Source organism: Pistacia vera, unplaced genomic scaffold (assembly GCF_008641045.1).
Source record: "Pistacia vera cultivar Batoury unplaced genomic scaffold, PisVer_v2 Contig414, whole genome shotgun sequence".
In the NCBI taxonomy this organism is placed as follows: domain Eukaryota; kingdom Viridiplantae; phylum Streptophyta; class Magnoliopsida; order Sapindales; family Anacardiaceae; genus Pistacia; species Pistacia vera.
In genome coordinates, this window is record NW_022196240.1 from 205,363 (window position 1) to 349,541 (window position 144,179).

At 35.5% G+C, this 144,179-nt stretch overlaps 5 protein-coding genes and 3 pseudogenes across 5 annotated transcripts; 5 read left to right on the top strand and 3 right to left on the bottom strand.

Annotated features, from left to right (window-relative positions):
* Window positions 1-22,704: 22,704 nt before the first annotated feature.
* On the top strand, window positions 22,705-24,370 carry LOC116142693. The gene is made up of 3 exons (XM_031428110.1): window positions 22,705-23,118; window positions 23,292-23,936; window positions 24,296-24,370. Exons 1-3 carry the CDS (start codon window positions 22,705-22,707, stop codon window positions 24,368-24,370), a joined length of 1,134 nt encoding a protein of 377 aa, XP_031283970.1.
* A 1,331-nt stretch (window positions 24,371-25,701) lies between these two features.
* On the top strand, window positions 25,702-41,338 carry LOC116142695 (annotated as a pseudogene).
* Window positions 41,339-71,515: 30,177 nt separating this feature from the next.
* Window positions 71,516-72,142, top strand: LOC116142696 (AP-1 complex subunit sigma-2-like; the record flags this gene model as incomplete). The annotated part of the gene is made up of 3 exons (XM_031428111.1): window positions 71,516-71,628; window positions 71,725-71,833; window positions 71,945-72,142. Coding segments are annotated over 3 exons (420 nt in total), but the record flags the coding sequence as incomplete, so codon positions are not given.
* A 1,122-nt stretch (window positions 72,143-73,264) lies between these two features.
* On the bottom strand, window positions 73,265-88,583 carry LOC116142697 (annotated as a pseudogene).
* A 24,040-nt stretch (window positions 88,584-112,623) lies between these two features.
* Window positions 112,624-113,931, top strand: LOC116142698 (AP-1 complex subunit sigma-2-like). The gene is made up of 6 exons (XM_031428113.1): window positions 112,624-112,662; window positions 113,144-113,231; window positions 113,324-113,376; window positions 113,502-113,567; window positions 113,721-113,772; window positions 113,861-113,931. Exons 1-6 carry the CDS (start codon window positions 112,624-112,626, stop codon window positions 113,929-113,931), a joined length of 369 nt encoding a protein of 122 aa, XP_031283973.1.
* A 2,310-nt stretch (window positions 113,932-116,241) lies between these two features.
* Window positions 116,242-119,207, bottom strand: LOC116142699 (pentatricopeptide repeat-containing protein At1g64100-like). Its single transcript, XM_031428114.1, has 3 exons — window positions 119,026-119,207; window positions 116,293-116,688; window positions 116,242-116,251 (listed from the first exon to the last, which is right to left on the bottom strand). Exons 1-3 carry the CDS (start codon window positions 119,205-119,207, stop codon window positions 116,242-116,244), a joined length of 588 nt encoding a protein of 195 aa, XP_031283974.1.
* A 953-nt stretch (window positions 119,208-120,160) lies between these two features.
* Window positions 120,161-120,968, bottom strand: LOC116142700 (annotated as a pseudogene).
* A 1,694-nt stretch (window positions 120,969-122,662) lies between these two features.
* Window positions 122,663-125,074, top strand: LOC116142701 (2-alkenal reductase (NADP(+)-dependent)-like). Its single transcript, XM_031428115.1, has 6 exons — window positions 122,663-122,935; window positions 123,079-123,256; window positions 123,636-123,802; window positions 123,952-124,034; window positions 124,114-124,255; window positions 125,054-125,074. Exons 1-6 carry the CDS (start codon window positions 122,705-122,707, stop codon window positions 125,072-125,074), a joined length of 822 nt encoding a protein of 273 aa, XP_031283975.1. The 5' UTR covers window positions 122,663-122,704.
* The last annotated feature ends 19,105 nt before the right edge of the window (window positions 125,075-144,179 follow it).

Here is a 144,179-nt window from a genome sequence, read left to right on the forward strand (position 1 = left end):
CTCTCGATCATAATGGTACTTGGGAGTTGGTTTCCTTACTGCCAAGCAAGACTGTTGTTGGGTGCCGTTAGGTTTACACTGTTAAGATTGGTCTTGATGGCAAAGTTGATCAGCTGAAGGCTCACCTTATTGCAAAGGGGTACACTCAGATCTATGGGCTCGACTATAGTGATACCTTCTCTCCTGTTGCTAAGATTACTTCGGTACGCCTCCTTATCTTTTTAGCGGCCATGTATCAATGGCCTTTTCATCAGTTGGATATTAAAAATGCCTTCTTGCATGGTAAACTTGCCAAGGAAGGGTATATAGAGCAACCGCCAGGGTTTGTTGCTCAGAGGGAGTCAGGATTGGTGTGTCGTCTACGCTAGCCTTTATATGGTCTCAAGCAGTCACCTAGAGCATGGTTTGGACGGTTCAGTTATGTGATTCAATAGTTTGGGATATCGCAAAGTACAGCTGATCATTTAGTATTTTTCCGCCATAATGATCATGGTAAATTTATATACTTGGTTGTCTATGTTGATGACATTGTCATAACAGGTAATGACCAAGATGGGATTTCTCAACTGAAGCAACATCTGTTTAGCCATTTTCAAACCAAGGACTTAGGGAAGCTAAGGTATTTTCTGGGGGTTGAGGTAGCACAGTCTAATGCTGGTATTAATATATCACAAAGGAAGTATGCCTTGGACATTCTTGAGGAGACATGTATGTTAGACTGTAAGCCTGTAGATTTTTCTATGGATCCCAATGTCAAACTTGTTCCTTATAACGCCCCACTTGAGGTACGTAGCTAAGTTATGGTGTATTGCTTGAATGTTTATTGATTTGCTTTTATTTGGGTTAATATATTGTTAATATTGGTTGGTTGGCCCTTAGTTGAATCTTTGTTAAAGTTATTTTGAAAAAAAATGTGAAGAAAATCCCTTAAACTTTCCTTAGGGGTAAAATAGTCATTTCACTCAAAATTAGTTGAAATTGTGGGGAGTGAAAAGAGATAGAATTTCATAGAGAATGCATTAAAAATGAGGGCATTATGGTCATTGACTAAGGGACATAGATGGAATTTCAAAGAAAGAATAAGGGCATAATGGGAAAGTGTGGTTATAAACTAAAGTGTTAAGGGTTTGAAACCCTTATTTTCTTCATTCCACCGCCACACTCCTCCCCCATTTTCTCTCAAATTTTCATTCAATCCTCCAAGGATTTTGAGGGCTTTTAAGTGGTTTTTCATAGGGCTTTGATTCTAGGTATCAAAAGGTAAGGATTCATACTCTTTATCTATGATTTATTTGTGTAAAGGTTGAGTTCTTATAAAGTTTATGCTTAGGGTTAAGAGAAGATTGGAATCCAACAAGAGTAGAGAGTTTAGGAGAGACTACTCAAGCACAAGGTAAGTAAATTCCACTCAAAATCCAACTCAAGCTAAAATTTAAGAATTCAAGTGAGTAGAGATTTATTTTAAATATGCATATGTTGTGATTATTGAGAAATTGAGATGAGATGTATGATGAATTATGCTTATTGTTGGATATATTTGAATATGAGAAGTATATGTGATGATTTGATGATGGGTTGAAATTGGAAGAATTGGAGAAATTTTTTTGGAAGTGTGTTTGCCATGTAGGTATGTGATGCTACAAGAGAGTTTTTCTCTCATTTTGGATGGTTTGAGAAATAAATAGAATGATAATTGAATTAGGGTTTGTTTATGCACAACTAATGTTTGATGAAATGCCTAAGTGAAAACTGCTGTCACAGTTGTGACTTTCTAAGTGATTTTTGGGCATCTTACAGATTGAACTGGGTTGAGACTAAAACGTAAAAGTTGTATCCCTGTCTCTAAGCTTTAAAACGAGATCAAAATCATAGCAATCTGATGTGTATAACTCAAGTTATGTCTTCTTGAGTGTGACCTGTGCAGAATGACGATCTTGATGCAATATTGCATTTGTGCATTTCATAAGTGCATTAAGTAAGAAACTTTAAGCATGAACCATCCTTATGCATTAATTTTGCATTAAGAAGTAGTTTGAGAAAGAGTAGAGAACTTTGTGAATGAGCTACTCTAAAAGTAAAGAGAATGAGAAAAATCTAAGAATGGGTTGGTGCTTTGTGAACTCCACCCGAAAGTTATGAAGAATGGGTTGGTGCTTTGTGAACTCCACCCGAAAGTCACGAAGAGTGGGTTGGTGCTTTGTGAACTCCACCCGGCCATGCCTCCGGTAAGATGAGGCCATGACATTCAAGTGAGAAAGAGTGAGAAACTATGAGAAAGAAGAGAGGAGCAGAATGCGTAGAAGTCACGAAGAGTGGGTGGGTCCTTTGTGATCTCCACTCAGCCAGGCCTCCGGTAAGATGAGGCCGTGACATACAACAGAAAGTTAATAGAAAAGAGAGTTGTGTGAAAGAGAAACATAAAAAGAAAATAAATGAGATGAGAAGTGTGTAAGGAAAGAATTAAGAGAAAGAGTTACGAGGATAGACGAGTAGAGGATTTACTTACTGAGCATTATTTTGTGCTCACCCCATTGTTTATCTTTGTGTTTGCAGGATCTAGGTGAGGACACAGTCGGATAGGCGTCGGCAAGCGAGGAGCAATAGCTATACTGTCCACTATTTTTGATAACTTTTACAGATGATACCTTACTTTGTATAAAGAATGATTATATGTATTAAAAGAAAATTTCGGGCCCATTTACTTTTGCCAATATAAATGCATTTTACTTTATGTATTTCTATGAGCAACCTAGTATGAAGCATTTATTACATTCCTAGACAGGGGGAGTTAGTAGAAAACCTTGGAAGGTATCAAAAATTGGTTGGTAAGCTGAATTATCTCACGACCACCAGACCAGATATCTCCTTTGCAGTTAGTGTGGTTAGCCAATTTCTCCAGGCCCCATGTAGTGGTCATTGGGACATAGCAGTTCGCATTCTCAAGTATATTAAAGGAGCTCCAAGACAAGGCTTGCTATATGAAAAATAGGGGTCATTCTCAAATTGTTGGGTATTCTGATACTGATTGGGTAGGGTCTCCATTAGATAGACGATCTACTTCTGGATACTGTATCATGATTGGAGGTAATCTAATATCTTGGAAGAGTAAGATGCAAGATGTAGTAGCTAGATCAAGTGCAGAGGAAGAATATCAGGCTATGGCTCTTGCGACCTGTGAGCTCATCTGGTTGAAACAACTTCTTCAAGAATTTGGGTGTAGTGAAGTGAAGCAGATGAAACTAATATGCGACAATCAAGTTGCTTTGCATATTGCCTCAAATCTAGTCTTTCACGAAAGAACAAAGCATATATAGGTTGATTGTCATTTTATTCGATAGAAGATTGAATCCGGATGCACTGTCACCAGTTTTGTCAACTCAAATGACCAGCTAGCAGATGTTCTTACTAAATCTCTTAGAGGTTCCCGAATTGGATTCATTTGTAACAAGGTTGGAACATATGACATATATGCTCGAGCTTGAGTGGGAGTGTTAAAATATATTATGAAAATAGAGATATTATTTCCTAGATTGACTGTTAAGATATATTAAGAAAATAGAGATAGTATATTGATTTATGTAAATATGGTAGACTAATATTGTGTGTATATCCTTGATTATTTAGGATCAATTCTTTCCTAATTCATGTAACTTGTACATTGTATAAGTTCCCCACTTGCTTGGGGAAATAATCAAGCAACATATTTCAGATTCGGATTAAGCTCCTCTAACAGCCTCCTNAGAATGGCCACCATATGTGCTCATAGGGTTCTCACTATCAAGATTTGAAACACTTGATACCCTCGTCACGGTTCTACCATTCTAAGGACATATATCAATACATATTGCAATAATAATGATTTACGCGATATAGAATAAAATGCCTTTTTATTGACTAATGAACATTATTACAAAGAGTCAATTCTACAATAATTGATTGGCTCTAGGGCATCTACTCTAACAGAACCTAACCTGAATTAGGCTGACTATGAGACTTACTCATTCTTATAGGACTAGGCTGACCTATAGGAAACTAGGTGACTTTGAACTTTGACCTGGACTGGGAGACTACTGAGACTGACTCAAGTATGGTTGTAAGGGTAACACTACTTCCCACGAATGACCTTCATAATCTCTCAAATTCTCCCCTAAAGGGAAGTGGGAAAGAATGGATGTGACTAAAAAAATGTAACATCACTAGAGACATATAATTTTCTCTTTACAGAACAATAACACTAATAGTCTTTCTGTGTGGGAGAATATCCAAGCAAGATACATTTAATGGCCCTAGAGTCTAGCTTTCCTCTATTAGGAGACATAACATGTACAAATGCAGTACATCCAAATACCTTTAAGGGTAAAGTATTTAGGATGCTACAACTAGGAAAGATCTTTAGCAAAGTCTCAATAGGTGTATGAAAATCAAGAATTCTAGTAGGTAATCTATTTATCAAATATGCAATTGTTAAAATCGCATGACTCCAAAAATACTAAGGTACATTCATGGTAAACATTAAGACTCTAGCTACCTCTAATAGGTGCCTATTCTTTCTTTTATCTATCCCATTTTGTTGAGGGGTATTAACACAAGAGCTTTGATGTACAATCCCGTGATGTAACAGGTAGTTTCCTAGGATAGAGTGAAAATATTCCTTACCATTATCAGTCCATAAAACCTGGATTTTTTTCTTGAAACTGAGTTTCAACCATTGAATGAAAGTTTTTGAACAATTGACCTGCTTCAAACTTGTTTTTCATCAAGTATACCCAACATACTCTAGTGTGATCATCAATAAACGTAATGAACCACTTAGACCCGTTACAATATTTGTAACTCCAGATTGCCCCCAATATCACTATGAATTATTAAAAAGCCTATACTCTTATTTTATGAGCTAATAGATAGACTTGGTTTATTTTGCAAGTTGACAAGTTTCACACTTAAAAGAAAATAAACTTTTATTTCTGAATAACATGGGTACAATTTTGTAAATAAGGAAGCTAGGGTTCCTAGTCTACTCTTATATCAGCCTATTGTGTTTTAAAAACTACTCCACTACCTCTGGTTTAAATGTATAGCTTCATATATGCCATAATTTCATTAGAGTATCAGTAACTTCAAAGTTTAAGTTAAAAAATAAACGTCATGGATTTTCAACTAGCATGACCCCTAGAGATACTGTCATTATATCATTTACATATGATTTGGAAAAATTATTCAGATGACATATTAAACCATTATGATTCTAGTGCCCAGTAACAGTTGACCTATTGCAAGGCTACTCTCTAAATATTCTCAGTTGCAGAGCATGATTCTATATTAGAGTTCAAAAGAGCTCCCATAAATTGCCCTCCTTGATTACAACATTTTAAGTACCTTGACTTAAGCCATTTGTCTGGTTTCAACTTCCATCATTGCAAAAAGAAATAAAGAAAGAAATGTTTGCATTGCGATGACAAATATCATTGATTAATAAAGTTGCATCGTATACTACTAAAAGCAACATTTTCAAAAATGATCCAATTTTCAAAAAACCAGTTTAGAAACATTCAATTCAAATTCTGTCCATAAATCAATCTATATATATTGAAAGCAATTTATGTAAAAGATTATACCTCAAAGTTTTCCCACTAAATCTTTTACTGTAACATCTCTTGTAGATGGACCTAGTTTCGTTTAAATGTCCAAATCAATTTCCATAGCTATATAACCTTGCTAGGCTTCCAACATTGACTTGCTGCATAGACAAAAGCAGTTATATGGAAAAATACAAGATGAATCATAAATCAATCATATTGACTATAAAGATAAGAAAAGAGAAAGGATGAATGGGCAACCATCTTAACCAGCTCTCCCAAACCCTAAGCTGTAGCCAAATTTAGCTCCAAATGAGCCCAATAAGCATACAAATAGCAAACCATCTGTACTCTTCATCTGCTGAGATAAGTAATTTGTTGCGCGTTGAAAGGAAAAAACTGTACATTAATACTCATATAGATATACATCCAATCATACAAAGCCTGCAATTTCGATGGTACACTAAAGAGACATCAGGCTATTGTTTATAACACAAATATGAAGACAACTTATACAACAACGATGTACCAGTTGATATACATGCAATTTTATAAATTCACAGATCCATAAGATATCTTCCGTGCATGCAACTCCCTGCTGAATGAGATTTTTTTTGCAAAGGGCACTATTCCATGACAAAACAATTAACAAGGTACATCTAGCAATTAGAAAAACTCATCTTGGAGTATGAGACTTATGCACTGTAATTCTACTAAAGTGGTCATAATGGTACTATAACAACACACTAAATGAAGTAATTAAGACTTTTCTTCGGACTCTAGGGTGAAGCACTTGATACACATTCGTAGATCTATACCTGGACCTGAAGAGTAGACTAGCTACAAGGCCACATTTTCTTCATCCAAAATTCATCATGAATGAGCATCTACAAATGTCTTGAGAAGCTTCAAGTCTTGACATCGATAAACAATTTTAACAAGGAAAATGAACAGTATACATATGTGAACCTGAAAGGTTTCCCTTATCAATGAAAATTATTTCATCCTCTTCTACTCCAGGCAAAATGTTTCATCCAAAACATCCACTTGATGAGGAATAGTTTAAGTACTGAAACAAAGAGGCCCAATTACAAAGATCTTAATCCATAAATGTAGATGAACACTAACAAGTTACAAAGCATTAAGTCACCTGCAAATTAGAGAAAATAATACTTTACCTCCTCAATGGTCGAAAAAGTCCATAGAAGGGACTTCTCAAAGACCTGAACATGATATGAAATTTTTTATAAACAACAAGAGTAAACCTCTATATTTTAATAGGAGTAGAATGAAATTCACACTAAATTTTGTGAAACTTTATTACTATTAAGCTACTTATAACAATCTCTTATAATTCACAACAAATGAAGGGTAACAACTGAAACTTACAGCATATACCCTTTTTCTTAGGCGCATGACAACATTCCAAAACGAAAGATAGAACCCAAAGATCACCAACCCAAGGACAATTTTCCTAGCCGTGGAATGAACATCCCGCACAATATTTCCTACCTGAAGGCAAAAAGAGATGATTAATTGCTAAAATTACAAATACTTGAAACTAAAGAATTGAAAAGAGAATATAATTGAAACTTCAAGGTTTTATCCAAATAGCGAGTATAATCAAGCCACATCTCACTTGATACGGTAACTCAGTAATACGCTCATAGAGAAGTTAACACGGCTAGATCTCCAGAAAACTGATCAAACTTCAAGTAGATCTGCAAAAATTTCAAATTAAATAATAGTATTAACACTTTAAAGAAGGAAAAAAAAAAAAAAAAGGTAACCTATTGCCACATGCAAGTTCTTATGCAACCCCCACCCTTAGGAAAGAAGAAGAAAAGAAAGAAGATCTAAGTTTACATAAACTGATTACTTATTGTTAAAATATATTAGGAAAATAGAGATATATTTCCTAGATTGACTGTTAAGATATATGGAAAATAGAGATAGTATATTGTTTTTGTAAATATGGTAGACTAATATTTTGTGTATATCCTTGATTATTTAGGATCAATTCTTTCCTATTCATGTAGCTTGTACATGTACAATTCCCATCTTGCTTGGGGAATATCAAGCAACATTTTCACAAAAACTGTTGTTTCATGGTATTAGAGCCAGGTTGGTTCTTGGCCTTCTTCTTCGTCTAAATCCATCTATTTCAGAAACCCTAAAACATATCTTTAAGGAGCGCCCCTGGTTCGTCAACATCTTCTAGTTCTTCTCAGGGCGTCGTTTCCTCCAGTTCTTCCTTCTTGTTGGTGATTCACCTTTGTGGGGTGTTCTATCGTTTTGGATTTATCTCTCACTTCTCTTGATTACAATGGCAAAAGCTTCAAAATCAGGTGATATCAAACCATTCTTCTCTTATTTCTAGTTCTCAAACAACTACTACAGTCAAGCTTCAGGGTAGTAGTATTTATGAGTCAGGGGCTGCTTCAGTAGAGTTATGGTTTATGGGGTAGGTTATGATATCACTTAAGTAAAACATCCACTGATATTTCTACTACTGAGAGGGCAGTTGGTTAAAGTGATGCTCAATTATGTAGTCTCTTTTGGCACTCTTTAGACCCTAGACTGCTTAATTTGTTTCAATCTTGTAAAATTGTTGTAAGTGACTGCAAAGCCAAAACTTTGTATACGAATGATGTGTAAAGAATATAAAGTAGTTGTTTTTGATATTGTCCACCTTCACAAAATAATCAAGATATGAGAGCTATTTAGGGTAGATAGAGACTTTAAAAGATCAATTTGATTCCTTATGCTAGTATCTGATAGTACCACTGAACAAGAGAGACAACGTGAAAAATTCTTCATGGTCCTAGCCTTAATCAGACTACGATCTAACCTTGGTTCTGTTCGAGATAAATTTTAGCTAGCCTTACCATACCATCTTTGGAATAGTATTTGCTCGATTACTACGTCTTTCTTTAAACCTAGGCGATACAATGAGGTTGAGACATCTGTATTAGCTGTTCGGTAGGAATCAGCAAGGACGGTGGTTCTTGAAAGGAAAAGGAAAGGGATCTAGACCACATTGCACCTATTGTGACAAGAACGGCCACAACCAAGACACTTGTTGGGCTTTGCTTAGGAGCCACCACGTCAATCTTCTAATCGCTCACTGCTCTGTGGCTCAAGCAACTGGAGATGGACTCCTTCCCTTACCTGATGCTAAAGACCAACTACCTAACTCCATTACATTGTCTGGGCTGATTACAATGAGTATCTTCAGCATCAACGTCAAGCAACAGTCATCCTCATCTGCGCCTCTTAACTAGTAATTCCTTTGCCTATTGAGTTGACCTCCTCCACTGGCCATGGATTTTGGATTCCGGAGCATCTAACCACATTTCTAGTAATAAAAATCTTTTATCTCAAATGACCTCTTCTCCCCTTTATCAAAAATTACTCTTGCTAATGGTTACAGACTATGGTCAAAGGGATAAAAGAAGCTCAACACTTCCTTCCTCATTTCTTTAAACTCAATCTTATTCACCCTTGAATGCCATATAATCTGATTTCTATTATAAGTTAACCAAATATCTTAACTATTCTGTCACCTTTTTTGCTGCCTCTATTGTGGTGTAAGATCGGAACATAGGTCAGACGATTGAATAGGACATGAATCACTGGACTGTGCCACGTCTCCGATCCAAATCACCAGTTGCCTCCACCTCCGCTACATCTACCGACATTCTTCATAGCCGTCTTGGTTTACCAGTCTGACAAATTTCAGAAATTAGTACCTAGTCTGTCTACATTATCTTCTTTTAATTGTGAGTCATGTCAACTTGGAAAACAAACTAGAGCTTCCTTTCCCAAGTGAGTCAATATAGGGCCATCTCAATGTTTGATATTGTTCACCAGACGATCTAAGGTCCTAGTCGTGTCAGTTCAACTTTGGTTTCTTTATTTTATTATTTTAGATGACTATTCTCGTTATACTGGGGTATTATTAATGAAACTTGTTCTGAGTTTTTTTTCTATCTTTCAATATTTTTGTGCTGAGATTCGTAATCAATTTAGTTTTTCTATTAAGATTTTGTGTAGTGATATGCTAGGGAATATCTATCTTCTCCTCTTACTAAGTGTATGTCTTCTCAGGGATAATTCACAGACCTCATGTGCCTATACTCCTTAGCATAATAGGGTCGCCGACACAAAAATCTTCATCTTGTTGAATGACCCGTACCTTACTTATACATCATCATGTTCTTTTTTCGATTTTGAGGGGATGTAGTTCTCACCGCCTATTACTTGATTAACTGTATGCCTTCTTCTGTCTTGCAACATAAGAGTCCTCACTCCATTCGTTTCCTGTAAAGACCCATACCTAATACATTTATGGGTGTTTAGTTGCATTTACTTTGTTCATGATCATACTCTAGGCAAAGACAAATTATAGCCTAAATCCGTTAAGTGTATCTTCTTAGGATATTCTCGTCTCCAAAAAGGTTATCGTTGCTATGACCCACCACCAGCAAATATTTTGTTTCTGCAGATGTAACTTTCTTGATGAACATCTCCATACTTTTCTGAAAACACCATCAATAGCAATCTTATCCCTGCCACCTCACCTACCATCCCATCCCTCCTTCCTCGTCGATGATCGTCTGATGCGTGTTTCCTACACATGCAATATGTAGCAAGTATACTAATCGCCAAGTAATATACTGATGAGTAGAGTATCGTTCCATAGGATTGTAAGCAAAGCACTGAGTTTCCTAATGTTATCTAATTGAAGCAATCGAATTCTTTGGATTGGTGGGAGCAAATTCTAATTAAAAACAACAATTGAAATTTAAACTAAGATTCAAACTTAATTAAGAAGCATATGAAAACACGGAATATCAATTCAAGTAAACGGGTGGGGTTTTGACTTCATTTGGATTTTTATGGTTAAACCTAAAATTACACTACACTCACATTCATACGCAATGGTTGTAAATCGAACCACTAATATGTAACATACCCTCTCGGGCTATATCTTCCTATTCTCCTTATTAACCTTCCGCACACCAACAATTTGAAGATTAATAATCAACTCATTAAGCAAAAGAATCCTATAATGATTTCATTAATTCTTGAATCTATCTCTAGCATCCAATACATAATGGTGATTACCCAGAAGCCTAACATGATTCATTTCAATCTCACTCACCATGTTCATCACATACAACATTAAAATCAGAGTAACACACACCAAAGCATATTCATATGAAAATAACACAATCAAACCCTTAACCCATTAAAATCCAAACTACCATCAAAACCCTAACCCAAAATAGATTAGTTCATAGCTAAATCAATAATACAAAAACGAAAATCGATAAACAAGTTCTAACATGAAATGATAAATGAGATAAAAGATTAGAAATCTCCCCAAAAGATGAATCCTCTAGTTAGAAATCGAATCTTCTTCCTTTTACAAACCAAATCGCTCAAAGTTCTTAGAAAAGTGCAAAAGTGGCTAAACCTAAAACAAAAACGAAGACCCTGGGCAAAAAGACTAAGTTTTTCTTTTATACTTCGTCCAAATAACCTAGCCAAACACGCACAGCACGAAACTGTGCGTTTAACAAAACTGAAATAAGTGACTGTCGTCGCGGCGAAGAATGAAGCAGACACGCTCGTCCCTGGCTTACTTCGCCGCAGCAAAGACAATTCCTTCGCCGGGGCGAAGCTTCTTGAAGAGTTCTGAAATTACAGAACTACCACTTTGCTTGCTTCTTCATTTGATTCTTTGATTCTCAGTGCTCTCCCTTGGAAACAAGCTTCATCGTGCTTTATCCTGCTCCGGAACTCTCCTATCTTCTGAGATCCGCTAATTTCTGAGACAAAAATATCTAATTTTGTCCTTATTTGCTCCAATTGTCCATTTTAACCTGAAATACGAAAAGTAAAGAATTAAGCAACAATTCAGGTCAAAATGCACTAGAAAGTACCTGAAATCCGACAAAAAGGTATAATTAAAAGTGTATAATTCACGGATTATCATCGTCCTTCTCTCCAAGTTTATTCTTGTCATCCTCGTCCTTCTACTAATCCTAATAGTACTTCCCTTCTTGATACAGGTACCTCGGTCAATCCTGATGACCCATCTCATGTTCCTCCGTCGCCTGCTCCGGTCATGTCTCCTGCAGATGAGGCAACTTCTCCACTTGCCCTTCGCAAAGGTATTCGATCTTCTCGAAACCCACAACCTATTTATAATTTTCTTAGTTATGATTGTTTATCTCCATTTTATTTTGCCTTTATTTCAAACCTATCTTCTATCCCTATACCTAACACTGTTAGCGAGGCAATGACACATCAAGGGTGGAGAGCTACCATGATTGAGGAGATGACTGCTCTAGATCATAATGGTACTTGGGAGTTGGTTTCCTTATTTCCAGGCAAGACTATTGTTGGGTGTCATTGGGTTTACACTATTAAGATTGGTTCTGATGGCAAAGTTGATCGGCTAAAGGCTCGCCTTGTGGCAAAGGGGTGCACTCAGATCTATGGGCTCGACTACAGTGATACCTTCTCTCTTGTTGCTAAGATTACTTCGGTACACCTCCTTATCTCTTTAGCGGCCATGTATCAATGGCCTCTTCATCAGTTGGATATTAAAAATGCCTTATTGCATGGTAAACTTGCCGAGGAAGTGTATATGGAGCAACTGCCAGGGTTTGTCGCTCAAGGGGAGTCAGGATTTGTATGTCGTCTACGCCAGTCTTTATATGGTCTCAAGCAGTCACCTAGAGCATGGTTTGGACGGTACAGTTCTGTGATTCAACAGTTTGGGACGTCGCGAAGTACAGCTGATCATTCAGTATTGAGAATGACTGACTCATTCTTATAGGACTAGGCTGACCTATACGAAACTAGGTGACTTTGAACTTTGATCTAGACTAGGAGACTATTGAGAATGACTCAAGTGTGGTTGAAAGGGTAACACTACTTCCCAAGAATGACCTTCACAATCTCTCAAATTCTCCCCTGAAGGGAAGTGGGAAAGAATGGATGTGACTAAAAAAATGTAACATCACTAGAGACATATAATTTTCTCTTTACAGGGCAATAACACTAATAGTCTTTCTGTGTGGGAGAATATCCAAGCAAGATACATTTAATGGCCCTAGAGTCTAGCTTTCCTCTATTAGGAGACATAACATGTACAAAAGCAATACATCCAAACACCTTTAAGGGTAAAGTATTTAGGATCCTACAACTAGGAAAGATCTTTAGCAAAGTCTCAAAAGGTGTATGAAAATCAAGAATTCTAGTAGGTAATCTATTTATCAAGTATGCAACTGTTAAAATTGCATGACTCCAAAAATACTGAGGTACATTCATGGTAAACATTAAGACTCTAGCTACCTCTAATAGGTGCCTATTCTTTCTTTCAACTATCCTATTTTGTTGAGGGGTATTAACACAAGAGCTTTGACGTACAATCCCGTGATGTAACAAGTAGTTTCCTAGGATATAGTGAAAATATTCCTTACCATTATCAGTTCGTAAAACTTGGATTTTTTCTTGAAACTGAGTTTCAACCATTGAATGAAAGTTTCTGAACAATTGACCTGCTTCAAACTTGTTTTTCATCAAGTATACCCAACATACTCTAGTGTGATCATCAATAAACGTAATGAACCATTTAGACCCTAAAAAATTTGTAACTCTAGATGGCCCCCAAATATCACTATGAATTATTAAAAAAGCCTAGAACTCTTATATTTATGAGCTAGATATATATACTTGGTGTTTTTTGTAAGTTGACAAGTTTCACACTTAAAAGAAAATAAACTTTTATTTCTGAATAACAATGGGTACAATTTTAGTAAATAAGGAAAGCTAAGGTGTCCTAGTCTACTCTTATATCAGCCTATTGTGTTTCAGAAACTACTCCACTACCTATGGTTTAAATGTAACTGCTTCATTATGCCATAATTTCATCAGAGCATTAGTAACTCCAAAATTTAAAGTTAAAAAAATAAACGTCATGGATTTTCAACTAGCATGACCCCTAGAGATACTGTCATTTATCATTTATGTATGATTTGGAAAAACTATTCAAAATGACATATTAAACCATTATGATTCTGGTGACCAAGTAATAGGTTGACCTATTGCAAGGCTACTCTTTAAATATATTTTCAGCTGCAGAGCATGATTCTATATTAAGAGTTCAAAAGATCTCCATAAATTGCCTTACTTGATAAACAACATTTTAACAACCTTGACTTAAGCCATTTGTCTGGTTTCAACTTCCATCAGTTGCAAAAAGAGAATAAAGAAAGAAATGTTTGCATTGCAGATGACAAATATCAATTGATTAAATAAAACTGCATCGTATACGACTACAAGCAACAATTTTCAAAAAAAAAAAAAAAAAAATAAGGAAAAAACCAGTCTAGAAACATTCAACTTCAAATTCTGTCCATAAATCAATCTAGTATAATTGAAAGCAAGTATTGTAAAAGAATTATACCTCTGAAGCTGTCCCACTAAATCTTTTACTGTAGCATCTCCTATAGATGGACCTAGCTTCATTTAAATGTCCCAAATCAATTTCCATAGCTATATAACCTTGCTAGGCTTCCAACATTGACTCGCTGCATAGAAAAAAAGCAAGTTATATGGAAAAGATACAAAGCTGAATCATAAATCAATCATATTGAACTATACAGGATAAGAATAAGAAAATGATGAATGGGCCAAACCAGATCTTAACTAGGCTCTCCCAAACACCTAGAGCTGCAGCCAAATTTAGCTCCAAACGAGCCCAATAAGCATACAAATGTAGCAAACCATCTGTATTCTTCATCTGCTGAGATAAGTAATCTTATGCGTGCTGAAAGGAAGAAACTGTACAGTTAAGTATTCAAGTATATATAATACATCCAATCATACAGAGCCTGCAATTTCGATGGTACACTAAAGAGACATCAGGCTAATTGTTTATAAACACAAATATAAAAGACAACAATTATACAACAATGATGTACCAGTTGAATATGACATGCAAATTTTATAAATTCACAGATCCATACAAATATCTTCTGTGCATGCAACTCCCATGCTGAATGAGAAATTTTTTAGCAAAGGACACTATTCCATGACAAAACAATTAACAAAGGTAACAATCTAGCAATTATCAAAAGTCATCTTGGAGTACCGAGACTTATGCACTGTAATTTCTACATAAAGTGGTCATAATGGTACTATAACAACACACTAAATGAAGTAAATTAATAGACTTTTCTTCGGAGTCTAAGGGTAGAAGCACTTGATACACATTCGTAAGAGATCTATGCTTGGACCTTGAAAGAGTAGACTAGCTACAAGGTCCACATTTTCTTCATCCAAAATTCATCATGAATAGAGCATCTACAAATGTCTTGAGAAGCTTCAAGTTCTTGACATCGAGTACAAACAATTTTAACAAGGAAAAATGAACATATACATATGCAAACCTAAAAGGTTTCCCTTATCAATGGAAAATTTAGTTCATCCTCTTCTGCTCTAGGGAAAAGGATTCTTCGTCTCAAACCATCCACTTGAGTGAGGAATAAGTTTAGGTACTGAAACAAAGAGGGCCCAATTAACAAAGATCTTTAATGCATAAAATGTAGATGAAACAATAGCAAGTTACGAAGAGCAGTAAGTCAAGCCTGCAAATTAGAGAAAAGAATATCTTTACCTCCTCAATGGTCGAAAAAGTCCATAGAAGGGACTTCTCAAAGACCTGAATATGATATCAAAATTTTTTTAAACAACAAGAGTAAACCTATATATTTGTAAAAGGAGTAGAATGAAATTTCAACACTAAAGTTTGTGAAACTTCATTGCTCTTAAGCTACTTATAACAATCTCTTATAATTCGCAACAGATGAAGGGTAACAATTGAAACTTACAGTAGATATCTTTTTCTCAGGTGCACGGCAATGTTCCAAAGCGAGCAAAGATTGAACCCAAAGATCACCAACCCAAGGACAATTTTTCCTAGCCCTGGAATGAACACCCCGCACAATATTTCCTAGCTGAAGGGAAAAAGAGATTATTAATTGCTAAAATTACAAATACTTAAAACATAAAGAATTGAAAAGAGAAAATATGAGTGAAACCTTCAAGGTTTTATCCAAATAGCGAGTATAATCAAGCCACATATCGCTTGATACAGGAAACTCAGTAATAGAATGTTCATAGAGAAGTTGAACACAGGCTGGATCTCTAGAAGACTGATCAAACTTCAAGTAGATCTGCAAAAATTTCAAATTAAAATAATAGTATTAACACTTTAAACAAGGAAAAAAAAAAAGTAACCTATTGTCACATTGCAAGTTCTTATGCAACCCCCCACCTCTAGGACAAGAAGAAGAAGAGAAGATCTAAAGTTTACATAAACTGGTTACTTATTGTTAAAATATATTAGGAAAATAGAGATATTATTTCCTAGATTGACTATTAAGATATATTTGGAAAATAGAGATAGTATTTGATTTGTGTAAATATGGTAGACTAATATTGTGTGTATATCCTTGATTATTTAGGATCAATTCTTTCCTAATTCATGTAACTTGTACATTGCCAATTCCCATTGATTTGTGTAAATATGGTAGACTAATATTGTGTGTATATCCTTGATTATTTAGGATCAATTCTTTCCTAATTCATGTAACTTGTACATTGCAAATTCCCATCTTGCTTGGGGAAATAATCAAGCAACATATTTCACAAACACTGTTGTTTCATGGTATTAAAGCCAGGTTGGTTCTTGGCATTCTTCTTCTTCTTCTTCTAAATCCATCTATTTTAGAAACCCTAAAACATATCTTTAAAGGAGGTGCTCCTCTTTGCTTTTGGGGAGTTTATTTCTCGATTCTCCTAGTTTGTTGGCATTTTCTAGTTCTTCTCAGGCGATCGATTTCTTCTAGTTCTTCCTTCTTGTTGGTGATTCAACTCTAACAGAGGGTGTTTCTATTGTTTTGGATTTATCTCTCACTTCTCTTGATTACAATGGCAGAAGCATCAAAATCTGGTGATATCAAACCATTCTTCTCTTTTATTTCTAGTTCTCCAACAAGTACTACAGTCAAGCTTCAGGGTAGTAGTAATTATGTGTCATGAGCTGCTTCAGTAGAGTTTGGTTTATGGGGCAGGGTTATGATGATCACTTAAGTAAAACATCCACTGATATTTCTACTACTGAGAGGGCTAGTTTGGTTAAAGTTGATGCTCAGTTATGTAGTCTCCTTTGGCACTCTTTAGACCCTAAACTGCTTAATTTGTTTCAATCTTTTAAAACTTGCTGTAAGGTCTAGACCAAAGCCAAAACTTTGTATACGAATGATGTGCAAAGAATATATAGAGTTGTTTATGATATTGTCCACCTTCAACAAAATAATCAAGATATAGAGAGCTATTTAGGGCAGATAGAGACTTTAAAAGATCAATTTGATTCCTTTATGCCAGTATCTGATAGTACCACTGAACAAGAGAGACAACGTGACAAATTCTTTATAGTCCTAGCCTTAATCGGACTACGATCTAACCTTGGATCTGTTCGAGATCAAATTTTAGCTAGCCCTACCATACCATCTTTGGAAGATGTATCTGCTTAATTATTGCGTCTTTCTTTAAACCTAGGCGATACTAATGAGGTTGAGACATCTGTATTAGCTGTTCAGGTAGGAAATCAACAAGGACAAAGTGGTTCTCAAAAAGGAAAATGAAGGGGATCTAGATCACATTGCGCCTATATTGACAAGAACGGCCACAACCGAGACACTTGTTGGGCTTTGCATGAGAGGCCACCACGTCAATCTTCTAATCGATCCACCGCTCATGTGGCTCAAGCAACTGGAGATGGACTCATTCCCTTACCCAATGCTAAGGACCAACAACCCAACTCCATTACATTGTCTAGGGCTTATTACAATGAGTATCTTCAATATCAAGCAGTCAAGCTACAATCATCCTCATCTAGCGCCTCCCAAACTGGTAATTCCTTTGCCTATCTAAGCTAGACCTTATCCATTGGCCCATGGATTTTGGATTCCGAGCATCTAACCACATTTTTGGTAATAAAAATCTTTTATCTCAAATTACATCTTCTCTCACTTTATCAAAAATTACTCTTGCTAATGGTTCACAGACTATGGTCAAAGGGATAGGAGAAGCTCAACCACTTCCTTCCATTTCTTTAAACTCAATCTTATTCGCCCTTGAATGTCTATATAATCTAATTTCTATTAACCAAATATCTTAACTGTTGTGTCACCTTTTTTGCTAACTCTAGTGTGGTGCAGGATCGGAACACAAGTCAAATGATCAGAACAGGACATGAATCACGTGGATTGTACCACCTCTCCGATCCAAATCTGCCAGTTGCCTCCACCTCCGCTGCATCTGCGGACATTCTTCATAGCCACATTGGTCATGTAAGTCTTACCAAATTTCAAAAATTAATACCTAGTTTGTCTACATTATCTTCTTTTAATTGCGATTCATGTCAACTTGGAAAACAAACTAGAGCTTCCTTTCTCAAGCGAGTCAATAATAGGGCCATCTTAATGTTTGATATTGTTCACACAGACATCTGAGGTCCTAGTCGTGTCAGTTCAACTTTGGGTTTCGATTATTTTATTACTTTTATAGATGACTATTCTCGTTATACTTGGGTATTTTTAATGAAAACTCGTTCTAAATTTTTTTCTATCTTTCAAAATTTTTGTGCTGAGATTCATAATCTATTTGGTGTTTCTATTAAGATTTTGCGTAGTGATAATGCTAGGGCATATCTATCTTCTCTCTTTACCAAGTATATGTCTTCTCGGGGTATTATTCACCAGACCTCATGTGCATATACTCCTCAGTAGAATGGGGTCACCGAACGCAAAAATCTTCATCTTATTGAAACAGCCCATACCTTACTTATACATCATCATGTTCCTCTTCGATTTTGGGGGGATGCAATTCTCAACGCCTGTTACTTGATTAACTGTATGCCTTCTTCTGTCTTGTAACATAAGAGTCCTCAATCCATTCTGTTTCCTGGTAAAGACCCATACCTAATACATTTACAGGTGTTTGGTTGCATTTGCTTTGTTAATGATCACACTCCAGACAATGACAAATTACAGCCTAAATCTGTTAACTGTATCTTCTTAGGATATTCTCGTCTCCAGAAAGGTTACCGTTGCCATGACCCAACCACCAAAAAATATTTTGTTTCTGCAGATGTAACTTTCTTTGAGACATCTCCATACTTTTTTGAAAACACTGTCAATAGCAATCTTATCCCCGCCACCTTACCTATTCCCATCCCTCCTTCCTCGTCAATGGATCATCCTCCTCTCCAAGTTTATTCTCGTCGTCCTCGTCCTCCTACTAATCCCAATGGTACTTCCCTTCTTGATACAGGTACCTCGGTCAATCCTTATGACCTATCTTTTTTTCTTCTGTTGTCTGTTTCGGTCATGTCTCCTACAGACAAGGCAACTCCTCCACTTGCCCTTTGCAAAGGTATTCGATCTTCTCGAAACCCACATCCTATTTATAATTTTCTTAGTAATGATCATTTATCTCCATTTTATTCTACCTTTATTTCAAACATGTCTTCTATCCCTATACCTAACATTGTTAGCATGGCATTGGCACATCCAAGGTAGAGAGCTACCATGATTGGGGAAATGACTGCTCTCGATCATAATGGTACTTGGAGTTGGTTTCCTTACTGCCAGGCAAGACTGTTGTTAGGTGTCATTGGGTTTACACGGTTAAGATTGGTCCTGATGGAAAAGTTGATCAGCTGAAGGCTCGCCTTGTTGCAAAGGGGTACACTCAGATCTATGGGCTCGACTATAGTGATACCTTCTCTCCTGTTACTAAGATTACTTCGATACGCCTCCTTATCTTTTTAGCAGCCATGTATCAATGGCCTCTTCATCAGTTGGATATTAAAAATGTCTTCTTGCATGGTAAACTTGTCGAGGAAGTTTATATGGAGCAACCGCCAAGGTTTGTTGCTCAAAGGGAGTCAGGATTTGTGTGTCGTCTACGTCGGTCTTAATATGGTCTCAAGAAGTCACCTAGAGCATGGTTTGGATGGTTTAGTTCTGTGATTCAACAGTTTGGGATGTCGCGAAGTATAACTGATCATTCAACATTTTTCTGCCGTAATGATCATGGTAAATTTATATACTTGGTTGTCTATGTTGATGACATTGTCATAACAGGTAACGACCAAGATGGGATTTCTCAACTAAAGCAGCATCTATTTAGCCACTTTCAAACCAAGGACTTGGGGAAGCTAAAGTATTTTCTGGGGATTTAGGTAGCACAGTCGAAGGCTGGTATTGCTATATCACAAAGGAAGTATGCCTTGGACATTCTTGAGGAGACAGGTATTTTAGATTGTAAGCCTGTAGATTCTCCTATGGATCCCAATGTCAAACTTGTTCCTGGATAGGGGGAGACATTAGAAGACCCTAGAAGGTATCGAAAATTGGTTGGTAAGCTGAATTATCTCACGATCACCAGACCAGATATCTCCTTTGCAGTTAGTGTGGTTAGCCAATTTCTCCAGGCCCCATGTAGTGGTCATTGGGATGCAATAGTTCGCATATCAAGTATATTAAAGGAGTTCCAAGAAAAGGCTTGCTATATGAAAATAGGGGTCATTCTCAAATTGTTGGGTATTCTAATGCTGATTAGGCAGGGTCTCCATTAGGTAGACGATCTAGTTCTGGATACTGTATCATGATTGGAGGTAATCTAATATCTTGGAAGAGTAAGAAGCAAGATGTAGTAGCTAGATCAAGTGCAGAGACAGAATATCAGGCGATGGCTCTCGTGACTTGTGAACTCATCTGGTTGAAACAACTTCTTCAAGAATTTGGGTGTAGTGAAGTGAAGCAAATGAAACTAATATGCTACAATCAAGTTGCTCTGCATATTGCCTCAAATCCAGTCTTTCATGAAAGAACAAAGCATATAGAGGTTGATTGTCATTTTATTCGATAGAAGATTGAAGTCGGATACATTTTCACTAGTTTTATCAACTCAAATGACCAGCTAGCAGATGTTCTTACTAAGTCTCTTAGAGGTTCCTGAGTCGGATACATTTGTAAAAAGCTTGGAACATATGACATATATGCTCCAGCTTGAGGCGAAGTGTTAAAATATATTAGGAAAATAGAGATATTATTTCCTAGATTGACTGTTAAGATATATTAGGAAATAAAGATAGTATATTGATTTATGTAAATAGGGTAGACTAATATTGTGTGTATATCCTTGATTATTTAGGATTAATTCTTTCCTAATTCATGTAACTTGTACATTGTATAAATTCCCATCTTGCTTGGGGAAATAATCAAGCAACATATTTCACATTAGGATTAAGCTCCTCTAACAACCTCCTTCATGTATAACATGGACAAAACTAAAACTAGGTGTTGGGCTCTAACAGAAGCATTCCTTCCGTATTTACTTCAAGATTGAGCTTAGTTGAGTTGACTTGGTATAGAAGCATTTAAAACATCAACAACAAAACTATGACAACAAAAATGTGCACAAAAGTTTTTAATTTTTCTTCTTTTTCACTTGGAGTAAGCAAAGTTTTATAGTGCTATGAAAATGAAGGTATAGACAGATAACATAAGAATACCTGAAAGGAAGCATAGAGTGTCGGAAGAAAAGGATGATCGAGTAATGACATGATTTCCCCTTCAGCACATACTTAGTGAACTTAACATCAGAACAAAGATTAAATATTACTCTCTGTACAAAAATGGCACTATGAAGCAATTATTTCTCTTTAGAGTTCTTTTATTTAAAAGTTGAGTTTGATCATACTATATATTCAGACCTTGCTACGATTTATCATTATAGATTTTTCCATTGCTTTCATAGCATACAGTTCGCTAGTCTCCTGCAGTTCCACCAGGTGAACGTTGCAACAAATACCATAGAATTTTAAGTAGAGAATAGAAATCTCTAATTTATGTACCACTGACTTAGTAATTAAACAACAGTCTTAGTAATATAGTGGCAGATATAAGAGACAAGATTTTGAAATGCAAGTAAATCTCCATGCACAAAGTATTACAGGAACTTAGAAACTCACCCTACTATTTTAGGCATAAATAAGCGCCTTATCCACACTGTCCAGGATTTTAAACTTAAATCTTGAATGTTGATTCCTTATTTAAGTTTGAGAAAACCAAATTATTTAAACCATACAGAATCCCTTTTTTTCTTTTATCTCTTCTTCCCTCTTCACCATAAAGACTCCATTTCAGTCCCCGCTAAGGAAGCTTATTTAAATTTCTTTTGGGTCTGGCTCTCCCCCAAACCCCTTCTACCTTTCTGATCTACTTTCAAATTTTAGTTCACGAAACAATGACACTAGAAGTTATCAATTGAATATAAAAAATTTATACTGAGACTTTGAGGAGTATGTATTTTCAACAGTGTATCATTTTTTGGGTTAAGTAAATCAAGGTAACATAATTTGATAATCTCAGGGATACTAAGCATGTGAGGGGAAAAAATTACCTGCCAGTATCACCACTGTTGATCAAGATGATAGTATGCTGGAAACTTAGGAAGTTGGTTCCATTTTTGTAATACTGGAGCTGCATATTCTGGCAACAAAATCTGGAGTTCTGTTACTGTTAGTTTCTACTGTAATGCCCCAGCATTTCTTTGATTATTATAATGTATACCTTAGGTGAATTCAGCAAAAAATATGCTGTGGATTAGGTGCTAATGTAATGTAATGTGATGTGCTTATAGTAGTTAGTAAAGTATGGCTGTTTAATTTTGATTGTAAGCCTACTGCAGAGTAGGTGTAACTACAGTGCAAACCATGCTTTATATTCTTTTTTTTTTGTTCAATGAAAGACAATTGCTGTATGAAACTTTTTTCAGTGTGTGTGCCAACATAACAGCTACATTTTTCCTTAGAATTCTCCAGCTCTAAAACCATCATTTGGTATCAGAGCCACCGTAATCCTCCAGACCAAAAAACCTTAACTCCCTTAAGATCTCCTCCATGGCAACAAATCCAGCACCTCTTTCTCCACCTATCTTCAATGGTGAGTAGTACCATGTTTGGGCTGTCAAAATGAAGACCTATTTGAGAGGCCATTCCTTATGGCAATATGTGGAGGAAGAGAGACAAATCCCTCAACTTGGAGCAAACCCAACACTGAATCAGATTAGGATACATGAAGAGGAGGTTGCAAATGCTCCAAGAGCACTCTCCTGCATCCATTCTACAGTAACTGACCAGGTCTTCTCCAGGATAATGGCATGTGATACTCCTAAAGAAGCTTGGGACAAGCTCAAGGAGGAGTTTAGGGGAAGTACCCAAACCAGAAACATGCAGATCCTAAACTTGAGGAGAGAGTTTGAAGTGCTCAAAATGCAAGAAACTGAAAATGTCAAGGAGTATTTGGATAGATTTATGAATGTTGTAAACAAGATTAAGCTACTTGGTGAGGAGTTGACTGATCAGCGGATTGTGGAGAAGGTTTTGGTTAGTTTACCCGAAAGATTTGAAGCAAAACTCTCCTCACTTGAAGACTCAAAAGACCTGTCCTAAATCAACCTAGCTGAACTTGTGCATTCCCTTCAAGCACAAGAACAAAGGAGGCTGCTGAGGTAGGAAGATTTGGATGACGGAGCTATGTTTGCAAGTCAATAAAGAAGGGATTTCAAGGGGAAAGCAGGAGGTACGCTGGAGAGAAGAAGGGGAAAGAAAAGCTGAGTAATCAAGGAGGAATGAATGTGGGTGTAGCAAGAACTTTTGCTACTTGTCCTCACTGTAGAAAAAAGAACCACTCTGAAAATAGATGTTGGTTCAGGCCTAGCATTCAATGTAGGTCTTGTAAAGAATTTGGGCACATTGAAAGAGTGTGTAAGAACAAAGGGAATCAGCAGGAACAACAAGCTCAAGCTGTGGAAAGTTCCCAGCACTCTCAGCAGATAGAAGAAAGTTTAGAGCAACTGTTTGTGGTATCTGAATGCATGGTTGCAAGCAGCCCTGACGTGTGGTTGATTGACAGCGGCTGCACCAACCATATGACCCTAAATGCCAGTAATTTCATGAGCCTAGATAAGGGTTACCAATCCAAGGTGAAAGTGGGAAATGGTGAACTGCTAGAGGTGAAAGGCAAAGGTGATGTTGCTATCCAAACCAAAATAGGTACTAAACTCATAGCTGATGTTTTGTTTGTGCCTAAAATCAGTTTGAGCCTACTTAGTGTAGGACAAATGTTAGAGAAAAATTATTCTTTGCATTTCAAGGACCTCACTTGTGTTATTTTAGAGAGTGATGGGACAGAATTGATGAAGGTTAGAATGCAAGGAAAATTTTTTCCTATAGAATGGGGAAAGCTTGTTTTTCAAAACCACTCAGCTAGGATAGATGATTCGGAGTTGTGGCATAGAAGATTTGGACATTTTCATTATCATGCCCTCAAGGAACTCAAACACAAAAACCTTGTCCATAACCTACCTGAAATAGAGCAAGGTGAAGGATTGTGCAAAACCTACCAAATTGGTAAACTCAGTAGGCCTCCATTCCCTGCAAATAATGCTTCGAGAGCAAGTGAAAAGCTCTAGCTTGTGCGCACCGATGTGTGTGGTCCAATGCAGCAAACTTCTCTCAGTGGAAGTAGATATTTCATCATTTTCATAAATGATTTTTCTAGGATGACATGGGTGCATTTCTTGAACCAAAAATGTGTGGTAGCTACTACGTTCAAAAGGTTCAAGCTGTTGGTTGAAAACCAAACAGGTTTGACACTCAAAACTTTAAGAAGTGTAATGGTGGAGAGTATACATCCAATGAGTTTGAAGAAGCATGCAAAGGGGCTAGCATTTGGCATCAATTCAGCAGTCCATACACTCCATAACAAAATGGAGTGAGTGAGAGAAAGAATAGGATAGTGATGGAAATGGCTAGGTGCATGATGATTGAGCAAAATTTGCCAAAACTTTTCTGGGTAGAAGTTGTCAACACTGGGATCTATCTCCTTAATCGGTTACCAACCAAAGCACTTGACAACAAGACTCCCTTTGAAGCTTGGTATGGTGTCAAGCCAAATATGGATCATTTGAAAGTATTTGGAAGTGTGTGCTATGTGTTTGTTCCAACAAACAAAAGGACTAAGTTAGATGAGAAGGCTGAAGTAGGCATCATGATTGGATACAACAGCCAGTCCAAAGCCTACCGAATTTACAATCCGAGCTCCAAAAGGATTGTGATTATTAGGGATGTAAAGGTTGATGAAGGAGCTACTTGGAATTGGGAAAAAAGGCAAGTTGAGAGAAGGATCAGCAGCCAACATGACATAGATCCAGAAATTCAGAATACAGAATTGAATCCTGAAGAAGTGGATGAAGTGCTAGTCCGGGGCGCCAAGTCTCTGCATGACATATATGAGAGGTGTAATGTGGTTGAATTAGAGCCTACATGCTATGCTGAAGCTGTAAAATCTGAAGCTTGGAAGGCTGCAATGCAGGAGGAGATGAGTGTGATTGAGAAAAATCAAACTTGGGAGCTGGTTGATAGGCCACTTGACAGAAAAGTAATACAAGTTAAGTGGATATTTAAAAGGAAACTGAATCCTGATGGATCAGTGAACAAACTTAAGGCAAGGCTTGTTGTTAAAGGCTTTGCACAGCAATTTGGAATTGATTTTTCAGAAACCTTTGCACCTGTGGCAAGACATGACACTATTCGGCTTCTCATGGCAGTGGCAGCTCAATTCAGTTGGAAAATCTTCCAACTTGATGTAAAGTCTGCATTTTTAAATGGATTACTTGATGAGGAAATCTACATTGAGCAACCGGAGGAGTATGAAGTCAAGGGAAAGGAGGAGAAGGTCTATCTACTCAAGAAGGCCTTGTATGGTCTCAAACAGGCCCCTAGAGCCTGGAATAGCAGAATTAACGACTATTTGTGCAAGCTAGGATATGCTAGAGTCCAAATGAGCACAACCTTTATGTAAGGGAACAAAGAGGAGAAGTGATGATAGTTTCTCATTATGTTGATGACCTCCTGGTGACTGGAAGCAATCTTGATTAGTTGGAAGAGTTCAAAAGAGCAACGAAGATGGAATTTGATATGACTGATTTGGGTGAAATGAGCTACTTTCTTGGCATGGAAATATACCAAAGCTTAAAGGGTATATTTATGTGTCAAAAGAAGTATGCAAATGAAGTGCTAATGAAGTTCAATATGGACAATTGTAAATCTATTGATACTCCACTAATTCCTAGCCAAAAGTTGAGCAAGGAAGATGGTACCAAGAGGGTGGATGAAGGAGTCTATAGAATCTTGATAGGATGCTTGTTGTACTTGACAGCAACCATGCTTGATTTGATGTACACCACCAGCCTCCTGTCCAAATTCATGAGCAAGCCAAGTGAGATGCATTATAAGGCTGCAAAGAGGGTGCTACGGTACATTAAGGGGACTACTGAGTTAGGAATCTAGTTCAAAAGGGCTGAAAAATTCAGCCTAATTGGGTATTCAGATAGTGATTGGGCAGGCTCAGTTGATGACATGAGAAGCACTTCTGGATTTGTTTTCTTTGTTAACCATGGTGCCTTCAGTTGGCTCTCCAAAAAACAAAATACAATTGCTCAATCTACTGTTGAGGCAGAATACATTTCTGCCGCAGCTGCTACAAACCAGGCAGTCTGGTTGAGAAAAATTCTGGCAGACTTGAGGCTGAATTAAGATGAGTCTACCACCATTTATTGTGATAACATGTCAGCTGTTGCAATTGCTAAGAATCCTATTCTCCATGGTCGAACTAAACATATCAAAATTAAATACCATGCTGTGAGAGAGGCAGAGCAAAGCAAAGAAATTAGCTTAGTTCATTGTTTGGGAGAGAACCAAGTTGCTGATATTATGACCAAAGGGTTGAACAAGTCCAAGTTTGTAGAATTCAGACTCAAACTTGGACTTTCCAGCATGAATATCAAGGAGGAGTGTTGATCAAGATGGTATTATGTTGGAAACTTAGGAAGTTGGTTCCATTTTTGTAATACTGGAGCTGCATATTCTGGCGGCAAAATCTGGAGTTCTGTTGCTGTTAGTTTCTACTGTAATGCACCAGCATTTCTTTGATTATTATAATGTATACCTTAGGTGAATTCAGCTAAAAATATGCTGTGGATTAGGTGCTAATGTAATGTGATGTGTTTGTAGTAGTTAGTAAAGTATGGCTGTTTAATTTTGATTGTAAGCCTACTGCAGAGTAGGTGTAACTACAGTGCAAACCATGCTTTGTATTCTATTTTTTTGTTCAATGAAAGGAAATTCCCATATGACACTTTTTTCAGTGTGTGTGCCAACATAACAACTACATTTTTCCTTAGAATTCTCCAGCTCTAAAACCATCAACCATAACCCAAGGGTTTTATTGGCTTAAAATGATGTACACCAATTTTTTCTCCACATCCAGTGATCTATGAAGCTCAAATGGTTTATCCCCAAAAGAGGAAAAAAAAAATGGAGATATTAATAAAGCAATTTTACCATAATTATGGAATTCAACGCTTTTGTAGGTTTATTTGAGACTGCATAATCGTCTCTGGAAAGGACATCCATCTTAAAACCAAAAGCGTAAGAACTATAAATGATTTATTGATTACATGCAAGGAAGAAATCAAATTGAAGTTTCAGTGAGCACCCTTAAGAAATTTGATCAAAAAGAATGGACTGCAATTAGCAGTTTGTATTTCTTTGAAGCATCGGCCATGCTGATCTACCAGTCTCATTAAAATTAGTTTCTTAAGGCTAATTTCTGTGGTACAGTCCACATTATGCATACATATGTTGAAGTTTAAAGGTCAGGCAATGTTAAACAAGGATTTGACTATTAGACTGAGTTGCCCATGGAAGGTCCAGTGGATAGCTTCCTCTTTTTCATTTGAAGCATAAAGGACAAATAACATTGACAAATGATGAATGAGAGAAAGAGAGTCATACCCTTGACTTTTCGGTGAACTTGTCCTACAGAATTCGAACAGAGCCAATCCCACCAATATCGTTAAAGAATTTTTTCAGATCTTCAGAAGTTGCTGAAAAAATTTAAAACCATTAGAATTATCTCTCTGTATTTGCCTGTCCAGCGTCAAAAAAGAATAAAAAGCTATATCTCTCTGAAGTGCGATTGAATCTCTACTTGCCCTGAAGTTAAGGTTTGATAAAAATGCAGTACACTTGTCAGTGTATACTTTGGCTCTTCCAATGGTGGAGTCTTTGATGTGCTGGTTATTTGGATGCTCTTCAAACTTGGGTTTGCTTCTTCTACTTAGTTTTCTTCAGCTAAGTTTTGTGCTCGTCCCTTTCCTTTCCCATGCACTTTGTTTGGGTTTTGGGCTGTATTTTTCTGCTGCTTAGCTAGAGACTGTTTGTCAGTCATGTTCGAATCTATTTTTCTCTTTCCATTAACACTTTTCTTATGTGACTTTTCTTTCTGATCTATTAGTTCAGGAACAGATTTGGCTTCTTGTTGTAACATAAATAATTGCAGCTCTTCCAAGCCGGGTGTAACCTGAGAAAGGGAACAAAGACAAGCATCTTTACGCATTGAGTTAAAATAGAAAGGATTGCATACATTCAATAAATGCCAAGTAGATGTATCATAATTCAGTAATATAGTTAACAATGTTACGTAACAACTTGACTTAAAAGCTTAAATTGATAGTTAAGCGTTCAACAACCATACTTAAAATTTAACACAATCTCGTGCACTGAACAGCCACAATCACAACCATAAATATAACATAAATACATATACAAGTTTATAATCTAAAAAAAAATTTAAAACGATTACATTTCTCTCTCTGTATTTGCCTGTCCAGCGTAAAAAAAGATAAAAAGCAATCTCTCTCTGAAGTGCAGAGAATCTCTACTTGCCCTGAAGTTAAGTTTTGATAAAAATGCAGTACACTTGTCAGTGTATACTTTGGCTCTTCCAGTGGTGGAGTCTTTGATGTGCTAGTCATTTGGATGATCTTCAACTTGGGTTTGCTTCTTCTACTTTGTTTTCTTCAGCTAAGTTTTTTGCTCGTCCCTTTCCTTTCCCATGCACTTTGTTTGGTTTTGGGCAGTATTTTTTTGCCGCTTAGCTGGAGACTGTTTGTCAGTCATGTTCGAATCTGTTTTTCTCTTTCCATTAACACTTTTTTTATGTGACTTCTCTTTCTGATCTATTAGTTCAAGAACAATTTGGTTTCCTGCTGTAACATAATATTACAGCTCTTCCAAGTGGGGTGTAACCTGAGAAAGGGACACAGACAAGCATTTTACGCATGAGTTAAAATAGCAGAGTTGCATACATTCAAAATGCCAAGCAGATGTATCATAATTCAGTAACATCGTTAACAATGTTACGTAACAACTTGATTAAAGCTTAATTGTTAGTTAATTCAACAACCATACTTAACATTTAACACAATCTCATGCGTTGAACAGCCATAATCACAACCATAAATATAACTAAATATATATACATTTATAATCTAAATAAGCCTATTGTTATAAATTTTAATAGTGTTTATTTTCGAAAACAAGAATATAGGAATTTTATGAAAATACTTTTTTATTAAAATTGTTGAAATTTTTCAAAACAATGTTTTGCATATAATTCTAAAAATTAGTGTAAATTAGAAAACAAGAAAAATATCATTTCTCAGTCTTTATATAGTTTTTAAATTCAACAACAATTTCGAATACCAGATATATTTTCAATATTTAAATATTGAGATAAAGCTTTGAATTTTAATTGAACTTGTTTTTTCAAGATTATTTTTTAATCACAAACCAACTGGCCAAATCTCATAGGAGATTTAAATAAAAATATATTTTCAAATATTTAAAATACAAAGATAAAACTTAAAATTTTTAATTGTACTTGATTTTTTAAAATTATTTTTGAATCACAAACCACTGGCCCAAATCTCATAGAGAGATTTAAACATGAAATAAGTAGAAAACAAATCCTGATATTCTTTTTATTTCAATCTCTTAACTAGATAAGACTTAGATAACTCTTAAATTGATCATATCTAATCTAGAAATCCTCACACTCCCTCTCAAGCTGGTGATAGATATTTATCATCCTAGCTTGGAAACTAGATTAACAAACACTATCTAGGCAGTCCTTTTGTAAGATATATGTTGTCTGCTGACTTGTAGGCAAGTAGTACACATAACATTATCTTCTATCTTTTTTTTGATGAAATGTCTATCTATTCAACGTGCTTGGTCCTATCATGATGCACTGGATTTGTGCTATCCCAACGCAACCTTTTTGTCATAGTACAACCTCATAGGCTCCGTACTTTTGATTTCAAGCTCTCTCAAGATTTCAAGCTCTCCAGATTTCAAGCTCTCTCAAGATTTCAACCTCATAGTAATCTTACCTAAAAGGTTTTAAGGAATAATGTATGATCAGTTGTGAATTTTCAAACTAGGCCCATGGAGACTGTTTTAGGCCATATAAGATTTCTTAATTGCACACTTTTTCGTCCTTTCCACTTCCTTCAAACCCCGGTGGCATTCCATGTATACTTCTTTCGCAAGTTCACCATTCAAAAATGGCTTTTTTTTCACATCTAGTTGTTGTAGAGGCTAGTCAGATTTGTTCCAAGAGATGAGCATCCTGAGTATTCAACTTAGCCATCGAAGCAAAGGTCCTCATAGTCTACTCCTAGGTTTGCGTAATCCCCTGCCGCTAGCCTTGCCTATACCCTTCAACTGTTCTATCTGCCTTAACTAAGTAAAACCCACTTGCAACTCACAGTTGTTTTCACTCTAGGTAAACTCACCAGCTCCTAAGTCTTGTTTTTTCTCAAGAGCCTCCATCTCCTTTATCACAGTCTTCCTCTAGTTTTCATCCCTAGCCATGTACCGATGCTAGAACCTTCACATTTGGGATTAGTGGTGAATGCCAAAAAATCATCTGCCAACTTATCGTATGCCACTATTTCAATAGGATGCAACATACGGATCTAACACCCTTTCTTAGTGCAATAGGTAATGTAAATCATCATGCCCTGATTTAGACTCATCAGAGATAGTTCTTCCTTACCTTGTGACTGTGAATCACTGGTTTCTTCCAGTTGGGATGATTGCTCATGCAGATCATTAGTTTTCCTTCCACTTTGATAGTCAGTTCTTCGAGATAACTTGGAGACCCGACTGATTTAATCTCTCTAACCTCCCCTTAGTTTCATCTTTCCTGAAGTTTGGTTTACCAAGAGTGGGCTATATAGTTAGAGTATGACCTAAATTGGTAGCTTGACTACGAGACTGCCTCATCCTTATGGGACTAGGCTGACCTATAGGAACCTAACTGAATTAGGCTGACTAGGAACGGACTCATTCTTATAGATAGCTGACCTATAGGAAACTAGTGACTTGAACTTTGACCTGGACGGGAGACTACTGAGACTGACTCAAGTGTGGTTGTAAGGGTAACACTCTTCCCACGAATGACCTTCACAATCTCTCAAATCTCCCCTGAAGGGGAGTGGGAAGAATGGAGGTGACTCAAAAAATGTAAAATCACTAAGACATATAATTTTTTTTACATGACTAACACTAATAGTCTTTCTATGTGGGAGAATATCCAAGCAAGATCCATTTATGGCCCTAAAGTCTAACTTTCCTCTATTAGAGACATAACATACAAAAGCATATATCCAAACACCTTTAAGGGTAAAGTTTTAGGATCCTAAACTAGGAAAGATCTTTAGCAAAGTCTCAAGAGGCATATGAAAATCAAGAATTATAGTAGTAATCTATTTATCAAATATGCACTGTTAAAATCGCATGACCCAAAAATATTGAGGTACCTTTATGGTAACCATTAACTCTAGCTACCTCTAATAGGTGCCTATTCTTTCTTTCAACTATCCCATTTTGTTGAGGGTATTAACACAATGGCTTTGATGTATAATCCCGTGTGTAACAGGTAGTTTCCTAGGATAGAGTGAAAATATTCCTTACCATTATTAGTCCGTAAAACTTGGATTTTTTTCTTGAAACTAAGTTTCAACCATTGAATGAAGTTTTTGAACAATTGACCTGCTTCAAACTTTTTTTTTCATCAAGTATACCCACATACTCTAGTATGATCATCAATAACGTAATGAACCACTTAGACCCTACAATAAACCATGCAGTAAACCATCTGTATTCTTCATCTGTTAGATAAGTATCTATACGTGCTGAAGGAAGAAACTGCACAGTTAAGTATTCAAGTATTAATATATATAATATATATATATAATATATAATATATAAATATACATCCAATCACACAGAGCCTGCAATTTCGTTGGTACACTAAAGACACTCAGGCATAGTTTTATAACACAAATATTAAGACAACAATTATACACACGCATGTCCCAGTTGAATATGACATGCAAATTTTATAATTCACAGATCCATAAAGATATCTTCCGTGCAGCAACTCCCATGCTAAATGAGAAATTTTTTAGCAAAGGACACTATTCCATGACAAACCAATTAACAAAGGTAACAATCTAGCATAACAAAAGTCATCTTGGAGTACCGAGACTTATGCACTGTAATTTCTAACTAATGGTCTAATGGTACTATAACAGCACACTAAATGAAGTAAATTAATAGACTTTTCTTCAAAGTCTAAGGGTAGAAGCACTTGATACCCATTCGTAAGAGATCTATGGCTGGACCCTGAAGAGTAGATACAGGCCACATTTTCTTCATCCAAAATTCATCATGATAGAGCATCTACAATGTCTTGAGAATTTCAAGTTCTTGACATCGAGTAAATACAAATTTAACAAGGAAAAATGAACAGTATCTATGTGAACCTAAAAGTTTCCCTTATCATGGAAATTTAGTTATCCTCTTCTGCTTCAAGCAAAAGGATTATCATCTCAACCATCCACTCAATGAGGAATAAGTTTAGGTACTGAAACGAAGAGGGCCATTAACAAAGATCTTTAATGCATAAAATGTAGATGAAACAATACAAGTTACAAAGAGCAGTATTCAAGCCTGCAAATTAGAAAAAAAAATATCTTTACCTCCTCAATGGTCAAAAAAGTCCATAGAAGGGACTTCTCAAAGACCTGATATGATATGAAAATTTTTTTAAAACAACAAGAGTAACCCTCTATATTGTAAAAGGAGTAGAATGAAATTCCAACACTAAAGTTTGAAACTTCATTGCTCTAAGCTACTTATAACAATCTCTCATAATTCGCAATAGATGAAGGTAACAACTGAAACTTACATGTATATCTCTTCTTAAGCGCACGACAATGTTCCAAAGCGAGCAAAGATCGAACCCAAATCATCAACCCAAAGACAATTTTACCTAGCCTTGGAATGAACATCCCGCACAATATTTCCTACTGAAGGGAAAAAGAGTGATTAATTACTAAAATTACAAATACTTCAAACATAAAGAATTGAAAAGGAAAATATGAGTGAACCTTCAAGGTTTTATCCAAATAGTGAGTATAGTCAGCCACAAATCACTTGATATAGGAAACTCGATAATAGAACGTTCATAGAGAAGTTGAACACGGTCTGGATCTCCAGAAGACTAATCAAACTTCAAGTAGTCTACAAAAATTTCAAATTAAATAATAATGTATTAAACTTTAAAGAGGGAAAAAAAAAAAAAAAAAACAGTCCCTATTGCCACATTGCAATTTCTTATGCAACCCCCCACCTCTAGGAAAGAAGAGAAGAGAAGAAGAAGAAAAAGAAGATCTAAAGTTTACATAAACTGATTACTAATTGTTAAAATATATTAGGAAATAGAGATATTATTCCTAGATTGACTGTTTAGATATATTTGGAAAATAGAGATAGTATTTATTGTGTAAATATGGGAGACTAATATTGTGTGTATATCCTTGTTATTTAGGATCAATTCTTTCCTAATTCATGTAACTTGTACATTGCCATTCCCATCTCGCTTGGGGAAATAATCGCAACATTTCACAAACACTGTTTTTTTCGTGATATCAAGCCAGGTTGGTTCTTGGCCTTCTTTTTCTTCTAAATCCATCATTTTAGAAACCCTAAAACATATCGTTAAAGAAGGCACTCGTCTTTGCTTTGGGGGAGTTATTTTCTCGTTCTCCTGTTTTTCTTCTTTTAGTTCTTCTCAGGCATCGTTTCTCTAGTTCTTCTTCTTGTTGTGGTTCAACTCTGACAGAGGGTGTTCTATTGTTTTGGATTTATGTCTCACTTCTCTTGATTACAATAGTAAAAGCATCAAAATCGGTGATACCACACATTCTTCTCTTCTATTTCTAGTTCTTCAACAGTACTATAGTCAAGCTTCAGGGTATGTAATTATACGTCATGGCTGCTTTAGTAGAGTTATGGTTTATGGGGGTTATGATGATCACTTAAGAAACATCCACTAATATTTCTACTACTAAGAGGCTAGTTGGGTTAAGTTATGCTAAGTTATGTAGTCCCCTTTGGCACTCTTTAGACCCTAAACTGCTTAATTTGTTTCATCTTGTAAAACTTGCGTGTAAGTTCTGGACCAAAGCCAAAACTTTGTATAGGAATGATGTGCAAAGAATATATGAGTTGTTTTCTGATATTATCCACCTTCAACAAAATAGTCAAGATATGGAGAGCATTTTAGGGTAGAAGAGACTTTAAAAGATCAATTTGATTCCCTTATGCCAGTATCATAGTACCACTGAACAAGAGACTCGTGACAAATTCTTTATGGTCCTACCTTAATCAGACTACAGATCTGACCTTGGTTCTATTTGAGATCAAATTTTAGCTAGCCCTACCATACCATCTTTGGAAGATGTATCTCTTGATTATTGCGTCTTTCTTTAAACCTAGGCGATACAATGTTGAGACATCTGTATTAGCTGTTCAAGCAAGAAATCACAAGGACAGAGTGGTTCTAGAAAGGCAAAAGGAAAGGGATCTAGACTACATTGCACCTATTGTGACAAGAACGACCACAACTGAGACCTTGTTGGGCTTTGCATGGGAGGCCACCACATCAATCTTCTAATTGATCCACCGCTCATGTGGCTCAAGCAACTGAGATGGACTCATTCCCTTACTCGATGCTAAAGACCAATACCCAACTCCATTAGATTGTCTAGGTGTTATAATACTATCTTCAATACAAGTTGTCAAGCAACAGTCATCCTCATCTGGCACTTCCCAAACTGGCAATTCCTTTGCCTATTGAGCTGGACCTCCTCTACTGGCCCATGGATTTTGGATTCCGGAGCATCTTACTCCATTTCGGTAATAAAATCTTTTATCTCAAATTACCTCTTCTCCTACTTTATCAAAATTACTCTTGCTAATGGTTCACAGACTATGGTCAAAGATAGGAGAAGCTCAACCACTTCCATTTCTTTAAACCAATCTAATTCGCCTTTGAATGTCCATAATATCTGATTTCATTATTAATACCAAATATCATAACTTTTCTGTCACCTTTTTTGCTGACTCTATTGTGGTGTAGATCAAACACGTCACGATTGGAACAAGACATGAATCCATGGACTGTACCACCTCTCCGATCCAAATCCTATTTGCCTTCACCTCCGCTGCATCTATCGACATTCTTCATAGCCCCTTGGTCATCCAAGTCTTGCCAAATTTCATAAATTAGTACCTAGTCTGTTTACATTATCTTCTTTAATTGTGTTCATGTCAACTTGGAAAAAAACTAGAGCTTCTTTTCCCAAGAGTCATAATGGCCATCTCAATGTTTGATATTGTTCACAGACATCTGAAGTCCTAGTCGTGTCAGTTCAACTTGGGGTTTCTTTATTTTATTACTTTTATAGATGACATTCTCGTTATACTTGGGTATTTTTAATGAAAACTCGTTCTGAGTTTTTTTTCTATCTTTCAAATTTTTTGTGCTGAGATTCGTTATCAATTTGGTGTTTCTATTAAGATTTTGCGTAGTGATAATACTAGGAATATCTATCTTCTCCCTTTACTACGTATATGTCTTTTCAGGGTATTATTCACTAGACCTCATGTGCCTATACTCCTCACAAATGGGGTCGCCGAACGCAAAGCTTATCTTATTGAAACAACCCATACCTTCTTATACATCATCATGTTCCTCTTTGATTTTGGGGGAATGAAGTTCTCACTGCCTGTACTTATTAACCGTATGCCTTCTTCTGTCTTGCAACATAAGAGTCCTCACTCTATTCATTCTTGGTAAAGTACCTAATACATTTACGGTGTTTGGTTACATTTGCTTTTTTCATGATCACACTCCAAGGCAAAGACAATTACAGCCTAAATCTTTTAAGTGTATCTTCTTAGGATATTCTCGTCTCTAGAAAGGTTACCGTTGCTATGACCCACCACCAACAAATATTTTGTTTCTGTAGATGTAACTTTCTTTGAGACATCTCCATACTTTTCTGGAACACCGTCAATAGCAATCTTATCCCTGCCACCTTACCTATCCCCATCCCTCCTTCCTCGTCGATGATTGTCCCCTCTCCAAGTTTATTCTCGTCGTCCTTGTCCTCCTACTAATCCCAATGGTACTTCCCTTCTTGATATAGGTACCTCGGTCAATCCTGATGACCCATCTCCATTCCTCTGTCGCCTGCTCCGGTCATGTCTCTTGTAGACAAGGCAACTCCTCCACTTGCCCTTCCAAAGTTATTCGTCTTCTCGAAACCTACATCCTATTTATATTTTCTTAGTTATGATAGTTTATCTCCATTTTATTCTGCCTTTATGTCAAACTTGTCTTCTATCCCTATACTAACATTGTTAGCAGGAAATGGCACATCCAGGGTGGAGACTACCATGATTGAGGAGATGACTGCTCTCGATCATAATGGTACTGGGAGTTGGTTTCCTTACTACCAGGCAAGATTGTTGTTGGTGTTGTTGGGTTCACACTGTTAAGATTGGTCCTGTGGCAAAGTTGATCACTGAAGGCTCGCCTTGTTGCAAAGGGGTACACTCAATCTATGGGCCGACTATAGTGATACCTTCTCTCCTTTGCTAAATTCCTTTGGTATGCCTCCTTATCTTTTTAGCAGCCTGTATCAATGGCCTCTTCATCTTTGGATATTAAAAATGCCTTCTTGCTTGGTAACTTGCCGAGGAAATGTATATGAGGAACCGCCAGGGTTATCACCAGGGGCATCAGGATTGGTGTGTTGTCTATGCGGTCTTTATATGGTCTCAAGCAGTCACCTACAACATGGTTTGAACGGTTCAATTCTGTGATTCAACAGTTTGGGATGTCGTGAAATACACTGATCATTCAATATTTTTTTCCGTCGTAATGATCATGGTAAATTTATATACTTGTTTGTCTATGTTGATGACATTGTCACAACAGGTAATGACCAAGATGGGATTTCTCAACTAAGCACATCTATTTAGCCCTTTAAACCAGACTGGGGAAGCTAAAGTATTTTCTGGGATTGAGGTGCACAGTCTAAGGCTGGTGTTGCTATATCACAAAGAAGTATGCCTTGGACATTCTTGAGGAGACAAGTATGTTAGACTGTAAGCCTGTAGATTCTCCTATGGATCCCAATGTCAAACTTGTTCCTGGACAGGGGAGCCATTAGAGACCATCAAGGTATCCAAATTGGTTGGTAAGCTGAATTATCTCACGATCATTAGACCGATATCTCTTTTGCAGTTAGTGTGGTTAGCCAATTTCTCCACCCCAGTATGTGTCATTGGGAGCAATAGTTCACATTCTCAATATATTAAGGAGCTCCAAGACAAGGCTTGTATATGAAAATAGGGTCATTCTCAAATTGTTGGCTATTCTGATGCGATTGGGCAGGTCTACATTAGATAGACGATCTATTTCTAGATACTATATATCATGATTGAAGGTAATCAATATCTTGGAAGGTAAGAGCAATATGTGTAGCTAATCAAGTGCAGAGGCAGATTCAGCTATGGCTCTCGCACTTGTGAGCTCATCTAGTTGAAACAACTTCTTCAAGAATTTGGTGTAGTGAAGTGAAGCAGATGAAACTAATATGCGAATCAAGCTGCTCTGCATATTGCCTCAAATCCAGTCTTTCAAAAAAAACAAAGCATATAGGGTTGATTGTCATTTTATCTGATAGAAGATTGAATCCGGATGCATTGTCACAGTTTTGTCAACTCAAATGACCAGTGATGCGACTAATCAACCTTAGCAGTGCACGACTCATGTTCAAATAATAAGTGATGAGTTTGAGTATTCCTACAGAGATCAAAGTGAATATTTGTAATTGCTTAAAACTACCTTCATGTTATTTGAGAAACGAAATCTTAGAGTGTAAAAGTAACAGATTAAAATACATAATTAACAAATAAACAATGTGAAGAACTTTGCAGTATTAATGAAGTTAGGGCACAGATTTCCCCCTAACTGTGCTTGACACTACTTTAATACCCGTTTGTGCTATGATTGGTAGGATTCTTCTAAGGCCATTATCATTATTAGGAATAATATTCAACTTAATACAGATTCTATTCATTTCCTCTGAAATAAGAACATAACATCAATCCTTTGCTACTAATTCGCCCTATTCGGTTATGAATTAGGTGACCACAATTAATCCTAAATCTCTATTGATTACTTTTAGTTTTAATATGTTGTGCAATGTTATTCCAATAAAACAATTATGACTATGAATTAAGCAAAACCTTAACTTCTCTTATTTGAAACATCATTAAGGTAATTGAATCAATCAACATTCTAAAGCATTAAACCTAAACTCTTGCACAAATTCATAAACATAAATCTAGTATTAGAATAAAATTGTTCAAACATAATTAGGGTTTCACCTCCCCTAACAAAGAGATTTACTCCATCCTAAGAAAAGAAATAAATAGAAAAGAAGGAAACAATTCAGACTTGAAATAAATAAAAAATCAAACTCTTAAATCTGATTTCAGTCTTCAAGCCTCAAGAATGCGTATCTCCTCTAAAAAATATGCAAAATTGTCCCTTGACAACTGATCTCAATTATACCTAAATACCCAAAAGAGTCCTAAGTGAAAGGAAAGAAAACTGATAAAAACGCCCTAATAGTTTCCCGCCACAACCCTGGTCGTGGCCAAATTTAAGTCACCACAGCCTAGGCCGTGCTGTTTCTTGGTCTCTTTGTTTTCTCTTTGTTCCCCCACCATGGCCATGGTGACCTACCAAGGCATGGCCGTGGCCTTCAAGAATTTAAGTAATCTCAACTTTTTCAAGCTTTAAGTCCCAATTTCATTCCAATACTCCAATCTACTCAATCAAAGCCTAAAAAAAAAACACAAAAGTTATCCAATCAATAGGTAACCATTCATATCTCAAACTTAACAAAACAAACATCAAAACAAAGGAAACAAATGAGAAGTTAACTAAACTAACATCAAACAACCCTTAAAACCTAAATGTGCACTTATCAACTAGCTAGCAGATGTTCTTACTAAGTCTCTTAGAGGTTCCCGAATCGGATACATTTGTAACAAGCTTGGAATGAAATTGCTCAAAGAATAGCTTGGTTTTGGCCTTCAGTAATATACAAATCTTGTGATAAATAAATAGTGAAGAAATGGTTATGAGAGATTTAATTAATGTTGAAAGACTTATAATAATGAAAATACTTGTAATTTATCAAAATCATTTGTAAAAGCAAAACATTGAACTTTTTGCAGGATGTAAAGTCAGCATATTGTAAACATTAGTAAGGATCTCAGAAACAAGCATATTTGAATGTGGAAATAATTTGTATTGTCAATATGTCGGAAAACCATGGTATGTGAAATTTGTATTGTCGTGTTTTGTTGATTTCATTAGCTTAATAGAGGATTCGTTGCTCTCTGAACGTGCAAGTTTGCTAATTTTAGTGAATTTTATGTCAAGTACATTAATTATATATGTATCAACCTAGCTAAGATCTGAATTAAAGATCATTGAAGCGTATGGTGATAGAATAATAGTTTTATGAATTTCAATTGTTTCACCGCCAAAGTATATATTAAACAATTTATTGCGAAGTTCTGAGACCTGCCCATGTGGGTTATTCATTCTTGAACTACCTTGTTTTTAATAGAAAGTTAGGAAGACAAATTTTGAATAATGCATTAGAGGGATGAAGCATTTGATAGAAAACTATTTAGCATGGAGTCTTTGTATGTCAGAATGGAAATTTAAGCTCGAACTAGCTTACCAATACTAAGCTTTTTGGCTTATCTTGGAAAATTACCCATGTTTTATGTCATTTTCTCACGCTTGGCTTAAGTTACTACAAACAGAAACCGTATCAAATTTTCTGGAAATGGCAATGGATGTTGAGGGAAATAAATCATGGATTAAAGGAACATGTTTTGATTGCTAAGAATTTGATAGTGTGTTATAAAGTTGACATGTGTCGAGCAACCTTGGATGTTGAGATTAGGCTGTTAGCTTGGTTGACGGCTTGAACACATTGCCAATAATAGCTTTCAAATAATGATTGAAATGATGTGTATTCATTTACAATTTATTGATTTATGCCACAATCATTTAGGTTGTGCTCTGTCCGACAACTATGATTTATTAATCTTGTTCATTTATGTTGCCATGCCAAATGAAGATTAATGGTTTACTTTGCTGATGTTCTACAATTTTTATCTTTAATATGTTTCAGATTCAATGTCTTCTTATTAGCAGACAAGGAAAAGTCTGGTTGACTAAATGGTATTCTCCTTATTCACAAAGGAACGAACTAAGATATGGTTTTAAATCCATGCCGCTCAGATATTCTCTCTTTAATCTTAATTATTAATTTTTTTTCAAAGGACCTGCCTTGTGTTGGATAAATGTCGTCGTGGTATCATTTCCTCAACTTATTGTACAGCTGGGTTACATTAGATTGTTTGAACTGCTGCTTTGTCTGAGAAGGTTATTCGTGAGCTCGTGGAGTCATTCTTTCACAAGGACCCAAGCTCTGTAATTTTGTGGAATGGAGAGGAACAAAGTTGTTTATAAAGGTATATCAATATGACAGTATTTGTGAATCAATGATATGTTTTGCCATCATAGAGATTGCAACTGAGTTGGTTCCAATGAATATGTTTTACAGATATGCTAGTCTATACTTCTGCATGTGCATTATCAGGATGACAATGAATTAAAGGTCCTTGAAATAATTCATCATTATGTTGAGATTCTTGACAGATACTTTGGAAGTGTGAGTGAAGCTGACTTTACTTTGTATAAGATCACTAAGTGCATTAAAGTGTATATTTCCATTTGATTGGTATAGAAACTGACGTTTGTGGTTATCTAATTTTGCTTCCAGGTCTATGAGCTGGACTTGATCTTCAACTTTCACAGGTATGGTGCAACGGACTTGTTTTGCAATTGGGATTTCCTTTCTGAAGGGTTTTTTAATATCAAAATGGTGATTGTGCAATAAGTGCTGCCCAAAATACCTTATTAATTTAATCCCTCTTGCTTATCTAGAGTCAGTTTTATATTGCAGGGGGAACTTCAAGAGTCTAACAGAAACAGTTGCACGTCTAATAGCTGCTCAGGTTATTTCTCTTTTCTTTGGTCACAGTGGGTTTTGGTTGTCAGTTTTTCATAATTTTTTAATTTTTCAGTATAATTTTTTTTTTATGTGTAGGACTCATTGGTGGAGACTGCAAGAACAGGCTGGTTCAATATAATATAATCGCACAGGCCACCAAGTAGGGTACATAAGGATCTCGCAAGAATGTATACTTGGTTGCTCATCAGATTTCGTGTTAACAGTGTGATAATTTTGGCTAATGCGTCTATACAGCTGATCCAAGCCTTTTCGTGTAAAGACACTATACGACTGCAACATTATCCTGCATTTCTTGCTGTAATTGCAAAGCAGTATGTTTTGTTAGTGAGTTGTTGATTTTGCTATATTCTGTATATTTACATGTTCTTTTTGAATGATTGTCTCTTATATACTTTAATTACCAAGATACCACTTTGATTAAGACAGATTTTGACAGCAATGGTGTTGTAGTTAATGAGCATGTAGAAGGTAGTGTGAGGAGTGATTTGTAAGTTATCACATTCTCACATTTGAGGAATGGAAAATTTATTTTTTATAGGAACTGAATGCTTGACCTGTTTGCATGGTTCAAGATTAGATTGTGCATCTGTGACTGACAGAGAGAATAGCGAATTGAGCTTTATTTATAACCTTTGTTCACTGGTTAGGCAGAAGTTTGATATCTACAACTACGCCATAGCAGAATCACAAAATGAAACAAAACTGGATATCTACAACTACGCCATAGCAGGTCTCAAAAGAATGGAGAGATGGGAAGTGTTGAGTTATATTACATGGTTAATATATGGCAAGTCTTAATTCTCCTCAGAAATCAATAAAAACAACCTACATGCTTTACTTTAGGTTTAGGATGACATGACACGATGACGAACCTCCTCCATCTCATCTTCATTGCCTGTATCCCATTTTTGTCATATGATAAGAAAAACATGATCAGCAATAAGGGAGTGCAGAGCAGAGTCAATCTGAAGTCTATGTTTAACATATAAATGGTTTGTTAATCCAAACCTTTAGAAAAGGTCCAAATCTACAGGATTAACAAGCACTCCACATCTTCCCCTTTTACATCTTTGGCTTTCAGATCTTTTTCATTAACTTAGGAGGTGCATCTAGTGGAGGCGGGCTTTGCATAGGCATAGAACATTCGATTTTAAATCATTTGCTGTGAGAATTCAATATGGTAAAATGCAGTAGTCCTCTCCTACCATGGTGCGAATCAGAGGCCAATTGATTCCGCGGAAGAAAGGATGTTGTTAATTTCATTGGCACCACTATTTGATCCTAAACGATCTGTGGGATCTCCGTTTAATAACAAATTAACAGCTGCCTACCTACAAGACTGACCTGGAATGAAACATCAAGCAAATTAACATCAGTTGCCTGGCCATCTCATGAAACCAAAATGTTCTGCCCAAATGGAATACTAATTTTGCAAGTTCAATGAAAGAAGCCCAGTTCATCATCATCAATCACTTCTAAATCCATGTTGACATCTCCGACCAGTTAAACTTATAGCTGGTACACATTTCCATCAAGGCAGTGAAATTTAGACCCATATACTTTGTAGCCATGATGTTCTCAGGAAGGTATCCGCTACCTTTCCAAAAAGAATTTTTTGGTTAATACTCACTTGTTAAATGTTCTCCATTGTTAACTATTCATCATTTAAGTTCAAGAGATTATCCATATTGGACCAAACCTTAAGATCCTGAGCATGTATAGAATATCCACTGACTCACCAGAATAACAAGAATTATTTTAACCGACTTAAAAGGCAGCAGATTTTTACCGAATGCTACTTGGGAAAGTGAGGTCTTTGTGCAAAATGTGGCAAATGTCTCTGTCTATTTTTACCTCTGAGGTGTACAACCGTAGAGCATCTCATACAAAAATACCTGCATACCAGACATAAATGAATTCAAAGCATAATATAAGCTAGTAATATGTAAATTCCCCTCTAGAGGTAAGAGGAATCTAAACTATTATTTTGAAGCATATCATTTAAAAAATAATAACAAGAAGAGGAAACACAAAAGCATGATATCATGTATTCAGCTTCAGTGGGTGCTTACCAAGCCCACCAATCAATGCATGCTGTGGCCAGCCACCTGTAATAATTTCCTAAATCGAATAACAAATATTAAATACATAATACAGATTGTGAAACAAACAAGAGCATCAAAAGACGTTAATATCTATTAGCTAGAATTTCAAAAACCAAATTAGACAAAAGTTTTCATGCAGCAAATATTATCTAAACCTTCCATTCAATGAGCAAATGGACATTACAAAGCTAACAGAATATCACAAATAGCATGAAATGCATAAGCTCGGGAAAAATTGAATCTCTAACAGGAGCTATGTACTCTTCAGTTCCCACAAATGAATTTGACACTGTAACTGGTTCTGCCAAAAATGTTGGCAGTGGCTGATTCCTGGATCTTCTCCTATTATTAGGCAGTGGATGCTTAATAATCTGCAGAAGTAGTAAAATTTACAGCCTGTAAAGTAGTCATAGTTCCCATTCTAAGCATTTGATAAGTATCAAAGTAGATAGGAAATTCCGAAAGATGTAATTGTTTGCAAATTCTGTGTGTAGACATGACAAAAGCACATTCTGTGGTGACAGAGATTACAAGGAATCCTTTTCATACCCTTGCAACGCCGGAGAAAGAATGACTTATAAGATAGTTATTTTTTTACACACTTTAATCCACTAACTAAACCTTCCACCCTGGCATGGGCAGGATTTATTTCATAGACTTGTCACCTTTGAGAAACCTCAAAAGCTATAATATAGGTAGTACACTACAAATCATGCAATTTAACCGGTATAACTAAAAGGAAGTGTTCGTCTTGCTATCGAACAACCTCCTGAAAGGAAAATCATCTTTTTCATGCATACCGTGACAAGAAAAGAGTAGTTGAACACCCTCCACACACAGTTGATAAATTGAGCTACACTCATATTATCCATGCTCAGGAACACAACTTAGGAAACGACAAATTGCATATCCTAATGAAAATATAAACATTACAGGAACGTGGTAACATACTTAGGTTTGCAGGACGTCATGAATGAAAATCAAAGTCATTTAATACTATATGCCCATCTTTCTAGAGTAAAATCTTTTCAGGTTTCAAGTCTCGACAATTATTCCTCAAGGTCATCACCAACAAAAATAGAAAAAAACACAAATTAATGACATGATTAGTTATAAAAATTATTGGATTGCGCCACTAATTTCTTTATCTTAAAGCCATTGAGAACATGTCTCTCACTTCCATCATTACTGATATCTCCTACTCAACTTTACAACAAAACTTCTCATGCACAGATTTTCTTCTAAAAGCCATTGAGAACATCTCTCTCACTTCTTTTTACAATGATGCAAAATATTTTTGTTAAAATCCAATGAAAATATGACTCTGACATTTTCCTAATACTTCAAACAAAATGATTACTGTTCATGACGAAGTCACATAAATAACTTGATATTTTTCCAATTTATGTACAGGAAACAACACAATGAATTTATCTGAACAAAAAGCAGATACAGTTCTCAGCAGCTCAAAATCCCTAAACATTGAAGATATTCCAAGCCAATGACAACCTCTACAGCATAAAACCTGGAGAAGTACTAATTGTTAGATATTTATTAAGATCGTACAACATAACAAGGGCATGATATCTGGACAATAAGCTCAGACATAAAAAATAAAAGAAAAGAAAAAGGAACAATATTAAACAGCCAATCTCAAACTCCAGCACCTCTAGCAGAATAATATATAAGTAATTGAATTTTCTCTAGGTCAGTCATCTGAAAGAAACATACTTCATGATTTGCTTTAAGTTGTATTGAAATTATACTTTAGCAGAGTTTCAGGTCGTTCAACAAGAAATAATCAGATCCCTTCAAGGTAACAGAGGAAATACCTGGCAGATTCTTCTTTAATAACTTCATAGGCTGCCTGTCAAGTAAAGCAAATAACTCTTCACCAGAGCAAAAGTCTGTTATCAAACATATGTGTGTAGGAGTCTGAGGAGATAAAGAGACATCAGTACGTATTACGGCATTACTAAATCAATTTAAGAAACCAAACAAGAAAATTTCTTGATATGTAACGCCCCACTTGAGGTACGTATTATGCTCTTTCTTTGCTCTTATTTGAGTTGGTTTGGTAATATTGTTTGTTTGAGTGTGGTGTTGAATGTTTTCCCTGAAATTGGTTAAAAATAGAAGAAGTTTAGTGTACCAAGCTTCGCGGGGCGAGAAGAATCTTCGCCGCGGCGAAGATGTGTTGAAACCAAGGAAAACTCTCTGAACGTCGCCGCGGCGACAGAGGTTTCTTCGCCGCGCGACAGACCGAATAAAATGTTGATGAAGTTTTAGATATTTTCTTCCCTAAGGCAATTTGACCATTCTACCCATAATTAGCAGGAAAGGGGAGTTAATTGTAAGGAATTTTCATGGAGAATAGTGTTTTATAGGGTGAGTTTGTAATGAATCAAAGGATAGGGATGGAATTCCTAAAGAGAGTAAGGGCAAAATGGGAATGAGTGTGTTTTTATTTCATTAAAGGAATTAGAATCAAAGAAACCCCTCATTTCTTCTTTCAAACGCAACATTTCCATCTTTACTCCCTCAACTTCTATTCTTTTGATCAAGGAATTCAAGGGGTTTTTGAAGTGATTTGGAGTAGAAAAGCAACCTAGGGCTTCCTAAGGCAAGGATTTCTCCTTAAGTTGTGTGATTGTGATTTTTAGTTCATTTTGGTATTGAGGGTTTTCATTCTTTTGGTTAAGATTAGAGGAAAAGTCAAGCTAAACTATGAAGGAAGAGTTGGTGATCTCTCTCCATAACAGGTAAGTAAACCCACCCAAGTTGAGATTTATGAGTTTTCTTGATTAGGGTTTTGATGGAAATGATGTATGTATGTGATGTACATGTGATATGCCATGTATGGGTTTAAATAGATTTCTATGCTTTGTGAATGTTAATACCTTGCAAATATAAAAATGAGTTGTTGGTTAGAGAGGTAGTTGAATGGAATGAAGGGGTGTTATGGATCCCCTTTTTGGAAGTGTTTTCTATGGCAGGTTTTGTGGCTTTGTGAAGGGGTTTTTTCCCCATTTTGGATGGTTAGGAAAGTTTTAGAAATGGCTATGATAGAGTTTTATAGTGCACATGTTTGTTTGAAATGCCTAAATAGGGTTTGAGTGTGAGTAATGAACCTTAATTCTTGCAACAGCATGTTGGCATCTCTAAGTGCTTGTGAAGATGAACCATCCATAGCACCTAGTGTACTGGAAAGTGCCTAAGAAATGTAAGGAATGGTGTATGCAATTACCCTATAGTAGAGCTTAGTGGGTAAAATTACTCTAAGGTAGAGAGCATTGAAAAATGCTACAATAGAAGATTAAAGGAGTAAGTATCGTTGGATGATGCTTTGTGATCATCACCCGACCGTTATGGGAATCGGATTGATGCTTTGGATCATCATCCGAATGCCCTAGAGAGATGGTCGATGCTTTGTGATCGTCACCCATGAGTAATAGAATGGGTGATGCTTTGGATCACTTCCGATTAGTTATTAGATAAGTGGGTTATGCTTTGTGATCATCATCCAACATTTAGTAGACGGGTTGATGCTTGGTGATCATCACCCACAGTTACTAGACGGGTTACGCTTAGTGATCGTACCAAAAGTCTGAGGAACGGTAAGTCTAAGTGGTCTCCACCCGATAGTTAGGAAAACCGAGTAGGAGCTTTGTGATCCCACTTGTTAGTCCCTAAGAACGGGTTGGTACTATGTAAATTTCCACCCGCTAGTTATGGAGAGTAGATGGTGCTGTGTGAACGCCATCCGGCCGTACCTCCGGTAAGATGAGGTCATGGTATTAGTAGAAACGAAATAGAACAGAATTTAGAAAAGGAAAGAATTAGAGTCACACGGGACAGACAGTTAGAGGGTTTTAACTTACTGAGCTATTTGTGCCACCCCCCCGTTATTTTCTTGTGTGATGCAGATCTAGGTGATGGCAGTCGGAGGGGCGTCGCAAGCGAAGAGAGAAGCTACACTGTTTCCCCTGTTTTGTCTTTTAAAATACATTTTGTAAACAGTACTCTTTATGTTAAAGACACATGAATTGTAATAAAAAGAAACTTTGGGCCCAATTTTCTATTGTTATTATGCATGCATTGTACTAGTTTTCAGTAGATGTTCATTTTTGGTATCAGAGCAAAGATTTTGGGATTGAACAGTGTACTATTCTCATCGCCCCGCCCTCTACCGACTGTGTGAGTAATTCTTTCCTTACAGTAATTGTTTCTTGAGTTCATTAGTGTATCCTTTTGTAGATAGGCGTAGTTATCGAAATCGTGGTAAAGGTGTGGTGAATGAAGGAGAACCTTCTAACCCACCAGGGTCACGCCCCCTCCTTCTGTAAGCTAGAATCCGGCGAATTATACAGCAAGTTATGGCTGAACTCAGGGGAGAGTTTACCCCCGTACAGACACCGCCAGTTTACGCCTGTCGAAAGAGGGCAAACGGTACCTCCCCCAGTACCGAACGATGTGAACTGATTTACGGTCTTTCCAGTCAGCATCAACCCTCAGAGTTTAAGGTACTACAGATCCAGTATAGCAGAAGAGTGGCTTGGGTCAGTAGAACGAGCCACGGTTTATTTCCCATGTCAGACCGGGAGAAGATCCGGTATGTAGTTTCTTGTTTCGGGGTGATGCTCGAATTTGGTGGGAATTAATGGAAGAAACTCATGATGTGACAGTAATGACGTGGGAAGATTTTAGGCAAGATTTTGGGCTGAGTATAGAACAGGACCAAGTTCATGAGAGGTCCAGATTTATTAGTCTACAGCAAGGGACTAGCGCTGTGAAAGAGTACTCAGTTAAGTTCAAGCTCTTGCAAGTTTGCACCGAATAGTTAGCACTCCGGCCTTGAGAAGGGATAAGTTTGTGCATGGATTGAAGCCGGAGATAGCCCGGGATATAATGACAAGCTCCAACCCCTCCTCAGAATTACAGTGAGGCTTGAGGCGGGCGATGAAGGCGGAGATTTTTGAGAATAAAATCTTCCCCGTAGATCCTCGACAGGAGGACCAAAGGAGCTACCCTCTACTCCCCAGAGAGAGAAGCATGAGGGTGTAAGGGTAAAGAAATGAAAATCAGAAAAGAAGTTCAGTATAGACCAGAATAGAAAAGAGTGGAAGAATAAACGACCTCGGACGGAAGGGTTCCCTCCTTGCCCTAAATGTGGGAAGAATCACCCGGAGAATGTCTGAGGGCTCAGAGAGTGTGCTATAGGTGCCGACAGCCAGGGCACATGATGAGAGATTGTAAAGCTCCTCTTCCACCAACCACTCAGGGTTCAGAGGGCACTGCGAATGCCAGAGTTTTTACTGTGGCCACAAGGGGAAGCAGAGGCCAGTCCATCAGCAGTTACTGGTCAGTTATATTTCATGCGTCCCTTTATATGCTTTAATTGATTCAGTGCTACCCATTCGTTATTATCTTATGGGATGCTTGAGAGATAGGTTTGAAACCTACTAGAACGACACAACCCATTAAGATAGAACTACCCTGGGGTAGTTCGTGACTCAAGAGATTTTGTTAAGAGAGTCCTTAGTGATCCAGGGTAGAGGTTAACCGTTGACTTAATAGTTTTTGATATGCTCGACTGATGTGATTTGGGCATGGACTTCCTAGGGAGATATGGAGTAGAGATTGACTGTCGGAAAAAAAGGCGAGGTTTAACCTCGATAGTGGATAAGTTTAGTTTTGGAGAGGCCTCAGTTTAGCATGCTGGTTAGAGTGTGAAAGCCAGGAAGAGGTTGAGAAAGGGTGTTGGGGGTATATGCCCAGTGTATGCAGAGTGGTATGTCCACAGTTAGAGATCCAGAGGGTGCCAGTAGTTCGAGACTTTCTAAATGTGTTTCCGTAGAGTTACCGGTTTTGCCTCCAGAGAGGAGGTAAATTTAGTATCGAATAGCACCAGGACAGCACCAATATCTAAAGCCCCTTATCGAATGGCCCAGCTGAGCTCCGAATTAAAGAAGCAACTCCAAGAGCTTTAGATAAAGCTTTATCCGACCAATCATTCCCCTTGGAGCTCCAATCCTGTTGTGAAAAAGAAGATGGATCACTAAGGATGTGTATTGATTATAGAGAGTTGAATAAAGTTACGATTAAGAATAAATACCTTACCCGGATAGATGACCTCTTGATCAGTTGAAGAGCGGCAGTGTTCTCCAAAATTGATTTAAGGTCCGGGTATCATCATGTAAGAGTGGCTGAGCAGATTTGGCTAAAACTGCCTTTCGTACCAATAGGGCATTATGAATTGTAGTGATGCCTTTTGGCTTGACTAATGCCCCAGCAATTTTTATGGACTTGTTGAACAGGGTGTTCATGAGTATTTGGATCAGTTTATTGTTGTCTTCATCGATGACATTCTGATTTACTCTAGTCTAGAGAAGAACATGAAAAACACATTGGATTAGTATTGCAACGGCTGAGAAAAGAAATGTGTGCTAAATTTTCCAAGTGGTGAGTTTTGGCTGAACCAAGTGTTTCCTGTCATACCGTATCTAAGGAATATTCGGTAGATCCGAGTAAAGTCAGGCAATCCGGAATGGCAGAAGCCGGAACAGTGAAAGAAATCAGGAGTTTCTTAGGATTAGCAGGTTACTACGGCGGTTTGTAGCAGGGTTCGCCCAGTTGGCCAACCATTGACAGCTCTTACCAAGCAGAAAACTCCTTTTGTCTGGTCACACATGTGAAAGAAGCTTTCAAGAGTGAAGAAGAGATTAACATCAGCTCCTGTCTAGTGTTACCGCAGGAGGTGTAGATTATGACATTTATACCGACGCCTCTCTACAGGGACTTGGCGCCGTACTGATGCAGTTGGGTAGTTTATAGCTTATGCTTCTCGCGTCATGTAAAGAGTACGAGACCAGATACCCTACGCTGACTATAATAGCGCCGTGGTCTTGCCTTAAAGAGTTGGAGGCATTACCTTTATGGCGTGAGAGTAATATCTACACCGATCATAAGAGTCTAAAGTACTTCTTCACCACAAAGATGAATATGGGCAAAGGAATGTTAGAACTAGTTAGGATTTGATGTGAGATCAAATATCAACCGGGGAAAGCCAATGTAGTAGCCGATGCTTTGAGTAGAAAAGCCCATGTTTTCTGACTTACCACAGAAAGAGTTAATAGAACTTGTCTAAGGAGCAGATTGAGGTGGTTCGGGAAGAATTGCCAGCCTAAGGTACAGTCCTCTTTACTAGAGGAGATTAGAGAGAACAAATGGTTGATGAGTGGTGTCAGAAAACAGTTCAGCAAGTGCATGAGGCAAGACAGCAGAGTTCTTTGTGAGAAATGATGTCCTCTATTTTCAGAAATCGGTTGTGCATTCCTCCAAAGTGAGTTAAACAGAAAATTCTTATGAGGCTCTGACACACCGTACACCGCTCATCTGGGAGCAACCAAGATTATCGGATATAAGAAAGGCTATTGGTGGACGGTATAAGAAAACTTGCAGAGTTTTGTGGCAAATGTCTAACTTGCCAGCAGTGAAAGCAGAACATCAACGACCGTCAGGTTGCTTCAACCATTGAGTATTCCAGAGTGGAAATGGGACATTTCAATGGATTTTATCACGGTCTCCCCAGAGTGCAGAAGGATATATGCTATATGGGTGATTGTGGATAGGTTAACCAAGTCAGCCCTTTTCTCCCGGTAAAGGAAAGTACCCTACAGATCATTGGCTCAGATTACTCAGGGAGATAGTCAGATTGCATGGTGTGCCCAGACTATAGTGTCAGATAGAGATTCCAGATTTGTTTCAGCCTCTGGACAAGTTTACAGAGGAGTTTGGTTACCGTTAAGCATTATACTGCCTTCAATCCTCAGACACAGATGCCAACCGAAGAACGAATCAGGTGCTCGAGATATGTGAGGGCCTGTTGCATGGATTATAGAGTATCCTGGCATGAGATGTTACCTTAGTGGAATTTGCCTACAACAACAGTTATCAGTCTACAATTAAATGGCGCCTTACGAGGCTTGTATGGTACGGTGTAGTCTCCGCTCATTGGGATGAAGTAGGCGAAAGAGATGAGTGAGTACCGCTCTTGGGCCGAGATGACTCGAAGCTAGTAGAAGATGTGAAGAGTTCGAAATAGAATGAAACAAGCCCAAGATCGACAGAAGAGTTTGCCGACTTGAAGAGGAAAGAGGTAGAATTCCAAGTGGGCGACAAAGATTTCTGAAAGTTTCCCCTACACGCGGTAATGCGCTTGGAACCAAAGGGAAGTTACACCGAGGTATGTAGGTCCTTTTGAGATCTTGCAACGAGTGAAAGGTCCTACATGGCACTACAGGGTGCATGATGTCTTCCATGTCTCGATGCTACGGAAGTATGTAAGTGACCCCTCCACATCCTGCGCGTAGGGACTTGAAGTAGCAGAGAATCTAGTATAGAAGAACGTCCAGTCAGATTCTAGATCGAGGTTAAGAACTTCGGAACAAGAGTGTTTCCGCTATGTGAAGGTCCTTTGGAGGAATCACAAAGTGAAGGCCACTTGGGATGTAGAACGGGACATGCGAATCGTTTCCCAGAGTTATTTGCATGAATTTCGGGACGAAATTCTTTTAAGGGGGAAGAATGTAACGCCTTACTTGAGGTACGTAGTTATTGTCCTTCTTTTGCTCTTATTTGAGTTGGTTTTGGTAATATGTTTGTTTGAGTGTGGTGTTGAATGTTTGCCCTGAAATTGGGTTAAAAATAGAAGAAGTTAGTGTACCAGCTTCGCCGGGGCGAAGATGTGTTGAAACCAAGGGAAACTCTTTGGACATTTCGCCGCGGCGACAGGAGTTTCTTCGCCGCGGCGACAGCCGAATAAATGTTGATGAAGTTTTAGTATTTTCTTCCCAAGGCAATTTGACCATTCTACCCCTAACTAGCAGGAAAAGTGGGGAGTTAATTGTAAGGAATTTTCATGGAGATATGTTGTATAGGGGTGAGTTTGTAATGAATCAAAGGATATGATGGAATCCTAAAGAAGAGTAAGGGCAAAATGGGAATAGTGTGTTAATATTCATTAAAGGAATTAGAATCAAGAAACCCTCATTTCCTTCTCTCAAACGCAACTTTCCATCTTTACCCTCCCTCAACTTCTATTCTCTTTTGATCAAGGAATTTCAAGGGGTTTTTGAAGTGTTTGGAGTAGAAAAGCACCTAGGGCTTCCTAAGGTAAGGATTTCTCCTTAAGTTGGGGATTTGTGAGTTTTAGTTCATTTTGGTATTTGAGGGTTTTCATTCTTTGGTTAAGATTAGAGAAAAGTCAAGCTAAACAAGTGAAAGGAAGAGTTGGTGAAGTCTCTCCATAACAAGGTAGTAAACCCAACCCAAGTTGAGATTTATGAGTTTCTTGATTAGGTTTTTATGGAAATGGTGTATGTATGTGATGTACATTGTGATATGCCATGTATGGAGGTTTAAATAGAGATTTCATGCTTTGTGAATGTTAATCCCTTGCAAATATGAGAAAGGTTGTTGGTTAGAGAGGTAGTTGAGATGAATTGAGGTTGTTTATGGATCCCCTTTTTGGAAGTGTTTTCTATGGCAGGTTTTGTGGCTTTGTGAAGGGGTTTTTCCCCATTTTGGATGGTTAGGAAAAGTTTTAGAATCATGGCTATGATAGAGTTTTATAGTGCACATGAGTTGTTTGATGAAAGTGCCTAATAGAGGTTTGGTGTGAGTAATGAACCTTAATTCTTGCAACATTACATGTTGCATCTCTAATGCATTGGTGAGATGGAACCATCCATAGGCACTAGTTTTACATGGAAATGACCTAGAAAGTGTAGGAAATGGTGTATGCAATTACCTTATGGTAGAGAGCTTAGTGGGTAAATTACTCTAAGGTAGAGAGCTTGAAAAATGCTACAATAGAATGAATTAGAGAGTAGTAAGTTGGATGATGCTTTGTGATCATCACCCGACGTATGGAATCGGATTGATGCTTTGTGATCATCATCTGATAAGCCCTAGAGAGATGGGTCATCTTTGTGATCGTCACCCATGAGTTAGAAATGGGGTAGATGCTTGTGATCACTATCCGATTAGTTATTCGATAGTGGGTTGATGCTTTGATCCCATCACAGTTAGTAGAAGCGGGTTGATGCTTTGTGATCATCACCCGACAGTTACTAGAGACGGGTTAACGCTTAGTGATCGTTACCAAAAGTCATGAGACGGGTAGGTGCTAAGTGTTCTCCGCGATAGTTAGAAAACCACAGGACTTGTGATCCCCACTTGGTAGTCACTAAGAACGGGTTTGGTACTATGTGAATTCCACCCGATAGTTATGGAGAGTGAGATGGTGCTGTTGAACGCCATCCGGCCTGTACCTCGTAGAGAGGTCATGGTATTTAGTAGAAACAAAATAGAAACGAATTAGAAAAGGAAAGAAGTAGAGTCACACACGGGGACAGACAGTTAGAGTTTTTTACTTACTGAGCATTATTTGTGCTCACCCGTTATTTCCTTGTGGATGCAGGATCTAGGTGTGATGCAGTCGAGGGGGCGGCAAGCGAAGAGAGCTAGCTACACGTTTCCCCTGTTTGTCTTTTAAAATACATTTTGTAAACAGTACTCTTTTTTATAAAGCCAATGAATTGTAATAAAAAAAAAGAAACTTTGGCCCAATTTTCTATGTTATTATGCCATGCATTGTACTTTTCAGTAGATTTACAATGATATGACTCTAATGAAATATGTTAAATTGTAGTATTAAGGGTATTGGGTTGATGATCAATATAAACTTAAAACAGATAACAAGCCGCGGATCTCTCAGTTTTAAAGAGAAGGTTGAAAATAGCTTCTTTACCTATTTAAAATTTTCTTTCCTATTTAATTGGGATTTGTTTCCTAGGGTAGATTTCCATTGTTATTTAGTTTAGGTGTTCGGCAACTACAGATAAGAGCTTTATTTCGGTTGGAATCAAGATTGCTAATATTTATATTGTGTTAATATGCATTATTTCTCCCTTTTCTTTTTCCTCATTTGACTTTCTCACATGTTGGCATATGTTTTTCCTCTTCTGATGTTTTACTCTAATACTAAAATTTAGGTTGGTTGAACTTTATTATTTTTAAAACCCTTCTTTCGTTTTATCTACAACTGAAGCTATAGAGACAAATCCAGGATGGAAAGCAGCCTATAGAATTTGTGCAAACTCAAGCCAACTAGAGAGAAGGTGTGCCGAATGTGCAGAATTCGAGCATCCAACATTGACAAAATAAGTAAAATAGGAAGATTATTTTAGCTAGAATTAATATTACACTTTAAAGGAAAAAAAAAAAAAAAAACAGTGGAACCTATTGCCACATTGCAGTTCTTATCAGGCAACACCCCCCCCCCCCCCCCCCCCCTCCTCCTCCTCCCCTCCTCTCCTCCTCCTCTTAGGTAAAGAAGAAGAAGAAGGAAGATTAAAGTTACATGCAACTAATTACTTATTAGAACAAGAAAACTATATTTAAAGATAGTACTTTTTCCCACTGTTTGGCACTTAGTAGAGACAGCATTAATTTTACTCCGGTTTACGATTTGAGTTCACCAAAGTTTTAACCAATGGTAACATTTTTTGTACTGGAGAAATTGCTTATTTCAGTGCGTATTGGTGTTGTGAGTTGTTCCAAGCAAAGCCATTACTTCAATACACGATTGTTTCTTTAAGGTTGAAGTTTCACGTGCAACAATATGAATGCCCTTTTGCCCCACAAAGCCGATCTTGGTGGATTTGCCCAATCAATGCAGCTCTGCTGCCCAAATTTGTCGTTTATTCTCTTAGATGAGCATACAAATGAAGTGATAGTCTTCCGAAAATGATGGTATCATTATTCATACACTCGTTTAACAGTATCAAAGACCACATCTATGGCACTATTCAATATCAACAAAACAAGTGCCTTGAGTACTAAAGAAACGAAAAATGAAACATAATTCATAGCTCATTCAATTTAAACCCTCTCAAGCACTTGCTTAAAAAAAAGGAGAATCTATACAAATACCATGGATAATGTTTAATCTAATCATGGGTTTGTAAAATCCATTCAGAAAATATAGTGAAACAATTAGGTCTTTTTTGAAGATTGTACTAATTGAAGATCCAACATGTACAAAGTGAAAGCCTCATTCTCGATTCTGTGAGAATTTTTTAGGAAGCATCCAACAAAATCATGAGAGATTTTTAAGTGAAACAACATAACTCATATGAGATATAGTATTCAATCAAACCAAACAATCAAAATGAATTGCATGTGCGGAAATTTTAACAGCCAAGCATTCAGATGATATTCTTCATATTCTTCCTCAGATTTCCAGACCAAGACATTTTTTCACATTTTCCACAAGCAGGAGCAAGCCATGCTTTTCGTCCTCAACAGATATCATTGGTCATAATTGTGTTTACATAAACATATTAAGGTAAAACCCTGTGTTTTTTTTTTTTTTTGTTTTTTTTTATTTTTATTTTTTTTTTATAAGAAAGAAAGTTGACATTACTGTGCTATTCTAGTTAACATGTAACATGTACCCGAATAACCTTGACATTCCTTGGCATTGCAAATGTGTTCCTCCCTTCACTGAAGTTATCACTACATTTATTAGCAGCAAAGTGTGGTTCCTAGACTCCCTAAAGTCTTATTACTACTTTGCGCTGCCATTTAACCCAAGGAGTAAGAATGTGAAAGTTAGAAGTAATAAAAAACGTCTATAGACTGCATTGGACACAAACACACCCACACAAGTAATAACAAAGATAAAACATAATTCACTTAGCCTACCATGTTCTCTAGAGCCCCATGACTAGCAGAATCCTTCTTGTTTGCTTCGAATTTGATCTTGCAATGCTATCTTCTTCCCAAGAAACATTTGTTTTTTTCTTTCTTACAACGACCAAGGTGTGCATCATCGACAAAAATCCACATATGCCAGGCCCTTCAAAAATCGATCAGAGGATTTAAATTAGTATGCAACAGTCCTAGACATATGCTCTATAGTTAAAGCACTGAAGATGGGGGAATCTGTATGGCTATGGTGAGTCCCTAAGCATATCACTTGCTATCAAAATGAAAAAAATGCGTCTATACATTAGACTCTTTATACTTAGAAATTCAACATCTTCTCTTTGATGAAATGTTTATCTATTTCAATGTGCTTGGTCCTATCATGATGTACTGGATTGTGTGCTATCCCAATCACAACCTTGTTGTCATAGTACAACCTCATAGGCTACGCACTTTTGATTTCAAGCTCTCCTGAGATTCTTCTTAGCCATATTAGTTCACAAATCCCATGAGCCATAGCTCGAAACTTAGCCTCAGCACTACTTCTAGCTACCATGTTCTGCTTTTTGCTTCCCCAGGTTACTAAATTTCCCCAAACAAAAGTGCAATAACCTAAGGTTGATCTTCTATCATCCACAGAACTAGCCCAGTCCGCATCCGTGAATGCTTCTACTTTCCTTTCATTCTTTTTACCAAAAAAATAGCCCCTTCCCAAGGGTCATTTTAAGGTACCTTAGAATCCTACTCACAGCCCCAAAATGCTTCTTTTGTGGGTTATGCATATGATGACTCACTACGCTCACCGGAAAGGCTATGTCAGGTCTAGTATGAGATAAGTATATCAACTTCCCAACCAGCCTTTGATACCTACCTTTATCAACTAGAGCATCACAACTCATTTTCTCAAATTTCAGATTTGGTTCAATGGGAGTCTCAATTGGCTTGCAACCTAGCGTACCTATCTCCTTTAGTAAATCCAACACATATTTTCTTTGTGAAACTGAAATTCCCTTTTTACTCCTAGCAATCTCCATACCAAGAAAATACCTCAACTGCCCCAAGTCTTTCAATTCAAAATCCCGAGCAAGAACCTTCTTAACAGCCTTTATTTCTTCAAAACTATCTCTAGTAGTAATAATATCGTTTACATAAACAATTAGAATAGTAATCTTACCTACAGAGGTTTTAAGGAATAATGTATGATCAGTCTACCCCCGAGTGAAACGATACCTCTTAACAGCCTTTGTGAATTTTTCAAACCAGGCCCGTGGAGATTGTTTTAGGCCATATAATGATTTCTTAAATTTGCACACTTTTCCGTCCTTTCCATTCCTATTAAACCTTGGTGGCATTTCCATGTATACCTTTTTTAGGCCATATAATATAGATTGATCTCAATAGCACATATATCTTTTGTCCTCAAACAGGTATCTTTTGTCATAACTGTGTTTACAAAAACATATTAAGGCAAAACCTTACGTTTTTTATAAGAAATAGAAATTTGTCAATTACTATGCTATTCTACTTAACATGTAACATGTAAAATGCAACCCTAGGAACAAACCTCACTTCTTAAGGAACATTTCTCTGAACTCATTATTTGACTTCGACTTCTCATCTTTCACTTCCTCGGCTTTTGGATTTGTCGAGGGGACACCAAGTGGTCTGACGTTCCTTGGCATTGCAAATGTGTTCCTCCCCTTCAGCTGAATGCTATCACTATGTTTATTAGCAGCAGAGTGTGGCGCTTTAGAATCCCTAAAAGTCTGATTACTACTTTGCACTGCCATTTAACCTAAAGGAGTACGAAAATAAAAGGTAGAAGTGGGAAACACAAACATGTGAATGTCTATAGACCGCATTGCACACAAACAAACACACACAAGTAATAACAAAGATAAAACATAATTCCACTTAGCCTACATGTTCTCTAGAGGCCCCATGACCAGCAGGATCTTTTCTCTTTTGCTTCGGATTGCAATGCTTATCCTCTTCCCAAGAATTTTTTTTTTTTTTTTTTGGTTCTTTCCTACAGCTACAGCAAGGTGTGCATCATAGGCAAAATCCACATATGTGAGGCCCATCAAAAATCGATCAGAGGCTATTATAAATCAGTATGCAATGGACCCATACAGATACTCTACAGTTTAAAGGCAAGCTGGAATATGGGTAAATCTATATGGGACTATGGTTGAGTCTCCTAAGCATATCACTCGCTACCAAAATGAAAAAATATGCTCTTAGACAGTTAGACTCTTTATACTAAGAAAATTAAGAAATTTTACCATAATTAAGGAATTCAACGTTTCTGCAGGTTTATTTGAGACTGCATAATCATCTTTGGAAAGGACATCCATCTTAAAACCAAAAGTGAAAGAACTAAATGATTTATTGACTGCATGCAAGGAAGAAATCAAATTGAGGTTTCAGTGAGCACCCTTGAGAAATTTGATCAAAGAGAGTGGACTGCAATTAGCAGTTTCTATCTCTCTGAAGCATCGGCCATGCTAATCTCCTAGTCTCATTAAAATTAGTTTCTTAGGGCTAATTTCTGTGGTATAGTCCATATTATGCATACATATGTTGAAGTTTAAAGGTCATGCAAGTTAAACAAAGATTTGACTGTAAGACTGAGTTGCACATGGAAGGTCCAATGGATAACTTCCCCTTTTTCATTTTAAGCATAAAGGACAAAGAACATTGACAAATAATGAATGAGAGAAAGCGAGTCATACCCTTGACTTTCCATTGAACTTGTCCTGCAGAATTCGAACAGATCCAACCCCACCAACATCATTAAAGAATTTTTCAAATCTTTAGAAGTTGCCTGAAAAAAATTTAAAACGATTACAATTATCTCTCTGTATTTGCCTGTCCAGCGTAAAAAAAGAATAAAAAGCAATCTCTCTCTGAAGTGCGAGAGAATCTCTACTTGCCCTGAAGTTAAGGTTTGATAAAAATGCAGTACACTTGTCAGTGTATACTTTGGCTCTTCCAGTGGTGGAGTCTTTGATGTGCTAGTCATTTGGATGATCTTCAAACTTGGGTTTTGCTTCTTCTACTTTGTTTTCTTCAGCTAAGTTTTTTGCTCGTCCCTTTCCTTTCCCATGCACTTTGTTTGGGTTTTGGGCAGTATTTTTTTGCCGCTTAGCTGGAGACTGTTTGTCAGTCATGTTCGAATCTGTTTTTCTCTTTCCATTAACACTTTTTTTATGTGACTTCTCTTTCTGATCTATTAGTTCAAGAACAGATTTGGTTTCCTGCTGTAACATAAATAATTACAGCTCTTCCAAGTGGGGTGTAACCTGAGAAAGGGAACAAAGACAAGCATTTTTACGCATTGAGTTAAAATAGCAAGGATTGCATACATTCAATAAATGCCAAGCAGATGTATCATAATTCAGTAACATCGTTAACAATGTTACGTAACAACTTGAATTAAAAGCTTAAATTGGTAGTTAAGCATTCAACAACCATACTTAACATTTAACACAATCTCATGCGTTGAACAGCCATAATCACAACCATAAATATAACATAAATATATATACAAGTTTATAATCTAAATAAGAGCCTATTTGTTATAAATTTTAAATAGTGTTTATTTTCGAAAACAAGGAATATAAGGAATTTTATGAAAATACTTTTTTATTAAAATATGTTGAAATGTTTTCAAAACAATGTTTTGCATATAATTCTAAAAATTAGTGTAAAATTAGAAAACAAGAAAAATATCATTTCTCAGTCTTTATATAGTTTTTAAATTCAACAACAATTTCGAATACCAGATATATTTTCAAATATTTAAAATATTGAGATAAAGCTTTTGAAATTTTTAATTGTAACTTAGTTTTTCAAGATTATTTTTTAATCACAAACCAAACTGGCCCAAATCTCATAAGGAGATTTAAAATAAAAAATATATTTTCAAATATTTAAAATACAAAGATAAAACTTAAAATTTTTAATTGTAACTTGATTTTTTAAAATTATTTTTGAATCACAAACCAAACTGGCCCAAATCTCATAGAGAGATTTAAACATGAAATAAGTAGAAAACAAATCCTGATAATCTTTTTATTTCAATCTCTTAACTAGATAAGACTTAGATAACTCTTAAATTGATCATATTCTAATCTAGAAATCCTACACTCCCTCTCAAGCTGGTGAATAGATATTTATCATTCCTAGCTTGGAAACTAGATTAACAAACAACTATCTAGGCAGTCCTTTTGTAAGAATATATGTTGTCTGCTGACTTGTAGGCAAGTAGGTAACACATAACAACTTATCTTCTATCTTTTTTTTGATGAAATGTCTATCTATTTCAACGTGCTTGGTCCTATCATGATGCACTGGATTGTGTGCTATCCCAATCGCAACCTTTTTGTCATAGTACAACCTCATAGGCTCCGTACTTTTGATTTCAAGCTCTCTCAAGATTTCAAGCTCTCTCAAGATTTCAAGCTCTCTCAAGATTTCAACCTCATAGTAATCTTACCTAAAAAGGTTTTAAGGAATAATGTATGATCAGTTGTGAATTTTCAAACTAGGCCCATGGAGACTGTTTTAGGCCATATAATGATTTCTTAAATTTGCACACTTTTTCGTCCTTTCCACTTCCTTCAAACCCCGGTGGCATTTCCATGTATACTTCTTTCGCAAGTTCACCATTCAAAAATGCGTTTTTTCACATCTAGTTGTTGTAGAGGCTAGTCTAGATTTGTTCCAAGAGATGAGCATCCTGATAGTATTCAACTTAGCCATCGAAGCAAAGGTCGCCTCATAGTCTACTCCATAGGTTTGCGTAAATCCCCTTGCCGCTAGCCTTGCCTATACCCTTCAACTGTTCTATCTGCCTTATACTTAATAGTAAACACCCACTTGCAACTCACAGTTGTTTTCACTCTAGGTAAACTCACCAGCTCCTAAGTCTTGTTTTTTTCTCAAGAGCCTCCATCTCCTTTATCACAGTCTTCCTCTAGTTTTCATCCCCTAATGCTCATGTACCGATGCTAGAACCTTCACAGTTGAGGGATTAGTGGTGAATGCCAAAAAATCATCTGCCAACTTATCGTATGCCACATATTTAGCAATAGGATGCAACATACAGGATCTAACACCCTTTCTTAGTGCAATAGGTAAATGTAAATCATCATGCCCTGATTTAGACTCATCAGAAGATAGTTCTTCCTTACCTTGTGACTGTGAATTACTGGTTTCTTCCAGTTGGGATGATTGCTCATGCAGATCATTAGGTTTCCTTCCACTTTGATAGTCAGTTCTTCGAGAATAACATTGGAGACCCGACTGATTTAATCTCTCTAGACCTCCCCTTAGTTTCAATCTTTCCTGAGAGTTTGGTTTACCAAGAGTGGGCTATATAGTTAGAGTATGACCTAAATTGGTAGCTTGACTACGAGACTGACTCATCCTTATGGGACTAGGCTGACCTATAGGAACCTAACCTGAATTAGGCTGACTAGGAGACTGACTCATTCTTATAGGATAGGCTGACCTATAGGAAACTAGGTGACTTTGAACTTTGACCTGGACTGGGAGACTACTGAGACTGACTCAAGTGTGGTTGTAAGGGTAACACTACTTCCCACGAATGACCTTCACAATCTCTCAAATTCTCCCCTGAAGGGGAGTGGGAAAGAATGGATGTGACTCAAAAAATGTAAAATCACTAGAGACATATAATTTTCTTTTTACATGACAATAACACTAATAGTCTTTCTATGTGGGAGAATATCCAAGCAAGATACATTTAATGGCCCTAAAGTCTAACTTTCCTCTATTAAGAGACATAACATGTACAAAAGCAGTATATCCAAACACCTTTAAGGGTAAAGTATTTAGGATCCTACAACTAGGAAAGATCTTTAGCAAAGTCTCAAGAGGCATATGAAAATCAAGAATTATAGTAGGTAATCTATTTATCAAATATGCAGCTGTTAAAATCGCATGACTCCAAAAATATTGAGGTACCTTTATGGTAAACATTAAGACTCTAGCTACCTCTAATAGGTGCCTATTCTTTCTTTCAACTATCCCATTTTGTTGAGGGGTATTAACACAATGGCTTTGATGTATAATCCCGTGATGTAACAGGTAGTTTCCTAGGATAGAGTGAAAATATTCCTTACCATTATTAGTCCGTAAAACTTGGATTTTTTCTTGAAACTAAGTTTCAACCATTGAATGAAAGTTTTTGAACAATTGACCTGCTTCAAACTTGTTTTTCATCAAGTATACCCAACATACTCTAGTATGATCATCAATAAACGTAATGAACCACTTAGACCCTACAATAAACGCAATGCAGTAAACCATCTGTATTCTTCATCTGTTGAGATAAGTAATCTTATGCGTGCTGAAAGGAAGAAACTGCACAGTTAAGTATTCAAGTATATATAATACATCCAATCATACAGAGCCTGCAATTTCGATGGTACACTAAAGAGACATAGGCTAATTGTTTATAAACACAAATATTAAAGACAACAATTATACAACAACGATGTACCAGTTGAATATGACATGCAAATTTTATAAATTCACAGATCCATAAAGATATCTTCCGTGCATGCAACTCCCATGCTAAATGAGAAATTTTTTAGCAAAGGACACTATTCCATGACAAACCAATTAACAAAGGTAACAATCTAGCAATTAACAAAAGTCATCTTGGAGTACCGAGACTTATGCACTGTAATTTCTACATAAAGTGGTCATAATGGTACTATAACAGCACACTAAATGAAGTAAATTAATAGACTTTTCTTCAAAGTCTAAGGGTAGAAGCACTTGATACACATTCGTAAGAGATCTATGGCTGGACCCTGAAAGAGTAGACTACAAGGTCCACATTTTCTTCATCCAAAATTCATCATGAATAGAGCATCTACAAATGTCTTGAGAAGCTTCAAGTTCTTGACATCGAGTAAATACAAATTTAACAAGGAAAAATGAACAGTATACATATGTGAACCTAAAAGGTTTCCCTTATCAATGGAAAATTTAGTTCATCCTCTTCTGCTTCAAGCAAAAGGATTATTCATCTCAAACCATCCACTCAAGTGAGGAATAAGTTTAGGTACTGAAACGAAGAGGGCCCAATTAACAAAGATCTTTAATGCATAAAATGTAGATGAAACAATAACAAGTTACAAAGAGCAGTAAGTCAAGCCTGCAAATTAGAGAAAAAAATATCTTTACCTCCTCAATGGTCAAAAAAGTCCATAGAAGGGACTTCTCAAAGACCTGAATATGATATGAAAATTTTTTTAAACAACAAGAGTAAACCTCTATATTTGTAAAAGGAGTAGAATGAAATTCCAACACTAAAGTTTGTGAAACTTCATTGCTCTTAAGCTACTTATAACAATCTCTCATAATTCGCAATAGATGAAGGTAACAACTGAAACTTACAGTAGATATCTCTTTCTTAAGCGCACGACAATGTTCCAAAGCGAGCAAAGATCGAACCCAAAGATCATCAACCCAAAGACAATTTTACCTAGCCTTGGAATGAACATCCCGCACAATATTTCCTACTTGAAGGGAAAAAGAGATGATTAATTACTAAAATTACAAATACTTCAAACATAAAGAATTGAAAAGAGAAAATATGAGTGAAACCTTCAAGGTTTTATCCAAATAGTGAGTATAGTCAAGCCACAAATCACTTGATATAGGAAACTCGATAATAGAACGTTCATAGAGAAGTTGAACACGGTCTGGATCTCCAGAAGACTAATCAAACTTCAAGTAGATCTACAAAAATTTCAAATTAAAATAATAGTATTAAAACTTTAAAGAAGGGAAAAAAAAAAAAAAAACAGTAACCTATTGCCACATTGCAAGTTCTTATGCAACCCCCCACCTCTAGGAAAAGAAGAAGAAGAAGAAGAAGAAGAAGAAGAAGAGAAGATCTAAAGTTTACATAAACTGATTACTAATTGTTAAAATATATTAGGAAAATAGAGATATTATTTCCTAGATTGACTGTTTAGATATATTTGGAAAATAGAGATAGTGTATTTATTTGTGTAAATATGGGAGACTAATATTGTGTGTATATCCTTGATTATTTAGGATCAATTCTTTCCTAATTCATGTAACTTGTACATTGCCAATTCCCATTGATTTGTGTAAATATGGTAGACTAATATTGTGTGTATATCCTTGATTATTTAGGATCAATTCTTTCCTAATTCATGTAACTTGTACATTGCCAATTCCCATCTCGCTTGGGGAAATAATCAAGCAACATATTTCACAAACACTGTTGTTTCGTGATATCAGAGCCAGGTTGGTTCTTGGCCTTCTTTTTCTTCTAAATCCATCTATTTTAGAAACCCTAAAACATATCGTTAAAGAAGGCACTCGTCTTTGCTTTTGGGGAGTTTATTTCTCGATTCTCCTAGTTCGTCGGCATCTTCTAGTTCTTCTCAGGCGATCGGTTTCCTCTAGTTCTTCCTTCTTGTTGGTGGTTCAACTCTGACAGAGGGTGTTTCTATTGTTTTGGATTTATGTCTCACTTCTCTTGATTACAATAGTAGAAGCATCAAAATCAGGTGATACCAAACAATTCTTCTCTTCTATTTCTAGTTCTTCAACAAGTACTATAGTCAAGCTTCAGGGTAGTAGTAATTATACGTCATGGGCTGCTTTAGTAGAGTTATGGTTTATGGGGCAGGGTTATGATGATCACTTAAGTAAAACATCCACTAATATTTCTACTACTAAGAGGGCTAGTTGGGTTAAAGTTGATGCTAAGTTATGTAGTCCCCTTTGGCACTCTTTAGACCCTAAACTGCTTAATTTGTTTCAATCTTGTAAAACTTGCTGTAAGGTCTGGACCAAAGCCAAAACTTTGTATAGGAATGATGTGCAAAGAATATATAGAGTTGTTTCTGATATTATCCACCTTCAACAAAATAGTCAAGATATGGAGAGCTATTTAGGGTAGATAGAGACTTTAAAAGATCAATTTGATTCCCTTATGCCAGTATCTGATAGTACCACTGAACAAGAGAGACATCGTGACAAATTCTTTATGGTCCTAGCCTTAATCAGACTACGATCTGACCTTGGTTCTATTTGAGATCAAATTTTAGCTAGCCCTACCATACCATCTTTGGAAGATGTATCTGCTTGATTATTGCGTCTTTCTTTAAACCTAGGCGATACTAATGAGGTTGAGACATCTGTATTAGCTGTTCAAGCAAGAAATCAGCAAGGACAGAGTGGTTCTAGAAAGGCAAAAGGAAAGGGATCTAGACTACATTGCACCTATTGTGACAAGAACGACCACAACTGAGACACTTGTTGGGCTTTGCATGGGAGGCCACCACATCAATCTTCTAATTGATCCACCGCTCATGTGGCTCAAGCAACTGGAGATGGACTCATTCCCTTACTCGATGCTAAAGACCAATAACCCAACTCCATTAGATTGTCTAGGGCTGATTATAATGACTATCTTCAATATCAAGTTGTCAAGCAACAGTCATCCTCATCTGGCACTTCCCAAACTGGCAATTCCTTTGCCTATCTGAGCTGGACCTCCTCTACTGGCCCATGGATTTTGGATTCCGGAGCATCTTACTACATTTTCGGTAATAAAAATCTTTTATCTCAAATTACCTCTTCTCCTACTTTATCAAAAATTACTCTTGCTAATGGTTCACAGACTATGGTCAAAGGGATAGGAGAAGCTCAACCACTTCCATTTCTTTAAACTCAATCTAATTCGCCTTTGAATGTCCATATAATCTGATTTCTATTAGTAAGTTAACCAAATATCATAACTATTCTGTCACCTTTTTTGCTGACTCTATTGTGGTGTAGGATCAGAACACAAGTCAGACGATTGGAACAAGACATGAATCACATGGACTGTACCACCTCTCCGATCCAAATCCGTTAGTTGCCTTCACCTCCGCTGCATCTATCGACATTCTTCATAGCCACCTTGGTCATCCAAGTCTTGCCAAATTTCATAAATTAGTACCTAGTCTGTTTACATTATCTTCTTTTAATTGTGATTCATGTCAACTTGGAAAAAAAACTAGAGCTTCTTTTCCCAAGTGAGTCAATAATAGGGCCATCTCAATGTTTGATATTGTTCACATAGACATCTGAAGTCCTAGTCGTGTCAGTTCAACTTTGGGTTTCTATTATTTTATTACTTTTATAGATGACTATTCTCGTTATACTTGGGTATTTTTAATGAAAACTCGTTCTGAGTTTTTTTCTATCTTTCAAATTTTTTGTGCTGAGATTCGTTATCAATTTGGTGTTTCTATTAAGATTTTGCGTAGTGATAATACTAGGGAATATCTATCTTCTCCCTTTACTACGTATATGTCTTTTCAGGGTATTATTCACTAGACCTCATGTGCCTATACTCCTCAGCAGAATGGGGTCGCCGAACGCAAAGTCTGCATCTTATTGAAACAACCCATACCTTACTTATACATCATCATGTTCCTCTTTGATTTTGGGGGAATGAAGTTCTCACTGCCTATTACTTGATTAACCGTATGCCTTCTTCTGTCTTGCAACATAAGAGTCCTCACTCTATTCTATTTCTTGGTAAAGTACCTAATACATTTACGGGTGTTTGGTTACATTTGCTTTGTTCATGATCACACTCCAGGCAAAGACAAATTACAGCCTAAATCTTTTAAGTGTATCTTCTTAGGATATTCTCGTCTCTAGAAAGGTTACCGTTGCTATGACCCAACCACCAACAAATATTTTGTTTCTGTAGATGTAACTTTCTTTGAGACATCTCCATACTTTTCTGTAAACACCGTCAATAGCAATCTTATCCCTGCCACCTTACCTATCCCCATCCCTCCTTCCTCGTCGATGGATTGTCCTCCTCTCCAAGTTTATTCTCGTCGTCCTTGTCCTCCTACTAATCCCAATGGTACTTCCCTTCTTGATATAGGTACCTCGGTCAATCCTGATGACCCATCTCCTATTCCTCTGTCGCCTGCTCCGGTCATGTCTCTTGTAGACAAGGCAACTCCTCCACTTGCCCTTCGCAAAGTTATTCGATCTTCTCGAAACCTACATCCTATTTATAATTTTCTTAGTTATGATAGTTTATCTCCATTTTATTCTGCCTTTATGTCAAACTTGTCTTCTATCCCTATACTTAACATTGTTAGCGAGGAAATGGCACATCCAGGGTGGAGAGCTACCATGATTGAGGAGATGACTGCTCTCGATCATAATGGTACTTGGGAGTTGGTTTCCTTACTACCAGGCAAGATTGTTGTTGGGTGTTGTTGGGTTCACACTGTTAAGATTGGTCCTGATGGCAAAGTTGATCAACTGAAGGCTCGCCTTGTTGCAAAGGGGTACACTCAGATCTATGGGCTCGACTATAGTGATACCTTCTCTCCTATTGCTAAGATTACTTTGGTATGCCTCCTTATCTTTTTAGCAGCCATGTATCAATGGCCTCTTCATCAGTTGGATATTAAAAATGCCTTCTTGCTTGGTAAACTTGCCGAGGAAATGTATATGGAGCAACCGCCAGGGGTTATCACTCAGGGGCAGTCAGGATTGGTGTGTTGTCTATGCCGGTCTTTATATGGTCTCAAGCAGTCACCTACAACATGGTTTGAACGGTTCAATTCTGTGATTCAACAGTTTGGGATGTCGTGAAGTACAACTGATCATTCAATATTTTTCCGTCGTAATGATCATGGTAAATTTATATACTTGGTTGTCTATGTTGATGACATTGTCACAACAGGTAATGACCAAGATGGGATTTCTCAACTAAAGCAGCATCTATTTAGCCACTTTTAAACCAAGGACTGGGGGAAGCTAAAGTATTTTCTGGGGATTGAGGTAGCACAGTCTAAGGCTGGTGTTGCTATATCACAAAGAAAGTATGCCTTGGACATTCTTGAGGAGACAAGTATGTTAGACTGTAAGCCTGTAGATTCTCCTATGGATCCCAATGTCAAACTTGTTCCTGGACAGGGGGAGCCATTAGAAGACCATGCAAGGTATCCAAAATTGGTTGGTAAGCTGAATTATCTCACGATCATTAGACCAGATATCTCTTTTGCAGTTAGTGTGGTTAGCCAATTTCTCCAGGCCCCATGTAGTGGTCATTGGGATGCAATAGTTCACATTCTCAAATATATTAAAGGAGCTCCAAGACAAGGCTTGATATATGAAAATAAGGGTCATTCTCAAATTGTTGGCTATTCTGATGCTGATTGGGCAGGGTCTACATTAGATAGACGATCTATTTCTAGATACTATATCATGATTGAAGGTAATCTAATATCTTGGAAGGGTAAGAAGCAATATGTAGTAGCTAGATCAAGTGCAGAGGCAGAATATCAGGCTATGGCTCTCGCGACTTGTGAGCTCATCTAGTTGAAACAACTTCTTCAAGAATTTGGGTGTAGTGAAGTGAAGCAGATGAAACTAATATGCGACAATCAAGCTGCTCTGCATATTGCCTCAAATCCAGTCTTTCAAAAAAGAACAAAGCATATAGAGGTTGATTGTCATTTTATCTGATAGAAGATTGAATCCGGATGCATTGTCACCAGTTTTGTCAACTCAAATGACCAGTGATGCGACTAAATCAACCTTAGCAAGTGCACGACTCATGTTCAAATAATAAAGTGATGAGTTTGAGTATCGTCCTACAGAGATCAAAGTGAATATTTGTAATTGCTTAAAACTACCTTCATGTTATTTGAGAAAACGAAATCTTAGAGTGTAAAAGTAACAGATTAAAAATAACTAAATTAAACAAATAAACAATGTGAAGAACTTTGCAGTATTAATGAAGTTAGGGCACAGATTTCCCCCTAACTGTGCTTGACAACTACTTTTAATACCCGTTTGTGCTATGAATTGGTAGGATTCTTCTAAGGCCAATTATCATTATTTAGGAATAATATTCAACTTAATACAGATTCCTATTCAGTTACTCTGAAATTAAGAAGCATAAATTCATCAATCCTTTGCTACTAATTCGCCCTATTCGGTTATGAATTAGGTGGACCACAAATTAATCCTAGAATCTCTATTTGATTACTTTTAGTTTTAATATGTTGTGCAATGTTATTCCAATAAAACAATTATGACTATGAATTAAGCAATAAACCTTAACTTCTCTATTTGAAACATCATTAAGGTAATTGAATCAATCCAACATTCATAAAGCATTAAACCTAAACTCTTGCACAAATTCATAAACATAAATCTAGTATTAAGAATAAAAATTGTTCAAAACATAATTAGGGTTTCATCCTCCCCTAACAAAAGAGATTTACTCCATCCTAAGAACAAAGAAATAAATAGAGAAGAAGGAAAACATATTCAGACTTGAAAATAAATAAAAATCAAACTCTTAAATCTGATATTCAGTCTTCAAGCCTCAAGAATGCGTATTCTCCTCTAAAAAATATGCAAAATTTGTCCCTTGACAACTGATCTCAATTATACCTAAATACCCAAAAGAGTCCTAAGTGAAAAAGGAAAGAAAAACTGATAAAAACGCCCTAATAGTTTCCGCCACAACCCTGGTCGTGGCCAAATTTAAGTCACCACAGCCTAGGCCGTGCTGTTTCTTGGTCTCTTTGTTTTCTCTTTGTTCCACCACCATGGCCATGGTGAACTACCAAGGCATGGCCGTGGCCTTCAAGAATGTTAAGTAATCTCAACTTTTTCAAGCTTTAAGTCCCAATTTCATTCCAATACAATCTACTCAATCAAAGCCTAAAAAAAAAAACACAAAAGTTATCCAAATCAATAGGTAACCATTCATATCTCAAACTTAACAAAAACAAACATCAAAACAAAGGAAACAAATGAGAAGTTAACTAAACTAACATCAAAACAACCCTTAAAACACTCAAATTGTGCAACTTATCAACTAGCTAGCAGATGTTCTTACTAAGTCTCTTAGAGGTTCCCGAATCGGATACATTTGTAACAAGCTTGGAATGAAATTGCTCAAAGAATAGCTTGGTTTTGGCCTTCAGTAATATATCAAATCATTGTGATAAATAAATAGTGAAGAAATGGTTATGAGAGATTTAATTAATGTTGAAAGACTTATAATAATGAAAATACTTGTAAGTTATCAAAAATCATTTGTAAAAGCAAGAACATATGAACTTTTTGCAGGATGTAAAGTCAGCATATTGTAAACATTAGTAAGGATCTCAGAAACAAGCATATTTGAATGTGGTAAATAATTTGTATTGTCAATATAGTCGGAAAACCATGGTATGTGAAATTTGTATTGTCGTTGTTTGTTGATTTCATTAGCTTAATAGAGGATTCGTTGCTCTCTGAACGTGCAAGTTTGCTAATTTTAGTGATATTTATTGTCAAGTACATTAATTATATATGTATCAACCTAGCTAAGATCTTGAATTAAAGATCATTGAAGCGTATGGTGTAGAATAATAGTTTTATGAATTTCAATTGGTCTTCAGCCGACAAAGTTATATTAGTTTAACAATTTATTGCGAAGTTCTGAGACCTGCCCATGTGGGTTATTCATTCTTGAACTACCTTGTTTTTAAATAGAAAGTTAGGAAGACGAAATTTTGAATAATTGTATTAGAGGGATATGGAAGCATTTGATAGAAAACTAGTTAGCATGGAGTCTTTGTATGTCAGAATGGTGAAATTTAAGCTCGAACTAGCTTACCAATACTAAGCATTTGGCTTATCTTGGAAAATTACCCATGTTTTATGTCATTTTCTCACAGCTTGGCTTAAGTTGACTACAAACAGAAACCGTATCAAAATTTTCTGGAAATGGCAATGGATGTTGAGGGAAATAAATCATGGATTTAAGGAACATGTTTTGATTGCTAAGAATTTGATAGTGTGTTATAAAGTTGACATGTGTCGAAGAGCAACCTTGGATGTTGAGATTAAGGCTGTTTAGCTTGGTTGAGGGCTTGAACCATTGCCAATAATAGCTTTCAAAATAATGATTGAAATGATGTGTATTCATTTACAAGTTATTGATTGGATATGCCACAATCATTTAGGTTGTGCTATGTCCGACAACTCTGATTTATTAAATCTTGTTCATTTTATGTTGCCAATGCCAAATGAAGATTAATGGTTTTACTTTGCTGATGTTCTACAATTTTTTATCTTTAATATGTTTCAGATTCAATTTGTGCTTCTTATTAGCAGACAAGGAAAAGTCTGGTTGACTAAATGGTATTCTCCTTATTCACAAAAGGAACGAACTAAGATATGGTTTTAAATCCATGCCGCTCAGATATTCTCTCTTTAGATCTTAATTATTAATTTTATTTTCAAAGGACCTGCCTTGTGTTGGATAAATGATCGTCGTGGTATCATTTCCTCAACTTATTGTAACAGCTGTGGTTACATTGATGATTTGTTTGAACTGCTGCTTTGTCTGAGAAGGTTATTCGTGAGCTCAGTGGAGTCATTCTTTCACAAGGACCCAAGCTCTGTAATTTTGTGGAATGGAGAGGATACAAAGTTGTTTATAAAAGGTATATGCATATATGACAGTATTTGTGAATCAATGAATATGTTTTGCCATCATAGAGATGATCAACTGAGTTGGTTCCAATGAATATGTTTTACAGATATGCTAGTCTATACTTCTGCATGTGCATTGATCAGGATGACAATGAATTAAAGGTCCTTGAAATAATTCATCATTATGTTGAGATTCTTGACAGATACTTTGGAAGTGTGAGTGAAGCTGACTTTACTTTGTATAAGATCACTAAGTGCATTAAAGTGTATATTTCCATTTGATTGGTATAGAAACTGACGTTTGTGGTTATCTAATTTTGCTTCCAGGTCTATGAGCTGGACTTGATCTTCAACTTTCACAAGGTATGGTGCAACGGACTTGTTTTGCAATTGGGATTTTCCTTTCTGAAAGGGTTTTTTAATATCAAAATGGTGATTGATGCAATAAGTGACTGCCCAAAATACCTTATTAATTTAATGCCCTCTTGCTTATCTAATGTAGATCAGTTTATATTGCATGGGTGAACTTCAAGAGTCTAACAAGAAAACAGTTGCACGTCTAATAGCTGCTCAGGTATAATTTCTTTTTCTTGGTCACAGTGGGTTTTGGTTGTCAGTTTTTCATAATTTTTTAATTTTTCAGTATAATTTTTTTTTTATGTTGTAGGACTCATTGGTGGAGACTGCAAAAGAACAGGCTGGTTCAATAAGTAATATAATCGCACAGGCCACCAAGTAGGGTAACATAAGGATCTCGCAAGAATTGTATACTTGGTTGCTCATCAGATTTGCGTGTTAACAGTGTGATAAATTTGGCTAATGCGTCTATACAGCTGATCCAAGCCTTTTCGTGTAAAGACACTATACGACTGCAACATTATCCTGCATTTTATGCTGTAATTTGCAAAGCAATGGTATGTTTTGTTAGTGGTGTGATTTTGCTATATTCTGGATATATTACATGTTCTTTTTGAATGATTGTCTCTTATATACTTAAATTACCAAAGATACCACTTTGATTAAGAGCAGATTTTGACAGCAATGGTGTTGTAAGTTAATGGCAAGTAGGGTAGTGTAGAGGGTGAGAATTTGTAAGTTATACATTTCACAATTTGAGGAATGGAAAATTTATTTTTTATAGGAACTGAAATGCTTGACCTGTTATGCATGGTTCAAGATTAGATTGTGCATCTGTGAGCTGACAGAGAGAATAGCGAATTGAGCTTTATTTATAACACTTTGTTCACTGGTTAGGCAGAAGTTTGATATCTACACTACGCCATAGAGAATCACAAAATGAAACAAAGCTGGATATCTACAACTACGCCATAGCAGAGTCTCAAAAAGAATGGGAGAGATGGGAAGTGTTGAGTTATATTACATGGTTAAATATAGGGCAAAGTCTTAATTCTCCTCAGAAATCAAATAAAAACAACCTACATGCTTTACTTTAGGTTTAGGATGACATGCACGATGACGGAACCTCCTCCATCTCATCTTCATTGCCTGTATCCCATTTTTGGTCATATGATAAGAGAAAACTGAATCAGCAATAAGGGAGTGCAGAGCAGAGTCAATCTGAAGTCTATGTTTAACATTATAAATGGTTGTTAATCCAAACCTTTAGAAAAGGTCAAATCTACAGGATTAACAAGCACTCCATATCTTCCCTTTTACATCTTTGGCTTTCAGATCTTTTTCAATTAACTTAGGAGGTGCATCTAGTGGAGGCGGGCTTGCATAGGCAGAGAAACATCGATATTAAATCATTTGCTGTTTGAGAATTCAATATGGTAAAATGCAAGTAGTCCTCTCCTACCATGGTGCGAATCAGAGGCCAATTGATTCGCGGAAGAAGGATGTTGTTTAATTTCATTGGCACCACTATTTGATCCTAAACGATCTGTGGGATCTCGTTTAATAACAAATTAAGCAGCTGCCTACCTACAAGACTGACCTGGAATGAAACATCAAGCAAATTAACATCAGTTGCCTGGCCATCTCATGAAACCAAAATGTTCTGCCCAAATGGATCTAATTTTGCAAGTTCAATGAAGAGAAGCCCAGTTCATCATCATCAATATTCTAATTCATGTTGACATCTCCGAGCCAGTTAAAACTTATAGCTGGTACACATTTCATCAAAGGCAGTGAAAATTTAGACCCAATATACTTTGTAGCCATGATGTTCTCAGGAAGGTATCCGCTACCTTTCCAAAAGAAGTTTTTGGTTATACTCACTTGTTAATGTTCTCCATTGTTAACTATTCACAATTAAGTTCAAGAGATTATCCATATTTTGACCAAACCTTAAGATCCTGAGCATGTATAGAATATCCACTGACTCACAGAATAACAAGAGAATTATTTTAACCGACTTAAAAGCAGGCAGATTTTTACCGGAATGCTATTGGGAAAGTGAGGTCTTTGTGCAAATGTTGGCAAATGTCTTCTGTCTATTTTTACCTCTGAAAGGTGTACAACCGTAGAGCATCTCATACAAAAATACCTGCATACCAGACATAAAATGAATTCAAAGCATAATATAAGCTAGTAATATGTAAATTCCCACATCTAGAAGTAAGATGAATCTAAAACTATTATTTTTGAAGCATATCATTTAAAAGAATAACAAGAAGAGGAAACACAAAACGATCTGATATCATGTATTCAGCTTCAGTGGGTGCTACCAAGAGCCCACCAATCAATAGCACTGTGTGGCCAGCACCTGTAATATTTCCTAAAATCGAATAACAAATATTAATACATGATAATACAGATTGTAGAAACAAACAAGAGCATCAAAGAACAGTTAATATCTATTAGCTAGAATTTCAAAAACCAAATTAGACAAAAAGTTTTCATGCAGCAAATATTATCTAAACCTTCCATTTCAGATGAAGCAAATGGACATTAACAAGCTACGAATATCACAAATAGCATGAAATGCATAAGCTCTGGGAAAAATGAATCTCTAACAGGAGCAATGTACTCTTCAGTTCCCACAAATGAATTTGACACTGTAACTGGTTCTGCCAAAAATGTTGGCAGTGGCTGATTCCTGAGCTCTCCTATTATTAGGCAGTGGATGCTTAATAATCTGCAGAAGTAGTAAAATTTACAGCCTGTAAGGTAGTCATAGTTCCCATTCTAAGCATTTGATAAGTATCAAAGTAGATGGAAATTCCGAAAGATGTAATGTTTGCAAATTCTGTGTGTAGACATGACAAAGCACATTCTGTGGTGACAAGAGATTAAGGAATCCTTTTCATAACCTTGCAACGCCGGAGAAAGAATGACTATATAAAGATAGTTATTTTTTTACCACTTTAATCCAACTAACATAAACCTTCCAACCCTGGCATGGGCAGGATTTATTTCATAGACTTTGTACACCTTTGAGAAACCTCAAAAGCTATAAATAGGTAGTACACTACAAATCATGCAATTTAACCGGTATAACTAAAAGGAAGTGTTCGTCTTGCTATCGAACACCTTCCTGAAGGAAAATCATCTTTTTCATGCATACCAGGGACAAGAAAAAGTAGTTGAACACCCTCCAACAAACAGTTGATAAATTGAGCTAACTCATATTATCCATGCTCAGGGAACACAACTTAGGAACAGACAAATTGCATATCCTAATGAAAATATAAACATTACAGGAACGTGGTAACATACTTAGGGTTTGCAGGACGTCATGAATGATAAATCAAAGTCATTTAATACTATATGCCCATCTTTCTAGAGTAAAATCTTTTCAGGTTTCAAGTCTCGACAAATTATTCCTGCAAGGTCATCACCAACAAAATAGAAAAAACAAAAGATTAATGACATGAATAGTTATAAAAAATTATTGGATTGCAGCCAACTAATTTCTTATCTTAAAGCCATTGGAGAACATGTCTCTCACTTCCATCATTAGCTGATATCTCCTACTAACTTTACAACAAAACTTCTCATGCACAGATTTTCTTCTAAAAGCCATTGGAGACATCTCTCTCACTTCCTTTTTACAATGATGCAAAATATTTTTGTTAAAATCCAATGAAAATATGGACTCTGACATTTTCCTAATACTTAAACAAAGATGATTACTGTTCAGTGACGAAGTCACATAAATAACTTGATATTTTTCCAAGTTATGATACAGGAACAATAACACAATGAATTTATCTGAACAAAAAGCAGATACAGTTCTCAGCAGCTAAAATACCTAAACATTGAAGATATTCCAAGCCAATGACAACCTCTACAGCATAAAACCTGGAGAAGTACTAATTGTTAGATATTATTAAGATCGTACAACATAACAAGGGCATGATATCTGGAATAAGCTCAGACATAAAGAAAAATAAAAGAAAAGAAAAGGAAAACAATATTAAACAGCCAATCTCAAACTCCAGCAAACTCTAGCAAGAATAAATGTAAAGTAATTGAATTTTCTCTAGGTCAGTCATCTGAAAGAAACATACTTCAATGATTTGCTTTAGTTGTATTGAAATTATATCTTTAGCAGAGTTTCAGTCGTTCAACAAGAAATAATCAGATACCTTCAGAGGTAACAGATGAAAGTACCTGGCAGATTCTTCTTAAATAACTTCATAGGCTGCCTGTCAAGTAAAGCAAATAACTCTTCACCAGAGAAAAGTCTGTTATCAAACATATGTGTGTAGGAGTCTGAGGAGATAAAGAGACATCAGTACGTATTACTGCAGTTACTAAATCAATTTAAGAAACCAAACAGAAAATTTCTTGATATGTAACGCCCCACTTGAGGTACGTAGTATTGTCTCTTCTTTTGCTCTTATTTGAGTGGTTTTGGTAATATTGTTGTTGAGTGTGGTGTTGATGTTTCCCTGAAATTGGTTAAAAATAGAAGAAGTTTAGTGTACAAGCTTCGCCGGGGCGAAGAGAATCTTCGCCGCGGCGAAGATGTGTTGAAACCAAGGAAACTCTCTGGACAGTTTCGCCGCGGCGACAGAGGTTTCTTCGCCGCGGCGACAGACCGAATAAAATGTTGATGAAGTTTTAGATATTTTCTTCCCTAAGGGCAATTTGACCATTCTACCCATAATTAGCAGGAAAAGTGGGGAGTTAATTGTAAGGAATTTTCATGGAGAATATGTTGTATAGGGGTGAGTTTGTAATGAATCAAAGGATATGGATGGAATTCCTAAAGAAGAGTAAGGGCAAAATGGGAATGAGTGTGTTATATTTCATTAAAAGGAATAGAATCAAAAAACCCCTCATTTCTCTTTTCAAACGCAACTTTCCATTTACTCCTCTCAACTTCTATTCTCTTTTGATCAAGGAATTTCAAGGGGTTTTTGAAGTGATTTGGAGTAGAAAAGCAACCTAGGGCTTCCTAAGGCAAGGATTTCTCCTTAAGTTGGTGATTTGTGAGTTTTAGTTCATTTTGGTATTTGAGGGTTTTCATTCTTTTGGTTAGATTAGAGGAAAAGTCAAGCTAAACAAGTGAAAGGAAGAGTTGGTGAAGTTCTCTCCATAACAAGGTAAGTAAAACCCAACCCAAGTTGAGATTTATGAGTTTTCTTGATTAGGGTTTTGATGGAAATGATGTATGTATGTGATGTACATGTGATATGCCATGTATGGAGGTTAAATAGAGATTTCTATGCTTTGTGAATGTTAATACCTTGCAAATATGAGAAATGAGTTGTTGGGTTAGAGAGGTAGTTGAGATGGAATTGAAGGGGTGTATGGATCCCCTTTTGGAATGTTTTCTATGGCAGGTTTTTTGGCTTTGTGAAGGGGTTTTTCCCCATTTGGATGGTTAGGAAAAGTTTTAGAATCATGGCTATGATAGAGTTTTATAGTGCACATGAGTTGTTTGATGAAATGCCTAATAGAGGTTTGAGTGGGAGTAATGAACCTTAATTCTTGCAACATTGCATTGGCATCTCTTAAGTGCATTGGTGAAGGAACCTCATAGGCACTAGTTGTACATGGAAAGTGACCTAAGAAAGTGTAAGGAAATGGTGTATGCAATTACCCTATGAGTAGAGAGCTTAGGGGTAAAATTACTCTAAGGGTAGAGAGCATTGAAAAATGCTACAATAGAATGAATTAGAAGAGTAGTATAGTGGGATGATGCTTTGTGATCATCACCCGACCGTTATGGGAATCGGATTGATGCTTTGTGATCATCATCCGAATAGCCTTAGAGAGATGGGTCGATGCTTTGTGATCGTCACCCAATGAGTATAGAAATGGGGTAGATGCTTTGTGATCACTATCGCTTAGTTATTAGATAAGTGGGTTGATGCTTTGTGATCATCATCCAACAGTTAGTAGAAGCGGGTTGATGCTTTGTGATCATCACCCGACAGTTACTAGAGAGGGTTAACGCTTAGTGATCGTTACCCAAAAGTCATGAGGAACGGGTAAGTGCTAAGTGGTCTCCACCGATAGTTAGGAAAACCGAGAGTAGGAGCTTTGTGATCCCACTTGGTAGTCACTAAGAACGGGTTGGTACTATGTAAATTCCACCCGATAGTTATGGAGAGTGAGATGGTGCTGTGTGAACGCCATCCGGCCGTACCTCGGTAAGATGAGGGATGGTATTTAGTAGAAACAGAAATAGAAACAGAATTAGAAAAGGAAGAATTAAGAGTCACACACGGGGACAGACAGTTAGAGGGTTTTACTTACTGAGCATTATTGTGCTCACCCCGTTATTTTCCTTTGTGGATGCAGGATCTAGGTGATGATGCAGTCGGAGGGGCGTCGGCAAGCGAAGAGAGATAGCTACACTGTTTCCCTGTTTGTCTTTTAAAATACATTTGTAAACAGTACTCTTTATGTATAAAAGACACATGAATTGTAATAAAAAAAAAGAAAACTTTGGGCCCAATTTTCTATTGTTATGCATGCATTGTACTAGTTTTCAGTAGATGTTACATTTTTGGTATCAGAGAAAGATTTTGGGATTGAACAGTGTACATTCTCATCGCCACGACGTCCTCTAACCGACTGTGTGAGTAATTCTTTCCTTACAGTAATTGTTTTCTTGAGTTCATTAGTTGATCCTTTGTAGATGAGGCGTAGTTATCGAAATCGTGGTAAAGGTGTGGTGAATGAAGAGAACCTTCTAACCCACCAGGGTCTACGCCCCTCCCTTGGATGAAGCTAGAATCGGCGAATTATACAGCAAGTTATGGCTAAACTCAGGGGAGGTTGTACCCCCGTACAGACACCGCCAGTTACGCCTGTCGAAAGAGGGCAAACGGTACCTCCCCCAGTACCGAACAGAGTGGAACTGATTTACGGTTCTTTCCAGTCAGCATCAACCCTCAGAGTTTAAGGGTACTACAGATCCAGTGATAGCAGAAGAGTGGCTGGGTCAGTAGAACGAGCCACGGGTTTATTTCCCATGTCAGACCGGGAGAGATCCGGTATGTGAGTTTCTTGTTTGGGGTGATGCCGAATTTGGTGGGAATTAATGGAAGAAACTCATGATGTGACAGTAATGACGTGGGAAGAGTTTAGGCAAGAGTTTGAGGCTGAGTATAGAACAGAGGACCAGTTCAGAGAGGTCCAAGAATTTATTAGTCTACAGCAGGGACTAGCGCTGTGAAAGAGTACTCAGTTAAGTTCAACGCTCTTGCAAGGTTTGCACCGGAATAGTAGCACTCCGGCCTTGAGAAGGGATAATTTGTGCATGGATTGAAGCCGGAGATAGCCCGGATATAATGACAAGCTCCAACCTCCTCAGAATTACGTGAGGCTTTGAGGGGGCGATGAAGGCGGAGATTTTTGAGAATAAAATCTTCCCCGTAGATCCTCGACAGGAGGACCAAAGGGCTACCCCTACTCCAGAGAGAGAAGCATGAGGGTGTAAGAGGTAAGAAATGAAGAATCAGAAGAAGATTTCAGTATAGACAGAATAGAAAGAGTGGAAGAATAAACGACCTCGGACGGAAGGGTTCCCTCCTTGCCTAAATGTGGGAAGAATCACCCGGGAGAATGTCTGAGGGATCAGAGAGTGTGCTATAGGTGCCGACAGCCAGGGCACATGAGAGAGATTGTAAAGTCTCTTCCACCAACCACTCAGGGTTCAGAGGGCAGCGAATGCCGAGTTTTTACTGTGGCACAAGGGGAAGCAGAGGCCAGTCCATCAGCGTTACTGGTCAGTTATTATTTCATGCAGTCCCTTTATTGCTTTAATTGATTCAGGTGCTACCCATTCGTTTATATCTTAGGGATGCTTGAGAGATTAGGTTTGAAACTACTAGAACGACACAACCATTAAGATAGAACTACCCGATGGGGTAGTGTCGTGACTCAAGAGATTTTGTTAAGAGAGTCCTTAGTGATCCGGGTAGAGAGTTAACCGTTGACTTAATAGTTTTTTGATATGCTCGACTTTGATGTGATTTGGGCATGGACTTCCTAGGGAGATATGGAGTAGAGATTGACTGTCGAAAAAGAAGGCGAGGTTTAACCTCGATAGTGGAGATAAGTTAGTTTTGGAGAAGGCCATCAGTTGAGCATGCTGGTTAGTAGTGTGAAAGCCAGGAAGATGTTGAGAAAGGGGTGTTCGGGGTATATTGCCCATGTAGTGCAGAGTGGTGATGTTCCACAGTTAGAGATCCAGAGGTGCCAGTAGTTCGAGACTTTCTAGATGTGTTTCCGTAGGATTACCGGTTTGCCTCCAGAGAGGGAGGTAGAATTTGTATCGAACTAGCACAGGGACAGCACCAATACTAAAGCCCCTTATCGAATGGCCCCAGCTGAGCTCCAAGAATTAAAGAAGCAACTCCAAGAGCTTTTAGATAAAGGCTTTATCCGACCAAGTCATTCCCCTTGGGAGCTCCATCCTTTGTGAAAAAGAAAGATGGTCACTAAGGATGTGTATTGATTATAGAGAGTTGAATAAAGTTACGATTAAGAATAAATACCTTACCCGTATAGATGACCTCTTGATCAGTTGAAAGGAGCGGCAGTGTTCTCCAAAATTGTTAAGGTCCGGGTATCATCATGTAAGAGTGGCTGAGAAGTGTGGCTAAAACTGCCTTTCGTACCAGATATGGGCATTATGAATTTGTAGTGATGCTTTTGGCTTGACTAATGCCCCAGCAATTTTTATGGACTGATGAACAGGGTGTTCCATGAGTATTTGGATCAGTTTATGTTGTCTTCATCGATGACATTCTGATTTACTCTAAGTCTAGAGAGAACATGAAAAACACTGGGATTAGTATTGCAACGGCTGAGAGAAAAGAAATTGTGTGCTAAATTTCCAAGTGTGATTGGCTGAACCAAGTGATATTCCTGGGTCATACCGTATCTAAGGAAGGGATTTCGGAGATGAGTAAAGTGCAGGCAATCCGTGAATGGCAGAAGCCGAGAACAGTGAAAGAATCAGGATTTCTTAGGATTAGCAGGTTACTACCGGCGGTTTGTAGCAGGGTTCGCCCAGTTGGCCAAACCATTGAAGCTCTTACCAAGCAGAAAACTTTTTGTCTGGTCAGCAGCATGTGAAGAAGCTTTCAAGAGTTGAAGAAGAGATTAACATCAGTCCTTGACTAGTGTTACCGCAGGAGGGTGTAGATTATGACATTTATACCGACGCCTCTCTACAGGGACTTGGCGCCGTACTGATGCAGTTGGGTAGGGTTATAGCTTATGCTTCTCGTCAATTGAAAGAGTACGAGACCAGATACCCTACGCATGACTTAGAATTAGCAGCCGTGGTCTTGCCTTAAAGAGTTGGAGGCATTACCTTTATGGCGTGAAGAGTAATATCTACACCGATCATAAGAGTCTAAAGTACTTCTCACCCAAAGGAGTTGAATATGAGGCAAAGGAGATGGTTAGAACTAGTTAAGGATTATGATTGTGAGATCAAATATCAACGGGGAAAGCCAATGTAGTAGCCGATGCTTTGAGTAGAAAAGCCCATGTTTTCTGACTTACCAGGCAGAAAGAGTTAATAGAAGAATTGTCTAAGGAGCAGATTGAGGTGGTTCCGGGAAGAATTGCCAGCCTAGAGGTACAGTCCTCTTTACTAGAGGAGATAGAGAAAGCAAATGGTTGATGAGTGGTGTCAGAAAACAGTTCAGCAAGTGCATGAGGGCAAGACAGCAGAGTTCTTTGTGAGAAATGATGTCCTCTATTTCAGAAATCGGTTGTGCATTCCTCCAAATGAGGAGTTAAAACAGAAAAATTTATGGAGGCTCATGACACACCGTACACCGCTCATCTGGGAGCAACCAAGATGTATCAGGATATTAAGAAAGGCTATTGGTGGAAGGTATGAAGAAAAGCATTGCAGAGTTTGTGGCTAAATGTCTAACTTGCCAGCAAGTGAAAGCAGACATCAACGACCGCCGGGTTGCTTCAACCATTGAGTATTCCAGAGGAAATGGGAGAGCATTTCAATGGATTTTATCACGGGTCTCCCCAGAGTGCAGAAAGGATATAATGCTATATGGTGATTGTGGATAGGTTAACAAGTCAGCCCATTTTCTCCCGGTAAAGGAAAGTACCACTACAGATCAATTGGCTCAGATTTACCTCAGGGAGATAGTCAGATTGCATGGTGTGCCCAGACATAGTGTCAGATAGAGATTCCAGATTTGTTTCAGCCTTCTGGACAAGTTTACAGAGGAGTTTGGGTACCCGTTTAGCATTCAGTACTGCCTATCATCCTCAGACAGATGGCCAAACCGAGAGAACGAATCAGGTGCTCGAGGATATGTGAGGGCCTGTTGCATGGATTATAGAGATCCTGGCATGAGATGTTACCCTTAGTGGAATTTGCCTACAACAACAGTATCAGCTTACAATTAAAATGGCGCCTTACGAGGCTTGTATGGTAGACGGTGTAGGTCTCCGCTTCATTGGGATGAAGTAGGCGAAAGAGATGAGTGAGTACCGCTCGGGCCAGAGATGACTAGAAGCTAGTAGAAGATGTGAAGTTAGTCCGAAATAGAATGAAACAAGCCCAAGATCGACAGAAGAGTTATGCCGACTTGAAGAGGAAAGAGGTAGAATTCCAAGTGGGCGACAAAGTATTTCTGAAAGTTTCCCCTACAAGGGTAATGCGCTTTGGAACAAAGGGAAGTTGCACCGAGGTATGTAGGGCCTTTTGAGATCTTGCAACGAGTAGGAAAGGTGGCTTACAGATTGGCACTACAGGGTGCATGATGTCTTCCATGTCTCGATGCTACGGAAGTATGTAAGTGATCCCCTCACATCCTGAGCGTAGAGGACGTTGAAGTAGCAGAGAATCTAGTATATGAAGAACGTCCAGTCAGATTCTAGATCGAAGGGTTAAAGAACTTCGGAACAAGAGTGTTCCGCTAGTGAAGGTCCTTGGAGGAATCACAAAGTGGAAGAGGCCACTTGGGAGGTAGAACGGGACATGCAGAATCGTTTTCCCAGAGTTATTTGCATGAATTTCGGGGACGAAATTCTTTTAGGGGGAAGAATTGTAACGCCTTACTTGAGGTACGTAGTTATTGTCCTTCTTTTGCTCTTATTTGAGTTGGTTTTGGAATATTGTTTGTTGAGTGTGGTGTTGAATGTTTGCCCTGAAATGGTTAAAAATAGAAGAAGTTTAGTGTACCAAGCTTCGCCGGGGCGAAGATGTGTTGAAACCAAGGGAAACTCTTTGGACAGTTTCGCCGCGGCGACAGAGGTTTCTTCGCCGCGGCGACAGGCCGAATAAAATGTGATGTGAAGTTTTAGATATTTTCTTCCCTAAGGCAATTTGACCATTCTACCCCTAACTAGCAGGAAAAGTGGGGAGTTAATTGTAAGGAATTTCATGGAGAATATGTTGTTTAGGGGTGAGTTTGTAATGAATCAAAGGATATGGATGGAATTCCTAAAGAAAGTAAGGGCAAAATGGGAATGAGTGTTTATATTCATTAAAAGGAATTAGAATCAAAGAAACCCCTCATTTCTTCTTCTCAACGCAACTTTCCATCTTTACTCCTCTCAACTTCTATTCTCTTTTGATCAAGGATTTCAAGGGGTTTTTGAGTGATTTGGAGTAGAAAAGCAACCTAGGGCTTCCTAAGGTAAGGATTTCTCCTTAAGTTGTGTGATTTGTGAGTTTTAGTTCATTTTGGTTTGAGGGTTTTCATTCTTTTGGTTAAGATTAGAGGAAAAGTCAAGCTAAACAAGTGAAAGGAAGAGTTGGTGAAGTCTCTCCATAACAAGGTAGTAAACCCAACCCAAGTTGAGATTTATGAGTTTTCTTGATTAGGGTTTTGATGGAAATGGTGTATGTATGTGATGTACATGTGATATGCCATGTATGGAGGTTTAAATAGAGATTTCTATGCTTTGTGAATGTTAATACCTTGCAAATATGAGAAAGAGTTGTGGGTTAGAGAGGTAGTTGAGATGGAATTGAAGGGGTGTTATGGATCCCCTTTTTGGAAGTGTTTTCTATGGCAGGTTTTGTGGCTTTGTGAAGGGGTTTTTTCCCCATTTTGGATGGTTAGGAAAAGTTTTAGAATCATGGCTATGATAGAGTTTTATAGTGCACATGAGTTGTTTGATGAAATGCCTAATAGAGGTTTGAGTGTGAGTAATGAACCTTAATTCTTGCAACATTACATGTTGGCATCTCTTAAGTGCATTGGTGAGATGAACCATCCATAGGCACTAGTTGTACATGGAAGTGAACTAAGAAAGTGTAAGGAAATGGTGTATGCAATTACCTAGAGTAGAGAGCTTAGTGGGTAAAATTACTCTAAGGGTAGAGAGCATTGAAAAATGCTACAATAGATGAATTAGAAGAGTAGTATAGTTGGGATGATGCTTTGTGATCATCACCCGACCGTTATGGGAATCGGATTGATGCTTTGTGATCATCATCTGAATAGCCCTTAGAGAGATGGGTCGATGCTTTGTGATCGTCACCCAATGAGATAGAAATGGGGTAGATGCTTTGTGATCACTATCCGATTAGTTATTAGATAAGTGGGTTGATGCTTTGTGATCATCATCCAACAGTTAGTAGAAGCGGGTTGATGCTTTGTGATCATCACCCGACAGTTACTAGAGACGGGTAACGCTTAGTGATCGTTACCCAAAAGTCATGAGGAACGGGTAGGTGCTAAGTGGTCTCCGCCGATAGTTAGGAAAACCGAGCAGGAGCTTTGTGATCCCCACTGGTAGTCACTAAGAAAGGGTTGGTACTATGTGAATTCCACCCGATAGTTATGGAGAGTGAGATGGTGCTGTGTGAACGCCATCCGGCCGTACCTCCCGTAAGTGAGGTCATGGTATTTAGTAGAAACAGAAATGAAACAGAATTTAGAAGGAAAGAATTAGAGTCACACACGGGACAGCAGTTAGAGTTGTTTTACTTACTGAGCATTATTTGTGCTCACCCCGTTATTTTCCTTTGTGGATGCAGGATCTAGGTATGATGCAGTCGGAGGGGCGTCGGCAAGCGAAGAGAGAGTAGCTACACTGTTTCCCCTGTTTGTCTTTTAAAATACATTTTGAAACGTACTCTTTATGTATAAAAGACACATGAATGTAATAAAAAAAAGAAAACTTTGGGCCCAATTTTCTATTGTTATTATGCATGCATTGTACTAGTTTTCAGTAGATGTTACATGATATGACTCTAATGAAATATGTTAAATTGTAGTATTAAGGTATTGGGTTGATGATCAATATAAACTTAAAACAGATAACAAGCCGAGGATCTCTCAGTTTTAAAGAGAAAAGGTTGAAAATAGCTTCTTTACCATTTAAGAAATTTTCTTTCCTATTTTAATTGGATTTGTTTCCTAGGGTAGATTTCCATTGTCTATTTAGTTTAGGTTTCGGCAACTACAGATAAGAGCTTTATTTTCGGTTGGAATCAGACTTGCTATATTATTATTGTGTAAATAGCATTATTTCTCCCTTTTCTTTTTCCTCATTTGACTTTCATCACATGTCTGCATATGTTTTTCTCTCTGATGTTTTACTCTAATACTAAAATTTAGGTTGGTTGAACTTTATTATTTTTAAACCCTTCTTTCGTTTTATCTACAACTGAGCTATAGAGACAAATCCAGGATGGTAAAGCAGCTCATAGAATTTGTGCAAAACTCAAGCCAACTAGAGAAGAAGGTTGCACGAATGTGCAGAATTCGAGCACCACATTGAAAAATAAGTAAAATAGGAAGATTATTTTAGCTAGAAATTAATATTAACACTTTAAAGAAGGAAAAAAAAAAAAAAGTAACCTATTGCCACATTGCAAGTTCTATGCAGCGCAACACCCCCCCCCCCCCCCCCCCCCCCCTCCTCCTCCTCCTCCTCCTCTCCTCCTCCTTTAAGGTAAAGAAGAAGAAGAGAGAAGATCTAAAGTTTACATGACTAATTACTATATTAGAAGCAGAAAGACTATATTTAAAGATTAGTACTTTTTCCCACTGTTTGGTCACTTAGTAGAGGACAGCATTAATTTTACATCGGTTTACGATTTGGATTCACCAAAGTTGTAACCATGGTACATTTTTGTACTGGAGAAATTGCTTATTTCAGTGCGTATTGGTGTTGATGTTTGTTCCAAGCAAAGCCATTACTTCAATACACGATTGTTTCTTTAAAGGTTGAAGTTTCACCGTGCAACATAAATATGAATGCCCTTTTGCCCCATCAAAGCCGATCTGGTGGATTGCCCAAATCAAGTGCAGCTCTTGCTGCCCAAATTTGTTCGTTTATTTCTTAGATGAGCATACAAATGAAGTGATATGCTCTTCCGTAAAATGAATGTATCATATTATTCATACCTCGTTTAACAGTATCATAAAGACCACATCATATGTGCACTTATTCAATATCAACAAAAACAAGTGCCTTAGTACATAAAGGAAACGAAAAATGAAACATAATTCATAGATCAATTCAATTAAACCCTCTCAAGCACTTGCTAAAAAAAAGGAGGAATCTCATACAAATACCATGGAATAATGTTTAATCTAAATCATGGGGATTATGTAAATAATCCATTCAGAAAATAAAGTGAAACAATTAGGTCTTTTTTGAAGATTTGTACTAATTGAAGATCAACAATGTACAAAGTGAAAGCCTCATTCTCGATTCTGTGAGAATTTTTAGGAAAGCATCCAACAAAATCATGAAGAGTTTTAAGTGAAACAAACATAATCATATGAGATATAGATATTCAATCAAAACAAACAATCAAAATGAATATGCATGTGCGGAAATTTTAACAGCCAAGCATTCAGATGATATTCTTCATATTCTTCCTCAGATATTTTCCAGACCAAGACATTTTTTCACATTTTCCACAAGCATGAGATGCAAGGCCATTGCTTTTCGTCCTCAAACAGATATCATTGGTCATAATTGTGTTTACATAAACATATTAAGGTAAAACCCTGTGTTTTTTTTTTTTTTATTTTTTTTATTTTTATTTTTTTTTTATAAGAAAGAAAGTTTGTCAATTACTGTGCTATTCTAGTTAACATGTAACATGTACCCGAAGTAACCTTTGACCTTCCTTGGCATTGCAAATGTGTCCTCCCCTTCAGTGATGTTATCACTACATTTATTAGCAGCAAAGTGTGGTTCTCTAGACTCCCTAAAAGTCTTATTCTACTTTGCGCTGCCATTTAACCCAAAGGAGTAAGAATGTGAAATGTAGAAGTAATAAAAAACGTCTATAGACTGCATTGGACACAACAAACACACACAAAGTAATAACAAAGATAAAACATAATTTCACTTAGCCTACCATGTTCTCTAGAGGCCCCATGACTAGCAGAATCCTTTTGTTTGCTTCGAATTTGATCTTGCAATGCTTATACTTCTTCCCAAGAACATTTGTTTTTTCTTTCCTACAACTACAGCAGGTGTGCATCATCGACAAAATCCACATATGCCAGGCCCTTCAAAAATCGATCAGAGGATATAAATTAGTATGCAACAGTCCTAGACATATGCTCTATAGTTAAAGGCAAGCTGGAATATGGGGAAATCTGTATGGGCTATGGTTGAGTCTCCTAAGCATATCACTTGCTATCAAAATGAAAAAAATATGCTCTTAGACAGTTAGACTCTTTATACTTAGAAAATTCAACAATTTTACCATAATTATGGAACTCAACCCTTCTGTAGGTTGTTTGAGACTGCATAATCGTCTCTGGAAGGAATTCATCTTAAACCAAAAGCATAGAAACTAAATGATTATTGACTGCATGAAAGAAGAAATCAATTGAAGTTTCAGTGAGCACCCTTGAGAAATTTGATCAAAGAGAATTACTACATTTAGCAGTTTCAATCTCCCTAAAGCATCAGCCATGTTGATCTCCCAGTCTTATTAAAATTAGTTTCTTAGGTCTAATTTCCGTGGTACAGTCCACTTATGCATACATATGTTGAAGTTTAAAGTCAGGCAATGAATAAGGATTTGACTGTAAGACTGAGTGTACACATGGAAGGTCCAGGGATAACTTCCCCCTTTTCATTTGAAGCATAAAGCACAAAGAACATGGACAAATAATGATGAGAGAAAGAGTCATACCCTTGACCTTTCTGGTGAACTTGTCCTGCAGAATTCGAATAGATTCAACCCCACCAACATCGCTAAAGAATTTTTTTAGATCTTCAGAAGTTGCCTAAAAAATTAAAACTATCAGAATTATCTCTCTGTATTTGCCTGTCCCGTGTTAAAAAGAATAAAAAGCAATCTCCCTTTGAAGGGGAGATATCTCTACTTGCCCTGAAGTAAGGTTTGATAAAAATGCAATACACTCGTCAGTGTATCCTTTGGCTCTTCCAGTGGTGGAGTCTTTGATGTGCTGGTCATTTGGATGCTCTTCAAAATTGGGTTTTGCTTTTCATCTTCGTTTTCTTCAGCTAAGTTCTGTGCTCGTCCCTTTTCTTTCCCATGCACTTTGGTTGGGTTTTGGACAGTATTTTTCTGCCGCTTAGCTGGAGATTGTTCGTCAGTCATGTTCGAATCTGTTTTTCTCTTCCATTAACACTTTCTTATGTGACTTCTCTTTTGATCTATTAGTTCAGGAACAGATTTGGCTTCCTACTGTAACTAAATAATTGCAGCTCTCCTAAGCGGGGTGTAACCTGAGAAAGGGAACAAAGAACAAGTATCTTTACTCGTTAGCAAGGATTGCATACATTCAATAAAACTAAGCAGATGTACCATAATTCAGTGACATCTTTAATAATGTTACGTAAAACTTGACTTAAAAGCTTAAATTGATAGTTAAGCATCCAAAACCTACTTAAAATTTAACACAATCTCGTGCGTTGACACCCACAATCACAACCATAAATATAACATAAATACAAATACAAATTATAATCTAAATAAGAGCCTATTTGATATAAATTTTAAATAGTGTTTATTTTCGAAAACAGGGAATATAAGGAATTTTTGAAAATACGTTTTATTAAAATAAGTTGAAATTTTCAAAAAATGCTTTGCATATAATCCTAAAATTAGTAAAAAAAAAAGTATCATTTCTCAGTCTTTATATAGTTTTTAACTTCAAAAACAATTTTTGAATACCAAATTATTTTCAAATATTAAAATACTGAGATAAAACTTTAAAATTTTTTAACTGTAACTTAGTTTTTCAAAATTATTTTTGAATACAACCAAACTAGCCAAATCTCATAAAGAGATTAAAATAAAAATAATATTTTCAATATTTAAAATACAGAGATAAAACTTAAATTTTTAATTGTAACTTGGTTTTTCAAAATTTTTTGAATCACAAACCAAACGGCCCAAATCTCATAGAGAGATTTAAACACAAGCTTGTATGGACCACCTTGCTACAATACTCATTAGTTATCACTTAAACTAAAAATTTAATCAGATAGGCAATGATCCACCAGTAGTATTTAAGCTGTGACAAGAGAGAAGCAAAGAGTTCATAATATGTACAGAGGCCCATAAATACAACTCATTTAAAGCACATCATTGAGGTCATCAAAGACAACTGCTAACGTGGCATATTTTAGTCAAACACATATGGTTACTAGATAAGGCGGACATCGCAACCAACTAAAATATCATAGTTAAACACTTCAATTTTTTTTATAAATCTATACATACTAATCTCAATAGCAATGCAAATCGCATCATACACATTAGCCTGAAAAAAGAATACGTGATTAATTGGCACTTAAAACAAATAAATTAAAACTGCAGTAGGAATGTGTACCTTCTGTGCAACGTGGTCAAAATCTTCAACTGTCCTGTATTCCCTCTCAAAATGCAACCAGTTGTGGCATATGTCCTGAATAACTCTGTTTTTAGGAAAAGAATTATCAACAAATCCAAAAGGCAGTACATAACAATTGAGAAAGTCACCCTAGAGTTGTGGACCCAAAACATATTTTCAATATCATAAAATCAAAAGCAGAAAATTGTCAGTAACTTTAGATGATGCAGTGAGATCATCAATTAGATCATATAATATGAATGGGAGCGGGAGCAACAACAGAGAGTTGGAAACAATCCGATTAAATATAGAAGGCCAATCAAGATAGATGAAAATAACATGTTAACTTTATCAACAACCTAAATTGATCATAGAAAAGAGAGAACTTAGATGACTTTATGATAGGTCATATAAATTATTTACATCAATAAGTTTTATTTAACCTATAGCATATTTTGACATGAAACTCGGAAAGTAAAGCTTGAATTAATAAACTTTTCTTCCAACATATTGGAAAAAATAAGCCAAGTGGAAAAAGATATCAGCCTATTGTGTTTCAAAAACTACTCTGCCACCTATGGTTTAAATGTGATTGCTTCATATATGCCACAATTTCATCAGAGTATCAGTAACTCTAAAGTTTGAAGTTAAAAAAATAAACGTCATGGATTTTCAACTAGCATGATCCCAGAGATACTGTCATATATCCTTTACGCATGATTTGGAAAAATTATTCAAAATGACAAATTAAACCATTGTGATTCTGGTGCCCGAGTAATAGTTTGACCTATTGCAAGGCTACTCTCTAAAAATATTCTCAGCTGTAGAGCATGATTCTATGTTAAGAGTTCAAAAGATCTCCATAAACAACATTTTAACAACCTTGACTTAAGCCATTTGTCCAGTTTCAACTTCCATTAGCAACAAAAAGAGAATAAAGATAGAGATGTTTGCATTGCAAATGACAAATATCAATTGATTAAATAAAGCTACATCGTATACTACTAAAAGCAACAATTTTCCAAAAAAAAAATGAGAAGGAAGGAGGAAAAAACCAGTTTAAAAACTTTCAAATTCAAATCCTGTCCATAAATTAATCTAGAATAATTGAAAGCAAGTAATGTAAAAGAATTATACCTCTGAACCTGTCCCATTAAATCTTTTACTGTAGCATCTCCTGTAGATGGACCTAGCCTCATTTAAATGTCCCAATTCAATTTCCATAGCTATATAACCTAGCCAGGCTCCCAACATTGACCCGCTACACAGACAAAAGGCAAGTTATACTGAAAAAATACAAAGATGAATCATAAATCAATCATATTGAACTATACAAGATAAGAAACAGAAAAAGATGAATAGGCCAAACCAGGCTCTCCCAAAACCCCCGAGCTACAGCTTGATCTTTTCCCAAATTTAGCTCCAAATGAGCCCAATAAGAGTACAAATGCAGCAAACCATCAGTATTCTTCATTTGTTGAGATAAGTAATCAAATGTCCGGCCCGCTGAAAGGAAGAAACTTCACAGTTAAGTATTCAAGTATATATAATACATCCAATCATACAGGGCCAGCAATTTCAATGGTACACTAAAGAGACATCAGGCTAATTGTTTATAAACACAAATATTGAAAACAGCCATTATACAACAATAATGTACCAGTTGAATATGACATGCAAATTTTATAAATTCACAGANGCTGTAGAGCATCTCATACAAAAAAAATACCTGAATACCAGACATAAAATGAATTCAAAGCACAATATAAGCTAGTAATATGTAAATTCCCACATCTAGAAGGTAAGATGAATCTAAAACTAGTATTTTTGAAGCATATCATTTAAAAGAAATAACAAGAAGAGGAAACACAAAATGATCATGATATCATGTATTCAGCTTCAGCGGGTGCTTACGAAGAGCCCACCAATCAATAGCACTGCTGTGGCCAGCATCTGTAATAATTTCCTGAAATTGAATAACAAATATTAAACACATGATAATATAGATTGCAGAAACAAACAAGAGCAGGAAAAGAACAGTTAATATCTATTAGCTAGAATTTCAAAAATTAAATTAGACAAGAAGTTTTCATGCAGCAAATATTATCTAAACCTTCCATTTTAGATGAAGCAAATGGACATTAACAAGCTAACAGAATATCACAAATAGCATGAAATGCATAAGCTCTGGGAAAATTGAATCTCTTACAGGAGCAATGTACTCTTCAGTTCCCACAAATGAATTTGACACTGTAACTGGTTCTGCCAAAAATGTTGGCAGTGGCTGACTCCTGGATCTTCTCCTATTATTAGGTGGTGGATGCTTAATAATCTGCAGAAGTAGTAAAATTTATAGCCAGTAAAGGTAGTCATAGTTCCCATTCTAAGCATTTGATAAGTATCAAAGTAGATAGAAAATTTCGGAAAGATGTAATTGTTTGCAAATTCTATGTGTAGACATGACAAAAACACATTCTGTGGAGACAAGAGATTACAAGGAATCCTTTTCATAACCTTGCAATGTTGGAGAAAGAATGACTACATAAAGATAGTTATTTTTTTACACACTTTAATCCAACAAACATAAACCTTCCAACCCTGGCATGGGCAGGATTTATTTCATAGACTTTGTACACCTATAAGAAACCTCAAAAGCTATAATATAGGTAGTACCCTACAAATCATGCAATTTATATCGGTATAACTAAAAGGAAGTGTCCGTCTTGCTATCGAACAGCCTTCCTGAAAGGAAAATCATCTTTTTCATGCATACCAGTGACAAGAAAAGAGCAGCTGAACACCCTCCAACAAACAGTTAAACATTTGGAAACAATGGTATCCATCAAAAATGAATTCTAAAAACAGTTACAAATTCCTGACAACAATGTTTGGCACCAGGCTTTCAATGAGAGAATTTCTAAAATAGCTACCGAGTAGTTTGATATACATGTTACATAATCCATCAAAGAGGAAATTCAAGCTTTCAGGTCAACTGCAAACTTATTATTTACTAAAGTATGAAACATTTCCACTTCTTCCGAAAGACATCCATTCTTGCAAAGTCATCAACGAAAATGCTATGTGTCCTAGAATAATGTAAGACCATAAGTTGCACACTACAACATTATGCATGTCTAGCCAGGCGTTCATTGTAGCTAAAAGTATGAATTTAGGTAGCTAAATGGTTTAGCTACAAATGCAATGTTAGCTTACATAGCTAGAAGTGGCGTAGCTAAGATTTAGCCATGTAACTTTTTGCTTACGTAGCTAACAATTATATTTTTTGCTATAAATGAGATTAATATGTAACTAAAAACTTAAATGTTTTTGCCATAACAATAATAAGCTTGTAGCAAAAACTTTGCCTTTATAGCCACGAGAATAGTCTGGGTAGCTATGTTTGCATTTTAGCAACAAAAATTAAATTATATAACTACATCTTGAAATTTCTGCTACAAAAATAATATCCATAGCAAGTATGAAACATTTCCACTTCAAAAACAATCCATTCTTGCAAAGTCCATCAATGAAAATGATGTGTCCAAGAATACGGTAAACATTAAGTTGCATCTCACCCACTAATTTTGTGCATCTTTTACATTGTTTAAGAAAAAGGAAGTTAACAATTGTTTTTTATAATCACATTAGGCCTAATTCCTTCTAAAATCTTTCTCTTATAAAACTAAGAACTTCTTGACTTCTTTATTCTTGCAATACCATTCATTAAAGTATTTAGCAAACAACATTAGGTCTATATCCTTCGAGTTAAAACTTCTTTATTTATAAGACAAGTTTTTATGTGTTTATTAGAGACTATTATTAGAGGTGCACACAGGCACGAAGTCGGATTTGAAGTTCATTAGAGACTTATTTCCATAATAGATGGAATCAATTAAAGAGAGAAAAATTTATAGCTATAAGACTTTTCTATTCTAATTTTCAACGCATCATATTCTGTGACAAATTAATGAAATATGAGACAGATCATTGAACTTTTCTCTCAATGTTTTAACATGCTAATTCTTTCAATTAATTTCTCCATTCAATGGTAGTAGATGGATCATTATGTATTATTTAACATTCGTTTGTTGTTTATTGATTAAATTTTCCATCTTCTCCTCTTGTTTTTATGTTAATCCTATGAACCACAAATTTTGAGATAATTTATTCATGTTTAATCACGATGCTCATAGAAGCCAAGTTAATTTCAAAGGAATCTATGAATTTAATGTTAAACATTTATAATCAGTGTGTGACTTATTGATTAAATTTCTTATGTCAATCAGAACACACTACTTTATAACTTCAATATGCTTAATCAAAAATATTACATTAATTTAATCTCCTCATGAAAAATAATTAAGTGCAAAACATTTAACTTTAAGCATGCAAAACTGGTACTTACTTAAAAGCAAGAAAGACCATAAGAAATGAAATTATAACGAAATTTCAACAACAATTTTGTTGAAAACAACTTGACCTAAAAGCTTAGCTGAAAAAGAGGCATTTTCACGTGTTACATAAACCAAGCCAAATTCAAACAGAAATATCAAACCCAAATACAGCGGATGTAATAGATGAGAGATTCAAATCATGACTCTACTTTAATATCTGTTGGTGTGGATTTTTGTCGTAAGCTCAAAAGTCTCAATAGCCAAAAACTAGTAGATTGACGTGATCTCAAGGTCATGGAATCTTGAAGTCTGACTCGCATAACATCGTCACGACCATCCATACAGTTATTTGACAGACTAGGAAAGCTTACCTCGAACATCTAGGAGGAATAAGAACGAATCAATATATGCGCGATCCTAGCACACAACCACTAAAATCATATGGCAATGTCAAACCTCTTACTTCTTTGGTGTAAACTTGCATAATACCCCTTCCAAATATGAGAAGGGGTTAGCAAATTCCAAATATGAAACTCATGGGTGCGAAGTTTAAGACAGTTGATTCAGGAGGCGACAGGAAAGAGCCCATGGGATAACAAGTTAATAATGGTTGTCAGGGGGAATCTCGCACTTAGTGCTTAGCACATAAAAGAAACAAAAAAGAAACAATAATTCATAGATCACTTAAACCTCTCTCAAGTACTCGCTTAAAATAGAAGATATCATACAAATACCATGGAATAACGTTTAATCCTATTCATAGGGATATGTAAATATTCCATTCCGAAAATAGAAAGTGAAATATTAGATCCTTTTTAAGATTGGTACTAATCATGATCTAACAGTACAAAGTGAAAACCTCATTCTCGATTCTATGAGAAATATGAAAGCATCATAGAATCATGAAGAGTCTAAGTGAAACAAACATAATCATATGAGATATGGATATTCATTCAAACAGACAACAAAATGAATGTAGTGTGAGGAAATTTTAATTAGGCGAGCATACAGATGATATTCTTCATATTCTTCCTCAGAATATTTCCAGACCAAAGACATTTTTTCACATTTTCTACAAGCATGAGATGCAAGGCCATTGCTGTTGCAGTACACATACTAAATAGTGCTCTTGTGGTCCATCTTTCTGCATTAGGATTTTCATCTATGACAAATAGTAAATGGATCTCCGCTAGAATAGAATCATAGGTACAAAAAAGCAAAGAAGCTAATAGTTGCACTATGAGTATTCAATGTATTTTAGACCAAGAATAGACACAACCATAATAGTTTTCATGATCTTGTGATAAAAAAGGAACTTGATCGCCATCTAATGGCAAAAATTTCTCTGAATCTTGGGTAAGGTATTGAGGCTATCCTCATCACAAATTGGATGGAAATATGTTCACAGGAAACTATTAGAACTTTACCCTTTGAATAAATTGGTATAAACTTTGACATATTTAGAAAAAATTTACAAGAAGGGTACTAATATAGATTGATCTCAATACACATAATTTTTTGTCCTCAAACAATATCTTTTGTCATAACTGTGTTTACAGAAACATATTAAGGCAAACCTTATGTTTTTTTTAAAGAAAGAGAAGTTTGTCAATTACTGTGCTATTCTACTTAACATGTAACATGTAACCCTAGGAACAAACCTCACTTCTTAAGGAACATTTCTCTGAACTCATTATTTGACTTCGGCTTCTTCATCTTTCACTTCCTCGGCTTTGGATTAGTCGAGGGGCACCAAGTGGTCTAACATTCCTTGGCATTGTAAATGTGTTCCTCCCCTTAGCTGAATGCATCACTACATTTATTAGCAGCAAAGTGTGGGCTCTAGAATCCCTGAAAGTCTAATTACTACTTTGCCACTGCCATTTAACCCAAAGGAGTAAGAAATAAAAAGGTAGATGTGGGAAACACAAACATGCAAATCTCTATAGACCACATTGCACACAAACAAACCCACACAAGTAATAACAAAGATAAACATAATTCCACTTAGCCTACATGTTCTTTAGAGGCCCCATGACAATATAATCCTTTCTCTTTTGCTTCGGTTTGATCTTGCAATGCTTATCTCTCCCAAGAATTTTTATTTTTGTTCTTTCCTACAGCTGCAGCAAAGGGGGCCCATAGGCAAATCCACATATGTGAGGCCCTTCAAATTCGATCAGGGTATTATAAATTAGTATGCAACAGACCCATACAGATGCTCTACAGTTTAAAGGCAAGCTAGATATGGGTAAATCTATATGGGGCTATGTTGAGTCTCCTAAGCATATCACTCGCTAGCAAAAGGAAAAAATATGCGCTTAGATAGTTAGACTCTTTTACTTAGAAATTAGCAATTTTACCATAATATGGAATTCAACGATTCTGAGGTTATTGAGACTACATAATCGTCTCTGGAAAGGACATCCATCTTAAAACCAAAGCGATAAGAACTAAATCATTATTGATTGCATGCAAGGAAGAAATCAAATTGAACTTTCAGTGAGCACCTTGAGAAATTTGATCAAAGAAATGGATTGCATTAGCAGTTTCTATCTCTTTGAAGCATCGGCCATGCTGATCTCCCAGTCTCATTAAAATTAGTTTCTTAGGGCTAATTTCTGTGGTATAGTCCACGTTATGCAACATATGTTGAAGTTTAAGGGTCAAGCAATGTTAAATAAGGATTTGACTATAAGACTGAGTTGCACATGGAAGGTCTAGTGGATAGCTTCCCCTTTTTCATTTGAAGCATAAAGGACAAAGAACATTGACAAATAAGGAATAAAGGAAAGAGTCATGACTTTCCGATGAACTTGTCCTATAGAATTCGAACAGACCAACCCCACAACATCGTTAAAGAATTTTTCAGATCTTCAGAAGTTGCCTGAAAAAATTTAAAACCATTAGAATTATCTCTCTGTATTTGCCTGTCCAGCGTCAAAAAAGAATAAAAGAAATCTCTCTCTGAAGTGCGAGAGAATCTCTACTTCTTGAAGTTAAGGTTTGAGAAAAATGCAGTACACTTGTCAGTGTATACTTGGCTCTTCCAGTGGTGGATCTTGATGTGCTGGTCATTGGATGCTCTTCAAACTTGGGTTTTGCTTCTTCTACTTTGTTTTCTTCAGCTAAGTTGTGCTCGTCCCTTCCTTTCCATTACTTTGTTTGGGTTTGGGCAGTATTTTTCTACCGCTTAGTTGGAGACTGTTCATCAGTCATGTTCGAATTTGTTTTCTCTTTCCATTAACACTTTTCTTATGTGACTTCTCTTTTGATCTATTAGTTCAGAATAGATTTGGCTTCCTGGTGTTACATAATAATTGCAGCTTCCAAGAGTGAGGTGTAACCTGACAAAGGGAACAAAGACAAGCATCTTTAAGCATTAAGGTAAAGGCAAGGATTGCATACATTCAATAAATACCAGCAGATGTATCATAATTCAGTAACATCTTAACAATGTTACCTAACAACTTGACTAAAGCATAAATTGATAGTTAAGCGTTCAATACCATACTTAAAATTTAACCAATCCGTGCACTGAACAGATACAATCACAACATAAATATAACATAAATACATATACAAATTTATACTCTAAATAAGAGCCTATTGTTATAAATTTTAATAGTGTTTTTTTCGAAAATAAGGAATTTTATGAAAATACGTTTTTATTAAAATAAGTTGAAAGTTTTTAAACAATGTTTTTGCATATCATCCTAAAAATAGGTAAAATTAGAAAACAAGAAAACATATCATTTTCAGTCCTCTATAGTTTTAACTTCAAAAACAATTTTAATACTAGATAATTTTCAATATTTAAATATTGAGATAAAGCTTTTAAAATTTTTAATTGTAACTTAGTTTTTTAAATCTATTTTGAATCACAAACCAAACTGGCCCAATCTCATAAAGAGATTTAAAATACAAACTATATTTTCATATATTAAAATTTAGAGATAAACTTAAAATTTTAATTGTAACTTAGTTTTTCAAAATTATTTTTGAATTACAAGCCAAACTGGCCCAAATCTCATGTAGAGAGATTAAACATGAAATCAGTTGAAAACAATTCCTGATAATCTTTTATTTCAATCTCTTAAACTAGATAAGACTTAGATAACTCTTGAATTGATCATATTCTAATCTAGAAATCCTACACTCCCCCTCAAGCTTGTGAATAGATATTTTATCATTCCTAGCTTGGAAACTAGATTAACAAACAACTGTCTAGGCAGTCCTTTTGTAAGAATATATGCTGTTTGCTGACTTGTAGCCAAGTCGGTAACACATAACAACTTATCTTCTATCTTCTCTTTGATGAAATGTTTATCTATTTCAAGTGCTGGTCCTATCATGATGTACTGGATTTGTGCTATCCCAATCACAACCTTGTTGTCATAGTACAACCTCAAGCTCCGTACTTTTGATTTCAAGCTCTCCCGAGATTCTTCTTAGCCATATTAGTTCACAAATCCCATGAGCCATAGCTCGAAACTTAGCCTCAGCACTACTTCTAGCTACCATGTTCTGCTTTTTGCTTCCCCAGGTTACTAAATTTCCCCAAACAAAAGTGCAATAACCTAAGGTTGATCTTCTATCATCCACAGAACTAGCCCAGTCCGCATCCGTGAATGCTTCTACTTCCTTTCATTCTTTTTACCAAAAAAATAGCCCCTTCCCAAGGGTCATTTTAAGGTACCTTAGAATCCTACTCACAGCCCCAAAATGCTTCTTTTGTGGGTTATGCATATGATGACTCCACTACGCTCCACGGAAAGGCTATGTCAGGTCTAGTATGAGATAGTATATAAACTTCCAACCAGCCTTTGATACCTACCTTTATCAACTAGAGCATCACAACTCATTTTCTCAAATTTCAGATTTGGTTCAATGGGAGTCTCAATTGGCTTGCAACCTAGCGTACCTATCTCCTTTAGTAAACCACACACATATTTTCTTTGCGAAACTGAATCCCCTTTTACTCCTAGCAATCTCCATACCAAGAAAATACCTCAACTGCCCCAAGTCTTTCAATTCAAAACCCGAGCAAGAACCTTTAACAGCCTTTATTTCTTCAAACTATCTCTAGTAGTAAATATATCGTTTACATAAACAATTAGAATAGTAATCTACCTACAGAGGTTTTAAGGAATAATGTATGATCAGTCTACCCCGAGTGAAAGATACCTCTTAACAGCCTTTGTGAATTTTTCAAACCAGGCCCGTGGAGATTGTTTTAGGCCATAAATGATTTCTTAAATTTGCACACTTTTCCGTCCTTTCCTTCCTATTAAACCTTGGTGGCATTTCCATGTATACCTTTTTTAGGCCATATAAATAGATTGACTCAATAGCACATATATCTTTTGTCCTCAAACAGGTATCTTTTGTCATAACTGTGTTTACAAAAACATATTAGGCAAAACCTTACGTTTTTTATAAGAAATAGAAATTTGTCAATTACTATGTATTCTACTTACATGTAAAATGTAAAATGCAACCCTGAACAAACCTCACTTTAAGGAACATTTCTCTGAACTCATATTTGACTTCGACTTCTCATCTTACTTCCTCGGCTTTGGATTTGTCGAGGGGACACCAAGTGGTCTGACGTTCGGCATTGCAAATGTGTTCCTCCCTTTAGCTGAATGCACTATGTTATAGCAGCAGAGTGTGGCGCTTTAGAATCCCTAAAAGTCTGATACTACTTTGCACTGCCTTTAACCAAAGGAGTACGAAAAATAAAAGTAGAAGTGGGAAACACAAACATGTGAATGTCTATAGACCGCTGCACACAAACAAACACACACAAGTAAAACAAAGATAAAACATATTCCACTTAGCTACATGTTCTCTAGAGGCCCCATGACGCAGGATCTTTTCTCTTTTGCTTCGGATTGCAAGCTTATCCTCTTCCCAAGAATTTTTTTTTTTTTTTTTGGTTCTTTCCTACAGCTACAGCAAGGTGTGCATCATAGGCAAAATCCATATGTGAGGCCCATCAAAAATCGATCAGAGGCTATTATAAATCAGTATGCAATGGACCATACAGATACTCTACAGTTTAAAGGCAAGCTGGAATAGGGTAAATCTATATGGGACTAGGTTGAGTCTCTAAGCATATCACTCGCTACCAAAATGAAAAAATATGCTTAGACAGTAGACCCTCTTTATACTAAGAAAATTAAGAAATTTTACCATAATTAAGGAATTCAACGTTTCTGCAGGTTTATTTGGAGACTGCATAATCATCTTGGAAAGGACATCCATCTTAAAACCAAAAGTGAAAGAACTAAATGATTTATTGACTGCATGCAAGGAAGAAATCAAATTGAGGTTCAGTGAGCACCTGAGAAATTGATCAAAAGAGAGTGGACTGCAATTAGCAGTTTTATCTCTCTGAAGCATCGGCCATGCTAATCTTAGTCTCATTAAAATTAGTTTCTTAGGGCTATTTCTGTGGTATAGTCCATATTATGCATACATATGTTGAAGTTTAAAGGTCCAAGTTAACAAAGATTTGACTGTAAGACTGGTTGCACATGGAAGGTCCAATGGATAACTTCCCCTTTCATTTTAAGCATAAAGGACAAAGAACATTGACAAATAATGAATGAGAGAAAGCGAGTCATACCCTTGACTTTCCATTGAACTTGTCCTGCAGAATTCGAACAGATCCAACCCCACCAACATCATTAAAGAATTTTTCAAATCTTTAGAAGTTGCCTGAAAAAATTTAAAACGTTACAATTATCTCTCTGTATTGCCTGTCCAGCGTAAAAAAAGAATAAAAAGCAATCTCTCTCTGAAGTGCGAGAGAATCTCTACTTGCCCTGAAGTTAAGGTTTGATAAAATGCATACACTGTCAGTGTATACTTTGGCTCTTCAGTGGTGGAGTCTTTGATGTGCTAGTCATTTGGATGATCTTCAAACTTGGGTTTTGCTTCTTCTACTTTGTTTTCTTCAGCTAAGTTTTTTGTCGTCCCTCCTTCCCATGCACTTTGTTTGGGTTTTGGGCAGTATTTTTTTGCCGCTTAGCTGGAGACTGTTTGTCAGTCATGTTCGAATCGTTTTTCTCTTTCCATTAACACTTTTTTTATGTGACTTCTCTTTTGATCTATTAGTTCAAGAACGATTTGGTTTCCGCTGTATACATAAATAATTACAGCTCTTCCAAGGGGGTGTAACCTGAGAAAGGGAACAAAGACAAGCATTTTTCGCATTGAGTTAAATAGCAAGGATTGCAACTCAATAAATGCAAGCAGATGTTCATAATTCAGTAACATCGTTAACAATGGTACGTAAAACTTGAATTAAAAGCTTAAATTGGTAGTTAAGCATTCAACAACCATACTTAACATTTAACACAATCTATGCGTTGAACAGCCATAATCACAACCATAAATATAACATAAATATATATACAGTTTATAATCTAAATAAGCCTATTTGTTATAAATTTTAAATAGTGTTTATTTTCGAAAACAAGGAATATAAGGAATTTTATGAAAATACTTTTTATATAAATGTTGAATGTTTTCAAAACAATGTTTGCATATAATTCTAAAAATTAGTGTAAAATTAGAAAACAAGAAAAATATCATTTCTCAGCTTATTAGTTTTTAAATTCAACAACAATTTCGAATACCAGATATATTCAAATATTTAAAATATGAGATAAAGCTTTGAATTTTAATTGTAACTTAGTTTTTCAAGATTATTTTTTAATCACAAACCAAACTGGCCCAAATCTCATAAGGAGATTTAAATAAAAAAAATATTTTCAAATATTTAAAATACAAAATAAAACTTAAAATTTTTAATTGTAACTGATTTTTTAAAATTATTTTTGAATCACAAACCAAACTGGCCCAAATCTCATAGAGAGATTTAAACATGAAATAAGTAGAAAACAAATCCTGATAATCTTTTTATTTCAATCTCTTAACTAGATAAGACTTAGATAACTCTTAAATTGATCATATTCTAATCTAGAAATCCTACAATCCCTTCAAGCTGTGAATAGATATTATCATTCCTAGCTTGGAAACTAGATAACAAACAACTATCTAGGCAGTCCTTTTGTAAGAATATATGTTGTCTGCGACTTGTAGGCAAGTAGGTAACACATAACAACTTATCTTCTATCTTTTTTTTGATGAAATGTCTATCTATTTCAACGTGCTTGGTCCTATCATGATGCACTGGATTGTGTGCTATCCCAATCGCAACCTTTTGTCATAGTACAACCTCATAGGCTCGTACTTTTGATTTCAAGCTCTCTCAAGATTTCAAGCTCTCTCAAGATTTCAAGCTCTTCAAGATTTCAACCTCATAGTAATTACCTAAAAGGTTTAAGGAATATGTATGATCAGTTGTGAATTTTCAAACTAGGCCCATGGAGACTGTTTTAGGCATATAATGATTTCTTAAATTTGCACACTTTTTCGTCCTTTCCACTTCCTTCAAACCCCGGTGGCATTTCCAGTATACTTCTTTCGCAGTTACCATTCAAAAATGCGTTTTTTCACATCTAGTTGTTGTAGAGGCTAGTCTAGATTTGTTCCAAGAGATGAGCATCCTGATAGTATCACACAGCCATCGAAGCAAAGGTCGCTCATAGTCTACTCCATAGGTTTGCGTAAATCCCCTTGCCGCTAGCTGCCTATACCCTTCAACTGTCTATCTGCCTTATACTTATAGTAAAACACCACTTGCAACTCACAGTTGTTTCACTCTAGGTAAACTCACCAGCTCCTAAGTCTTGTTTTTTTCTCAAGAGCCTCCCATCTCCTTTATCACAGTCTTCCTCTAGTTTCATCCCCTAATGCTCATGTACCGATGCTAGAACCTTCACAGTTGAGGGATTAGTGGTGAATGCCAAAAAATCATCTGCAACTTATCGTATGCCAAATATTAGCAATAGGATGCAACATACAGGATCTAACACCCTTTCTTAGTGCAATAGGTAAATGTAAATCATCATGCCCTGATTTAGACTCATCAGAAGATAGTTCTTCCTTACTTGTGACTGTGAATCACTGGTTTTCCAGTTGGGATGATTGCTCATGCAGTCATTAGGTTTCCTTCACTTGATAGTCAGTTCTTCGAGAATAACATTGGAGACCCGACTGATTTAATCTCTTAGACCTCCCCTTAGTTTCAATCTTTCCTGAGAGTTTGGTTTACCAAGAGGGGCTATATAGTTAGAGTATGACCTAAATTGGTAGCTTGACTACGAGACTGACTCATCCTTATGGGACTAGGCTGACCATAGGAACCTAACCGAATTAGGCTGACTAGGAGACTGACTCATTCTTATAGGATAGGCTGACCTATAGGAAAACTAGTGACTTTGAACTTGACCGGACTGGAGACTACTGAGACTGACTCAAGTGTGGTTGTAAGGGTAACACTACTTCACGAATGACCTTCACAATCTCTCAATTCTCCCTGAAGGGGAGTGGGAAAGAATGGATGTGACTCAAAAAATGTAAAATCATAGAGACATATAATTTTTTACATGACAATAACACTAATAGTCTTTCTATGTGGGAGAATATCCAAGCAAGATACATTTAATGGCCCTAAAGTCAACTTTCCTCTATAAGAGACATAACATGTACAAAAGCAGTATATCCAAAAACCTTTAAGGGTAGTATTTAGGATCCTACAACTAGGAAAGATCTTTCAAAGTCTCAAGAGGCATATGAAAATCAAATTATAGTAGGTAATCTATTTATCAAATATGCAGCTGTTTAAAATCGCATGATCCAAAAATATTGAGGTACCTTTATGGTAAAACATTAAGACTCTAGCTACCTAATAGGTGCTATTTTTTCTTCACTATCCCATTTTGTTGAGGGGTATAACACAATGGCTTTGAGTATAATCCGTGATGTAACAGGTAGTTTCCTAGGATAGAGTGAAAATATTCCTTACCATTATTAGTCCGTAAAACTTGGATTTTTTTTGAAACTAAGTTTCAACCATTGAATGAAAGTTTTTGAACAATTGACCTGCTTAAACTTGTTTTCATCAAGTATACCCACATACTCTAGTATGATCTCAATAAACGTAATGAACCACTTAGACCCTACAATAAAGCAATGCAGTAAACCTCTGTATTCTTCTCGTTGAGATAAGTAATCTAATACGTGTGAAAGGAAGAAAAACCACGTTAAGTATTCAAGAATATATATATTATATATATATATTATATATATATTTATATATATATACATCCAATCACAGAGCCTGCAATTTCGATGGTACACTAAAGACACATCAGGCTAATAGTTTATAAACACAAATATTAAAGACAACAATTATACAACAACGATGTACCAGTTGAATAGACATGCAAATTTTATAAATCACAGATCCATAAAGATATCTTCCGTGCATGCAACCCATGCTAAATGAGAATTTTTTAGCAAAGGACACTATTCCATGACAAACCAATTAACAAAGGTAACAATCTAGCAATTAACAAAAGTCATCTTGGAGTACCGAGACTTATGCACGTAATTTCTACATAAAGTGGTCATAATGGTACTATAACAGACACACTAAATGAAGTAAATTATAGACTTTTCTTCAAAGTCTAAGGGTAGAAGCACTTGATACACATTGTAAGAGATCTATGCGTGGACCCTGAAAGAGTTGACTACAAGGTCCACATTTTCTTCATCCAAATTCACATGAATAGAGCATCTACAAATGTCTTGAGAAGCTTCAAGTTCTTGACATCGAGTAAATACAATTTAACAAGGAAAAATGACAGTATACATAGTGACTAAAAGGTTTCCCTTATCAATGGAAAATTAGTTCATCTCTTCTGCTTCAGCAAAAGGATTATTCATCTCAAACCATCCACTCAAGTGAGGAATAAGTTTAGGTACTGAAACGAAGAGGGCCCAATTAACAAAGATCTTTAATGATCAAAATGTAGATGAACAATAACAAGGTACAAAGAGCAGTAAGTCAAGCCTGCAAATAGAGAAAAAAATATCTTTACCTCCTCAATGTCAAAAAAGTCCATAGAAGGGACTCTCAAAGACCTATATGATATGAAAATTTTTTTAAACAACAAGAGTAAACCTCTATATTTGTAAAGGAGGGAGAATGAATTCCAAACACTAAGTTTGTGAAACTTCATTGTTAAGCTACTATAACAATCTCTCATAATCGCAATAGATGAAGGTAACAACTGAAACTTACAGTAGATATCTCTTTCTTAAGCGCACGACATGTTCCAAGCGAGCAAAGAGCAACCCAAAGATCATCAACCCAAAGACAATTTTACCTAGCCTTGGAATGAACATCCCGCACAATATTTCCTACTTGAAGGGAAAAAGAGATGATTAATTACTAAAATTACAAATAATTCAAACATAAAGAATTGAAAAGAAAAATATGAGTGAAACCTTCAAGGTTTTATCCAAATAGTGAGGATAGTCAAGCCACAAATCACTTGATAGGAAACTCGATAATAGAACGTTCATAGAGAAGTTGAACACGGCTGGATCCAGAAGACTAATCAAACTTCAAGTAGATCTACAAAAATTTCAAATTAAAATAATAGTATTTAAACTTTAAAGAAGGGAAAAAAAAAAAAAAAAACAGTAACCTATTGCACATTGCAAGTTCTTATGCAACCCCACCTCTAGGAAAAGAAGAGAAGAGAAGAGAAGAAGAAGAAGAAGAAGAAGAGAAGATCAAAGTTTACATAAACGTACTAATTGTTAAATATATTAGGAAAATAGAGATATATTTCCTAGATTGACTGTAGATATATTGGAAAATAGAGATAGTGTATTTATTTGTGTAAATATGGGAGACTAAATGTGTGTATATCCGATTATTTAGGATCAATTCTTTCCTAATTCATGTAACTTGTACATTGCCAATTCCCATCTCGCTTGGGGAAATAATCAAGCAACATATTTCACAAACACTGTTGTTTCGTGATATCAGAGCCAGGTTGGTTCTTGGCCTTCTTTTTTTCTAAATCCATCTATTTTAGAAACCTAAAACATATCGTTAAAGAAGGCACTCGTCTTTGCTTTTGGGAGTTTTTTCCGATTCTCCTAGTTCGTCGGCATCTTCTAGTTCTTCTCAGGCGATCGGTTTCCTCTAGTTCTTCCTTCTTGTTGGGGTTCAACTCTGACAGAGGGTGTTTCTATTGTTTGGATTTATGTCTCACTTCTCTTGATTACAATAGTGAAGCATCAAAATCAGGTGATACCAAACAATTCTTCTCTTCTATTTCTAGTTCTTCAACAAGTACTATAGTCAAGCTTCAGGTAGTAGTAATTATACGTCATGGGCTGCTTTAGTAGAGTTATGGTTTATGGGGCAGGGTTATGATGATCACTTAAGTAAAACATCCACTAATATTTCTACTACTAAGGGGCTAGTTGGGTTAAAGTTGATGCTAAGTTATGTAGTCCCCTTTGGCACTCTTTAGACCCTAAACTGCTTAATTTGTTTCAATCTTGTAAAACTTGCTGTAAGGTCTGGACCAAAGCCAAAACTTTGTATAGGAATGATGTGCAAAGAATATAGAGTTGTTTCTGATTTATCCACCTTCAACAAAATAGTCAAGATATGGAGAGCTATTTAGGGTAGATAGAGACTTTAAAAGATCAATTTGATTCCCTTATGCCAGTATCTGATAGTACCACTGAACAAGAGAGACATCGTGACAAATTTTATGGTCCTAGCCTTAATCAGACTACGATCTGACCTTGGTTCTATTTGAGATCAATTTTAGCTAGCCCTACCATACCATCTTTGGAAGATGTATCTGCTTGATTATTGCGTCTTTCTTTAAACCTAGGCGATACTAATGAGGTTGAGACATCTGTATTAGCTGTTCAAGCAAGAAATCAGCAAGGACAGAGTGGTTCTAGAAAGGCAAAAGGAAAGGGATCTAGACTACATTGCACCTATTGTGAACAGACGACCACAACTGAGACACTTGGTGGGTTTGCATGGGAGGCCACCACATCAATCTTCTAATTGATCCACCGCTCATGTGGCTCAAGCACTGGAGATGGACTCATCCCTTACGATGATAAAGACCAATAACCCAACTCCATAGATTGTTGGGCTGATTATAATGACTATCTTCAATATCAAGTTGTCAAGCAACAGTCATCCTCATCTGGCACTTCCCAAACTGGCAATTCCTTTGCCTATCTGAGCTGGACCTCTCTACTGGCCCATGTTTTGGATTCCGGAGCATCTTACTACATTTTCGGTAATAAAAATCTTTATCTCAAATTACCTCTTCTCCTACTTTATCAAAAATTACTCTTGCTAATGGTTCACAGACTATGGTCAAAGGGATAGGAGAAGCTCAACCACTTCCATTTCTTTAAACTCAATCTAATTGCCTTTGAGTCCATAATTGATTTATATAGTAAGTTAACCAAATATCATAACTATTGTCACCTTTTTTGCTGACTCTATTGTGGTGTAGGATCAGAACACAAGTCAGACGATTGGAACAAGACATGAATCACAGGACTGTACCACTCTCCGATCCAAATCCGTTAGTTGCCTTCACCTCCGCTGCATCTATCGACATTCTTCATAGCCACCTTGGTCATCCAAGTCTTGCCAATTTCATAAATTAGTACAGTCTGTTACATTATCTTCTTTTAATTGGATTCATGTCAACTTGGAAAAAAAACTAGAGCTTCTTTTCCCAAGTGAGTCAATAATAGGGCCATCTCAATGTTTGATATGTTCACATAGACATCTGAAGTCCTAGTCGTGTCAGTTCAACTTTGGGTTTCTATTATTTTATTACTTTTTAGATGACTATTCTCGTTATACTGGGTATTTTTAATGAAAACTCGTTCGAGTTTTTTCTATCTTTCAATTTTTTGTGCTGAGTCGTTATCAATTTGGTGTTTCTATTAAGATTTTGCGTAGTGATAATACTAGGGAATATCATCTTCTCCCTTTACTACGTATAGTCTTTTCAGGGTATATTCACTAGACCTCATGTGCCTATACTCCTCAGCAGAATGGGGTCGCCGAACGCAAAGTCTGCATCTTATTGAAACAACCCTACCTTATTTATCATCATGTTCCTCTTTGATTTTGGGGGAATGAAGTTCTCACTGCCTATTATGATTAACCGTATGCCTTCTTCTGTCTTGCAACATAAGAGTCCTCACTCTATTCTATTCTTGGTAAAGTACCTAATACATTTACGGGTGTTTGGTTACATTTGCTTTGTTATGATCACACTCAGGCAAAGACAAATTACAGCCTAATAATCTTTAAGTGTATCTTCTTAGGATATTCTCGTCTCTAGAAAGGTTACCGTTGCTATGACCCAACCACCAACAAATATTTGTTTCTGTAGATGTAACTTTCTTTGAGACATCTCCATACTTTTCTGGAAACACCGTCAATAGCAATTTATCCTGCCACCTTACCTATCCCCATCCCTCCTTCCTCGTCGATGGATTGTCCTCCTCTCCAAGTTTATCTCGTCGCCTTGTCCTCCTACTAATCCCAATGGTACTTCCCTTCTTGATATAGGTACCTCGGTCAATCCTGATGACCATCTCTATTCCTCTGTCGCCTGCTCCGGTCATGTCTTTGTAGACAAGGCAACTCCTACCGCCTTGCAAAGTTATTCGATCTTCTCGAAACCTACATCCTATTTATATTTTCTTAGTTATGATAGTTTATCTCCATTTTTATGCCTTTATGTCAAACTTGTCTTCTATCCCTATACTTAACATTGTTAGCGAGGAAATGGCACATCCAGGGTGAGAGATACCATGATTGAGGAGATGACTGCTCTCGATCAAATGGTACTTGGGAGTTGGTTTCCTTACTACAGGCAAGATTGTTGTGGGTGTTGTTGGGTTCACACTGTTAAGATTGGTCCTGATGGCAAAGTTGATCAACGAAGGCTCGCCTGTTGCAAAGGGGTACACTCAGATCTATGGGCTCGACTATAGTGATACCTTCTCTCCTATTTCTAAGATTACTTTGGTATGCCTCTTATTTTTTAGCAGCCATGTATCAATGGCCTCTTCATCAGTTGGAATTAAAAATGCCTTCTTGCTTGGAAACTTGCCGAGGAAATGTATATGGAGCAACCGCCAGGGGTTATCACTCAGGGGCAGTCAGGATTGGTGTGTTGTCATGCCGGTTTATATAGGTCTCAAGCAGTCACCTACAACAGGTTTGAACGGTTCAATTCTGTGATTCAACAGTTTGGGATGCGTGAAGTACAACTGATCATTCAATATTTTTCCGTGTAATGATCGGTAAATTTATATACTTGGTTGTATATGTGATGACATTGTCACAACAGGTAATGACCAAGATGGGATTTCTCAACTAAAGCAGCATCTATTTAGCCACTTTAAACCAAGGACTGGGGGAAGCTAAAGATTTTCTGGGGATTGAGGTAGCACAGTCTAAGGCTGGTGTGCTATATCACAAAGAAAGATGCCTTGACATTCTTGAGGAGACAAGTATGGTTAGACTGTAAGCCGTAGATTCTCCTATGGATCCAATGTCAAACTTGTTCCTGGACAGGGGGAGCCATTGAAGACCAGCAAGGTATCCAAAGGTTGGTAAGCTGATTATCTCACGATCATTAGACCAGATATCTCTTTTGCATTAGTGTGGTTAGCCAATTTCTCCAGGCCCCAGTAGTGGTCATTGGGATGCAATAGTTCACATTCTCAAATATATTAAAGGAGCTCCAAGACAAGGCTTGATATATGAAAATAAGGGTCATTCTCAAATTGTTGGCTATTCTGATGCTGATTGGGCAGGGTCTACATAGATAGACGATCATTTCTAGATACTATATCATGATTGAAGGTAATCTAATATCTTGGAAGGGTAAGAAGCAATATGTAGTAGCTAGATCAAGGGCAGAGGCAGATATCAGGCTATGGCTCTCGCGACTTGTGAGTCTCTCTAGTTGAAACAACTTCTTCAAGAATTTGGGTGTAGTGAAGTGGCAGATGAAACTAATATGCGAAAATCAAGCTGCTCTGCATATTGCCTCAAATCCAGTCTTTCAAAAAAGAACAAAGCATATAGAGGTTGATTGTCATTTTATCTGATAGAAGATTGAATCCGGATGCATTGTCACCAGTTTTGTCAACTCAAATGACCAGTGATGCGACTAAATCAACCTTAGCAAGTGCACGACTCATGTCAAATTAAAGTGATGAGTTTGAGTATCGTCCTACAGAGATCAAAGTGAATATTTGTAATTGCTTAAAACTACCTTCATGTTATTTGAGAAAACGAAATCTAGAGTGTAAAAGTAAAAGATTAAAATAACTAAATAAACAAATAAACAAATGTGAAGAACTTTGCAGTATTAATGAAGTAGGGCACAGATTTCCCCCTAACTGTGCTTGACAACTACTTTTAATACCCGTTTGTGCTATGAATTGGTAGGATTCTTCTAAGGCCAATTATCATTATTTAGGAATAATATTCAACTTAATACAGATTCCTATTCAGTTACCTGAAATAGAAGCATAAATTATCAATCCTTTGCTACTAATCGCCCTATTCGGTATGAATTAGGTGGACCACAATTAATCCAGAATCTCTATTTGATTACTTTTGTTAAATGTGTGCAATGTTATTCCATAAAACAATTATGACTATGAATTAAGCATAAACCTTAACTTCTCTATTTGAAACATCATTAAGGTAATTGAATCAATCCAACATTCATAAAGCATTAAACCTAAACTCTTGCACAAATTCATAAACTAAATCTAGTATTAAGAATAAAAATTGTTCAAAAAACTAATTAGGGTTTCATCCTCCCCTAACAAAAGAGATTTACTCCATCCTAAGAACAAAGAAATAAATAGAGAAGAAGGAAAAATATTCAGACTTGAAATAAAAATAAATCAAACTCTTAAATCTGATATTCAGTCTTCAAGCCTCAAGAATGCGTATTCTCCTCTAAAAAATATGCAAAATTTGTCCCTTGACAACTGATCTCAATTACTAAATACCCAAAAGAGCTAAGTGAAAAAGGAAAGAAAAACTGATAAAAACGCCCTAATAGTTTCCGCCAAACCCTGGTCGTGGCCAAATTTAAGTCACCACAGCCTAGGCCGTGCTGTTCTTGGTCTTTGTTTTCTCTTTGTTCCACCACCATGGCCATGGTGAACTACCAAGGCATGGCGTGGCCTTCAAGAATGTTAAGTAATCTCAACTTTTTCAAGCTTTAAGTCCCAATTTCATCCAATACTCCAATCTACTCAATCAAAGCCTAAAAAAAAAAACACAAAAGTTATCCAAATCAAAGGTAAAAATTCATATCTAAACTTAACAAAAACAAACATCAAAACAAGGAACAAATGAGAGTTAACTAAACTAACATCAAAACAACCCTTAAAACACTCAAATTGTGCAACTTATCAACTAGCTAGCAGATGTTCTTACTAAGTCTCTTAGAGGTTCCCGAACGGATACATTTGTAACAAGCTGGAATGAAATTGCTCAAAGAATAGCTTGGTTTTGGCCTTCAGTAATATATCAATCATTGTGATAAATAAATAGTGAAGAAATGGTTATGAGAGATTTAATTAATGTTGAAAGACTTATATAATGAAAATACTTGTAAGTTATCAAAAATCATTTGTAAAAGCAAGAACATATGAACTTTTGCAGGATGTAAGTCAGCATATTGTAAACATTAGTAAGGATCTCAGAAACAAGCATATTTGAATGTGGTAAATAATTTGTATTGTCAATATCGTGGAAAACATGGTATGTGAAATTTGTATTGTCGTTGTTTGTTGATTTCATTAGCTTAATAGAGGATCGTTGCTCTCTGAACGTGCAAGTTTGCTAATTTAGTGATATTTATTGTCAAGACATTAAATATATGTATCAACCTAGCTAAGATCTTGAATTAAAGATCATTGAAGCGTATGGTGTAGAATAATAGTTTTATGAATTTCAATTGGTCTTCAGCCGACAAAGTTATATTAGTTTAACAATTTATTGCGAAGTTCTGAGACCTGCCCATGTGGGTATTCATTCTTGAACTACCTTGTTTAAATAGAAAGTTAGGAAGACGAAATTTTGAATAATTGCATTAGAGGGATATGGAAGCATTTGATAGAAAACTAGTTAGCATGGAGTCTTGTATGTCAGAATGGTGAAATTTAAGCTCGAACTAGCTTACCAATACTAAGCATTTGGCTTATCTTGGAATACCCATGTTTTATGTCATTTTTCACAGCTTGGCTTAAGTTGACTACAAACAGAAACCGTATCAAATTTCTGGAAATGGCAATGGATGTTGAGGGAAATAAATCATGGATTAAAGGAACATGTTTTGATTGCTAAGAATTGATAGTGTGTTTATAAGTTGACATGTGTCGAAGAGCAACCTTGGATGTTGAGATTAAGGCTGTTAGTTGGTTGACGGCTTGAACCATTGCCAATAATAGCTTTCAAAATAAGATTGAAATGATGTGTATTCATTTACAAGTTATTGATTGGATATGCCACAATCATTTAGGTTGTGCTTGTCCGACAACTATGATTTATTAAATCTTGTTCATATGTTGCCAATGCCAAATGAAGATTAATGGTTTTACTTTGCTGATGTTACAATTTTTCTTTATTATGTTTCAGATTCAATTTGTGCTTCTTATTAGCAACAAGGAAAAGTCTGGTTGACTAAATGGTATTCTCCTATTCACAAAAGGAACGAACTAAGATATGGTTTTAAATCCATGCCGCTCAGATATTCTCTCTTAGATCTTAATTATATTTATTTTCAAAGGACCTGCTTGTGTTGGATAAATGATCGCGTGGTATCATTTCCTCAACTTATGAACAGCTGTGGTTACATTGATGATTTGTTTGAACTGCTGCTTTGTCTGAGAAGGTTATTCGTGAGCTCAGTGGAGTCATTCTTCACAAGGACCCAAGCTCTGTAATTTTGTGGAATGGAGAGGATACAAAGTTGATAAAAGGTATAGCATATATGACAGTATGTGAATCAAGAATATGTTTTGCCATCATAGAGATGATCAACTGAGTTGGTTCCAATGAATATGTTTTACAGATATGCTAGTATACTTCTGCATGTGCATTGATCAGGATGACAATGAATTAAAGGTCCTTGAAATATTCATATTATGTTGAGATCTTGACAGATACTTTGGAAGTGGAGTGAAGCTGACTTTACTTTGTATAAGATCACTAAGTGCATTAAAGTGTATATTTCCATTTGATTGGTATAGAAACTGACGTTTGTGGTTATAATTTTGCTTCCGGTCTATGGCGGACTGATCTTCAACTTTCACAAGGTATGGTGCAACGGACTTGTTTTGCAATTGGGATTTTCCTTTCTGAAAGGGTTTTTAATATCAAAATGGTGATTGATGCAATAAGTGACTGCCCAAAATACCTTATTATTAATGCCCTCTGCTTATCTAATGTAGAATCCGTTTATATTGCAGGGTGAACTTCAGAGTCTAACAAGAAACAGTTGCACGTCTAATAGCTGCTCAGGTATAATTTCTTTTTCTTGGTCACAGTGGGTTTGTTGTCAGTTTTTCATAATTTTAATTTTTCAGTATAATTTTTTTTTATGTTGTAGGACTCATTGGTGGAGACTGCAAAAGAACAGGTGGTTCAATAAGTAATATAATCGCACAGGCCACCAAGTAGGGTAACATAAGGATCTCGCAAGAATTGTATTACTTGGTTGCTCATCAGATTTGCGTGTAACAGTGTGATAAATTTGGCTAATGCGTCTATACAGTGATCCAAGCCTTTTCGTGTAAAGACAACTATACGACTGCAACATATCCGCATTTCTTGCTGTAATTGCAAAGCAATGGTATGTTTTGTTAGTGAGTTGTGATTTTGCTATATTCTGGATTATATTACATGTTCTTTTTGAATGATTGTCTCTTATATACTTAAATTACCAAAGATACCACTTTGATTAAGAGCAGATTTGACAGCAATGGTGTTGTAGTTAATGGCAATGTAGGGTAGTGTAGGGTGAGAATTTGTAAGTTATCACATTCTCACAATTTGAGGAATGGAAAATTTATTTTTTATAGGAACTGAAATGCTTGACCTGTTATGCATGGTTCAAGATTAGATTGTGCATCTGTGAGCTGACAGGAGAATAGCGAATTGAGCTTTATTTATAACACTTTGTTCACTGGTTAGGCAGAAGTTGATATCTACAACTACGCCATAGCAGAATACAAAATGAACAAAAGCTGGATATCTACAACTACCATAGCGAGTCTCAAAGAATGGGAGAGATGGGAAGTGTTGAGTTATATTACATGGTTAAATATAGGGCAAAGTCTTAATCTCCGAAATCAAATAAAAACAACCTACATGCTTTACTTTAGGTTTAGGATGACATGACACGATGACGGAACCTCCTCCATCTCATCTTCATTGCCTGTATCCCCTTTTTGGTCATATGATAAGAGAAAACATGAATCAGCAATAAAGGGAGTGCAGAGCAGAGTCAATCTGAAGTCTATGTTTAACATTAAAATGGTTGTTAATCAAACCTTTAGAAAAGGTCCAAATCTACAGGATTAACAAGCACCATCATCTTCCCTTTACATCTTTGGCTCAGATCTTTTCAATTAACTAGGAGGTGCATTAGTGGAGGCGGGCTTGCATAGGCATAGAGAAACATTCGATATTAAATCATTTGCTGTTGAGAATTCAATATGGTAAAATGCAAGTAGTCCTCTCCTACCATGGTGCGAATCAGAGGCCAATTGATTCGCGGAAAGAAGGATGTGTTTTAATTTCATTGCACCACTATTTGATCCTAAACGATCTGTGGGATCTCGTTAATAACAAATTAAGCAGCTGCCTACCTACAAGACTGACCTGGAATGAAACATCAAGCAAATTAACATCAGTTGCCTGGCATCTCATGAAACCAAAATGTTCTGCCCAAATGGAATACTAATTTTGCAAGTTCAATGAAGAGAAGCCAGTTCATCATCATCAATCACTTCTAAATTCAGTTGACATCTCGACCAGTAAAATTATAGCTGGTACACATTTCCATCAAAGGCAGTGAAAATTAGACCCAATACTTTGTAGCCATGATGTCTCAGGAAGGTATCCGCTACCTTTCCAAAAGAAGTTTTTGGTTAATACTCACTTGTTAAATGTTCTCCATTGTTAACTATTCATCAATTTAAGTTCAAGAGATTATCCATATTTGACCAAACCTTAAGATCCTGAGCATGTATAGAATATCCATGACTCACCAGAATAACAGAGAATTATTTTAACCGACTTAAAAGGCAGAGATTTTACCGGAATGCTACTTGGGAAAGTAGGTCTTTGTGCAAAATGTTGGCAAATGTCTTCTGTCTATTTTTTCCTCTGAAAGGGGTACAACCTACATTTGGAGCACAACCATTTTCCTCCATATATGACAACAACTCATTTGCCATTTCTAGTTGTCCATTTTTACACAGCCCATTGATCAAAATGCTATATGTTACAACATCTGGCACCAGGTTTCCATGAAGACAAAACTTCTGAAATAGGTCCCAAGCAGTTTCGAATCTCCCTGTTTTACATAATCCATCAATGAGGGAACTTAAACCTTTAATGCTAACTGCAAACTTATTATTTACTAGAGCATTAAACATTTCCAATGCTTCCAAAACACATCCGTTCTTGCAAAGTCCATTAATGAAAATGCTACATGTCAAAGAATCAGGAAAAACATCGTTACGCCGCATCTCACCAACTAAATTTCGTGCATCTTTCACCTTAGCTACAAGAAAAAAGCCAGTTAACAAGGTGCTATATGTAATCACATTAGGCCTAATTCCTTCTGAAATCATCTCTCGATAAAGACTAAGAGCTTCATTGACTTCTTTATTCTTGCAATACCAATTGATTAAAGTATTGTAGCAAACAACATTAGGCCTATACCCCTTTCTAGTTATAGAATCAAACAACTCCCTTGCATCACTAATTATATCTGCCAAGCAATAACCGTTTATTAAAATGCTGTAAGTATACATGTCAGGAACCACACCTCTCTGAATCATATGTTCCAACAATAGTTGTCTAGCCTTCTCAACCAATCCAACCTTACAAAGACCATCAATTATATTATTATAAGTAACAACATCTGGCTTACAAATAACACCAGATTCTTTATTCCCATTAACCATTTCTTCAAGCAACTTAATGGCAACACTTATGTTCCCTGTTTTACACAATCCACCAATCAAAGTGTTGCAAGTGCTCACATTAGCCCTACAACCAACAGCAACCATTCGCTTAAACAATTCTATTGATTCCATAATCTTTCTCTCTACACACAGACCTTTAATCAAACAAGTAAATGTTACGGTATTTGGGCTAAAACTCAACTTCAAAATCGCCCCAAATACCGCATAACCATCATAAACCCTTTCAATATTACAGAAGCAATTCATCAAAATATTCAAAGATATTAAATCTGGAGACAACCCAGTTGAATTCAACAGCTTATATAGCGAAATCGCTTTATAATAATGCTTCTTCTTAGCTAGTGCACTAAACAAAGTAGTGAATGATGAAATTAGAGAAAGGGGTTTCGAATTAATTATGTAATAAAAAAAGTACAATGCTTCATTCAGAGTAAAGCTACCTGATTGACAATTTTCTTCGAGGAATTTAGCAAGTGAGGATCGTTCAAGGGGTTTTTTGAAAGAATACGAAACTTCATTTTTGGAGCTTGAAGATGTGAGGTTGCGTAAGTGACCTAACAAAAATAAAACATTAACTTTCAAAGATGGGTTTTGAGAGATTGAAGACGAACGAAATAGGGATCTGAATCTCAAAGCCATGTATGAAGAGTGTTTTTGTGGGTCATTTTTTTCCGAAGTAAGGACATTGCAAAAGGCAAATGCATTAAAGAGAAATGTTTTGACAAATTTCACAAACAACCTTAAGGTTTTCAAAATTGCCAACTTATGTCAAGTATCACTCTTTCCTATTCAAACCACCTTTATGATTTCGAAAATTGAAGGTTAAAAATGTAAATCCAAAAATGCAACCCAAACAAACCAATTTATATAAGTATTCAATTGTAATTTTTTTTACCTTTTTTTAATAAAATTATAAGATTTAAATAAATCATGCTATTGAACTTCGTCTTTAATTTACAATGATATATAATTTTTTTTTTCTATTTGTTCTTCAAACTTTTAAATATAACAAAATCGATATTAATGTGATATTTTAAAAATTCAAGGGATATTAATAAGATTATCACACTAATTATATTGCTGAAATATCTATATTACTAAAATAATAGTATGTATAGTTTATTATAATTACTAGTTTTGTATTATACAATAGAGTTATATTGATAGTGTTGAGGTTTAATATAATAAAAATAATCAAATTTATAAATAATAAAAATCATTACTGTTAAATTATAAGGGTTAAAATAATAGAATCAGGACAATTTAATAAATATTTATTAATTTTATAGATATATGTTCTAGCGGACTAATAGTTTATTAATAATAAGGGAAATTTTATTATTTCAAAAATCTTAAGTGAATTTTTGTAATTATAGTGAAGCTCAAAGGAGTTGACTTGATGTCCTTAACACTTTATGATACTATTGTAATGTTCTACATTAGCTTATCCACAATATGCACTATACATTAACATATATGATCAGCACATATCAAGTGATTAGATAGTCGCACATACACCTATCTCAATAAAGACTATCTCAATAAAGAGCTTCTGTTATGAATGTGCTTCTTATAACATTGTAATCTCTATTATGACCCCAATTGCTTGTAAAATTTGAAAACAATGGTATCCATCAAAACTAAATTCTAAAAACAGTTACAAAATTTCTGACAACAATGTTTGGCACCAGGCTTTCAATGAGAGAAATTTCTAAAATAGCTACAGAGCAGTTTCGGATATCCATGTTTTACATAATCCATCAAAGAGGGAATTCAAGCTTTCAAGGTCAACTGCAAACTTATTATTTACTAAAGTATGAAACATTTCCACTTCTTCCAAAACACATCCATTCTTGCAAAGTCCATCAATGAAAATGTTATGTGTCCAAGAATACGGTAAACCATTAAGTTGCATCTCACCAACTAACTTTTGTGCATCTTTTACATTAGTTTTAAGAAAAAGGCAAGTTAACAAATTGTTATTTATAATCACATTAGGCCTAATTCTTTCTAAAATTTTCTCTTCATAAAGACTAAGAACTTCGTTGACTTCTTTATTCTTGCAATACCATCTTATTAAAGCATTGTAGCAAACAACATTAGGCTCATATCCCTTTTGAGTTAAAACTTCTTCATTTATAAGATCAGTTTTTATGTTGTTTATTAGCGACTATTATTAGAGGTGCGCCACAAGGCAGCGAAGTCGGATTTGAAGTTCATTGTAGACTATATTTCCTATAATAGATGGAATCAATTAGAAGAGAGAAAAATTTTATAGCTATAAGACTTTTCTATTCTAATTTTTCAACGCAGCCTTCTAACTTTTTCAATATTGTTCCTACAATCTTTTTGTAGGAAAGACAAATTCTCACCACCGCCAGCCTCTATTAACAAGGAATTGAAATTTTTATTAGGCCTATTCTCAACCCTATCATTCACTTCAAGCTTCCTTTTCATGCATGGTTGTAGTATTCGATTGCTCTTGAAAAATCTAGTTTTGCCAAGGCTACTCAGTTCATGGTTATGATCAAATACAATTGAACATATTTGCCATTACCCATCAGAACGTACGGATGCATTAACCCAAGCCTTACAATCGGTTTTTGTCATTGCATGCATTTTAAAGGCATTTCTGGACATACTGCTTGACTTTCCACAACAAGAACAAGCTGGTGTCGCGTTTTTCATCTCTCCATCATCTCCTTTCTTTGAAGATCTTATAAAAACTTCAAAACCCATTTTATTTGCATAGCTTTTATAGTGTTGTAGAAAAATATCAAATGAATCAAAAAACATTCCAGGCTTAGGTTCCCCTTCCTCTTCAGCACTTTTTCTACTTTCTACTTCGAAATGATTATCCTAATTTATAATAGCTAGAATTAGAATATAATAATGCAACAAAAAAGTGTAGAAACAATACCATAACAAAATTTTAAATCATATTATTGCATAAAAAGAGATTTTAAACAAATATTTACCTCCACAAATTGGGAAGAAGAGTTATCTGATTCTTTAAGATTGAACTATTCCATGTTTGGTACTATGATGCAACACGATTACTATTGCTGCAAGGGGACCAGTCAAATAGGAATGGTTAATATCCACAATGACCAGATAATGAACCATTATCACTTACAAACAAACAAAAGTAAAATTTCAGAAATAACTTCCAGAATACTGTTATGATAACAACAACAGCTGCAAAATAAGTTAAACAAACACAATATAATGTATTATGGAAAACGTAGATCCAGGGGCAAATTAATTTAGAAACAAATTGTGCACCACCACCTTGGAAAAAATCATATGTGCCGCAATATGCTGAAAAGAACCAAAGCATAATTATACATTAGACTTGCTTGACCTATCAATTTGACTTAAAAAATAAACTTAATTATGTCAATAAGTACTTTGTGTTATATTAATTAATTACAGTCTATTCTTGAGTTAATTATCTTATTATTCATTAAGGAATCAAACTAACCTTTATGAAAAGTTTTTAACTTAACTTGCGGTTCATTATCTTTTACATGAAAACTGGTTTATCTCATAATCTCACATGCTATAAAATGACAGCAAATATGTAATTGAAAAATGAAAGATGGAGCATGAGGGCTTTATGAGAAAAGAGAGAGAGGACATTTTTTTAAGTCTTGATGGCTCTTTTTTGTTTAACCACCTTTCATGGTAAATTAGCTTATACCTGGAGGAAGAGACTGCTTCAACTTGTCAGGCTGTAGTTACATCAAACACACAGACTGTGTAAAGGTACTTGGAGCAGCGAACCTTAAACTTAACCACACCCCTGCTCCTCTAGATTTTAATAGAACGAGCATCCTTCCTTCTTGCAGTAAGAAGGAACACCCATTTTATCTCATGAATCTGCTTTGGCTGTGGATCAAAAAGCAGGTTTTAATGACCTCGGGCATTCTCAACCATTTACATAAAAAAGAAACGCTATGACACAATGATAAAAACATAGGACTGAAATAATCTACAGACACACTAAAATCATGTTTTCTGAGAACATTTGTCAAGTACATCTTTTAAACAAATACTTACACAATCAGTTTAACTGCAAGTGCAACTTCAACCACTCTAGTCAAAGACATGAATCACTATGACACTATAACTTTGGATACATATATCAACAAACCTAACCTGAGATAAACACATATTTAATATACTATAGAAATCTAATCCAAAAATTGATTTTTTGCCAAAGGTTTTCGCAACATATGAGCAAAGAGCATAAATGTAGCACAACCTCACAACATCCCTTTACGGTTCTGGCGAGACGTGGTGGCGTCTGCTAAGTTTTGGAAACCAGGCGTGGTGGTGTTCGGTGAGGAAAATAGGTTCCGGTTGTTTGGGTGAGGCATGGAGAACAATGGTTTTGGCGTGCAATGGAAGAAATTTTCTATTTTGGTTTTTGAGGGAACTGACATGGTAAGGTGGTGATTTGATTGATGATGTGACATCATCCACATCAGCTGCCATGTCAATCGGTATAAGAGGGTTAGTGAGGGAATTAGCTGATGTAGCATTACTGTTGTTATTATTGTTGTTCTTAGAATCTATTTACTAGCTAAGCTATAGTTTGTAGTTTCTTTCTTACTTATACATTGGTAGTATAATCTATAGTCTATAGTTTGTAAGTTTTAATTTGTTTCTTACTCATTCACTTATAGTATTTGGAAATTCATGAGAGTTGTTAAGATATTATCCGCTTTAGATTTTTGTCCTTAGGATTTTGCTTTTGGGATTCAACCCTAAACACATTATTGACAGTTTAAAGACTCATAATAGTATTTAACTAATTTTTTACACTTCTATCGAAGTTTTATGAAATATCACACCAAATATTTACTTAATTTGGTGTAGACTGTTATAAATGAGTGCATATAGCTCATTTGTTTTGGTCGTATTTATTAGTAAGGTGTTTTACCCTAATTTTTATCTTTATCTTTTTTCTTTTTAAAATAAGCAAATAAATCAAAACTTGAAGTATCAATCTTGCAAATGTAATATTAGAAAAATGGGCTGCCCTGATAGTGGTGCCCTTTCATTGGGCCTTAAACGTGGACTTGTAATCAGCTCTGCTGATAGGCTGGACCCATCATTGGATAAGTTTCTAATTTTACAAAATGTTTTTAAATTGCAGTAACTTTTAAAATAATAAATCGATGAAGAGAGATTTGGTTTAGAGTTGTAATATAATGATTTTCCACAAGTGTCGAGTTTTATGTGAAAAATTCTAAAATAGCCTCACTTAGCTGATGTGGTAAGATCATCTAATAAAATAAATATGCGTATTATTAATTTTAAATCTATTGCTTATATATGATAGAGGTTATTGGTTTGATAAAATAATATTATATGTACAAACTCTTCTGTATAAACTGACATCTTTATGAGTCATGATGATAGATAAATGAAAAAGAAAATTTATCAAATATATGATAGCACTTGTCACTATATTATTAATCATTTTCACCACGATAATTAAGTGGATATAATAAGACTATCCCATACAAGTAATTCTCGGTATTATTGACCAAATTATTGAAACTCTTCATATAATAACCATTTTTAAGTTTCCAGAAGACTTCTTAATAGTTGTATCATAAATTAATTAAATAATGTTATATAGTTATTTTCTCATGCAGATATATAAATACTTCTTTAATAATTCTCATGCAGATGTACTAATCAAAAGGTAAAACCTTACAGATTTTTGAGGTAAGAGATTAATTTGTTTTTTTTTTTTTTTAAATATAAGATATCCAAAAACCTTCATGTATATATTCATTCAAACTATTCACCCCCTATGCTTTTCCACGAGGGACGATGGTCTTCATCGCACGAGGAAAAGTAAACGTTCTTCAATAGAATCCTCAGTTTTTGTAATTCTACTGTTCTTCAATAGACTAATTAGTACAGCAATAAAGAGATAGGTTTGATTCAAATTTATTCGCTTATAATTTTCCACAAGGGAGAATGGTATTGGTCAGATGAGGAAAAGTAAACCAAAACTTTGACCTTTCTTCTACTTTTCTGCACTAGAATCGTCATTGTTGATTCATATCACTTAAAATTAAACAGAACACAAAACAAAAACAAGATGAACAGCGGCTATAAATACAACTGATTATCACGCTATAATACCACAAAGACTCAAGAAATAAAAAAGTATTTGACTTGTGGAAAATTAAAGCAAAGCAAAACAAGCAGTAATGGCAAGTGGTAGTGAAGTGATAAGCAACAAGCAAGTGATATTGAAGCACTTTGCCAATGGAGCTCCGAAAGAATCAGACATGGTGGTGAAAACAAGTTCCATATCATTGAAAGTAGAACCAGGTTCAAATGCTGTTGTTATCAAAAATCTTTACTTGTCTTGTGATCCTATGATGGGGAACCGCAGGAAGAATTTGGGAATTCCTGGTTTAACTTACACAGTTGAATCGGTAAGCATTCCTTGAATACCTTTAGCGCTGATATTATGTTAGCTATCTTGTTTCTGTTGATAAAGAATTTTTTTTTTTTTTGTTTTGTTTCTTATGCTAGCTTTCTTGTTTCTGTTGATGCATATGCATGGTGTAAAATGTAGCCATTGGAAGGGTTTGGAGTGGCCAAAGTTGTGGCTTCAGGGCATCCAGAATTTAAGAAAGGGGACTTGGTTTGGGGTGCTGTTGGATGGGAAGAATACAGTCTCATTAAGAACACTCAAAGCCTCTTCAAAATCCATCACACTGATGTTCCCTTGTCCTATTATATTGGAATTCTTGGTGAGTTTTTCTTGTATTTGCATGCATGCCTTCCATATATAATTTGGTATTCGCTTTTATGAATATTCTTAGCTGTGTACGTCTTGAATTCAACTTTTTAATGTCAACACAAAGTTTATTCACTTTTAAAAGAAAAAAAATTAGTTAAATTCTTTAAACTAGTACAGAATTTTGTCTTTTACTAGGCAATGGGCACGAATGAATTTACTCATGACGCCGTAATAAAGAATGACTTTTTGTTTAAAATGTTTTGTTGACAAAATCTTTGGGTTGTTCTCTATTTTAAATACCTTTTTTGCACTTTCGGATGCCAATCAAGCAGTACTAATACAGTAATATTTAATGTATTGTTTATATTTTTGTTTTGTTTTGTGTATAGGCATGCCTGGTATTACTGCTTGGGCTGGTTTCTATGAATTAGCTGCTCCTAAGAAAGGAGAAAATGTATACATTTCAGCAGTATCAGGCGCTGTTGGTCAACTGGTTGGGCAATTTGCCAAGTTAATGGGCTGCTACGTAGTTGGAAGTGCTGGAAGCAAAGAAAAGGTTAGCCAATCGTTCCAGGAAATTACTCCTTTAATCTACTTGTCCAAAGTCAGCCAGAGTTATCTGGTTTGTTGTAGTTAAACATTCAATTACTTTGCAATAATTCGGCTTAACTAATTCTTGTGACAATCACTTGTACAATACTTAAGGTTGAAATTTTGAAGAACAATTTCGGATTCGATGATGCTTTCAACTACAAAGAGGAGCAAGACTTGGATGCAGCTTTGAAAAGGTAAGTTTCATTTCATATACTCTTTCAGTTTATCAAGAAATATGGAAACTCAGAAAGTTTCATTTTTTTTTTTTTCCAGGTGCTTTCCTGAGGGCGTTGACATTTACTTCGAAAACGTAGGAGGAAAAATGCTAGATGCGGTGCTTCTAAATATGAGATTGCATGGTCGAATTACGGCGTGCGGAATGATCTCACAATACAATCTTAGCCAGCCTGAAGGTGTACACAATATGATGAACAATACTCTGCAGCATTTTCTTCATCTTATTTTTTTTAATATTTGCATTATTTATATCAATAATTATGATATTTATTTTGTAATTAATTTTAATAAACTTGAATGGGAGATATATTCATTAAAAAAATTAATTATAATTATGATTTTATACCTTAAATAAACAGTAAAGGTTAGAATACCGTGACTTAAAATTTTAATTTAATTTTTTGACACTCTTTGTGAATCATTCATCATTTTTAATCTAACGATGACAAAATAGATCAATAATGATAGACAGTTTATAAGATGTATCTAAAAATTAAGTAAAAAATTCAAGTCACAATATCCTAATCTAATAAATAATTAGTTTCATACTATGTGCAAAAATATTTATTATCATTCGATACAATATTATAATTTTAAATATAAAATTAAATTAAATATACAAAAATCAATTGAAAATATTTAATAATATTATTTTTAAATCCAGAAATTATTTAAGAAAATATAAAATAATATCCATAAATTTTAATTATTAATCATTAATTTGTTTAATAGTATAAAAAGAGAAAATACCCCTAAAAATTTAATATATTTTTTAAACTGCCTAAAAAATTCAATTAGTCCCCAAAGTTTTGAAATATTGTAAAAACAGCCTTAGTTACATTAATCTCTGTAGTTTTAAAATATAACAAGAATCCCCTGAAACCTAAATCCAACCAGAGAGGCTGCCAATTCCCGGTCCGATCGATTGGTCTAATCCGACTTTCAGAACATTGGTTTTTTGTTATTAATATTACAGTTGTTAGAATCTATTTATTAGCTAAGCTATAGTTTGTAGTTTGTTTCTTATGGTAGTCTAATTAATCTATAGTTTGTATGTTTTAATTTGTTTCTTACTCACCCATTATTTGGAAATTCATGAGAGTTGCTAGATATTATGCGCTTTAGATTTTTGTCCTTTAGATTTTGCTTTTGGGATTCAACCCTAAACACGTTTTTGAAAGTTTAAAGACTCATAATAGTATTTAACTAACATTTTACTCTTCTATCGAAGTGTTATGAAATGTCACACCTAATATCTACTTAATTTGGTCTAGACTGTGATAAATGTATGCATATATCTTATATGTTTTGGTCGTATTCATTAGTAAGGTGTTTCACTCTAATTTTTATCTTTATCTTTTTTATTTTTAAAATAAGCAAATAAATCAAAACTTAAAATATCAATCTTGTATTGGGCCTGGTAGTGTTGCCTTTTTATTGGGCCTTAAACGTAGGCTTGTAATTAGCTATTTTGATAGGTCATACCTATCATTGAATAAGTTTATAATTTTCTATTACAAAATGTTTTTAAATTGTAATAACTTTTAAAATAATAGATCCATGAAGAGAGATTTGGTTTAAAGCTGTAATATAATGATTTTACACCAGTGCCAGCTTTAGGTGAAAAATTCTAAAATAGCCTCCTTTTTTTTTTTTTTTTCTTAAAAGAATTTCACAATGAGAACCTTAGGGATTGTTTCTTATTTACTTTTAATTTTATTGTTATTATGTTCATAAATAAAAATAAGTAAATAGCAGTTAACAAGATTTTTATTCATACTAATTTGTATCCGTACACTAACATTTCAAAAATTAAGTTACAATATCTTGACCCATAAATAATTATTTTCCTACCAGAATTTTTTTTTTTTTTAATCATTCAATATAAATTATAATTTGAAATATAAAATTAAATTAATATACAAAAATCAATTGAAAATATTTAATAATATTATTTTTAAATCCAGAAATTATTTAAGAAAATATAAATAATATCCATATTTTTAATTATTAATTATTAATTTGTTAACAGTATAAAAAGAGAAAAAAAAAAATGTCGCTCCACTTGGAATAAGGAGTCCCACGCCCTCCCATGGCAAATAATCCATATATTATAGGTTATGTTATAGCAAAGCCCATGCAAAAACAGAAAGTTCACAACAGCCCATAACAAAAAATTATTACCACACGTCACTTATGAGCTCCTCAATCTTTTAGTTTTGGTAGTTCGTCATCAGCTGAAAATAACTCTCATCTTCGTCTTCTACCCCATCAGTCAACATCCGCCGTTGATCCAAGAAATCTCATCCAACTCATATGAATTCCAAAAACTAGAGCTACTGGATTTCTTGGCCCTTGGCTTCAACTCTTTAATTCTTTCTCATATACTGGATGTATCCCACACTTCTTCACCTCTGATCCTGGATAATCTTGTGCAAATGAAAGCTCATAAAATCTGATTGAGTTCTTCAGCCGAAAAATAGAACACCAAGATGGTCTGACATAGCCTTGCCGCAAGTCTTTTCAAAATAATCACACGTTCTTTAACTAAATCGATATTGATCACTCTGCAATTAATCCGTAAACAAAGGATAGGCTGATGCTCATGGACATAAAAACACAGCAGACAGCATATCCCACCATCTTGTTATCACAAGAATCTAGAGGCCTTTCTATTTTAATTGAAGAAGTCTCACTCTGATGTTGGAACCACTCTGGAATTTGACCTCCAGGAATAACCATCCCAAATTGATTAATCGACAGAGGAGGAATCCTATCTCTGTTTGTTGGCTTTGACATTGCCTGCACTCAGAAAAAGAAAAAGTTGTACAATAATGTTTAACTCAAAAGATGAAGAGAGAGAAAGAGAAAGACACTGACCTTAAGAATTCTCTGGGCATTGAAGATGCCTGATTGTTGCAGCAGATCATTTCAAGCAGTTTAGACATGAAAATTCTAACAACGTGGAATTACATAAACTTAATGCATTTGATGTTGTTTCCAGTGCAACACAATCATCTACGTTAATAGATATTAGTTGGATGGAAGTTCTGGTAGAGATCGAAGTCTCTTACAACCGTTCAAGCGAAGAAGTTCAAGCTTAGAAAGATGATTGATGCTTTCAGGTAGTGAAACAAAATTGTTTTTGCTTAGTTCTAATTCCCCTAATGAAGGAAAGCTATCGAAAAGTCATTAAGATATCCCTTTCCTCCATATTGCAGTCAGCGAGATATAATCTTGTTAAAGATGTCACAAACCTGACAAAGTGGCAATCTAAAAGTCTTGAGGAAGAGTGAAGACCATGATTTTGATGGCGGTCTTTTGCATCCATCAAACATAAACTCTGCAAGATTCTTCATAAGAAAAATGGACTCCATTGGTCGTCTTATCTCGCAGTTCCGCCTACATGAAGTGTCGATAGCTTTTCAACTTGCCCCAAAGTCTCTGGCAAGTTATCAAGTTTGGAGTCATCCAGAAAGTTCAAGTTTTTGAAGATTTCAACCATTTATTTGACTGGAAGACTCACAAGATTTTGCAGCCTGCCAAACATAAATTTCAAGTCCACTCAAAAGTTCAATTGACATTGGCAGTACTTTAACAGCAGTTGAATCTAACCAAATGTACGTAGACAATCCATACTTCCTACAATCTCTGAAACTTCTCCAATTTGAAGCACAAACCTAGAGAAAGTTCTTTTAGAGATTCCATATGAATCTGGTTTGGGTAGAGTTGTAAGACTTACACAAAATGTCATATCCAAAGTAATCTTTTTGTGAACCAACAAAGACGGGTGAATCTCACGCACATTTTACATCTTTTAAGAATCACATTTTTGAGATTTGGGGCAAATGTGAAATCTGGTGTTTGATGAGGCACTTACACTTTTCAAACTGTGGATTCCAATTGTTGAAAAGGCTATTAAAAAAAAAAAAAAAAAGTTAACAAGAGTGGGATGTCATAATTTTCCATATTTATTAAACATAAAAAGCAAAATATTTCATATATAGTTATTTTACTCATAAAATTAAAATAGGATAGTTAATTGAATTAATCTTACAGTTATTCCCTGTGACAATTGTTCAATGTGGCTCTGATCCATTTTCAGCTCAATAATTCTGTCCAACGCAAATTTGTTGGTAAGGATTTAAAGGATACCCTTCCCAATCAAGTAAACTCAAGTTGTGGTGAAGGTAATCAAGGCCTTCTGGAAGTTGAAATTGCGGTCTTGAGTAATCTTAGATTGATCATTTTCGAAAATGCTTTAGCACACAATGAATCTTTTCTTCAGAAAAATTGAGTATTATGCCTTCAACAACTTCAGTTCCCTTGAAATAAAAGAAAAAACAAAAACAAAGAGAGAGAGAAAGCAAGTTAAGAATTAATAACACATGAATTTATCTATATAGATATAGTGCAGTCTACTTAAACAACAAGAGACAACAATTTATAAGTTTGCTATAACATTTAATATAATCTAATAGAAGTATTTTTATTTTACATACTTAGAAATTTGTTAAACATATGTTTCCGTCATTGTTATTTTAAAATTGTTAAAATATATAGTTTTTTATATTTTTTTAATTTAAATATATCTCGTCATTTTCAGAAAATCTAATATAAGTATTTTTATTTTACATATTTAGAAATTTGTTCTCATTAAATGATACTAAAAGCTTTCATGAATTTTTAAGATATATATTTAATTGATTTTTTTCCTTATTCTTTTTCAATAATAAAGAATATATCAATTTTATATAGATATTTAACTAGTTAAAGCAATGATGATTGAAAAGGTGCACATATTATAAAATTGAATTGCTTACCGTGTTCTCTGTCAATACACGACGAATGTCTGCTTCCATCCACAATCTACTGCGTTTTCCAGGCTCTCCGGGCACTCCTCTCTTGACAATTTGTTGACACTTTTGTTGTAACAAATCGTGCATCCACAATGTATTGTTATGTGAAATAATTATGAGCGATTTCTCGATTAGAACATCTATTCCAACATTGGAGAAAAATCACAACTTTTAGAATTCTTGTCACATAACTCTATTCTCTCCTTTAAGAAACACGCTATACAAGAAATATTTTTTTCTCTGATTCTTTTAGTTCATCAAAGCTTATTTGAAGTACTTTCAGTATATCTTCGTCACATTCTCTTTTTAGTCTTTGCAATGCATCTTCCCATTTATGAACTTCTCTTCCACAAAAAGGAGCCCAAAAACTTCAAGAGCTAAGGGAAGACCACTACATACTGTACAACACGTTTGGATAGCTTCTTAAAACTTTCTGAAGGTGATGTTCTTAAAGGCTTTTGAAATGAATAATTGGAGGGCTTCATCATCATTTAATTTCTCAACCTCATAAACTTCATTTACTCCAGGGATAGCAACATCGTTTGTTTCTTGAGTTATTATGATCCAACTGCCCCATGGCCAAACCATCATGCTTGCCAGCTAATTTTCGTAATGTCTCTGATTGTTCACGTCATCTATAACAATAAGAACCTTCTTATGCTCCAACCTTGCTGCTTATCATGTCTATTCCACCAAAGTCATCGTATACGTTGATGTCATCTTTTTGCATACGTAGAATTTGAGAACCTTAGGGATTGTTTCTTATTTACTTTTAATTTTATTGTTATTACATTCATAATAAAATAAGTAATAGCAGTTAACAGATTTTTATTCATACAATTTGTATACTGATACACTAACATTAAAAATTTAGTTACAATATCTTGACCCAATAAATAATTTTTCCTACCATGAATTTTTTTTTTTTTTTAATCATTCAATTAATTATAATTTGAAATATAAAATTAAATTAAATATACAAAAATCATTGAAAATATTTAATAATATTATTTTTAAATCCAAATTATTTAAGAAATAAATATATCCATATATTTTAATTATAATTATTAATTTGTTTAACGTATAAAAAGAGAAAAAAAAAATTGTCTCCACTTGGAATAAGGAGTCCCACGCCTCTCCATGGCAAATAATCCATATATTATAGGTTATTTTATAGCAAGCCCAATGCAAAAACAAAAGTTCACAACAGCCCATAACAAAAAATTTTACCACACGTCAACTTATGAGCTCCTCAATCTTTTAGGTTTTGGTAGTTCGTCATCACTGAAAAATAACTCATCTTCGTCTTCTACCCATCATAGTCAACATCCGCCGTTGATCCAGAAATCTTCATCCACTCATATGAATTCCAAAAACTAAGCTACTGGATTTCTTGGCCCTTGGCTTCAACTCTTTTTATTCTTCTCATATACTGGATGTATCCCACATTCTTCACCTCTGATCCTGGATAATCTTGTGCAAATGAAAGCTCAATAAAATCTTGATTGAGTTCTTCACCGAAAATAAACAGCCAAAGATGTCTGACATAGCCTTGCCCAAAGTCTTTTCAAAATAAATCACACGTTCTTTAACTAAATCGATATTGATCACTCTGCAATAATCCTAAACAAGGATAGGCTGATGCTCATGGACATAAAAAACACAGCAGACGCATATCCCCCATCTTGTTATCACAAGAATCTAGAGCCTTTCTATTTTAATTGAAGAAGTCTCACTCTATTTTGGAACCACTCTGATTTGACCTCCAGGAATAACCATCCCAAATTGATTAATCGACAGAGGAGAATCCATTCTTCTGTTGTTGGCTTTGACATGCCTGCACTCAGAAAAAGAAAGAAAGTTGTACATAATGTTTAACTCAAAGATGAAGAGAGAGAAGAGAAAGACACTGACCTTAGGAATTCTCTGGGCATTGAAGATGCCTGATTGTTGCAGCAGATCAATTTCAAGCAGTTTAGACATGAAAATTCTAACAACGTGGAATTACATAAACTTAATGCATTGATGTTTTGTTTCCAGTGCAACACAATCATTACTTAATAGATATTAGGTTGGATGGAAGTTCTGGTAGAGATCGAAGTCTCTTACAACCGTTCAAGCGAAGAAGTTCAAGCTTAGAAAGATGATTGATGCTTTCAGGTAGTGAAACAAAATTGTTTTTGCTTAGTTCTAATTCCCCTAATGAAGGAAAGCTATCGAAAAAGTCATTAGAATATCCCTTTCCTCATATTGCAGTCAGCGAGATATAATCTTGTTAAAGATGTACACAAACCTGACAAAGTGGGCAACTAAAATCTTAGGAAGAGTGGACCATGAGTTTGATGGCGGTCTTTGCACCATCAAAATCTAACCTTCAAGATTCTTCATAAGAAAATGGACTCCATTGGTCGTCTTATCGCAGTTCCGCCACAGAAGTGTCGATAGCTTTTCAACTTGCCCCAAAGTCTCTGGCAAGTTATCAAGTTGGAGCATCCGAAAGTTCAAGTTTTGGAAAGATTTCAAACCATTTATATTGACTGGAAGACTCCAAGATTTTTGCCCTGCCAAACATAAAATATTCAGTCCACTCAAAAGTTCAATTGACATTGGCAGTACTTTAACAGCAGTTGAATCTAACCAAATGTGACGTAGACAATCCATACTTCCTACAATCTCTGGAAACTTCTCCAATTTGAGCCAACCTAGAGAAAGTTCTTTTAAATTCCATATGAATCTGGTTTGGTAGAGTTGTAAACTTACACAAATGTCATATCCAAATGAGTAATCTTTTGTGAACCAACAAAGACGGGTGAATCTCACGCAACATTTTACATCTTTTAAGAATCACATTTTTGAGATTTGGGCAAATGTGAAATCTGGTTTTTGATGAGCACTTACACTTTCAAAACTGATGGATTCCAAATTGTTGAAAGGCTATAAAAAAAAGAAAAAAAAAAGTAGACAGATGTGGGATGTCTAATTTTCCATATTTATTAAACAATAAAAAGCATAAATATTTCATATATAGTTATTTTACTCATAAAATTAAATAGGATGAGGTAATTGAATTAATCTTACAGTTATCCCCTGTGACAATTGTTCTTGTGGCTCTGATCCATTTCAGCTCATAATTCTGTCCAAACGCAAATTTGTTGGTAGGTTTTAAAGGATATCCTTCCCAATCAAGTAAACTCAAGTTGGGAAGGTAATCAAGGCCTTCTGGAAGTTGAACATTGCGGATCTTGAGTAATCTTAGATTGATCATTTTCGAAAATGCTTTAGCACAACAATGAATCTTTTCTTCAGAAAAATTGAGTATTATGCCTTCACAACTTCATTTCCCTTGATAAAAAAAAAAAAACAAAAACAAGAGAGAGAAGAAAGCAAGTTAAGAATTAATACACATGAATTTATCTATATATATGAGTGCAGTCTACTTAAACAACAAGAGACACCAATTTATAAGTTTGCTATTAACATTTTAATATATATAATAGAAGTATTTTTATTTTACATACTTAGAAATTTGTTAAACATATGTTTCCGTCATTGTTATTTTTAAAATGTTAAAATAATATAGGTTTTTTTATATTTTTTTAATTTAAATATATATCTCCGCATTTTCAGAAAAATCTAATATAATTTTTTTATTTTACATATTTAGAAATTTGTTCTCATTAATGATACTAAAAGCTTTCATGAATTTTTAAGATATATATTTAATTGATTTTTTTCCTTATTCTTTTTCAAAATAATATAAAAATATTATCAATTTTATATAGATATTTAACTAGTTAAAGCAAATGATGATGAAAAGGGCACATGATTATAATAAATTGAATTGCTTACCGTGTTCTCTGTCAATACACGACGAATGTCTGCTTCCATCCACAATCTACTGCGTTTTCCAGGCTCTCCGGGCACTCTCTCTTGAACATTTTTTGACACATTTGTTGTAACAAATCGGGCATCCACAATGTATGGTTATGTGAAATAATTATGAGCGATTTCTCGATTAGAACATCTATTCCAACAATTGGAGAAAAATCACAACTTTTAAGAATTCTTGTCACATAATCTATTCTCTCCTTTAAAGAAACACGCTATATCAAGAAATTTTTTTTCTCTGATTCTTTTAGTTCATCAAAGCTTATTTGAAGTACTTTCAGTACTTCGTCACATTCTCTTTTTAGTCTTTGCAATGCATCTTCCCATTTGAACTTCTCTTCCACACAAAAAGGAGCCCAAAACTTCAAGAGCTAGGGAAGACCTAGCATACTGTACAACACGTTTGGATAGCTTCTTAAAACTTTCTGAGGTTGAGTTTTCTTAAAGGCTTTTGAAATAATAATTGGAGGGCTTCATCATCATTTAATTTCTCACCTCATAAACTCATTTACCTCATGGGATAGCAACAATCGTTTGTTTCTTGATGTTATTATGATCCAATGCCCATGCCAAACCAATCATGCTTGCCAGCTAATTTTCGTAATTGCTCTGGATTGTTCACGTCATCTATAACAATAAGAACCTTCTTATGCTCCAACCTGCTGCTTATCATGTCTATTCCACCAAAGTCATCGTATACGTTGATGTCATCTTTTTGCATACGTAGATTTGAGAACCTAGGGATTTTTTCTTATTTACTTTTAATTTTATTGTTATTACATTCATAAATAAATAAGTAAAGCAGTTAACAAGATTTTTATTCATACTAATTTGTATACTGATACACTAACATTTAAAAAATTAAGTTACAATATCTTGACCCAATAAATAATTATTTTCCTACCATGATTTTTTTTTTTTTTAATCATTCAATATAATATTATAATTTGAAATATAAATAAATTAAATATACAAAAATCAATTGAAAATATTTATAATATTATTTTTAAATCCAGAAATTATTAAGAAATATAAATAATTCCATATATTTTAATTATTAATTATTAATTTGTTTAACAGTATAAAAAGAGAAAAAAAAAAATTGTCTCCACTTGGAATAAGGATCCCACGCCTCCCATGGCAAATAATCCATATTTAGGTTGTTATAGCAAAGCCCAATGCAAAAAACAGAAAGTTCACAACAGCCCATAACAAAAATTATTACCACACGTCAACTTATGAGCTCCTCAATCTTTTAGGTTTTGGTAGTTCGTCATCAGCTGAAAATAACTCTCATCTTCGTCTTCTACCCCATCATATGTCAACATCCCCGTTGATCCAAGAAAATCTTCATCCAACTCATATGATTCCAAAACTAGAGCTACTGATTTCTTGCCCTTGGCTTCAACTCTTTTAATTCTTTCTCATATACTGGAGGTATCCCACACTCTTCACCTCTGATCCGGATAATCTTGTGCAAGAAAGCTCATAAAATCTTGATTGAGTTCTTCAGCCGAAAAAAGAACAGCCAAAGATGTTGTTCATAGCCTTGCCGCAAGTCTTTTCAAAATAATCACACGTTCTTTAACTAAATCGATATTGATCACTCGGCAATTAATCCTAACAAGGATAGGCTGATGCTCATGGACAAAAAAACACAGCAACAGCATATCCCACCATCTTGTTATCACAAGAATCTAGAGGCCTTTCTATTTAATTGAAGAAGTCTCACTCTGATGTTGGAACCACTCTGGAATTTACCTCCAGGAATAACCATCCCAAATTGATTATCGACAGAGGAGGAATCCTATCTCGTTTGTTGGCTTTGACATTGCCTGCACTCAGAAAAAAAGAGAAAAGTTGTACAATAATGTTTACTCAAAAGATGAAGAAGAGAAGAGAAAGACACGGACCTTAAGGAATTCTCTGGGCATTGAAGATGCCTGATTGTTGCAGCAGATCATTTCAAGCATTTAGACATGAAAATTCTAACAACGTGGAATTACATAAACTTAATGCATTTGATGTTGTTTCCAGTGCAACACAATCATCTACGTTAATAGATATAGGTTGGATGAAGTTCTGGTAAGATCGAAGTCTCTTACAACCGTTCAAGCGAGAAGTTCAAGCTTAGAAAGATGATTGATGCTTTCAGGTAGTGAACACAAATTTGTTTTTGCTTAGTTCTAATTCCCCTAATGAAGGAAAGCTATCGAAAAAGTCATTAAGAATATCCCTTTCCTCCATATTGCAGTCAGCGAGATATAATCTTGTTAAAGATGTACACAACCGACAAAGTGGGCAATCTAAAAGTCTTGAGGAGATGAAGACCATGAGTTTGATGCGGTCTTTTGCATCCATCAAATCTAACTCTGCAAGATTCTTCATAAAAATGGACTCCATTGGTCGTCTTATCGCAGTTCCGCCTACATGAAGTGTCGATAGCTTTTCAACTTGCCCCAAAGTCTCTGGCAAGTTATCAAGTTTGGAGCATCCAGAAAGTTCAAGTTTTTGAAGAGATTTCAAACCATTTATATTGACTGGAAGACTCACAAGATTTTTGCAGCCTGCCAAACATAAATTCAAGTCCACTCAAAAGTTCATTGACATTGGCAGTACTTTAACAGCAGTTGAATCTAACCAAATGTGACGTAGACAATCCATACTTCCTACAATCTCTGGAAACTTCTCCAATTTGAAGCACAAACCTAGAGAAAGTTCTTTAGAGATTCCATATGAATCTGGTTTGGTAGAGTTGTAAGACTTACACAAAATGTCATATCCAAATGAGTAATCTTTTTGTGAACCAACAAGACGGGTGAATCTCACGCAACATTTTACATCTTTTAAGAATCACATTTTTGATGATTGGGGCAAATGTGAAATCTGTGTTTTGATGAGGCACTTACACTTTTCAAAACTGATGGATTCCAATTGTTGAAAGGCTATTAAAAAAAAAGAAAAAAAAAGTTAGCAAAATGTGGGATGTCATAATTTTCCATATTTATTAAACATAAAAGAACATAAATAGATTTCTATAGATGATGATAGCTGTACTATATGTATACACTTTAACATATAAAACTATTTCATATTAGTATTTACTCATAAAATTAAAATAGGATAGTGTAATTGAATAATCTACAGTTATTCCTGTGACAATTGTTCAATGTGGCTCTGATCCATTTCAGCTCAATAATTCTGTCCAAACGCAAATTTGTTGGTAAGGATTTTAAAGGATATCCTTCCCAATCAAGTAAACTCAGTGTTGGGAAGGTAATCAAGGCCTTCTGGAAGTTGAACATTGCGGATCTTGAGTAATCTTAGATTGATATTTTCGAAAATGCTTTAGCACAACAATGAATCTTTTTTCAGAAAATTGAGTATTATGCCTTCAACAACTTCAGTTCCTTGAAATAAAAAGAAAAACAAAAACAAAAGAGAGAGAGAAGCAAGTTAAGAATTAATAACACATGAATTTTCTATATAGATATGAGTGCAGTTCTACTTAAACAAACAAGAGACAACAATTTATAAGTTTGCTATTAACATTTTAATATTCTAATAGAAGTATTTTTTATTTACATACTTAAAATTTGTTAACATATGTTTCCGTCATTGTTAATTTTAAAATTGTTAAAATAATATAGGTTTTTATATTTTTTTTAATTTAAATATATATCTCCGTCATTTTCAGAAAAATCTAATATAAGTATTTTTATTTTACATATTTAGAAATTTGTTCTCATTAATGATACTAAGCTTTCATGAATTTTTAAGATATATATTTAATTGATTTTTTTCTTATTCTTTTTAAAAAAATATAGAAATAATTATCAATTTTATATATATTTAACTAGTTAAAGCAAATGATGATTGAAAAGGTGCACATGTTATAATAAAATTGAATTGCTTACCGTGTTCTCTGTCAATACACGACGAATGTCTGCTTCCATCCAAATCTACTTAGCGTTTCCAGGCTCTCCGGCACTCTCTCTTGACAATTTGTTGACACATTTGTTGTAACAAATCGTGCATCCACAAGATGTTATGTGAAATAATTATGAGCGATTCTCGATTAGAACACTATTCCAACAATTGGAGAAAAATCACAACTTTTAAGAATTCTGTCACATAATCTCTATCTCTCCTTTAAAGAACACGCTATATCAAGAAATATTTTTTCTCTGATTCTTTTAGTTCATCAAAGCTTATTTGAAGTACTTTCATATATCTTCGTCACATTCTCTTTTAGTCTTTCCATGCATCTTCCCATTTATGAATTCTCTTCCACACAAAAAGGACCAAAACTTCAAGAGCTAAGGGAAGACCACTAGCTACTGTACAACACGTTTGGATAGCTTCTTAAAACTTTCTGAAGGTTGATGTTTCTTAAGGCTTTTGAAATGAATAATTGGAGGGCTTCATCATCATTTAATTTCTCAACCTCATAAACTTCATTTACTCCATGGATAGCAACAATCGTTTGTTTCTTGATGTTATTATATCCAACTGCCCATGCCAAACCAATCATCTTGCCAGCTAATTTTCGTAATTGCTCTGGATTGTTCACGTCATCTATAACAATAAGAACCTTCTTATGCTCCAACCTGCGCTTATCAGGTCTATTCCACCAAAGTCATCGTATACGTTGATGTCATCTTTTTGCATACGTAGAATTTGGAACCTGGGATTGTTTCTTATTTACTTTATTTTATTGTTTACATTCATAAATAAAAATAGTAAATAAGTTAACAAGATTTTTATTCATACTAATTTGTATACTGATACACTAACATTTAAAAAATTAAGTTACAATTCTTGACCCAATAAATAATTATTTTCCTACCATGAATTTTTTTTTTTTAATCATTCAATATAATATATAATTTGAAATATAAAATTAAATTAATATACAAAAATCAATTGAAAATATTTAATAATATTATTTTTAATCCAGAAATTATTTAAGAAAATATAAATAATATCCATATTTTAATTATTAATTATATTGTTTAACAGTATAAAAGAAAAAAAAAAAATTGTCTCCACTTGGAATAAGGAGTCCCACGCCTCTCCATGGCAAATAATCCATATATTATAGGTTATTTATAGCAAAGCCAATGCAAAAAACAGAAGTTCACAACGCCCATAACAAAAAATTATTACCACCACGTCAACTTATGAGCTCCTCAATCTTTTAGGTTTTGGTAGTTCGTCATCAGCTGAAAATAACTCTCATCTTCGCTCTCTACCCATCATAGTCAACATCCGCCGTTGATCCAAGAAAATCTCATCCAACTCATATGAACTCCAAAAACTAGAGCTACTGGATTTCTTGGCCCTTGGCTTCAACTTTTATTCTTTCTCATATATTGGATGTATCCCACACTTTTCACCTCTGATCTTGGAAACTGTTGTGTAAATGAAAGCTCATAAAATCTTGATTGAGTTTTTTATCCGAAATATAGAACAGCCAAAGATGGTCTGACATAGCCTTGCCGCATTCTCTTCAAAAAAATCTTAGTTCATTAGCAAACGATACTGGTCACTCTGCAATTATCCGTAAACGAACGATAAACTGATGCTCAGGATATAAAACACAGCAGACAGCATATCCCACCATCTTGTTTCACAAGAATCTAGAGGCCTTTCTATTTTAATTGAAGAAGTCTCACTCTGATGTTGGAACCACTCTGGAATTTCCCCTCCCGGAATACCCATCCCAAATTGATTAACGGGCTCAAACCGAAGTCTTTCTTTGTGGCTTTCCATAGCCTGCACTCAGAAAAAGAAAGAAAGTTGTACATAATGTTTAACTCAAAAGATGAAGAGAGAGAGAAAGTCCACCATGGAGTCCGGATTTTTTTTTCAAGTGGCGTAGTCCTAAAAGACAAAATTGGAATATTAAAAATATAGTTTAAATATGAGAAAATGACTATAAAAATTAAATTTGAGGAATCAATTAATATTTTTATTTTGAATAGACGACGAATTTAGTCAAAAGAGAAAAAATAACTTTGAAATTGTAAATTACAGTGACTCTTTTACTATGTACTCTATATTCAATAGCAAGAGAGAAAAGAAATCAAAGGTTAAAATATATTGGAGGTTGAAGAAAAAAAAATCAGAACATAGAGAAGATTTAGACAGAGACTAACTACCTTAACAGAAGAAGGGACTTTTATTTTTTTTGTTACAAATACAAATAGAAGTGGATTCACTGGTTCTCCGAGACAGTGGGGGCATGAGCCCCCACTCAGCCCTTAGTGGCTCGTTTCTTTGCTGCCCAGTTATCTGGTTTGTTGTAGTTAAACATTCAATTACTTTGAATAATTCGGCTTAACTATTCTTGTGCAATCACTTGTACAATACTTAAGGTTGAAATTTTGAAGAACAAGTTCGGATTCGATGATGCTTTCAACTACAAAGAGGAGCAGACTTGGATGCAGCTTTGAAAAGGTAGTTTCATTTCATATACTCTTTCAGTTTATCAAGAAATATGAAACTCGAAAGTTTTCTTTTTTTTTTTTTCCAGGTGCTTTCCTGAGGGCGTTGACATTTACTTCGAAAACGTAGGAGGAAAATGCTAGATGCGGTGCTTCTAAATATGAATTGCATGGTCGAATTACAGCTTGCGGAATGATCTCACAGTACAATCTTAGCCAGACTGAAGGTGTACACAATATATGAACATTTGTTTTTAACGGATTCAAATGAAAGGATTTTCCGCCACCGATTACTTTCCCGAATATGCAAATTTTTTGGAGGTTGTGCTGCCTTTGATCCCCGAAAGGAAGATTGTTTATCTTGAAGACTTGTTGAAGTGTCTTGAAAATGCTCCTGCTGCTCTTGTTGGTCTATTTACTGGACGCAATGTTGGAAAGCAAGTTGTTGTTGTTTCCAGGGAGTAATGTCATTCAAGCCTTCTTTCAATTGTATTATCGTTTTCCACTCTTTAATTGTAATAGATCTATCTCCAGATTCTTCACTAAATTCTTCTCACATTATGGGATCAAAAATATCCATGGTTGGGATTTGTATCCTAATTTAAATAATTTTTGTATTAGAAGATCACATACCATTTACTATTATTGTAATCATGTACTACAGTTGTTTAGATCTATTTAGCCAAGATATATTTTTTGTTATTAGTATTGCTATTTTATTATTGTGGTTATTAGAATCTATTTATTAGCTAGCTATCGTTTGTATTTTCTTTCTACTTACACACTGGTGATAATCTATAGTCTATAGTTTGTAAGTTTTAATTTGTTTCTTACTCACCCACTTGTATTTTTGGAAATTCATGAAATTGCTAAGATTTATCCGCTTTAGATTTAGGTCCTAGGACTTTGCTTTAGGGATTCAACGTTAACACGTTTTGATAGTTTAAAGACTCATAATAGTATTTAACTAACATTACTTCTTCTACATCCAAGTACTATGAAATATCACATTGATATCATTTAATTTGGTCTAACTGCTATAATTGTGCATATATCTCATATTTTTGGTCGTATTTATGACAAGTGTTTCACCCTAATTTAATCTTTTCTTTTTTCTTTTAACATGAGCAAATAAATCAAAACTTGAAGTATCACTCTTGCAATGGAATAAGGAAAATGGACTGGCCTGGTAGTGTTGCCCTTTCGTGGGCTTTAATATGAGCTTGTAATCAACTTGTCGATAGGCCGAACCTAGTAGTTTATTTGGTAGTTTCTACTTTTCTTACAAATTGTTTGAAATTGGAGTAGTTTAAATCAATAGACCAATGAAGAAGATTTGGTTTAAAGCTGTAAAATAATGGTGTTTTCCACCAGTGTCGGCTCCAGAAATTTGAGGCTTTATTTGTTTTTTTGTTTCTTAATGTTATACGAATTATTGTTAGCTAATTTTATAAACAAAATTTTCATTTAGTCTACATCGTTTATCAGTTTATAAATTTTTGGAACTCTTTTTTTTTTTTTAATTAACTATTTTTCTATCCAACTCTCATTTTTTTTTAATTTTTCATATATATAAAGAATTTGATCCATTAAATGATAATGATTAGTTAAAATTCTTGAGTTAATAAAAGACAATGAATACTTATTTCAATGACCTAGTAAAAAGAACAATAATTCAAAAGCCCAAAAATAAAACTCAACGCATAAAAGGCAGATTTTGTTATAAAGGATTCAAAGAGTTATATTAAAGTTGAATAACGTGCAAATACTTTAGAGATTTTGGGTGGTAAATGACTTCTAATGAGGAGGGTGCTTAGTGTCGCGTTTTTTTTTTTTTTTTTTTTTTTTTTTTTTTTTTTTTTTTGTTTTTGTGTTGTTTTGTTAGGTTTAAGAAAGAGAATTATCCATATGTCCTTTATTTTCTTTCTTTGGGCGAAGGTTTATGGCCATGAAAAAAATCCAAGCCCATAGTTCATTGGAGTTGTTGGGCTACTATCCTGGTCTTAGGTTTTTGAATATCAAAATGAGATGAATAAGACAACCAATAAAAATGATACACTAACATTCATTTTTATTTATTTAATAAGAATATTTACATTAGAAAACTTTTAATCTAGTTTAACATTCATTTTTAATATATAATACTCTGTAGCATTTTCTTCATCTTATTTTTTTTAATATTTGCATTATTTATATTAATAATTATGATATTTATATAGCATTACTTTTAAGAAACTGAATGGGAGATATGTTCATTAAAAAATTAATTATAATTATGATTTTATACCTAAATGAACAGTAAAGGTTAGAATACTATAACTTAAAATTTTAATTTAATTTTTTGACACTCTTTGCTAATCATTCATCATTTTTAATCTAACGATGACAAAATAAATTATAATGATAGACATTTTATAAGGCATATCAAAAAATTAAGTAAAAAATTTAAGTCACAGTATCCTAATCTAATAAATAATTAGTTTCATACTATGTGCAAAAATATTTATTATCATTAAATATATATTTAATTTTAAATATAAAATTAAATTAAATATCAAAATCAATTAAATATTTTAATAATATTATTTTTAATCCGAAATTATTTAAGAAAATATAAATAATATATTAGATATATAGGCGCTTTTAAATCGTGATCAGGTTCTTTTTGACCTCACCTTCAAGAGGCTCATCAACGTTGCACAATCAAGAAACCAGAGCAACATAGAAATGCGGATCTGACGTGGTTATCTTAGTTGGCAAATTTTTCATACAGTCCACCTCTGAATTTTCTCAAACTCCCAAGTCAGAACTGATTTGCTGCCTACAATTAATTCTTATCTAAATATTATTTTAAAAATAAACTGTATTCATGTAGTTGCATACAGCTTTCTTTTGACCCTTTTAAAAGGTGAAATTTCTTATTTGAGGATGAGTCATCACGTTATCCATTTAGTTTCTAAACTTAAGGTGGCTTGTTCTTCATTTTAATCGCCGGTGCCATTCAAAGCAGAACTGATTTGCTGCCTAGTGACTGTATTCAATTAATAAAATTTGGAATTTCCTCTTACCATATTTAATAGATAACAGAAACTCCACATGGTTAGCTGACCCAGTTAAGCTTCGGTGGGCTTGCAGTAAAGCCTATATAAGAAGTGAATGCTCATATTTGGTTCATCAATAATGCTAAACCTACGATTGAACAACCGATTTGATATACTGACTTTTGGTGAATTGAGTTAAATTTTGAGAAGTCAATAATTGGGCAGTGGGTCGGTATAATCAATCGGTAATTAATCATAGTGTAGCAGGGTCCTTGGTTCATTGCCTAACTTCCCCTATTATCTGCAAAACCAACGTCACTTGTTTCAGGTTATTATCTTCATATTTTCAGTTATTGAAATATTTCTTCTACTTTCATGTGAAGACGACTGGCTTTTCATTTTTCATGTATTTTTCTTTTGCATGGCATGGTGGATACTGGACATTGACATACATTTTATACTTTTTCATTTATATTGACATCAAATTTTTGGTTCATGTTTGTTTTGGCCTACAGGTTAGATGTCAGAGAACGGAGAGTTCATTTTTGCGAGTAAAGGTGAAAGTGGACGCAAACCAGCTACCCAAATCCAAACTATCAAGAAGGAAACGCAAGTTTGTCACGATGACAGTACACCTCCGGTGAAGGCACAGACAATCGACGAGCTTCACTCTCTTCAGAAGAAAGATCAGTCACCCACACTCCCATCACAAGGCTCCGAGGGACCTTCTCTGTCACCATCTCGAAGAGGAAACGCCAAAAGCAGCAACCCAGTCTAAGGTAAAAATAACCATAACGTATAATTCTTTCAAATTAATGCCCCCTTGACCCGGTAGGTACGTATATATCACTGATATTCTTTTTTTTTTTTTGATGTTTTCAATTAGTGCTTCATTGGCATCTTTAACGAGACAAACTGGACCAAGTGGTGAAAGGGGACCCCGCAAGAAAGGCTGCACTCAGAGAGCAACAAGGTGCCGTCAATAAGATAACGATCTTCGTTCTTCTTCGCCACTTTGGGTGGAATTAAAGTCCAAATTTCTCAGATTTTCGCCTACCTCTTCCTAAATCCTTTCTCTTCACCACCACAACGAAGCCCACCACTAGTCTCTTTTCTTTTCTCATTCACTCTCCCCCAAGCGGCCCTTAACCTCTTTTTTTCTTCTCTTAAACCCACGGCTTGCCCCATTTCCTGTCTGTGTTTAGCGGCTCTCCTCCATTTTCACACACAGCAAGTGCAACTTTTGCTGTGGTTTGTTGTGGCCATAGCCGCATCTGGGTTTGTCCAAAAACCAGAGGAGTGGTGTGCATTTCTTTTGCCTAATAGTTTTTGATTTGAGGGAAAAGGGAACTAAGTATGATTTATTTATTTTATAAATTTATCATTTACGCATTCATCTAATTTTGGGTTTCTTGAAACTTGGTAAATTGCAAATTATTGGAATGCTTTGTGATGAAAACTTGTAAAGAGGAAAGCATGCTAAGAGATCAAGTATAATGATTTAAAAACAAAGAAAATTTCATATTTTGAGTTCACGAGCAACTATTTTTTATTTTTCAAGCGAGTTTTTGCTTGCAGTTTTGCATTGACGGAACATTGCAGTTTGCTGGGATGGTGTTGGATTGTATTTGCAGCATGATGACGTCACCAGTTTGACCGTTGGTCAGACCGTTTAACCAGTCACCCGGATCCGACCACTTTGTCGGTTTCGTCCCGGTCGGTTATTAAAACATTGGTTTATAAGGTGATCAAAAAATTAAGTAAAAATTTAGTCACAGTATCCTAATCTAATAATATTGTTTCATACTGTGTGCAAAAAATTTATTATCATTCGATACAATATTATAATTTTAAATATAAAATAA

What these genes read in the sequence shown, in the direction of transcription:
- LOC116142693 (XM_031428110.1), top strand. Translation starts at nt 22,705, where the DNA reads ATGAAGACCTATTTGAGAGGCCATTCCTTATGGCAATATGTGGAGGAA. An exon ending in GGATTGTGGAGAAGGTTTTG is followed by an intron (nt 23,119 to 23,291) that starts GTTAGTTTACCC and finishes TCAATAAAGAAG; the next exon opens with GGATTTCAAGGGGAAAGCAG. An exon ending in ATGGGACAGAATTGATGAAG is followed by an intron (nt 23,937 to 24,295) that starts GTTAGAATGCAA and finishes TGATTTTTCTAG; the next exon opens with GATGACATGGGTGCATTTCT.
- LOC116142698 (XM_031428113.1), top strand. Translation starts at nt 112,624, where the DNA reads ATGTGTCGAAGAGCAACCTTGGATGTTGAGATTAAGGCT. An exon ending in AGGATGACAATGAATTAAAG is followed by an intron (nt 113,377 to 113,501) that starts GTCCTTGAAATA and finishes TGATTGGTATAG; the next exon opens with AAACTGACGTTTGTGGTTAT. An exon ending in CACGTCTAATAGCTGCTCAG is followed by an intron (nt 113,773 to 113,860) that starts GTATAATTTCTT and finishes TTTATGTTGTAG; the next exon opens with GACTCATTGGTGGAGACTGC.
- LOC116142699 (XM_031428114.1), bottom strand. Translation starts at nt 119,207, where the DNA reads ATGGGTTTTGAAGTTTTTATAAGATCTTCAAAGAAAGGAGATGATGGA. An exon ending in GCATCCGTACGTTCTGATGG is followed by an intron (nt 116,689 to 119,025) that starts GTAATGGCAAAT and finishes TAATATTGAAAG; the next exon opens with GGTTTATGATGGTTATGCGG.
- LOC116142701 (XM_031428115.1), top strand. Translation starts at nt 122,705, where the DNA reads ATGGCAAGTGGTAGTGAAGTGATAAGCAACAAGCAAGTGATATTGAAG. An exon ending in TAACTTACACAGTTGAATCG is followed by an intron (nt 122,936 to 123,078) that starts GTAAGCATTCCT and finishes TGTAAAATGTAG; the next exon opens with CCATTGGAAGGGTTTGGAGT. An exon ending in GTGCTGGAAGCAAAGAAAAG is followed by an intron (nt 123,803 to 123,951) that starts GTTAGCCAATCG and finishes ACAATACTTAAG; the next exon opens with GTTGAAATTTTGAAGAACAA.